The sequence below is a fragment of the Delphinus delphis genome, chromosome 7 (assembly GCF_949987515.2).
Source record: "Delphinus delphis chromosome 7, mDelDel1.2, whole genome shotgun sequence".
NCBI lineage: Eukaryota > Metazoa > Chordata > Mammalia > Artiodactyla > Delphinidae > Delphinus > Delphinus delphis.
The window spans coordinates 80242540-80386718 of record NC_082689.1 but is presented as its reverse complement, the minus strand read 5'-3'; positions in this window follow the sequence as shown (position 1 = coordinate 80386718).

The window sequence follows — 144179 nt, the reverse complement described above, 5'->3', positions numbered from 1 at the left end:
TAGTCTTGCCCACACAGGAATCCAGCAGCAAGCATGCTCATTGATGCCCCTGGAGGTAAGCCTGCAGTCCTGAGTTCCAACTCTGGATCCTGAAGCAGTCCTGCATCTTGATTTTAGCCTCGCTTAGCTATAGTCCAGGGCCAATTCTGGGAGACCTTTCAGGGACTCAATGGGAGCCACACCGGTCTGTGCACCTGGTAAGAAGCCTGCCATCTGTGGATCCAGCTGCAGACCCTGAAGTGGACCCTTGTCCTGGTACTAGCTCTAATGACCATGGTCTTGTAAACAGTCTTGTCCACTCAGGGACCAAACAGGACCTGTGTCCACGTGAGTCCCTGGTAACAGGTCCGACAACCATGGATCCCACTGTAGACCTAGCAGCAGTAATGTGATCTGGCTCGAACCCCACTGAACTGCAATTCTAGAGGCAATACAATCAGCCCAGGGACCCAACAGAAGAAGGTCTTTACTTGCTAAAACAAGTTTGTAAAGACTGGAAGAGGGTTTGCACCTTCCAATGCATAGACACTAACACTAGGCTACATGGATCATGAAGAATCAGGCAAACATGATACCACCAAAGGAAACTAGTAAAACTCCAGTAACCGATCCCAAAGAAATGGAAATCTATAAATTGTCTGACAAAGAATTAAAAATAATCATTTTAAAGAAGCTTAATGATATGTAAGAGAACACAGATAGACAAATAAAATCAGGAAAACAATGAAACAGCAGATTTGAGCAACATTATAGACCAAATGGAGCTAACAGACATTTGTAGAACATTTCATCCAACAGCAGCAGAATATACATTCTCCTTAAGCATACATGGAACATTCTCCAGGATATTTCATGTTAGCTTACAAAACGAGTCTTAACAAATTTAATAAGATTGAAATCATAATAAGTACTTTTTCTGACCACAGTGGAATAAAACTAGAAATCAACAGCAGATAGAAAACTGGAAAATTCACAAATACATGGAAATTAAACAACATACTCCTGAACCACCGCCAAAGGGTCAAAGAAAAAAAAATTAAAAGGGAAATTAGAAAATATCTTGAGACAAATGAAAATACAGCACACCAAAGCCTATGGGATGCAGCAAAATCAATACTAAGGGAAATTATTAGCGATGAATGCCTACATTAAAGAAAGAAAGATCTCAAATAAACAACTTAACTTTACATCTCAAGGAACTAGAAAAAAAAGAACAAACTAATCCCAAAGTTAGCAGAAAGAAGGAAATAATAAAGACTCAAGCAGAAATAAATAGAAGAGAGAATAGAAAAACAATAGAAAAATTAATGAAAATAAGAGTTTTTTTTTTAAAGAGAAACAAAATTGACAAAGTTTAGAGTAAGAAAAAAGAGAGAAGACTCAAGTAAAATCAGAAATGAAAGAGCAGACATTACAACTGATGCCACAGAAATAAAAAAATCTTAGGAGACTATTGTGAACACCAAAAAATTGGACAACCTAAAAGAAATGGATAAATTCCTGGAAACATACATCTTACCAAGACTGAATCATGAAGAAATAGAAAGTCTGAACAGATCAATAATGAGTATGGAGATGGAAACAATAGTCAAAAACCTCCCAAAAGAGAAAAGCTTAGGACCTGGTGGCTTCACTGGTGAATTCTACCAAACATTTAAAGAAGAATTTATGCCAGTCCTTCTCAAACTCTTTCAGAAATTGAAGAGAAGGGAACACTAAACTTATTTTATGAGACCAGCATTACTTTGCTACCAAAGTCTGATAAAGGCATCATTAGAAAACTAGAGGCCTATACTCCTAATGAATATATTCAGTAAATGTAAAAATCCTCAACAAAATACTATAACAATGAATTCAAAAGCAAATTAAAAGTTTGAACCTCATGATCAAGTGGAATTTATCCCTGGGATGGAAGGATATTTCAACGTACTAAAATCAATTACTGTGATACACAGTGCTAACAGAATAAAGGGTAAAAGTCACATGATCATCTCAATAGATGCAGAAAATGTGTTTGACCAAGTTTAACACCTCTTCATGATAAAAACTCTCAATGAACAAGGAATAGAAGGAAATTACCTCAACATAATAGAGGCCATATATGAAAAGCCCACAGCTAACATCATATTCAATAGCGAAAAGCTGAAAGTTTTTCCTCTAAGACTAGGAACAAAGCAAGGGTGCCCACTCTCACCACTTCTAGTCAACAAAGTATGGAAGTCATAGCAAGAGCAATCAGGTAAGAAAAATAAACGGCATCTAAATTAGGAAGGAACAAATTAAATTGTCCCTGTTTGCAAGTGACATGATCTTACATACCTAGAAAACTCTATAAAGACTCCATTAGAAAAAGTGTTAGAACTGATAAACACATTCAGTAAAGAGTCAGGAAACAAAATCAACATATAAAGATAGTTGCATTTCTATACACTAACAACAAACTATCTGAAAAGGAAATTAGGAAAACAATCCCTTTGCAATAGCAACAAAAAAGAATAAAATACTTAGGGATAAACCTAACTAGGGAGGTGAAAGACTTGTACACTGACTGCTATAAAACATGGATGAAAGAAATTTAAAAAGACACAAACAAATGGAAAGCTCATGATTATGATTTGGAGGACTTAGTATTGCTAAAATTTCATGCTACCCAAAGCAATCTACAGATTTAATGTGAATCCTTATCAAGATCCTAATGGCATTTTTGTATATATATATATAAAACAATTTTAAAATCCATATGGAATCACTTAGAACCCTGAATAGCCAAATCAATCTTGAGGAAGAAGAACAAAGCTGGAGGCATCACACTTCCTGATTTCAAAATATAATACCAAGTTCCACTAATTAAAAACAGTATGGTACTCCCATAAAGATCAGTGGAACAGAGTAGAGAGCCCAGAAATTAATCCATATATGTTCAACTAATTTTTGACGATGGTACCAAGTATACACACTGAGGAAAGGACAGTCTCTTCAACAAACGATACTGGCAAAGCTGGATATTCATATGCAAAAGAATGAAATTGGACCCTTGTCTTACACCGTACATAAAAATAAACTCAAAATGGATTAAAGACTTAAAAGTAGGACCTGAAACTGTAAAACTAGAAGAAAATATAAGGGAAAAGCTTCACGACATTGGCTTTGGCAATGATTTTTTTTGGACATGACACCAAAAACACAGACAACAAAAGCAAAAATAGACAAGTGGAACTACAAAAATCTAAAAAGTTTTTGCACAGCAAAGGGTACAATCAATAGAGTGAATAGATAATCTATGGGATGGGAGAAAGTATTTGCAGACCATACATCAGGTAAGGGGTTAATTTCCAAAATATGTAAGGAACTCCTACAACTCAATAGCAAAAACAAAACAAAACAAAAACCAATGCTGGAAGAGTGGTTCCCTGAGATTGAGAGCAGGGCAGGGCAGGGCAGAGCACAAACTGGGAGGAAATGGGCACATATATAAGGTTTTGAACACTGAGATTGTGTGAAATAATTTATTCTCTCCATCCCTCTGACATGTTCTGTAACACACATGCTCAGTATCTAGCATTTTCAGCCTGTGTGTGTACATGTGTTTGGGGATGAGTATCTTATATCTTTGTTAGGTTTGTGTCCCAGTCATGAGAACAGTGCAAGGTGGATCATTTTAAGATTGTATGTAAAATGACAGCTAACACTCCTGTTCTCAGTGGGCACTTAACATTTACGTGATGCCAAAACATCTGGTCTTGTCCATCATTCCAGGCAAGAAGTTAGTCCAGTTGATTGCTTGGCGTCAGGTACGGAAAGCAGCTGGCTGGTTAACTGGAGTTTTAATGATGGCTGAATTGGCTGGATGTTGGTGTCATGTAGACTGATGTTATGACTGGATACAGGGGTGGAACAGAGCCAAGTTACAGGGAAAAGCAATAACAAATAAATGTTTGTGTGGAATTTAATTGGAAAAGATAATTGTTTCTAAGACTGACTCTCAGAAACAGTGAGACCTGATACTGTTTATCTCTGGTGTCCCTCCATTCCCATTTTAGCTCCTTGCACTCAGGTGTCTCCCACTGTGTACCCAATATCCTCAGGCTGCCCATGGTCATTCACCCCTAAGGCACCCCACTCCTGAGATGTATCTCTCTTGGCAGGACCTCCAGCTTCTCAAATTTTTTAGCCTTTTTGTCCCTCTCTCCTTTTACCCTTCTCATCAAATCTCATTTGTCCTGTGTTTCAGAGATCTGCTCTCTGTTGAAGAGTCAACTGGTCTCAGAATCTGGAGGACATTATGCATAGTGAAAATAAGCCAGACACAGAATGATAAATCCTGTATAATCTCACTTATATATGGAATAAAAAAAAATCCAACTCATAGAAGCAGGAAATAGAATGATGGTTGACAGAAGCTGGGGAGTGGGGAAAATGGGAAGATGTTGGTCAGATGGCCATTTTATAACAAACTTTCTGTTATAAGATGAATAAGTTCTGGGGATCTAATGTACAGCATGATGACTATAGTTAATGATACTGTACTGCATAATTGAAATTTGCCAAGAGTAGGTCTTAAGTGTTCTCACTACACACACACACACACACACACACACACACACACACACACACAAATAGTAAGTATGTGAGGTTGTGGATGTGTTAATTAGCTTGATTGTGGTAATTTCATAATGTTTATGTGTATCAAATCATCATATTGTGTACCTTAAAATGTATACAATTTTTATTTGTCAATTACATCTCAGTAAAGCTGGGAAAAAAGGAATCTAATTTTTCATGAAGATATTTGTAGATGTTATTGTGTTTATATATATATATATTTTTTTTTTTAGAAGATGTTGGGGGTAGGAGTTTATTAATTTATTTATTTTTGTTGTGTTGGGTCTTCGTTTCTGTGCGAGGGCTTTCTCTAGTTGTGGCAAGTGGGGGCCACTCTTCATTGCGGTGTGCAGGCCTCTCACTATCGCGGCCTCTCTTGCTGCAGAGCACAGGCTCCAGACATGCAGGTTCAGTAGTTGTGGCTCATGGCCCAGTTGCTCTGCGGCATGTGGAATCCTCCCAGACCAGGGCTCGAACCCGTGTCCCCTGCATTAGCAGGCAGATTCTCAACCACTGTGCCACCAGGGAAGCCCTATTGTGTTAATATTTATTACTTCATTCTTACATATGTGGATGTGGTCTCAAGTGAGACTGAAATTCAGGCATATCTGGCAAGTTTTATCTTGTGTTTGCCAGAACCACATTACATGAACACTGAGGAATATCTTGGGAGAAGAAGGAGACAGGCTGGATGAGCTCTCAGTAAAGAGCCTTGGCTGTCAGGGGTGGGCTGGTCAGCATGCATTATGGGTTTAGTCACCTAGAACTGTCCCCCAGGCCTACTGGAAGCATATGTGAGCTCTGTGGAAAGCACAGAGACTCTAAGGTTTTCAGGAAGTTAGAGAGGGAGGAAACAGAGAGACAGAGAGAAAGAGAAAAAAATTATATAAGTCCCCTGGGATCAAAACGGACATGAGTTGTTCTTTGCTGTGACAGTCCCTGGCATAGATTTGGTTTCTGGATGGCTCTGTTAGGGAGTGAGATACTTGCAGGAATGGGGGCTGAACCCAACCAAGGTCACTGCAGGAGCCAGGGGCAATAGGACTGTTTAAAGAACAGGTCTGGGATGACCTATGCATACCAGAAACATTGGAAAGGAGTTTTCGGGTGGTGGGTTGGAGCAGTGGGGGTGGGGTTGCTGAAGGCCTAAGGGCCTGTCTGTAGCAAGTGGATATACAAACCTGGAACATTTAAATTATTCTTTTAAATAGAACTTCATGGGACTTCCCTGGTGGCGCAGTGGTTAAGAATCTGCCTGCCAGTGCAGGGGACACGGGTTAGATCCCACATGCTGCAGAGCAGCTAAGCCTGTGCACCACAACTACTGAGCCTGCGTGCCACAACTACCGAAGCCCGCGTGCCTAGAGCCTGTGCTCCGCAACAAGAGAAGCCACCACAATGAGAAGCCTGTGCACTGCAACGAAGTGGTTCTATTAAAAAATAGAACTTCATTTTTAAGCCATGTTAAGGTGTGAGAAAATTCAGGTTATGTCTGTAACATACTTGCCTTCTACCAGAGCCTTTGAATGCTTTGAGTCCCATAAGTAGATTGATAGTGGCAATTTTAGATCATACCGATGGTAAAATGGTGAAGGAAAAATACTTTTAGGCAATCCTTTAAGTATTCTTCAAATAATATTTAATAAATTTTCTTCTTATCCTGCTTGTTTTATTTGTTAGCTTAAGACATGAGGACTTGAAATATCACTGTGCAATTATTGACTGAGGCTTGGCTGCTGCTGGGAAGAAAAGGGTGTTGAAATCCTTATACTTATGAAGCCTAAGTGCTCTTTCTTTATTAGCTCACAACTAGCAATATTACAACAGGAATTATTTTAGTTTATCCAAATGATTAAGGTAAAACTTCAATTAAATAATGGGTTTGCTGGTAACTATTCACTTAAGGAAAATGTACCCAGTGCCTACTATGTATCATACACTCTGCTGGGCTCAGGGTAAACTGGTGAATTCAGTAGATCTAAAATCTAGTGAAGGTAAATCATGCTTAACTTCCCTTGTTGTCTAGCTGAAATACCAACTGAAAAATATAAGACATTTTGACCAAACTATGCCATATTTATAAACGCCCCCAAAAATTATCCTTAAGAAGGATTATACGTTGTATTATCAGCAAGTATGTTCCTGCTCCCAAGATCTGGATATGGGGGGTATATATCAATGTTTAGTGTGTGTGCGTGTGTGTGTAGTATTATTTATATCTGTATCTACCAGAACCTTATGTGGCTAAAGAAAGATTTCAGAAATGCAAACATCAAATATATAGGTTTCATCTGTAGAAAAAAATTCCAGCTTTCATTTAAATTACCAAAATTGCAGTCAGCTGCTGGGGGAAAAATAAAGGCAAAGATCCTGTTTACAAGGCATCTAGAGTTCAGCCATCAGATGGTTTTGGTTAAGATATATTTTCTCTTTATGCTGATGTTTCTGTAAGACATTTTCTATAAGTTGGTGATTCCCCAAATGTCATGTGTCTTCCTCATTCTTGTGCTTTTATGGTAACTTCATAGTGATACTGCTGATTTTTAACAGTCTTTACTGAAAAGTTGTTTCTCTGCAGCTCTTCTGTCCATGTGTAGAATTGCATTCTATAATGGGCAAAATTCTGATTTTTTTTTGGTGTGTGGTTTTCCCATTGCTTCTCAGGGGCTCTTTCTGCCCTTCTCTTACTTCTGCCAGCAAGGAGCTGGTATTGCATATTTACCCTACTAAGTTATTAAGTACTTAAGCTTATAATGGACTTGCCCTCTCTACCTTGTCTATGCTTTCCTGGAAGGAGAGTGCATTAGAATGTTTACTCATTGAAGCTACCCTGCCATGCCTACAGTAACTGGGTGATAAATCCCCCCATGCCAAGGTTAATATTCTGCTCAATGGGAAGTGTGCTATTTGGATGAGGTTGGTCCCACCACATCAAAGGTGGGGAGTCAAGTTGTCTCTTTGCAAAAGGGTCGCGGCATTCCCACGTATATGTGCCAGCACTTGGAGACAGAAGCTGGCCTCGATGAGCTGCAGTGCACTCCCCATGCCTCTTGAGCTTGAACATCCAGTGGCAGTCTTTTTGGCCAACTCCTCCCACAGAGGTACGTTTGTGTGTTTGCTTTGACAATGAATTAAACCCACTGCCCTCATTGTCTAAAAATAAGAATCTCTAGGCCCTTGTTGCCATAAGGAACCCAGCTGACCCATCTGTGAGTTATTTTTTGCATATACCCTCTATTAAAAAAATATTTTCTACCTAGAGGTAAAGCTACTCCAAATATTCAGACTCATTTATGTTTTGGATGTGGAAACAAATTTCTCTGTGTGAGTACCATTGTTTGTCCACTGTATATTTAGTTGCTTTTAATCATCCTCTCTGAAGCTGAAAGTGATCATTCCGGATCAGAGCTGAAGATGTACCTGCCCCCTTTTCAGTTGGAAAAAATACAATTGAATTATGGGAGAGTGCAAAAGAAACCTCCTGCTCACAATTATTCTTGGCTCCTTTCCTTGGGTGGAGAGGTTGGGGAGAGAGGGAAAAAAAGACACCAAAAACAAACATCATGGGCTATCCCTCTAACTTCTTTCCCTGGAGTCACTGAAATAAATTTATTTGTTCATGAAAGGAAACCATATTCATCTATAAAAATCCTGTTTGTCCTATTTCTCTTATTTTTCTTTAATTACAAAACGTATTAGATGGAAAATATGTATATTCTTTTTCTTACATAGTTTGTGATTAATTCAAAGAAAACTGTGCAAAGCATTATGTTCTAGCTTGTAACCTTGTGCAGAATTCAGTATCATATGGTCTTCAGGATGCAGTGTGTAAATGTTTTACAATCACCACTTCTCTGTTTTGGCTTTCATCTCCGACAGCAGGTATTTTTTCTTAGACTTGAATTTGGTTAACAAGTAGAATGCTAACTCTTAACAAGTATTTTTTGCTACAAGTGTTTTCTAGTATTTGTAATTAAATGCTTTATTTACGTAGTGCTTTATAAAACTTTAAGTCTTAGCTCTGTATACAGTAAGTGTTAAAACAGGTGCCACTGTCTCCATTTTGCAGATGGCGAATTGAAGGCCAGAAAGTATTCATGACTTGTTTTAGATTACACATTAGGTTACTGGCAGAGTCAAAATGAGAAGTCTTGCTTTGCACAAAGTTTGGCTGACTCGACCAAGTATGTCAGAGGGTAGGCCCTGGACTTTGGTTCAAAGTTGCCCAAAGTACAACTGCCCCCTCTCTTCTGCCTCTTCATGAAGACAGGAGTCTGGTCCAACTTGTTCACAATTTCAGCCCTAACAACTTGCATAGTATCTGGAACGAAATAGTTATTCAGTACATATTTGTGAATGAATGAATAATTGAATGGATGAAGTACAGAAAGATGCTGAAGGTCTACTTTGAATAAGAATACAATGTACCTCCTGTCCCCTCCCCCATGTTGCTCTCATTATGCCTAGCAACAGTTTGTAATTTGAAACAATGGCGTTTGACAATGACCTACTATTGAAGCACTTCATATGGTTGTGAGGCAAAAGTAATTTCATTTAAAACCCTATTTCTTGACTTTGTTACCCTGGAAAATGAATCTTCCTGGGTCTTGATATCCATCTAGAACTTGGCTGTAATCTGAGACTGATTTGTGATCTGATTCTCTGCATTTGGGGTCTGCTTTAGAGGGCTGGGAGTATATCTTTATTACATTGTTTCCAGTTTCACACACTGTGAGTCTTCTCAGAGTTAGATTCTTCCCCTGAAAAAGCTACCCCTGGGAAGATGCTGGGCACTTTTGGATATTACTTTTTAGGCCCCCCAGGGAACCAGTTAGTGGACATGTACTATCACACTCAAATCCCTGCTCAGCTGTGGTATGTGCCTTTGGCAAGACAGCCCATTCACAAAAGCTGCACTCTGTCACAAGGTTTTTGTCTGGAGTTTTCCCTATTCCAATCCCATGTCTTTGGATGGGATGTCCGAAGATCCCATGTCTCAGGCAGGAGATCTGTTTTGGAGGTTTTACTGATGATTAGTATGTGCTTGAAGGAGGGGAAGCAGCCAAGGTCATGGTCTGCTAGCCCGTGAGGTACCATGGAAACAAGTAGATACTGGATTATTATTTCCATCATTTCATTCTCCCACTCTGAATGTGGTAGATACTGTGATAAATAAGACCTCTGTGATAAATACTGATACTGTGATATACTGTGATACTGATACCGTTATCCTCTTTTCCCCTACCTCACCTTTCTACCCTGTAAAAGTTTTGCAGACTCAAGCCAAACTTGTTGGCTGAGAGCTCGCTGGGATTCCTCATCATGTGGCAGGGTGTGGTAGCATTTTTATGATAGAAAGTGTTTCTTTTGGTAAGAAACCCAGATGCATAAAATATAAGTCAGGGGTTGGGAATTAACGCCTACTTGCCATTCTGGCAGCATTGGGTCCTTTTTTTGCTATTGGTTTTGGCTGCTATTCCCAGGAAAATGATGGGTAGGTTCTTAATTCTTAGAGTATATTTTTGTTAACTCTGTCAACTTATGGTGTCGTGGGGCCCTAAGAGACTGTCAGCCTGGTGGGCTCCACTGGAGCCATTTCTGTGTGGGGTATGTGACTGTAAACACCATGACAAATTAATACAGATAGAATAATGAGTTTCTCTTATCCCCATGCCGGACCTTCAGAGCAAACATCTACAGCCTCTTACGCCAGCACTTAAATTCCCTTTAACTCTGAGAGATACTTATCGAACTCTCCAAGTATCCACTTGAATTTGCTCTCACTTGACTTAAAGCAAAGAAGTTGTCTTTCTCCCTTGGGAGAAAGACATATAACCCTCCAAAGGATTCTTCTTCAATTCTTCCAATTCAAAAATTTTTATTGGTTGGAGATGCTGGCAGAAGTAGTTTTGTAGTTCTTAGCAATTCTGCACTAGGCTCTTCTTACCTCATTATTATATAATAACTTTGGAGTCTTGGCCAAAGCTTGTATGGAAAGAATCCCATTTATCATTCTGTTGAATGTCTAATTTTACTTTAATACATAATTTTCTTGTACTTTGCTATATAGGTATTAATAATAGTGCTCTAATCAGCCACAGTTCAAGTTCTTTATGCTCACAAGTAATATTATAAGATAAATGGAAAGAAAGAAATTGGTAAAAAACATACTCTTTTCTCTGAGGTAAATCTGGCAGACATATATGACAGGGAAATGCAAATGGCAAGAAAATGCTAAAAACATAGACTAGTATGATCTTGAGGGTAGAAAGATGATGGTGGGGAGGGGAAGTTTCTAGTAAGAGGCACTGTCAAAGGAGGACAGCTTGGTGCTTGTTTAGGGTGGCCCCTGAAGGGGAAGGAAGGAGCAGACATGATGGGCAACTAAATACGGCACTTCCCATCCATCTACTGCCAACCTGGAAAATATCTATATTCCTAGAGAAAATTATTCCTCAATCACCTGATTCTTGTCTCCTTGTGCCAATACATCTCATGACCCATTCTTTTCCATTAACCTATCATATACTCAGGCTACCTCCAATGTTATCCAGGAAAATCAGTTATTCTAAAACTATTTACAAAGCACCTGTTAAAGGCAAGGCACTGTGCTTGGTGGGTTGAAGTTATATGTTATGATGTATCTTATTCTCAAGGATGTTTCAGTTGAGGTAAGTGATAAAAGACATGATCATATGAAAGATTACATAGAATCATAGATCTGTTAGTGTTATAACGTTATTTAGTGTGTGCTTGTTATAGGTAAGAAAACTGAGACCCAGAGTGGTTAAGTGGCTTTAGAGTCATCTAGTTAAATAATGGCAGAGGTAGAGCCAGACCCCAGTTCTCGCTACTTCTACTCAGTGCTGCTTCTACTACAGTTTCTCACATCTCTTAAAAAATACAACACCTTGATATACCATTACAAAGTATCTGGACAGTTAGTCTGATTAAAAAAAAAATTATGTGCTGCAGCCAGTTCTCATCACTTCTCAAGAGCTGATTGTGGGCACCTTTCCAACTCCAAATTTTGAAATTGGTCATGGTAGGAGAACTTACCCCATAGAAATTGGCAAGCAATACAAATGAAGCATCCTGCTCTTTTCCAGGGAGAGCCAGTTATTAAACATTTACCAGTGCACTCCTGCTTATAAATAATAAATGTGATAACTTCTTCATGAAGGGGTTGTCATACGAATGGATTTTATGGCGACATGGGATTTCAATAGAGAGAAAATGAGGGAGGCTCTTTGAGAGTGGAATTACGGAGTGAATAGTTTCCTGGGACAGCGAACAGAATAGTTTGGTTGGGCGGGGGAAATGTTGGATGGGAGTTCCAATGCACATGCCTGCAGAGACCAGGCTGAATACATGAAGGTTTAAATCAGGATGGGGTTATGAATAATAGGGGATGTTGGAATCTATGGTAAAGTGGAAAGTAAAGTGGCCTAAATGTATGAAAAAAAAAATCTTGCTGTATTCTACCTACTTGGAATTTCCTATAAGGAACCAACAGAGTAAACCTAGAAAGCAGTGTGAGTCAGTATGGCCCTGAGAAGGGACTATCATTTGCGTTCTTTAAATAGCACTAGTTTTCTCGACATAATGAAGGCAAAGTTGACCATCTTAACTTATTTCCCTCTTCCTTCTTACCTTGTTTCCATGTCCTCACTTGGAAATATCTGGAAATTATTATTTTTTGTTTGCGTGCTTAAAAAATTATTCAATCAGTATTTTCCTTCATTAGTGTAGATAGTGTAGGATTGAGTTTTTGTTAGTAAAAACCATTCTCAGCTTTATCATCGTATTTCAAGGATAATGATACCCCAAAGAGATAAAGATTCAGGTATATTTCCAAAACATGTTCATTCATATTATCTAGTTTTCTGATGAAAAGAATCCTACTATACCAAACAGAAAGTTTATATATTTTAGGGAAGAATCTAGAAACATATTATTTAATTGATTTTCTTTTCAGAATGTCTCCAGGTTAACTTCACATAGGCTTTTAAACATGTTTCTTTTTTACACTAATCTGTAAGGATAACTCCACATTGATCAGCAAGTCATTTTTTCTAAAGTGAGAATTGCCCCCTTCAGAGATATCTTTATTCCCATACGTCAAATCCATGGGGGTTTATTAAAAATGGAAGATCAGCAGAATAATTATCATGACTCCTAAGGAAAAGTTTTTCTGTATAAAAAAAATCATAATTCTTACATGAAAAAGTCTAAAAAATTCTTAAAATTCCCTAAGTGTAATCATATCTCCAAGAAGCCCAACAAAAAACTATTGAATGGCTCTTTGCAAGTGTTTCACAAGCCCCTCTGATGATAATAACATTCCTTGTGTCTGAGAAGGACCCCACTGATGTTTGCTGCCAGTAGTACACATCATCTCTTGTGTCAGAGATGGATTTGACTGAGCTTCCCCCCTTACCCCCCAACTCCCATGATAAGCTGGTCAGGAATGGAGCAGGGGTGGGGTAGAGATAGATTGTGGCATTCAGACACTGGAAAATAAGTGACAATCTAACTGTGAGAATCTCATCTATGACTTGAACCTCCTTAGCATAGATGGGCTAATTGACAGAACTTACAAGAGGGGTTTCAGCTCCTGGCTTGCTTGTCACTGTAACTCTGCCAGGGATGTGAGAGGAAAGAAGGTGCTTAATACATGTTTGCTGAGGAAGTCAGGAAAGGAGAGAGAAGGTGTTGCAGGCTTTCCCACAATTTTAGGTCTGCTTCCACCTAGACTCTGGGCCTCAGCCCCCATGGCCCCAGGCTTCTCTCAGTATCTTCAATGCAGAGCAGGACAGCACTTAACAGGTTCTCTGCAGCAGGCCAGGAAAATGCAGGAAATGCTATGCCAGTGAGCCAAGTTACACCAAAGGACTTCTGGAGACTACAGATATCTGAATTTCCCTCAGAGAGGAAAGATCAGGTCTCAGGGCAAGTTCCAAAATGGATTCCCCTTTCAGAGGCTCTGAAAAGTATGACTGGAAGTGTCTTGGGAAGTACCATATGGTCTACACAGTAGCCAGGCAGATAAAAAAAACATGTACCCAGAGGCCCAAGTGTGCCCATAGAGCCAGGAAAAGGACTTATAGCACCATGAGTTTCTTACTAGGAATGCACCAAAATAAAATTGTCTGGACTGAGATGTGTACCACGCCCACAAAGCCAAAATTCCAGCTTTATTTTGGGTGGCCAGCATTTCCATCCCACAAAAATGTCAGCCTTTTGCTTCTTCTTCTCAGATTCCTTTCGTGTAATATTTTTACTCCTGTTATTTACCCTGTTGTAAGACGTGACTTGGTGTTAGCTCTCGTTCCTCTGGTTTGACTTGGTGCTTGGTGCCCTGAAGCACGCACCGTCAGTGCCCCTTTCCTCCAGTCCTCCTGATCATTCATTGGGCTCCTTCTGGCTTCTGTCTCCCAGTATTTGCATCTCAGTGTCTGATTTCTTTTTCCCCAGCACTACAGAAAACTGCCACGCCTATGATCCATGATCAGTAAGCCAAAAATGCCAGGGAATGAACAATCCCTGGAGCAGTCCTCAGCTAATGGTCTTAGGAATTGGGGTGTAAATACCTTAGCTCCTTTGCCCCTTGATTGCCATAATTTGAAGGTGTATGTTTTGCACTGGCTCCCAGAATTTCCTGAGTGAGATTAAGCTCACTTAATTGGATTGATAAGGCATCCTTCTTTGTCTCTTTTCCTTACTTTCATACCATTATTCCCAGTATTTCCCAAAAAAGCTATTTGCACTCAAATCCTTGTTTCAGGGTATTTTCCTGGGAAAACACAAACTTAGGCATCCCTCTCATGTTAGGGGGCTCTATCTCTACCTCTTTACCATTTCTGTCTTTTTAAAATCTCTCTCCAAACCACGTAAGTTCTATTTCTACGGAAGGATGGGCAGTGGTTCAGAGATTTAAAAACTTAAGTTATATAAATATGAAAATAATTTATACTCATGCTAGATATTCTATGATTTTGAATCATTCCAGCAAATCAAAAGAAAGAATTTAAGAAAATCAAACTCTAAGGGATACCAAAGGGTACCAATAATTATTTTAGGAGTGATAATAGCAAAGCATTTATTGAACATTTAATGTGCTGGTGATGATGCTAAACCATATATACATATGGTGTACATACCCACACACAAACACACACACATAGCTTAGATTTATCTCCATAATAAACCAATGAGGTAGGTTTAGTTATTCTCTTTTTACTGATGATGAGTATAAGTGGGGTTAAGTAATTTGCCCCACATCAATCAGTTCATAAGGGGAAAAATCCAAATTCAAAAGTAAGGTCTTACTCTTACTGAAGTTTATTCTCGTAACTGCTGTACTATCATCCTTAGAAGTTTTCTTTGAAGTTGATGGGAGATATATCATCAGTCCTGTGACTGATCCAGAAGTGGAATTGATAAAAATCAACATTTTATAATAATACAATTATAGTCTTTCTTAAAAAGGATTGGGTTGGATGTGAATTATGGGAAAAGTTAAGATTTTTTAATTCCTGTAAGAGACTACTTACATTAATCATTTTATAGCATTATTGGTAATATGCATTAGGTAAAGCTAGAAAAATGGGTCAAAGTTTTAGACATATTTCTTCTGGGGCATTTTGCTATTAGTCTAAAAAGATTATAGCAGATCAGTATCTCTAAATCACATTTCAACTTGAGGCTCAAATTTGATGATCCTGGGAAAGCTGAAATTCAGTGCTCCTTTTTGAGATTAAGCTATGGCTGCAAGTAATTTGCAGAAAACTGACATTCCTGATAGACGTGGAAAAAAAAAGAAAAAACAAATTGGATCATTCTATCAGGCTTTTCCAGGGTTTAGAAATCTTAATTTAATGTGAACTTGGAGGTGAGGTAAGATAGGAATAGAAAGAGAAGGTAGAAAAGAGAAGGAATTGACCGAGAACAATGAATCAGTTGCTTACAGTGGTCTTCCATCAGAATTCAAAGGTCCCTAACTTCCATTTACTAAGTTCTCTTACTTTTGGCTGTACTCTAACTAATAGTTTTAAATTATTTTAATATTATACTACATTCTAGATTGTTGACGATTGAGTGAGAGTATATCCAATCTGTCTGGCTGAACCAGTTAATTAAAATATTTTCTCTCTGTTAATATACAGGGTGTTATCAAGTGGAATAAGTATTTGACCTTTCAGTGTGATCATATGGTATGTGTGCTAAATAGGGTTATCTTCAGGTGCAGGCATCAGAAACCCTGAGTTAAAATCCATTAGGATTGAAGGTAGGTGGCTGCTAGTGTTCAGTGGTACAGGAATGTGAGTGTCTGTGATTCCTGATTGCAAGTAGCAATTGTGGCTTACCAAGTTTATGCTCAGGGCAGAAAGAAGAGGGAATGGATGAAAAAAGCATTTCCAGAACTCCCATGTAAACTTTTCTTATGTCTCATTAGCTATAACTGAGTTCTGGTGGCAACCTTTAGTTGCAATGGAGACCATAAAAAGTGAGTATTTAGTTTTTTCACCTGTATGGTAGAAGGTGAAAGGAAGAGGGGGTTGGGAATGGTTATAGAATTAGCCAACCAAGAGGTCCCATGTAATGCCATTGTGTAAGTGGGATCATTAAACATTAAGTATAAGAAAACAAATTTCATTAGGACATACCAAGAAGGACTTACTAACCTGCCCAGAGGTTAGATGGGCTGGGCTAGTAGGTAATGCATTCTCTATCATTGCATGTATTTAAACATTGAGTGAATGAACATTTGACCAATCTACCGTGGAGATTTAAGCATTAGATGGATAAGTGGTTGAACTAGCTATCTTTTAACGTTGCCTTCACATCCTCAAGACTTGATACTCTGTAAGCACTACAGTTTCTTGCAATCTGAAAATTTTCTCTTTGTAGCTCACTCTCCTGTTATGTCCACTGGTACAAATCTGCTTTTACTTTTATCTTAACATTAATATCCAACAATGAGATTTTTAGATAGTCTCTATAAAGAAAATATCTTTATCCCCAACTGTGTTTATATCTTAAAAAAACTCATCTTCTTCCCCCCGGGAGATGTTGACAGAATTAATATCAGAAGAGTTTTTTTTTTAATGGATGTGGTTTTTAATTTGATGCATTTTAAAACTTCAAAGGCTTTACTAAAGCTCTCACATGTTGTCCTTAAGATGCACGGTAGGAATGTCAATTTCCATGGCAATCTTGAAGCACTTCTCTTGTTTTTTGTTTGTTTCCCTTTGAAGTATAAATTTACGAAACTAATCTCTCTTTGGGTTTGAGTCTATGTTCATGAAAGACAGCAACTGTTTGAAGAGAAAATCACATAAATAGTGAGCTGAAATTTTAAATTGGATAATATTGAAAGTTTTGCATTTTTGCTGAATACAGACCAAATTAAAATGTTTCTTATTCCTAGGGAACATTATATAGAATAAGACTGATTTCTGCTTTGATGAAAGGCTAAACCAAAGATGTTAGAAAAATGCAGGAATTCATAGTATATTCAGCACTGAATTATATTTGTTACTTCCTAGAATCAGATGAATGTTTTCAAATATACCCTGTAAGTCTCAAGACAGAGAACTTTGCTATTATTATTCTCTTTTTTAACAGATGGCATCGGGAAAGACCAATTAAACAAGAGGGTGGAGAATACAAGATAAACCTAAAAAGAGAAAAAAAACCTCTCAACTTTGATTTGTTAAAAAAATCCAAATGGAATCAAAATTGAGATGTGTTCTTCCTCTCCTGTCAGGTGTGATTAAAACAATTATTAATACTCAGTGTTGGTGAGGGTATGGGGAAACAGGCCCTCTCATTTATTTCTGGTGGGAATGTTAATTGGCCCAAGTGGTTTAGAAAGTAATTTTTGTGATATCTGCAAAAAAGCCCCCAAAATGTAATAATGTTCAGCTCAGAAATCCCACCTCTAGGAATTTTTTCATCTGAAATCCTTATATAAGTTGCAGAGTATAAGCCAAGGAATAGTACTGTAGTGTTGTTTGTAATAATGAAAAATTATATATAACCTAAATAAATAGCCACTGATACGGTGGTGGTTGAGGAAACTATGGCACATTCATAGGGTAGCAAACTATGTAGATTAAAAAATAAAGTACTGAGAAGGATATGTCTATGATATATCCCTTTTGATTTTTTAAAAACTATATAGTTGTATACATTTTATAGAATGTTTTAAAGGATGTATCATTATTATTTAATAGTCACAGTTTGGGGGAAGAGTTTAGCATGATTTTGTGGAACAATGTTTTAAAAGTTGAACTTGTTTCAAGGACCATCTATATAGTGAACTCTCAATTGTTTCCTTCATGTTAGGTCTCTTAAAAAGCCATTCGTATTGTCCTAAGAACAGCGGTTTTACAGTCAGGATGTGGGGAGAAAGAACTGCCTGAGAAATTAGTTTAAAAACATCAATTGGAAATTAATTTACTTTCACAGGCTATTTTTAATTTTGGCAAGTAGACTAAATTCAGTGCTTTGGTTTGTCTATCTGGAAAATGGGAAGCTTAAAAATGAACTAAGAATAATACTAAATGTTTCTGTACCTAAATGATGAGCAGTCCTTAGTTATCTCTTCATTTCCTTCTTTGTGAGATTTTTTTAACATGGGTATCTTTAAAGATTGCATAATTCTAAGTTCACTGTGTTTGCATTATTAAATCCATTGAATGATTTCTTGTTATTAAATTTCTTGTTATTAGAAGCTGTTGTGTTGGAGAGAAATAATTTTCTCCCATTTTGAACATCCTGTCACAGCTATAGAATGCACTTCCTTAGTGAAGGGTAGGCAAATTATACAGAACAATTTTCTTAATACAGCTTATTTTTTTGTGTCTTTATCAGCTCTCTCTGTCTCTTGCATGCTCTCTGTTATTCGGCAGCCTCCTATTTCCTCCACACAAATGGCTCATCTTAGGCCTGTACTTCCTTTGGACTCAGTGATATTTAATAAAGCCCTTGCTATACATTCTAGATCAGAAGGACATTGCTATTTTCTTATGTTGAGCTGTTTTCTTATGATTCTTGCTTTTCTATTCAATGGTGAAACTAGTGGCACCAAGTGGTGATTGGTGAACTTTTTTTTTTATGCTATACCTTTTCATCTCTTATTATATCTCTTAGTTCCCTTAAGAAAAAGAAATTTTTATAGGCCACAGATACAGTGGTAACCCATTTTAAAAATACCTCTGATGTCTGAGTAGGTGGTCAGACATCATGCACACGTTACATTACATACATATTGAAAGCTGAGTGAGAATAAATCACAATAAAGTACTAGGAAGAAATCTACTTTTCTTATATTTCAGGATGTTTAGGAAAAAAAGCACTGTGACATTTGCACAACACATATATCAGTGCATGGGCTATTATGTGTCATTCTTGTTTATTATGCTCGGTAGAGCTCCAGGTTGAGGAAGTCACCTCTAGGCAAGAACAGCATTAGAATATTTCTGGTTCAGCACTTGGTATCACTTGGCATGACACAAAGCTATTAATGCAGGTGTTTAAAGGACTTCCCAAGCTCTTGGAAGGTCAAGGTCAGTGCCATTTAAACATGATTAATGGTCATTAATTATTTTTATATATCTTTTATATTCTTGTCAACTCTAGAGTAAGGTAATAAACAATTTTAAACAAGCCTGTAAGAAACAGCGAATTCAAATTAATTAACTTAACAAGACAGTTCAGGATCAATGAGAATGAAAATCTCTAGAAAGACTCTTTGAGCATCTAGATCAAAGCTGTCCAGTAGAAGTAAACCACATATATAATTTAAAGTTTTCCAGTCACCACACTAAAACATAAAAGGAAACAGTTGGCACTAATTTTAAGAATATATTTTATTTTACTCAATATAATAAAAATATTACCATTTCAGCACATAATCAATTTAAAAAATTATTGAGATTCAAAATTCTCCTTTTGTACTAAATCTCTGAAACCTGGTGTGTATTTTACACTTACAGCACATCTCAAGTTCAGACTAGTCATATTTCAGGTGCTCAATAGCCATATGTGTCTAGAGGCTACCATATTGGATAGTGCAGGTCTAGATTTTTAGAGCTGAAGCTAAAGCACTAGTTTATTTTTATTTTATCTTAGCTAGTATGTTATTATAATTAGAGTAATTAATAAATATTTAGAATGACAACCAAGTCTAAGGACATACAGTGAACCATCCCTTAATCTTTATAAAGAAACTGTAATGGATACATTGCTGATTCATTGCCAAGGGATAAAGAAAAATACAAGCTGCTAGTGTGTTCTATTATGCAACAAATAAAACTCTAACCCACAAATCTAAAGGGAAAAGTAAAACTAATGAGCTTTGGTTGGAATGAGACCAGTGGCAGAATCAGTTTGACCACACAAGCATTTCCGGTAGTCTCTTGGGGAGATGGATTTAAGGGCCACACTGTGGGCCTGAGGGCAAGATGCCAAAGGGGAAAGACCAAGATCTTCCAATGTCAGTTTTTTACGTTGCCCATCTGTTAGTTTCTTAATGAAGCTTGGTGAATTGACAAGCAGACTGCCTGGTGGGATGTACAGTAAGGCTATTATGGTATCATATTCCAGTTAATAGTAGGAATATCTTGCATTTATGCAATATTTGATTTTTTCAAAGGCCATTTTTTTTATTCTTCCTCAAATTTTTAAATCAGGTTTTACTAACTATGGCATACCAAGCAAACTAAGGCCAAAAGTTTCATTTCAGCAAATGATTATTGAGTGATTAATAAGCAAAGAATTATGTTGGCCTTCAAGAGGTCACAGTGTTACTTGAGAACTTAGATGTGCAAGGCCTCACATATCTAAATCTTGAAAATAACCATTGGAATCATTTGATTTCAAGGTAGTATGTTCAGATCTGCTCCAGGCAAATGCCCAAATCTTGCTGTTTTAGCCAAGTCTATCTGCTTCTTTATCCTGGTAAACTGGATTGGACCATGCAGGATCCTCAAGGAATTCTTCCCTCAGACTAAAGTAGAGCCAACTAAGCCACTGTCTTTATTCTTCTTATGGGTTTCTGTTAGCTTTCCCACTCAGCTTTCCAAGGAGGACATAAAAGATAAAGAGTTACTTTTACTCTCTTCATTCCCCACCCAGAGATTTTTACTTGCTCCTCAGTACTCTTGGACACATGCTTGAGCTCTACTTGCTGGATGTGAAATTGTCTATACATGAGTGAGGTTGATGGTGACGATGGTGGTGGAAAAGGGGGTGAGATCTTGAAATCCCCCTGAGTGCCAGCATGAGATGGGGAAGAGTATGTAACTAAAACATTCCCAGTCTTGTATCTTTCTTCTTTTAAGTTCATTCAAGTCTAGTGAAGCAGAGATATTTCTACCTCTTTCAAGAGAGATGAGTGGACATTTCTGTGAGATCCTTACTCCAGTCCTTGGAGTTACTCCTATTTACTTTGAACCAATATGATTGGCATTTTTACACATTTGGCTGTTTGTAAGAGTGTCATTTTTATTTTCCCCAGAAACTACTGAAATGTGTCATGTAATTACTTTCATTACCAGTAAATTCATTCTAAAGTCATATTATACAAATGACCAATAATTCAATTCTTATCTTATTTACCCTTTCAATTGTGCCTAGCTACTGTTGAACCAAATTTACAAGCATGGACTACATATATATATATATATATATATATATATATTTTTTTTTTTGGCCATGCCTTGTGTCATGTGGGATCTTAGTTCTCCGACCAGGGATTGAACCTGCACCCCCTGCAGTGGAAGTCTTAACCACAGGACCACCATGGAAGTCTTTTTTATTGAAGTATAGTTGACCTACAGTGTTGTTAGGACTACATAGTTTGCATCAGAGTTATAACAAAAGTTTTACTAAATAATACAGTATTAGTAGTGTGAAAATGCCTGAAATTTGCTTTGCTTCGGCTTTTAAAAACACCTCACCTCAGAAATTAATCAGAATCTATGAGAAGTGGGACCTAGGCATGGTCTTTTTCAAAAGCTCTAGAAGTTCTAACGTGTAGCCAGGATTGAGAATCTACTAGGGTCGTATTGTACTAGGATGGTGTTTTCCCACTTGCGACCAATTAAATGTTAGTTTTCAATGTGAAGACAGGATCAGTATTTTCTTTTTTAACATCTTTATTGGAGTATAATTGCTTTACAATGGTATGTTAGTTTCTGCTTTATAACAAAGTGAATCAGCTATACATATATCTCCATATCTCCTCCCTCTTGCATCTCCCTCCCACCCTCCCTATCCCACCCCTCTAGGTGGTCACAAATCACCGAGCTGAGGATCAGTATTTTTGAAAATCTCTCAAGGTTGATCCAGTGGGTAGCCAATTTGGAGAATCATTGCATCAGGGCCCCAATGTTAGAGACTGAAAAAGCATAAATGGCAAGAGATGAAAGAATTGGCCTCCAAAACTCAGAATATTCCGTTTCATTTTTTGGGCTTTTCTCTTACTTGATCTATGCTTCTTTTGGTGTTGATTTTTAATCTCTTCCCTGGTTTCCATGTCTGGACTCAGACACAAGTGTATTCTGTACTATAACACACCTATAGATCTGGGCCAGCCCCACACAGTCCCTTGAAACCCCAGGTTAGACCAGCCTTTGTTTCCACTGGTCTCCCACAGACCTGGCGGGGGGAGATTATACCATTATTATCTGTGATTATTATCCATGATCTTGTGACTTCCACAACAGTTTATTCTTGGTGAGCTCATGTTGGACAGCAGAGTCCCAATTTGCTTTGATTAGGACTTGATTCACAATTACAACTGACTCTCAGTTTGAAAGGAAATCAGACACTATTAGATGAGCCACTGGCAGTTCAAGATCAACATGCCCTCAACTGTATAAGTGGCACTCCTCATCCTATGTTCCTTATCTTAGAGGGTGGCACCACTATCCAACCTTATGCCTAAGTCTAAACCTATCAGTTTCATCCTTACATTACAAAATTTGTTTGTAACAGGACATTGAGTATACATGCTAAAACTGAAAATGAATTCACTTCTCTTGATGGTTAGAAAACCATCAGATTCAGCCAGTGTCCAAATTCAATTAATTATATCTCTTAAATTTGTTTCATCCTCTTTTCTCCATTCTGACTATCACTGACTCAGTTCAAGCCACCATATCGGCTAATGCGTTAAATTCTGTACCTGTCTGCCAATCTCTAGTCTCATTCTGTGTGCCCATTCCTCTTCTCTCCCCCAGTCCATCAGACTCACTTCTGCCAAATTGGCCAGTCCCAAATTAAAGTGTGATCATATTAATTTCCCTACTCAAATTCTTTTAATGACTTAAAAGTAAAATTCATATGTGGCATGAAAAGCAATCATGATATTGTCGCTGTTTTCTTCTGTTTTATTCCTGCTACTGTCCTTCTTTACACTCCAGAAATACTGAGCTAGTTGGTGGCTCCCTGAACAGGCTGCATTCTCTCCTCTTTCACGTGGTAACCTATTCCCATTAGTCCGCCTGTCACACTGCTCATCCTTCAGGTCGTAGCTCAGCCTCTTCTCTCTGAAGTCTTTCAGCAGCCTGGGGCGACTCCTTTGTTGCTTCCACCATCATTCTTTAGAACATCCTGCCTTAAGACATTTTCTTCATTCTAACTGCTAATTACGTACGTCTCTAACCTCACTAGACTCTATGCTTCTTGAGGGTATGGAAGAATGAGGCTTTGAACTATGTTTGGACTTCAATCTTTAGATGAACTCATTAACTCATTACATAATTTGAGTCTGTCAATAGAAAACTAGTGTTGTAACTAATAACAGAATCTCCACAGTACATTTGGTACTGAATTAAATTAACACAAGGTTAGTGAGGTCATTATGAGTGATAAATCTAAGTTCCTATGACAAATACATTTCATGACTTAAGTTTCACCATTGTATTACCATTCTTAATTCTTTAACAGTGAAAAGATCTTGTAACTAAATGAGTATGCACATTTTAATCTGAAAAGTGCTCCCCTGTTTCAGCATATGACCTAACCCATGGTCACATAGTCATCCATTTCAAAGTGTACTTGATAGTATCTGAAAGCCTCTTGACCCATGTGTTAATTCATTTATTTAACACATTTTTATTGAATATGGAAAATGTGTAGAACAATTATGCTAAGGGCAAAGGATATAGAGATGAAAAAAACACAGCTTTTCCCTTGTGGGATTAGAAAGTATAGGTTTTATATATGTTTATTTTAACCCTCATAACAGTCCTGAGGAGCAAATATTACCATCTCCATCTTATAAATGAGGACATTCCACAATGATATTTATCTTCTTGAAAGTAGCTTAAAATACTGGTGTTTTTCTAAATATAAAACATATAAGCCTCATTGTTTTGGTGATCTACTTGTGGTTTACAACTGTGTTTCTTAAACTTTAATGTACATACAAATCACCCCAGAATCTTGTTAAAATATAGATTTTGGTTTAGTAGGTCTGGGGTGGGATCCCAGATTCTGCATATCTAGCAAACTCTGAAATGCCATGCAGTTAATTAGTCTAGAACCATACTTTGAACAGCAAAGTTTAGAACATCATGTGTAGAATTCCACTGTGTCAAACATTATTCCTTTATTTATTGAGTCCTTTGTTTTGAAGATGCAGTCACCATTGCCTCTTAAAGTTTGTTTAAAAACGAGAATGGAGTATTAAGTTCTCACATCGTCGATCTTCCTTAGCCTTCTGGGCCTAGTCAGCATATGCATCCATCGTGAATCCTCTCCAACTATTCTACCTCACAACCATATGTTCCCATTTCAAGTTCTACTTTTATCACTTTTTATGGTGGGAATCTCTGTATTAGGAATAAACAGGAGAATTTCAGGAAAGGATTCTGATCTAACTACAGGCTCCCTTCCAGCCTTTTTCAGTGAAGGCAAACAGTAAGAGTTTTGCATACCCAGTGGAAGTATATCTATACAAAAATACTCAAACTTTGTTACGTCTTTTCTGATAAATCTTATAATCCCCAAGCCAGAATGTTTCTTAAAATAACTGTTGTCCTGGAAGAATCCTATAGAATGAAACTGCTCCCAATGGTGGCAGTCAAGGATAGTGAGTCTGAGCCTGGGCTCTGGAGAAGAATGACTGGGTCCATGGTTTACTATCTGAATGGACTTGGAGAGTTCACTTAAATATCCCAAGCCTTTTTTCCATCATCAGCAATGGTTATGATAATAGTTCTTATGAGGATGAAATTAGATAACTCGGATAAAGCACTTAGCATTTAGCAAAAACTCAGTAAATTTTAACTTTTATTACTTCATTTTTCTCTTGACTCACTTCCAGAAATAAAATTCTAGAAGAGTATAGGTGCTGCAATGCAGATTGATTTGCTTAATTGTTAGAGTTCGTTAAAAGAGGTTATTTGGAAAAAATGCTTAATATTTTGGAGCTAGGATCTGATTTGTGGCTATATATGTATTTTCTTTTTCAATTTTGGTATCTGTTTTTAATATGAGTCATTGCGGTTTGGCTATAGTTTTCCCTCATGAACAGTTATTTAATTATGGTCACAGAACCAACTTTATTGCATTCTGACTTTCGGAATATTTTAGGATTTGATTTTCTCACTGGGGAGAAGATTGTGAACTATTTAACTGCTTTCTTTTTGAGCTTCCCATCCACAGATAGGTGCAGTTAAAATAAACTAGGAATACACTAGCATGAAGGGGCTAGAATAATGACATTATGTTTAAGAAACTAGCAGTAATACTTGGTAGTATTTTATACTTTTCTTCTGAATAGATTTGGAGTGTCTTATGCTATACTTGGAAGCTTAATAAATAACCACCTCAAGAAATTTATGTCTTTTCAGCATATATATTTTTTCTTGGACCCAAGATTACATATATAGCACTTCAGTTAAACCCTATTCTCTTTATGTGCATACTTAGACATTGAAGCATAGACCATTTATTCTTATGGGTCAAGACCCTGTAAAAATTAATGAGATGTGTCAGAATAGTGCCGTTGGGGATGACAAAACTGGTGATGCTATTCCAGGTGGAAGACAAGGCAGGCTTTACCAGTGGTGGGGCATTACCTTCCTGGTTCAGTAGGAAAAGCTTCTCAGTTCTGGAGAGCTCTTGTTATGTATGAGCTATTCGTAAGAACAAACTCAGTACATTTTAAACTATAAGCTGGAATAAATAATGATAAAAGATTATGTTAAAAATATTTTTACACCCTTTCTACATTGTTTTAAGCCCCTTTCCTAGGTGGATTCTACTTTTAGGAGTATCAAACTACAAAATTTAAATATAGAGAATGAGTGATTTGATTTACCAAAGGAGTTTTGTTCACTGAAATATTTTATGTAGGAATCTTTTCAATCAAGGCTCACAGAATGAAGTGCTTACAGGGATCAGGTGGAATCTATAAAAGAGTAAAGTGGGCTGGATGGAGATCTAGAGAGTTCAATCCACTGGCTAGAACTAGTTTCTTAAATTCATTCACCCAGGTCTTTAGCTGGTGTGGTAAAAATAACAATGGGCTTAGAGCCTGCAAACATGAGTTTTCTTCTGGGGTTCTCCGCTTATTGGTTCTACAACTTTGGACATCAGTATCTTTACCAACAAAACAGGGGCTTGAAATGAATAATCTCTAAGGTGAGTTCCAGCTTCGAGTGGTGCAAGTTTGTGGATACCAGTCACTCTAGCCCTTCATCCCATAAAGTTCTAAGTCATTCAGAGGAGTCACAAGGAGCCAAATGGACAGAAGTCTCCTGTAAAGGCTAGATTGGACAGCACTGAAGGGCTTTCTACCTCTCTCTCCTAATAAAGGTCTTAAGAACCCCAACCCCTTCCTCCCTTTACCTCCCCAAAAAACAGGCTAAGGGTGATGAGGGAGGAGGCCCTACATGGAGACTGTAAGTACAAATTCTGTAAAAGTTGAATAGAGGCAGGTAGAAGAAAAAGCCAGAAAAAATGAAACAACGCTATGCTTGGAGAAAGATCTTTTATTTGTAACCTTATCCAGAAGTGGAATATCAGTCACCCAATACATGTTGGGCTCCCATTAGGCTCTTAAATTAGACATGATGGGGGGGCGATATTTTCCAATATTAAATGGAAACATTTCAACCCTCTCCCCCCATTCACACACACATACTAGTCAGGATTCTTAGCTGCATAAAATAGAATCTAGTCTACCTAGTGTAAGGACAAATCATTTAAGTGTGAAGATAGCTTAAAGAATTGTTGGGAAGGATGAATCAGCTTCCAAGAATAATTTCAAAAGCCCCAGGCTGCTGAGCGAACTGCGTCCCTTCTTGGTTAGGAAGTTCTCACCAGCCTGGCTGCCTGCTTCAGAACTTTACCACTTCTGGTAATTTAGCATCAACAAATGGCCAAATCAGAGAGCTACTTCAACAACTGCCAGCTCCAGAACATGCTTTCTTTGCCACGGTTCCTGCCAGCCTTGCCCTCGACCTCTTTCCCCATAGAGCTCAGCGTGAAACAAAGTGTGTGCCAGTGCATTCGATGGGCAGAACCTAGATCTCACCCAGAACCCTAGCTACAAGGGAGTCTGGGAAATGTAGATTTTAGTTTTTGAACACCTAATGTTGTTAGAAGGCAGTTGGAATGGGTTGCGTGAGTCGTCCATCATCCAGTAAATCATGTTGTCTTACAGCCTTCTGCCTCAGAAGCATACAGGAAACAACAACACAGATAGGTCGGGAAGGAGCTGGTACTTGATGTGTTTAGCAAAGCAGTAGGCTGAAAGCCAGCCTTAGAGGTTCTCTAAAATTTGAGCATATAAAGAACCAAGACAAGAAGACATATGATACAGTTTCTCTGAAAGTCTGGAGAAGATTAAAGTCTATTAAATCGTGGCCAAAATCCTTGCTGCCCAATAAGGAAGGCGGTTACATTGGAAAGATGAGGAGAGAGAAGGAGTGAGACAGAGAGAGGTAGAGGAAGGCAGATGTCCAAATTCTTATTTTTTTCCTCTACCATTAGAACCATCCAGGTAAATAAGAGGAAGCCTAAGGATATAAGGGGTCTTTTGCCCCCCTTCTTGATTAGGAATCTGGCTTTCAGTTCCCTGGAAGGCTCCTCTATCACCCACTACACTCAGTGGGGCAGCATGGACGAACAGAGTGACTGCTGGAGTTAAGCATTTCTAAGACGCTGAGTTTCTGAGACCCTGAGTGGAAAGGATATGGAATGCAGGTGAGTTGAATATCAGCAGACATGCCACATTGACCAGGGTTATAGGGATGAGTGACCCTTCAGCAGAGCTGAAGGCTGACAACCCAGTTTATGGTGGAAAATGTGGAGACATTCAGAAGGGTCCAGATCAGATAGGCCCTCCTCTACTAGTTCTTCCCCAACCACCTCCTCCTCCCGCATCATCACCTGGCACTTCAAGGAGAACTAATTTCTCTCTCTGTCAGGTTTCCATAGCCCATTGCGCATACTTCTGTAACGCTACCTCATGATATTGTGAGTATTTGTTTGCATATCTATCTTTTTCACTAGATAGTGAACTCTCCAAGAGATGAGGCTTTTAATATCTGTATCTCTAGTTCTCTGCATATTTCCTTTCAGTAGGGGCTCAATTAACATGTTTTAAGGCATTAAGACATATTCTTTATCCTATCTGTAGTTATACTTAGCCTAAATGTGACACAATTCAGATTGGGTAAGATTTTCAGGGCAGGATATGAAATGTGATTATGAACCTTGTAATATGGGTATGGAATCTTGTAATACAGGTACAGAACCAGGAAATAAGAGTGTAGAAGGGGAAAGAATAGGAATTTGGAGGGGCAAGAAAAAATAAAAAGAGAAGAACTAAATATCTGGAGGAGGTGTGACCTTTTTCTTCTTTTCTAGCTACCTCAAACATTTTAAAAAGTGAGAAATGAAATTATCTTTCTTGTTTTTATTTTAAATTATGTAAATTATATAATTAATATATAAATGCATTCTAATTGTACAATTTAAACCCTATGCAAAAAAGCTAAGTCCTTTTTGGTCTCTGTGGTAGGCTGAGTAACAGCCTCCCCAGAGATGTCCATGTTCTGATCCTGGGGCCCATGGATAGTCACCTTTCATGGTAAAAGGAACTTGGTTGAAGATTTTGGGATGGGGAGATAATCCTGGGTTATCCAGATGGGCCCAAGGTAATGACAAGAGTCCTTATGGGAGGGAGGCAGGAGGATCAAAGTCAGTAATAGATGTGATGATAGAAGCAAGAGGTTGGATTGATTCAAGGACGGGGCCACAAGCCCAGGAATGCAGGTGGCCTCTAGAAGCTGAAAAAGGCAAGGAAATAGTTTCTCCCCTCAGAGCCCCCGGAAGGAACCAGCCCTTCCAACACCTTGACTTTAGTCCAGTGAGACTGATTTTGGACTTCTGACCTCTAGAATTGTAAGATATAAGTTCACATTTTTCTTTTTCTTTTTTCTTAAAGCCATTATGTTTGTGGTACTTTGTTACAGTGGCAATAGGAAATGAATCTAGCCTCTTAATCTCACTCTCTATACCAGAGGTAGCCAATGTTATCAATATGATGTGTATCCTTCCAGACCTTCTTTTACATATGTATCAATATATATGTAACTGTGCATGTGTAAATAGCATGGGTTTGAGTGCTATTAAAATTTTACTGAGTATATTATTCTGCAGTTTGCTTTTTTTACTTATCAATGTGTCTTGGAACTCTTTTTTATCAGTATGGATTAATGTATACCGATTCCCTTTTTTCAACTACTCTCTGATTTTTCCATTCTATGTCTTTCATAGTTTATATTACCATTCCACTAAATTATTTTATACACTAAAATGTTGAAATTTACCTTTCTGGCATATAAAGGGGAAACATAGCTGGTTGAAAAGCATAGTCAAGTTCTTGCTTCAGGATATTAAAAAACACTCAAATTTTACTATATGTGATCATCATTGGAAATACTTTATTTCTCCCAAGTAAATTATTATAGCTGAATGTGCCTTGGAGAAAGTGATGTTAACAAATCCTGTCTGGTCCAATATTCTTATTTGTGATTTTTTTCTTTCTAAGTCTCAGAGTTTTGTGAACAACTGTGTGTTTAGTTCTTAGATAGATTATAGCTTTAACAGATTAAAAAATGATAGCGAAAAATAATCCCACCTTGCAAAGCAGTCTTTTTTGATGCAGACTTGTCAGAGCAGTTTACAACACATAATGAGGTCTCACAGCCTGGTGAGACATGCAAAGCAGGTTAAAAAACTGCCAATACTGTATAGTGACTTTAATACTGAGGATGGTAAATATGTGGAAGAAGAAATCCATTTGCTGCCATTCTGTTTAAATGTCTGGAAATATGTAGTTATCAGAGCACCAATAAATGTCTCCTGTAAGTCAAGTTCTTCTTTAAAAAAAAAAAGCACTACGGTTTTATTGAATCTCTTTGGAAACTAAACGCAGTTTGCTACCCAAGACCTGTTCAAAGCACTTGCTGTCAATCAGTAGAAAAGATTTGGCTACCACCTCGGTGTTAAATATAAATGTAGTCTAAAGGTTTAATGGATTAAAACTGTGCTATTTAATTTGAAATGGAATTTCTCACCCTCCTAGCTTAGGTAGTTAGGATTCTGTGGGTTTGCTTTTCATTCCAGCCTGGTTTATAGGTCTAATAAAGAAAAGGCAGCTGTGGGTTCAGAACGCAAGTGTATCGAATTGAGGAGACAGCTCTCCTTTTGGTGGAAGGAGAGGGGACAAAGCACCCTATTAACTCCAACTTGTTAAAATTTACTAAGTCTCTAGTTCATTAGCCTTTCCCCCCCCCCCTTTACACCAAAAGAGTAGATAAAAGGTAAGCAGCAACAATAAGAGACATTATATGCAGAGGTGAACACAATATGACAAGGTCTTTTTTTAATAACAAACAGTGTAAGCTCTCTAGGAGGTAGACAGTATGAAGTGCAACAAAAACTGTAATTATGCTCTCAGCAGGAAACCTGTATTTAGAGTGACAGTAGAGTGTCTCTAAAAACCTGTTAGGTTAAGGCTGCTGGTCTTAATTATATGTATTAAGAGTTTGTATCTTCACTCTTTTCTTTTTAAGATTCAAAGAAGAAACCTAATTATAACTTAGACTCTAGTAAATGGGCCATATTTAAACAATGAGCATTTGGCAATCTCATCATGCACCATGATGTGTCCTACTGGTGCAGCTGCTATGCAAGCCGAAGTGGCCCCCCCAAATAATTTGTTTTTGCTGCCTCCATGACAGAGGAAAAACAAACAAAAGCCAAACAAGGGAAATAATGAAATTATGCTTTTTTTTCAGTCAATGACACCCAAGCCTTCTGGAGGGGGCGATCATTCCTTGGGTAGATTCTTACTTATAGAATTACAGGCTGTTTGTGAGTTGTTAACATGTAAATATTTTAGCTAGATCATGGTTGGATAAATCTTCTTGGTTTGATTTTTGCCTCTGTCTTGGTCCCAGAGGCCCTAGAAGGTTACAACTGCTTCTAGTTGACTTCTGTTAAATTGTATGAGGCTCAAAAGTTTAGGTTCTGCCTGGCGTGCAGCAGAAGGTGTGACAGCTGAACAACACACTTCTGAGTTACAGGGACTGGTCCTGCTGTATTCATCATAAGATGGCCCCCAAACAGGTATCTGACTACATTTGACTTTTCCGTATATGATTTACAGTTCACTTAGTATATTCCACACCAGTTTCCCAGGTGCTTGTTCTTCCACATAATATTTGCTGAACTTCAAGAAAGAAAGAGCTTAATTATTTGGTTAGGATTAGATTATAATCATATGAATAGATATATGAATATGGGGATTGTGAGCTACTATTGTTGGGATCACTTGTCATTAAGATACACTTTATAATTTTGTTCACATTACAAAGTTATGGGGTGAACTGAACAAAATTAATTTTTTGAGTTTAATGGCAAAAGTCATGCTGATATGACTGAGCTAATAAATCAAGCTGTATGAAAGTGAACTTACTGTATTTGATCCTCTTCTTCTCTGTGGCTCTAATTCCTTGAATTTCTCATGGGTTCTATGGTCCAAACAATTTTAAGGTGGTCTGCACAAAATAATGATGACTGAATGATTTGATCATGCATCATTTGTTTCTCTTTATGGTCTCAGGCAGAAAAGGAACTCAGAGCTAATATATTTTCTTCTCTTTGGAATGTATAATCTAACTAAATTGAATTTCTATCATCTGCCCTCAAATAACTACCAAAGAAAAATTAGAGTGGTTCTAAATGGATTTAAATAAATGCTGAAAAATTTGGAAACCATTTGCGTATTTATTGGCAGCCCTGTTGAAGTTTGTATCTTGGGCAGCCCAACTTTCAATTTTATTGAAATACTGATTTACTTTTCATTATTGTTAGATTGAAGAAAGCAGTCACTGGGTCTAAAGTTAATAATAGTTTTATGTAAAGTCTCACGGATTTTTATAGTGATAGGGATCTGTAGTATGAATAATGGCATTTCTCTAATTAACCAGCAATTGAATTAAAACAATAAAAATCAAGGGTGAACTATTTATTAATTTTGAGGTTTTTAGCACAATTTGGATTATACTTCATAGAGTTTTTGTTATTTCTGTGTTGAATAATTTATTAAAGTAATGAGTAACATGAATCACTGGGACAGTTTTCTATATTTTATCGAAATAAATTATTGGTTGAAAAATGGAGCAAGGTTTAGAGAGGAGGTATGAATATTAGTGAATGTCACTAAGAACAAGCATTAGGTAGTGAGCAATAATCTTTCCTATGCTCCATCCCTCAAGTGTGATCAGTTCAAGCAAAACCCAGTTCGAGTATCATTAGATGACCAGTGGACATGATAGTAGAGATGGTAGCAAAAATACAAGACAACAGGGTCCCACTGCATTAAACACGACTTTTTGAAATGTCACTAAAAGGAGTTAGAATCTTTGAGCAAATAGTAGCCACACAAAGTAGTAAATTATCTTAATTATTCCAAAATTGGGCCATGAAATTGTGAAAGTAAATCTTCAAGTCTGGATAGCAGATTTCCCCCTTTTTATATAAATGAAATGGTAGAAAACATAGTATTTGGAAAAGGTAAATAAACAATTTGCATGGTAGTATCAAGGATATTTTAGAAGTGAAATTCAATGCATTTGTTTTCTACTTCCTATGTATATCCATTGTGTTTTTTTCTTTTTTTAATTAATTTTTATTGGAGTAGAGTTGCTTTACAATGTTGTGTTAGTTTCTACTGTACAGCAAAGTGAATCAGCTATATGTATACATATGACCCCTCTTTTTCGGATTTCCTTCCCATTTAGGTCACCACAGAGCACTGAGTAGAGTTCCCTGTGCTATACAGTAGGTTCTTGTTAGTTATCTATTTTGTACATACTATCAATAGTGTATATAGGTCAATCCCAGTCTCCTAATTCATCCCACACCCCTTTCCCCCTTGGTCCATACATTTGTTCTCTACATTTGTGTCTTTATTTCTGCTTTGCAAATAAGATCATCTATACCATTTTTCTAGATTCCGCATGTATGCGTTAATATACAATATTTGTTTTTCTCTTTCTGACTTCACTCCGTATGACAGTCTCTAGGTCCATCCACATCTCTACCACCCTATATACATATTTAACATCTTTATCGGAGTATAATTGCTTTACAATGTTTTGTTAGTTTCTGCTGTATAAAAAAGTGACTCAGCTATACGTATACATATATCCCCATATCCCGTCCCTCTTGAGTCTCCCTCCCACCCTCCCTATCCCACCCCTCTAGGTGGTCACAAAGCACCGAGCTGATCTCTCTGTGCTATGCAGCTGCTTCCCACTAGCTATCTATTTTATATTTGATAATGTATATCTGTCCAGGCCACTCTCTCATTTCGCCCCAGCTTACCCTTCCCCCTCCCCGTGTCCTCAAGTCCATTCTCTATGTCTGCGTTTTTATTCCTGTCCTGCCCCTAGGTTCTTCAGAACCATTTTTTTCTTTTAAATTCCATATATATGTGTTAGCATACAGTATTTGTTTTTCTCTTTCCTACTTACTTCACTCTGTATGACAGACTCTAGGTCCATCCACCTCACTACAAATAACTCAGTTTCATTTCTTTTTATGGCTGAGTAATATTCCATTGTATATATGTGCCATATCTTCTTTATCCATTCATCTGTCGATGGACACTTAGTTTGCTTCCATGTCCTGGCTATTGTAAATAGTGCTGCAATGAACATTGTGGTACATTACTATTTTGAATTACGGTTTTCTCAGGGTATATGCCCAGTAGTGGGATTGCTGTGTCGTATGGTAGTTCTATTTTTCGTTTTTTAAGGAATCTCCATACTGTTCTCCATAGTAGCTGTATCAATTTACATTCCCAACAGTGCAAGAGAGTTCCCTTTTCTCCACACCCTTTCCAGCATTTATTGTTTGTAGAATTTTTGATGATGGACATTCTGACTGGTGTGAGGGGATACTTCATTGTAGTTTTGATTTGCATTTTTCTAATGATTAGTGATGTTGAGCATCCTTTCATGTGTTTTCTGACAGTCTGTATATCTTCTCCGGAGAAATGCCCATTTAGATCTTCTGCCCATTTCTGGATTGAGTCGTTTGTTTTTTTGATATTGAGCTGCATAAGCTGCTTTTATATTTTGGAGATTAATCCTTTGTCAGTTGCTTCATTTGCAAATAGTTCCTCCCATTCTGAGGGTTGTCTTTTCATCTTGTTTATGGTTTCCTTTGCTGTGCAGAAGCTTTTAAGCTTCATTAGTTCCCATTTGTTAATTTTTCTTTTTATTTCCATTTCTCTAGGTGGTGGGTCAAAAAGGATCTTGCTGTGATTTATGTCATAGAGTGTTCTGCCTATGTTTTCCTCTAAGAGTTTTATAGTGTCTGGCCTTACATTTAGGTCTTTAATCCATGTTGAGTTTATTTTTGTGTATGGTGTTAGGGAGTGTTCTAATTTCATTCTTTTACATGTAGCTCTTCAGTTTCCCCAGCAACACTTATTGAAGAGGCTGGCTTTTCTCCATTGTATATCCTTGCCTGCATTATCAAAGATAAGGTGGCCATATGTGCATGGGTTTAACTCTGGGCTCTCTATCCTGTTCCATTGACCTCTATATTTCTGTTTTTGTGCCAGTACCATACTGTCTTGATTATGGTAGCTTTGTAGTATAGTCTGAAATCAGGGAGCCTGATTCTTCCAGCTCCATTTTTCTTTCTCAAGATCGCTTTGGCTGTTTGGGGTCTTCTGTGTTTCCATGCAAATTGTGAAATTTTTTGTTCTAGTTCTGTGAAAAATGCCATTGGTAGTTTGATAGGGATTGCATTGAATCTGTAGATGGCTTTGGGTAGTGTAGTCATTTTCACAATGTTATTTCTTCCATTCCAAGAACATGGTGTATCTCTCCATCTGTTTATATCATCTTTACTTTCTTTCATCAGTGTCTTATAGTTTTCTGCATACAGGTCTTTTGTCTCCTTAGACAGGTTTATTCCTAGGTATTTTATTCATTTTGTTGCAGTGGTAAGTGGGAATGTTTCCTTAATTATTGTTTCATATTTTTCACCATTAGTGTATAGGAATGCAAGAGATTTCCGTGCATTAATGTTGTATCCTGGTACTTTACCAAATTCATTGATTAGTTCTAGTAGTTTTCTGGTAGCATCTTTAGGATTCTCTATGTATAGTATCATGTCATCTGCAAACAATGATAGTTTTACTTCCTCTTTTCCGATTTGGATTCCTTTCATTTCTTTTTCTTCTCTGACTACTGTGATTAGGACTTCCAAAACTATGTTGAATAATAGCTGTGAGAGTGGGTAACCTTGTCTTGTTCCTGATCTTAGTGGAAACGGTTTCAGTTTTTCACCATTGAGAACGATGTTGGCTGTGGATTTTTCATATATGGCCTTTACTATGTTGAGGTAAGTTCCCTCTATGCCTACTTTCTGGAGGGTTTTTATCATAAATGGGTGTTGAATTTTGTCGAAAGCTTTTTCTGCATCTACTGAGATGGTCATATGGTTTTTCTCCTTCAATTTATTAATATGGTTTATCACATCAATTGATTTGCATATACTGAAGAATCCTTGCATGCCTGAGCTAAACCCCACTAGATCATAGTGTATGATCCTTTTAATACGCTCTTGGATTCTGTTTGCTAGTATTTTGTTGAGGATTTTTGCATCTATGTTCATCAGTAATATTTGCCTATAGTTTTTTTTCTTTGTGACATCTTGGTCTAGTTTTGGTATCAGGGTGATGGTGGCCTCGTAGAGTGAGTTTGGGAGTGTTCCTCCCTCTGCTATATTTTGGAAGAGTTTGAGAAGGATAGGTGTTAGCTCTTCTCTAAATGTTTGATAGAATTCGCCTCTGAAGCCATCTGGTCCTGGGCGTGCGTTTGTTGGAAGATTTTTTTTTTTTTTTTTTGCGGTACGCGGGCCTCTCACTGTTGTGGCCTCTCCCATTGTGTCACAGGCTCCAGACGCACAGGCTGAGTGGCCATGGCTCACGGGCCTAGCTGCTCCATGGCATGTGGGATCTTCCCGGACCGGGGCACGAACCCGTGTCCTCTGCATCGGCAGGTGGACTCTCAACCACTGCGCCACCAGGGAAGCCCTGTTGGAAGATTTTTAATCACAGTTTCCATTTCAGTGCTTGTGATTGGTCTGTTTATATTTTCTATTTCTTCCTGGTTCACTCTTGGAAGGTTGTGCTTTTCCAAGAGCTTGTCCATTTCTTCCAGGTTGTCCATTTTATTGGCATGTAGTTGCTTGTAGTAATCTCTCATGATCCTTTGTATTTTTGCAGTGTCAGTTGTTACTTGTCCTTTTTCATTTCTAATTCTATTGATTTGAGTCTTCTCCCTTTTTTTCTTGATGAGTCTGGCTAATGGTTTATCAATTTTGTTTACCTTCTCAAAGAGCCAGCTTTTAGTTTTATTGATCTTTGATATTATTTTCCTTCATTTATTTTTCATTTATTTCTGATCTGACTTTCATGATTTGTTCCTTCTGCTAACTTTTGGGTTTTTTGTTTTTCTTTCTCTAATTTCTTTAGGTGTAAGTTTAGGTTGTTTATTTGAGTTGTTTCTTGTTTCTTGAGGTAAGATTGTATTGGTATAAACTTCCCTCTTAGAACTGCTTTTGCTGCATCCCATAGGTTTTGGGTCATTGTGTTTTCATTGTCATTTGTTTCTAGGTATGTTTTGATTTCCTCTTTTATTTATTCAGTGATCTCTTGATTATTTAGTAGCATATTGTTTAGCCTCCATGTGTTTGTATTTTTTATAGTTTTTTTCCTGTAATTGATATCTAGTCTCATAGTGTTGTTGTCAGAAAAGATACTTGATACAATTTCAATTCTCTTAAGTTTACTAAGCCTTGATTTGTGACCCAAGATATAATGTATCCTGGAGAATGTTCCATGAGCACTTAAGAAGAAAGTGTATTCTGTTGTTTTGGGATGGAATATCCTATAAATATCAATTAAGTCCATCTTGTTTAATGTGTCATCTAAAGCTTGTGTTTCCTTATTTATTTTCATTTTGGATGCTCTATGCATTGGTGAAAGTGGTGTGTTAAAGTCCCCTACTATTATTGTGTTACTGTCAATTTCCCCTTTTATGGCTGTTTGCATTTGCCTTATGTATTGAGGTGCTCCTATGTTGGGTGCATAAATACTTACAATTATTATATGTTCTTCTTGGATTGGTCCCTTGATCATTATGTAGTGTCCTTTGTCTCTTGTAACAGCCTTTATTTTAAAGTCTATTTTGTCTGATATGAGTATTGCTACTCCAGCTTTCTGTTGATTTCCATTGGCATGGAATATCTTTTTCCATCCCCTCACTTTCAGTCTGTATGTGTCCCTAGGTGTGAGGTGGGTCTCTTGTAGACAGCATATATATATGGGTGTTGTTTTTGTATCCATTCAGCCAGTCTATGTCTTTTGGTTGGAGCATTTAATCCATTTACATATAAAGGTAATTATCGATATGTATGTTCCTATTACCATTTTCCTAAGAGTTTTGGGTTTAGTTTTGTAGCTCTTTTCCCTCTCTTGTGTTTCCTGCCTAGAGAAGTTCCTTTAGCATCTGTTGTAAAGCTGGTTTGGTGGTGCTGAATTTTCCTAGCTTTTGCTTGTCTGTAAAGGTTTTAATTTCTCTGTCAAATCTGAATGAGATCCTTGCTCTGTAGAGTAATCTTGGTTGTAGGTTTTTCCCTTTCATCACTTTAAATATGTCCTGCCAGTCCCTTCTGGCTTGCAAAGTTTCTGCTGAAAGATCAGTTGTTAACCTCATGGGGATTCCCTTGTATGTTATTTGTTGCTTTTCCCTTGCTGCTTTTAATATTTTTTCTTTGTATTTAATTTTTTTTTTTTTTTTCTTTGCGGTACGTGGGCCTCTCACTGTTGTGGTCTCTCCCATTGTGGAGCACAGGCTCCGGATGTGCAGGCTCAGTGGCCATGGCTCATGGGCCTAGCTGCTCCGCGGCCTGTGGGATCTTCCCGGACCGGGGCGCGAACTCGTGTCCCCTGCATTGGCAGGCAGACTCTCAACCACTGTGCCATGAAGGAAGCCCTGTATTTAATTTTTGATAGTTTGATAAATATGTGTCTTGGCATGTTTCTCCTTGGATTTATCCTGTATGGGATTCTCTGTGCTTCCTGGACTTGATTGACTATTTCCTTTCCCATATTAAGGAAGTTTTCAACTATAATCTCTTCAAATATTTTCCTAGTCCCTTTCTTTTTCTCTTCTTCTGGGACCCCTATAATTCGAACGTTGGTATGTTTAATGTTGTCCCAGAGGTCTCTGAGACTGTCCTAAATTCTTTTCATTCTTTTTTTTTTATTCTGCTTTGCAGTAGTTATTTCTGCTGTTTTGTCTTCCAGGTCACTTATCCGTTCTTCTGCCTCAGTTATTCTGCTCCTTCTAGAGAATTTTTAACTTCATTTCTTGTGTTGTTCATCATTGTTTCTTTGCTCTTTAGTTCTTCTAGGTCCTTGTTAAATGTTTCTTGTGTTTTTTTTTCCATTCTATTTCCAAGGTTTTGGATCATCTTTACTATTATTATTATGATTTCTTTTTCAGGTAGACTGCCTATTTCCTCGTTATTTGTTTGGTCTGGTAGGTTTTTACCTTGCTCCTTCATCTGCTGCGTATTTCTCTGTCTTCTCATTATGCTTAATTACTGTGTTTAGGGTCTCCTTTTTGCAGGCTGCAGGTTCGTAGTTCCCATTGTTTCTGGTGTCTGCCCCCAGTGGGTAAAGTTGGTTCAGTGGGTTGTGTAGGCTTCCTGGTGGGGGGAATGGTGCCTGTGTTCTGGTGGATGAGGCTGGGTCTTGTCTTTCTGGTGGGCAGGACCATGTCTGGTGGTGTGTTTTGGGGTGTCTGGGAACTTATTATGATTTTAGGCAGCCTCTCTGCTAATGGGTGGGGGTGTGTTCCTGTCTTGCTAGTTGTTTGGTATGGAGTGTCCAGTACTTGAGCTTGCTGGTTGTTGAGCTGGGTCTTAACGTTGAGGCGGAGATCTCTGGGAGAGCTCTTGCTGACTGATATTACGTGGGACCGGGAGGTCTCTGGTGGTCCAACGTCCTGAACTTGGCCCTCCCACCTCAGAGACTCAGGCCTGACACCCGGTTGGAGCACCAAGACCGTTTTAGCCACACGGCTCAGAAGAAAAGGGAGAAAAAAAGAAAGAAGGAAAAAATATAATAAAATAAAAAAGGTATTAAAATAAAAAATATTAAAAGAAAAAAATTAAAATGTAAAAAAAAGAAAGAGAGCAACCAAACCAATGAACAAATCCACCAATGATAACAAGCACTAAAAACTATACTAAGATAAACATAAAAATCAGAAACTTGTCAGTTGCATATTGCAAACCCCAAGTGTACAGTTACTCCCAAAGTCCACCACCTCAATTTTGGGATGATTCGTTGTCTATTCAGATATTCCACAGATGCAGCGTACATCAACTTGATTGTGGAGATTTAATCCTGTGCTCCCGAGGCTGCATGGAGTAGTTTCCCTTTCTCTTCTTCATACAGCTCCTAGAGTTCAGCTTTGGATTTGGCCCCGCCTCTGCATGTAGGCCACCCTCTGGTGTCTGTTGTTCACCCAGAGAGGAGGGGGTTAAAGGAGCGGCTGATTAGGGGGCTCTGGCTCACTCAGGCTGGGGAGAGGGAGGAGTACGGAATGCGGGACAAGCCTGTGGTGGCAGAGGGCAGTGTGAGGTGGCAACAGTCTGAGGCATGCCGTGTGTTCTCCCAGGGAAGTTGTCCCTGGATCACGGGACCCTGGCAGTGGCAGGCTGCACAGTCTCCCAGGAGGGGAGGTGTATATAGTGACCTGTGTTTGCACACAGGATTCTTGGTGGCTGCAGCAGCAGCCTTAGAGTTTCATGCCCGTCTCTGGCTTCTGCGCTGATAGCCGCAGCTCGCGCCTGTCTCTGGAGCTCATTTAGGCGGTGCTCTGAATCTCCTCTCCTGGTGCACCCCAAAACAATGGTCTCTTGACTCTTAGGCAGGTCCAGGCTTTTTCCCGGACTCCCTCCCGGCTAGCCGTGGTGCACTAGCCCCCTTCAGGCTGTGTTCACGCAGCCAACCCCAGTCCTCTCCCTGGGATCCGACCTCCTACGCCTGAGCCTCAGCTCCCAGCCCCCACCTGCCCCAGTGGGTGAGCAGACAAGTGTCTCAGGTTGGTGAGTGCTGGTCAGCACTGATCCTCTGTGCAGGAATCTCTCCACTTTGCTCTCTGCACCCCTGTTGCTGTGCTCTCCTCCGTTGGCTCTGAAGCTTCCCCCACCACACCCCCTGTTTCCACCAGTGCAAGGGCTTCCTAGTGTGTGGAAACTTTTCCTCCTTCACAGCTCCCTCCCAGAGGTCCAGGTCCTGTCCCTATTCTTTTGTCTCTGTTTTGTTTTTTTCTTTTGCCCTGCCCAGTTACATGTGAATTTTCTTGCCTTTTGGGAAGTCTGTCATCTTCTGCCAGCTTTCAGTAGGTGTTCTGTAGTTGTTCCACATGTAGATGCATTTTTGATGTATTTGTGGGGAGGATGGTGATCTCCACTTCTTATTCCTCTGCCATCTTAAAGATATATCAGTGTATATCAATGTATATCAGTGTATATCCACTCTTGAAGGAGCTGAATGACGAGCCATTCTGTGCTGTCTTAAAGAATATGTTACTATATATTTTCAGAGTTAAAAGGAAACCTGAATGACTGTCTTATCAATTTCCCATCCTTCAAGTGGAGTCACATATAAGTTAGTTCATACCAGTGAGATATTACCCAATTTTGAACTTTCTCTAGCAAAAGCCTTCCTTCTCAATACCCAATTTCTAGTGAATTTAGCAAACCTCACAGTGAGGAAAACCTTCATAAATAACTTCCCTTTCAATCAGGTCCATTTTTTGCTTCTGTCCTGTACAGAGGACAGCTGGTCCAAATGTGTTTGAGATTCTTGACTTTCTTTTGACCATTTTAACATTTACATTGATTTTGGAGGTTTTGTTTTATTCTCCTGTTTTCTTGCTTTTTGTCAAAAGCATTTTGTCATCTGGCTTTTTTCTTTTTCTTTAAGTTAAATACATTAATCTTGGTTGGAGAATATTAGGACAGCATTTGAGATAAGTTGAGACCCCCTAGGATGTTTTATATTTGACCTTGGGATTCATTGCTTTATGTGTAGTAATATTTTGAGTTCTTGAAAGTTGCCAGTGATACCTATATCTTACTCTTTTCTTAGTCACATTACTTGATCTTCCCTAATATTTCTCGTAACTACATAACATGTATATAGTTATGATAGTTTTATACATGCTAACCATGTAAGCAGAATATGTATTATCAATATGTATTATCTAAAAATAGATATTTTTCCCTAAAGAACTGTCTGAACTAAATATATTTACAGATTTATAATTCAAGTGATTAAAGGTAGGGATATTGGTCTTTAATATGTAAATAGGTTATATTTTACAACAGCAAATAATCAGCAAATTTTAATTTTGTCTATTTTTTATTCAGTTTTAGAATGTAAATGATGCCAAGGAATTTAATCTTAAAATATTGTAATTCATATAGTTGAGGAAAAATATTTTTATGTTGTATAAGGGAATCAAATTTTTATTTTTATTATTTTTATAAATTCATTTTTTATTTTATTTATTTTTTGCTGCATTGGGTCTTTGTTGCTGCGTGCGAGCTTTCTCTAGTTGCAGCGAGTGGGGGCTACTCTTCATTGTAGTGCACAGGCTTCTCATTGCGGTGGCTTCTCTTGTTGTGGAGCACGGGCTCTAGGCATGTGGGCTTCAGTAGTTGTGGTGCGTGGGCTCAGTAGTTGTGGCTCGCAGGCTCTAGAGCGCAGGCTCAGTAGTTGTGGTGCACGGGCTTAGTTGCTCCGTGGCATGTGGGATCTTCCCAAACCAGGGCTCGAACCCGTGTCCCCTGCATTAGCAGGCAGATTCTTAACCACTGCACCACCAGGGAAGCCTGGAATCAAACTTTTTAAAAAAATTATTATACTGTGTCCCACATCTAATAGGATTTTGTTTATTTTATTATTATTTTTTAGAAGGGCATAACATTTTGCCATAAAATGGAATTGTTTGGACTGGTTCTTTGGTTTAGAATGATAGGTAATACTGTTTCTCTCTCTCTCTCTTTTTTTTCTCTCTTTACTGTAAGAAGCTGTATCTGATGTTTTATCTGTTTTATCTTGCTATAAAAAGATTCAGTCCATCCAATTAGTTAATTTTTTGAAGCTGACATTATGGCAGCCCATTCATTTGAGTCTCACCCTATAGCTTAAGCAATCAATTCAGTTTGCATGGAAAGGGCATAAGGACAGAGAAGGTTGTGAAAATTCTCACTGAAGGAAGAATAGTGAAGCTGGAATCATCATTTGTCCTGATTTATCTCAGTTTCCTTTAATATGGGAATATTAATGCCCTCTTTCTCTGTTCACTCCAAAATTATGTTTTAAGCTTAAATCCAAATCTAGATTTAGGATTATTTTTTAGTTTTGAAGAGCAGGTCGGCATTTTCCATCTCAGACATCATGTTTATTAGAAATCTAGGCTGTGCCACTTGAGTAGAGGAATTTCTTAACTCCAAAATTTATGAGACTTCTGTCTTTTAGGAGAAAAATATGGGATTTTCTTTCCTTAAAGCATGTTTTTATTGGGACAGCCTGTTTGCCGTTGCAGCTTAAAACTGATCCCCAAAGAGTAAAACCTCAATGAATCATTGGGTTGCTTGCCTTGGAGCAAGGCCAGGAGCAGTACATTTTCAAGATAAACAGTGTTCAGGCTGAAAGAATGGCACAGATTTCTCAGGTGGAGTGTTCTCACTCCCCTTCCGACATGTACTATATTACAGTGTCTTACAGATAAGCCTTGAGGGAAAGCCAGCCTGAAATAACTTTATTTCATGATAGTTATTTCCTGGATATTTTAACCAAGTTTTCTTGAATAGTCCAGAGAACATGGCTTTGAATTCATTGACACTCACTGGTTGATGCCTGTTTTTATGTTCATCTCCACATTTTAATGAAGCAGGGGCCCTGATACCTGTTTTGTTCATTGCTGTATCCTGACTCCTAGCACAGAGCCTTGCCCAGACCAGGTGCTCGGCACACATTGACTGAATGCATGTTGAATGAATGAATTCAGGTTCACATCAATTGAAATTTGATTATAAACATAAGTCTAGGATGCTGTAAATGCAGCCAAATTATACCAGACTGGAACTTCTGGTCTTTATAATTGGCCATGTTTATGCCTTCTAAATAACCATACTATGGTAGTTATGAGTCGACTCATTCTTGTTTATTCGTCCCTTCATTCATCCAGAAGATATTTATTACCTTGTCCGTGGTTGGCATTTTGCTAGCAATTAAGATATAGCAATGAGATATATCAGGCCTCTTGGATATATCAAGATGCATGAGGCATTTGCCCACTGTCCTTGGTCTTGCCATTCTGTATTTGGTTTGTTTAAGGTAAGCACAAAAATATTTACAAAATAAGGTCAATAAGGGAGAGACTGAAATGGTCAGAGTAGGGAGAAATCATGCATTGCTAAGGGATAGAAGAGGTTTACTGAAGAAGCTAGGACTCAAGGATACATAGGATTTCAGAAGGTAAAATTGGTGACAGAGAGCTTCCCAGTGCTGTATGAGTAGTGTGCATGAGTGTGTGAGTGTGTGTGTGTACATTTGAACATTTCACTGGAGAGAAGAGGAATGGGGCAGAAAAAGAGAAATATGTTCCAAGACAAATTAATTGTTTTACCTACGTTAGCACTCTTACTCTATTCCTATATCTGAGGAGATTGGAGACCCCTGGGGTTAGTGCTTTCGTCTTTGTATTCTCCATGATCCTTTGTCAGTATATGCTCATGGTCAGGTTTCTGGAACTTACAGTGGCTTGTTTGGATTGAGAGTGCCGCTGACTGGTATAATAATGCATTGTTTGGGAGACCAAGATTAGAGACATTTAGTTGCTTCTGCTTGCTCATCTCACCAAAATCAACTATTAATCACAACCTAGTTCAGTTTTTCTAAGTAAGAGTGTTACACCTGGGGATTATTTGTAGACATTTTCTTAGAGTACAAAAGTATCCTTTAAAGCATTGAGCAGATTTTAACAGAAGATAATGCTTGTGATTTTAAAGTTAATACAGTAACAAGCAAACATCATACATTCCCTGAACTTTCATATGAATAAAGTTTAATTTATTTGCTCATTTTATTCTTTCAAATCAATTTTACTAATGTGTATTCATGGAATCTTGTTGACATTTTCTTTATTATCCAAAACTATACCTTGTTTTCATGCTAAAGTGTTCTCCCCATATTCAGGGACCGATGTGTACAGTGAGTTGTTCTAGATCAGGCATTTATAAAAAGATGATGTGTGTACTTGGTGCAGTCCATATATCCTGTGGAATTATATGAAATCCTACATGCACACAGTCAATCCTCATTATTCATGGATTCTGTATATGAAAATTTGCCTACTTAATAAAATTTTTTGTAACCTCCAAATCAATACTCATAGTGCTTCTGTAGTCGTCAGCAGACATGCACAGAGCAGCAGAAATTTGAAGTTGCCCAACATACACTCCCAGCTGAGGTCCATCAAGGCAACCCTTACCTTCCTGTTTCAGTGCTCAGACTGTAAACGTGCCTTTTTCGTAGTCTGTTTGGTGCCATGTTTTTCATAATTTTGTGCTTTCTATGGGTGATTTTCCTGTTTGAAATGACCCCCAAGCATACTGCTAAAGTGTTGTCTCGTGTTTCCAAGAGCAAGAAGGCTGTGCTGTGCCTTATGGAGAAAATATATGTGCCAGATAAGCTTCATTCTGGCATGAGTTATGGTGCTCTGACTGTGGGTTCAATGTTAATGAATCAACAGTATATATTAAATAAGGTGTCTTTAAACAGAAACACACATAAAACAAAGTTATGTATTGATTGGTTGAGGAAAATGTTGTGTCCAGACGCTCACAGGAACCTAACCCTGCGTTCCCCCTAGTGATGGTTTAGTATTCGCTAATTCAGTGTTCCTGGTGACTGTATAGAACGTACCTCCAGTGAATAACAAGAATTGAGGTGCACGTGTCTTTCTGAGGCGAGAGACCGTAATACTCATCAGATTCTCCACGGGGACCGTGGCTCCCTCGAAGCCTAAGAACCCTTGTTTCTCTTTGGGAGTTCTTCCCATTCTGGTATTCTCGGACTACTAGGCCTGCTATGTAGAAACTGGAGCTAGTGTGCTGGTACTGAAGTGTTAAAGAAAGAGAGCAACACAGAGATCCGGAAACTAGAGATCCACATCTCCACGTCTCCACTGACTGAGTAATCTCACCATTACTGACTTTTGCAGTCAGATGGAGCTGGTTTGAATCCTAATTTTTCAGCTTACTAGCTTTGTGATCCTTGGCAAAAATGTTTAACCTCTTTGAGTTTTCTTCTATGTCAGGTAGACACAATAATACCTACCTTGGAAGGTTATTTTAAAGATTAAATTAGAGGATGAGTTTAAAGAACCATGTAAAGTCCCTGGGAATAGTCAAAACCATTATTATAAATGTCATTATGGTACAGTATACACTTAATAGATCATTGTTAGTTTCTCTCTTTTTCTGCTTCCCACTTGGGAATAGCATGAGATCCATTTTCTAATAACTGGATGAATTAAATTAACTCTGGAATTGCCTCTTTCTCGCAGGCAATAACTAGTGGAGAAAGCAGGACGTGCTCTCAGGGCTCTGGTTTTCTTCCTGCTGATTTCTCTGGTCCGGAGGGCCACTGCAGTGATGATGGATGACTGGAGCTCTGGGTGGCACTGATGGGGAGCACTGTTTTGGTTACAAGGGGGATAACCATCCCCAACTCCTGACCAAGAATGGAGGGCTCATGCTTCAGTGCTCTCCCAGGTGCCTGTCTCCCAAAGGGAAGATGGGGTGACTGTAGCAGTTCAGAGGCCTGTGAATGACACTCAGATGCCCTCTTCACATCCACCTGAAGGGGACTCTTAGGATTTCACTTTCCTAATTTGAGAACCTGAAACCCCATTTCTCCTTAAGAATGTCTTAGGCTAATTATTTCCCATAGCATTTCAGAATTCCCCTGACATCTTAAATATGTAAGACAACGTAAGTATGATGACACATCATTGAAGAATGAGGTTTTCTACATTAATGGGTTTTCCAGGTGAAACTGGTCCCTTGCTGTGTTTTGCTTTAATAATTTCATAGAACTGGTCATAAGTTGTATTATACACTTTTTTGACATCTTATATGTGTTTAAATAAAGTGGATAATTTAAACTTTTCTTGATTACTTATGAGTGAACTGCTGTACTATGTTATAGAACATAGCAACTCCCTCAGAGCCTGCTAAAGCAAGTAGATGAATTGTCCACATATATTAATAACCTTAGTTTGCTTACTTTGAGTTTTTTTAAAATGTTGTTGGATTTTTGTTACTAGGTGACATAAGTTGGTGAGGAATGCCAACGTAGTTCACATTCTTGAATGAGTTATGGTAAAAATGATAAAGTAAGTTCTGATTATTTGCATATCAACACAATCCCAACCATTTGCATCCATATTCGTTTACTAAATATATGGACATTATCATATTTATTAATATAAAGTACTGTAGCATTATAGTAATACATTTGATATTTATATTTAATGTATTAATATAACATATTTGAATGGATTAAAATATACACAGGACTTTAATATATATTTTTCCCTCATTCCTGTGAATTCTTGCTCCGCATAAGCCAATGAAATAGGCCTAGGATATTTTGTGGCCCGGGATGAAGCTGGTTACTGAGGAGTTTGAAACCTCAAGATAGCCCCACAATATTACTATGAATTGGATGCGTTAGTCATAAATATGTTTCCTCAGAGTGCAGTGTTTATATACCATTTCCTGTCTAGTTCTAGGCCTCTGAAGTTGACCCTTAGGCGCCACCATTTTCTGTCTAGAGGTAACATTATACCCAAGGGCTCACAGAATGACCTCACTCCTTTTAGGTCTGGCAAAATTAACCTTTTGTCTGCAATATAATCTCACTCAATTAAAAACAAACAACAATGGCCAGAATATAAATAAAAACAACAGCAGGCTTTACTCTCCAGTGTGTCTCTTTTGCCCTGGATGGAAATGACCCAACTCAAAGCCCCTGTGCTGATTTACTTTGGTGCTAGCTGAGTGATGCTGGACCTGGCAGGCAAACTTTCAGTTTCTCTCTGTCCGTAACAGCCAAAATGGCCGTCTCTGCATAATTTGAAAACTACAGTCAGTGAAATACAGACAAAGAAATGTGGTTGCTGTGAAATAAAATGACTATCACAAAGGGAGAGATCAAATGTGAGAGAAGGTGCATTTAATGTAAAAAACACAACTGGGTGTCATTCTATTTCAAAGCAACCTAAGTGGAGAGTACAAATATAATGCATGATAATGAGGGTGCCCAATTTTGAAAGTGGTTTTTAAAATGCTGCCGCAGAATGCTATCTAGAGTCTCTTAGGAAAAAGCAAAATCTCATCAGGGACCTTTTCAAGAATCATTTTCTCCTGTTTTAAATGATCTCACGTGAACTGGCTATTAGTCGACTTGGCATAACACTCTATTATTCATTATTTTGACTGCTTGCAAAAGGAACAAAAGGCCTGTTATTAGTAATTTGCCAATTGTTGGGAGACTTAATCTAGGTACTTACAGAGCTCTTTGCCTCATGCTTATTTTGTTGTATGAGGTTGTATGATCTGAGGGTATTCATGGCCCCCTCGTGCTCAACTCATGTAATCCCTTCTCAAGTGATTAGTGTGGAAGAAATGATTGACTCTGAATACCAGGCCTCTGAGCATATTGAAGAAGCCTTTTCTTCTCACGCAGGAGATTCTGGCTTTGGGGGTAAAGAAGGCTTTTCCCTTTATTTGTGTACAGATTTCTTTCTTCTTCTAAGGGTACAATGAAGATGATTGCATTATTAACAAGGTCATTTGTGACCCACTGAGCACCTCACTGCTTGCTGGATGTGCTGTGTCGTATATGGTCCATGCTATGGTATTACTTTTCAGAAGTCCCCAGATTTCCCTCTAAGGGATTGTAGTCCTATAGGGCAAGTACAGTGCAAGTGACCTAAGAGATAAGTTGCTACATGGGTGCAGAGGAGGAAGAAATCTCTTTCACAAGGCAACAGGACAGGTTCCATGAAAGAAATGCCATGTGCAAAGATGATGAGTATAATTTCAATATGCGGAAATTGTAAGGGACTTTAGGATGGGGTTTATAGATAACATAAAGAATGTGAGTAAAGTAGCAGAAGAATAGAACATATTTCTCCAGAAGCCTGGCTATCAGAAGCAACCTAATACAGAGTGTTCTAAAAGGATTTTAATTGCTCCTTTTTATGATCATGCATATTGCCATGGTTCATGTGATGGCGGGGCTTGTGGTCTGGGAACTGTTTGATAGCATCATGTTGACTGATGAATTCTTATAGGTCTTATGCAATGGCTTTGATCTTAATGTACTACCACAGTAATGTCACAGCCGTATTTCATGGTACATGCTAGCTGTGATTGTGCTTGGCCATTTGTCTGATACATAACAACCCTTCTGAAGCTCTGAATCATGATTATGCATATACTTATTTACATACAGTTTATAATGAAAATAAAAAAATGATAGACTACATACAGAATATTTGGGTCTGAATCAAATCTTTTATTTTAATTCATGTTATTTTGGAGTTAAGATTTCTATATTCTAGAAGTAGCTTTATTTTTGAACAGATTGGAGATAAAAAAAAGTATTCCAGTGTGAAAAAGCACAGGCTGAGTTGAAAAAGAAAACGACACAAAAAAACCCAGAAAGTTATCCTTTGGGACTGTATTAGAGAATATTTGTAGGGAAATGCAGTAGGTATTTGGGTATCAGGATCAGATTAAATTTGCAATCAAAAATAAAACATAAAAAATTAACTTCAGAAAGGGAAGTTTATACAGAATATATAAGAAACAGCATGTATTGTCTTTCAGCTATCTTTCCTCTGGACTTGAATGTTTTCAAGACTAGCTTGTAGAATGAAATGAGTTTTATGAAGAATTTGAACAACTCAGCCTTTTTAAGGATGCAAATTTGAGTTTAAGTGATCTGCTTTTCTCTTTTTTGGAGAGAGGGCGTGCAGGAGTAGGGGAGGGAGAGGAGGATGAATGGAGGGACTGAGGACCTGGTTTGTTACTATCTAATATGGAGCTTCCATTTTGGGCAGTTTCATGCCAATCCCCATCTCTCTTTCCAGCTCTCTGGCTTTGGGCAAGTTTCTTAAATTCCCTACAACTCTATTTCCTCATCTGCAAAATGGAGATAAAATGCCCGTGTGTTAGGGTTGTTGTGACATATTATTACAAATGTAATAATGTACATAAAGTACGTAACTCTGTGTCCAGTATATATTACCCACTCACTCTAGGTATTTATCACATACCCTTTTTGAGCAAGACACTTTGATTTATACCTCTTACTTAATCCTCATAATAGTCCTGTGAATATTATTGACTCTCAATTTACAGATTAAAATTTTGAAACTTAAGGGACTAAAGTGGTTTTTACAAGTTTAAACAAACCTAAGGGTAATAGCCAGGAGTTCAACTTAGATCTGACAGTTTCAAGCCTGCAAAAGCACCATTGCATTAAATTCAATCATTCCCTCCCCCTCTCTCTCTCCTCTCCTCTCCATTCCCTTTCCTTCTCTCTGTAGTTCTGATTTCTCCAAGTAGAGTCTTTAAAAAAACAATGTTCCTCATGATAACACGCAAATTATATGGAGTGAAACAATATTTTCATTCCAGTAAGTTGAAATAAATATGATGACATCATTGTATCTCCAAACACCATTAATTCCCTTCAAAAATATATCCCATTCTTTATTTTTTTATACTCAAGTAATACATACTAATTGTAGAGACATTAGGAAATATAAATAAAAAATAAATACTCAATATCCAAAGACAATCATAGATAACATTTTAGTGCGTGTCTTCAATTCATACCTATCCATATACTATTTTTCCCTCTTATAACAGTATCATATTAGAGTTTGATTTATAATGGACTGTTTTTACTTAATGATCATTCAGAACTATCTTTCCAAATTGGTAAATGTACGTCTATGTAATCATGTCTATCAGCTACATAGCATTCCATCGTATAAAGGTACCTGTTTAAATAATCCTTGTTATTGGATACTTTTTTTTTTCCGGTTTTCTACTTTTATAAGCTGTAGACTCTTGCATATACATTTTTGTGCTATTGGCCAATTATATCCTTAGGATAATTCCCTAGAAGTGGGACTTATGGGTTGGTGTTTATACCCTTCTCTGGCTCTTAATGTATATTGCCAAATTCCTTCCCTTAAAGAAAGGATCAAATTATACTCCTCCTAGCAATGTATGAGAATGACCATTTTACACGCCCACACTAATGGTTATCAGGCCTTTTAATCTTTGAGAATTCCATTAGGCAAAAAAATAATGTGACTTTATTGCTTTTCTTTGCATTCCAGTGTCTATCCATTCTATAATAATCACATTTCTAAGACTACTATCTAAACAAAATGTAAATTCATTAGGTCAAAGACAAAATCTCTATATACTTAAATATTTATATCTGACATCTTTCTAAAGTAGAATAAATCCCTAAAGAGGCATTTGAGACACTACTTGGCAGAAAACCATGGATTAACAGTATACAACCTTATTAAGAACATCCTTGAATTTTATTTTAAACCTCAAGCTCATTGTTCTTAGAGCTCATTTGCTAAAGTAATCTCCTCCTGAAAATGACAAACCCTCCACTAGGAAGAATCTCAAATGAGAGGAAAGAAGGTTATGGAAGGTAAGCCTTGACATCACCTGACTTTTGTGACCAGGTGGGACTTCAGTCTCCTTCAGTCTTTGTCCCTCTGTGGTCAGTGCCAGAGTGGCCAGGGGTATAATGCCGATGTCTCCTCAGGCCTCAGTGGGAAAAAGGGAAAACTATGCAAAATATGCTTGATAGTTTTGTTTTGGGGAATACTGAACAGAATTGATAGACTGACCCTTCATGAATGTGTGTCCCCATTCAAAAAAAAGAAAGAGAAAACTTACTAAACAATACATAGCTACTGCTTTGTTTTAAACAAAATTCTTATATTGCCCCACAAAGAAGACACTGGAGTAGTATTGTCTTTCCATATACTCTACATCAGTTTGCCAAATGATTATTTATGCTGTGCAGTTGGGTTACACCATTTACACACACACACGTACACACACACTCACATCTTACTAGGTGCTGAAAAATAATGGCCAGCTACCACTAAGAAGATAATGTCTTTAGGGTCCTTAAACAATTAACCTCAATTTGAAACTGAGCAAGTCTAAGCTATGTTTTGCTAAACATGATTTTTCCACTTAATTTTACCCTTCCTCCATATTATTTAAACCATCATGTAATTTCAAATTTCATACCAAAAATTAATTTATAGTTGAATCAGCAGCACTTTATTTATTAAGAAGCACATATCATTTAAAGAGGCTTCCTTAGAATAGGAAGTTTCATTTAGCTAAATCTAAGGAAACAAAGAGAGTCAACTCTTTGTTTGATTATAGCCTGGGATCTCATATTATCCAAGCGCATTCCTTGACCAGACACATTTAATGATTGGTCAAACCAGGTTCAAGAGAAAAGTACTGCTCTGTTATTAAAAGGAAACTTAATGATTGCATCTCCATTGGGAACATTATAAAATCCATAATAACGTTTACTTTGTGCACTGACCACAGAGTACTTGATCTTGGCATTCCATGGTGCTTCTCATACTTCAAAGGTTGAAAGCACAGTGAAATTTCAGTCAGCAACCTTTGGTTCCATTTCCTGGGAATGAGATAGCTTAAGTCTGTGAATTACTCAAAAAGAATCAAAATGTGAGTGCAATGATAGATGTTGGTGTTTTTTGGGGTTTTTTTTCCAATGTATATAAAAAGGCACCTTTTCCAAATGCCCCATGTTTGTGTTCAAAATGAGCTAGAGGAACTCTACAGTATATTCACTGTGAAGGAATCAAGAATTATAAAACACTTAGAATTTATGAAGGAACAAAATATCACAAAACTGTGGAGTGATACCCCAGATTCACTGAATAATCTGAGAAAGGAATGGAAGGAATAATATGAGCCAACACTTATATTGTGCTTGTTATGTGCTAGATACTGTTTTTAGTGCTTAGTAGGTATTAATTCTTTCAACCCTCCAGATAGCCCTGTGAGATATTTTATTTGTCCAAGAGATCAGTAAGACACAGAGAGGTTAAATGTCTTGCCAGATATCACAGAGCTGGTAAATGGCAGGACTGTAATATGAATTTTCTTCTGATTTAAGGTGGTATGTCTAGATGGCCAGGTGAAAACCGAGCACTGCTGAGAAGCCCCGAGGAAAAGTGCAGCCTCCACACGAAGTTTTATTATTGGCTTCGGGGAAGTGGTAAGTTTGCAAATATCATCACACATTTAAATGCTTTAAGAACTAATGTGACAGCTTGACATTTGGGGAAGAAACTGTGCTGGTTTCTAAGGTCTGAGTCTACCACTAAATATCTGGGGAATCTGGGTTAAAACATGTCATTTTCTGGGGCTCAGTTTCTTCTGTGTAAAGCAAAAGGGATGGATGATGTGCAAAAAGAGATTCTACAGTTCTTTTATGAGATAGGCGCTTAAGCACATTGTGGTCTGGTGGGGAAATCTTTCTGTCCACAGAGACCTCACAGAGGACACAACAGTAGTGTTCTCTGCCATGAAGTGAATTCAGTGAAAGGACTTGATCGTATTCTGAGATACTTCACGGTCTTTGCCCTCTCTAAATTCTTCACCTATGAAACAGGTTAAAGCAGTAAGGATAGTGGCAATTGTAGGTTCAGAACATAGTGGAGCAAACCCTTATTGTTTCTCTTGGGGATAAGCTTCAGTGATGGGGTATTGATACTGGCAACAGACACATATTCTTATCTGAAATGCAGATCAAAAGATTCCACCCTTGAGAGCATTCCCTGACAATGGCCTTTCCAGCAGCATGAATCTGCCAATAGAGGCCAGTAGTTAATTTCAATCAGCCGGCTTTGCTGGTATTGCTGCTCCCATTTTAGATTTACAAAGCCATTCTTGATGAAGACAATAAAAGCCCCCTTTTCCTCTTGTGCTGCGTTATGCTCTGACACCTTATCAAAGCACACAGACAGAGGGTTGTTCTTAACCATATATAAAATGGAGCAAGCTCACAAATCATGCTTTGATATTGCACTGTGGAAACACCAAGGTTAAAAGGTAAATCTGTGGTGAAACAGTATTGATTAATTGATGTAAGAAAGGTCAGGCTGATCTCTATCTTGCTTGAAAGACTAGTTCTACATGGCAGGTCTGTTGAAATGGTTCCTATGTAAAAAGATTAAAAAAAAAAAGGAAACCTAATGCAAAGACAATGGGGAAATCTCATCAAACAATCACTCAGGAAGTTAAAGCACTAAAACAGGAACTGGAAGGTGGATGTTATTTAGATTTCTGTGTATTTTGAATAGGCTTTCTTGGAAGTACCTTCACCAGTGAAGCAGTTGTAGGAGAAGTAAAGGCAGTGATGTAAATAAAGTCTTAGCCCTGCCCCAAGAAGACCAGAAAAGGGGGCTTCATACTTCTCTTTCCAACAAGGCTGAAATCTGCTGAAGCAGAAGACCTAACTTGTCTGACCTTCAGGTCCTGCCCAGGTTAAAGACTGTTGCATAGTGTTTCTCACAAGAAGGCTTCCGTATCGTATCTCCAGGGTCTGGTGGGAAGAGGAAGAGGAAGAGGGAATTATCCCCTCCATACCTTGAGATGCACAGACAGCTAAGAACAGCTTGTCCAACACACTTCTGGCCCAAGAGAGAGAATGAGGTTTCAGAGGTAAAATTTAGGATTCGGAGAAAACAAAGAAACAAAGGAGGAAGGACTAGTGGCTGGGGGGAGAAAGAAAAATATAGGGACCACGAGGACAGGATGCCAATCCTGAATTACAGCACCGTTGAATGAAAAGAAGGGCCAGGGGATGGTAGTGGGAGGGGTTGGAAATGGGAATGAATGCTGGAAGTTTTGTCTCATTATGCTCGAATCTGAAAAGACCTTCAGTAAGTGTCTGAACGTGAATAGGCTGGCCTATGATGTAGTCTTAAGCAAACCCAGAAGCCGCAGAGGCTCACTATAAATTTATTTTTGGCCCTGGGTGATACTCCTGCCTCTTACAGCTATGGCATTTGGAACATGTAGCCTTACCACAGCAATGAGGAGATGCCTGAGATTTTTTTTCCAGTGTTATTGAAAAATAATTGACCTACATCACTATATAAGTTTAAGGCATACAGCATGATGATTTGATTTACATATATTGTGAAATGATGACCACAATAGGTTCAGCTAACATCCATCTTCACATGAAATATTTTGAAGGACAAATCTGGAAGTAGATTACATCATCTTTCTTATATCCTACTGTCCTGGATACAGTCACAAAACCTTCAGCTAACTGCAAGGGAGACTGGGAAATATGCCATAAAATGTTACTTGTCTAGGTTTACCTTAGGACACCAAGGATTTAGGTTTTCATAAAGAAAAGTTTCCAAAGACTGCATTGTTAAATATTGGAAGGAGCTACCATGGGATGTTTAGAGAACTTTATTGCTGTTCTCTAAGATACTCAAGGTAGGAGATCGGACTCATTTTTCTATAAGTTCTATTCTTTATACAATTTTATGCTTCTATAACTATATAGGGTTTTTGTTTACAAGGGAAAACATGAAAAGTAAGCTAGATATTTGGAATTATTTTCTTATCAAACTGATTTAATTATCCATGGCTACTTCCTACAAGTAAGTAGGGAAATTTTATGGTAAGAAAGCAGAGACACACACACAAAAAAATGGAATCAGAAATTAAATGTGTTTTATTCACAGATTTACCCATTTTGTGGCTTAAGGCCAGCATTTTTAATAATAAACAGTTAAAGACATAAATCATAATTTGATACAAATCCATATGTAAAATATAAGATCTAACCTTAGCATCATAGTCACTGGAATTCTGATAGTCTGTATGTGACACATTTTGCATTTTTGTGTTATTTGCTTCAATATATGTTAATAGATGGTAATTATATGCTTTTCATTTGGACAGCCCTTATCCAAAAACGATTTAATATTCGCACATCTAATGGGTCGTGCACAGCTATTGATCATTTGGATCAGAGTTCAGTTTGAACTGCTGCTGGTTAGATTAGAAATTGTAATCATGGTAAAAGATAAATTACAAGGTCTCTGAAGATCAGTTCTGTTTTCAGATTAGATGTACTTTTAGATATGAAACATCAAATGGGGAGAGTAGAGAAGGTCTGTGATGGTGTCATTTTGTGGGTTTTCTAAGGAATATATCCAGAGATCCGTGGTACCCTTTCCCCCACTGTATCAGGAATGTGAAATTTATAGGGAATGACATTTTATTACAATAAAGATGGTGAAAAAATTCATAAATTATTTGTGAATTAGAAAAGGATGCTTATTTATGTTTTGTAAATATAAATTTTGGTATAATAAATCAAATGCTCTACAATCAAAGTTATGCAATTTTTAATATAGAGAGATTTGGTTTGGATTAGAGGAATCTAAATGAATATTAATTTAGATGAAGCAAACCTCTGGTGACTTCAATATTAAAAGGATTTTATCTGTGCTTTAAAATATTATTTTTGTCTAATTATAAAAGAAATACATTCTCATTGTAGAAAATTTGGAAAATTCAGAAAACTCTATTCAAGAAAACAAAGAACATTCACATTCATAAACCCGAATGTGTTGCTATTAACATCTTGAAACATCTCGTTCCAATCCTTTTCTTTGAAATTTTTTATGAAATATTTCAAACGTACACAAATATAGAAAATGATATAACAAAGCCACACACACATCTACCACCTAGATTTAAATATGTTACCTTTTTGCTATATTTACTTCAGATATCTCTTACTGATAAATACATATATTATAGATATGGATAGAGATACTCCACTTCGTTCTCCTCCCTCCTTTTTCCAGACTTAACTATTATTGTGACATTTCCATTTTGTAATTTTGCTATTATCATCCATAAACAATATATAAAATTGTTTTTACATTTAAAAGGTATATGTCTTAGCAGCAGCAGAAGCATCATGGTGAACACTTATGAAGTACTTACTGTCTTTCAGGCACTGTCCTGAGGCATAGTACACGAACTAACTGTAGAAGGTGGGTGCTATTATTATCATCCTCATTTTATAAACAAGGACACTGAGTTACAGAGAGGTTAATTAACTTGCTCAAGGTCATTCCCCTACTCTTTTCTAACTTGCTTTTTTATGCAACACTGTGTTTTTAGATTTATCCGTGTTGATACATATGACCCTAGTTCATTTATTGTAACTGCTGTATAGTATTCTATTATATGAATGTCACAGTTGATTCCCCTACTGATAGAACTTTGAAAATCCTTTATGTATCCCTTATGCATATCTGTGAGAGTTTCTTTAGGGGAGTTACATAGAAGTTGAATTACTAGGTTATAAATAATGTACTTTTTAGATTCTATATAATTATAGAAAAATTTATATATTGATCTTATAGCCATCTCATTGCTTTGCTAAACTTTGTTATTAATTCTAGTTATCTGTGTTTTTTCTATGCTGACAGTTATATTTTCTGTGAAGAGTGACAGTTTTTTCCTTCTGTTTCAATTTTACATATTTTCTTCTCTTTCCTTCTTCCTCCCTCCCCTCCCCTCCCCTCCCCTCCCATTCCTTCCTTCCTTCCTTCCTTCCTTCCTTCCTTCCTCTCTGTCTCTGTCTCTCTTTTCTTTCTTCTCTTACTAGACCTAGGCACCTAGTTCAATGTGGAGGAGGGGTGGTGACAGAGATAATAGTTGTCTGTTTCCTAATTTTAAAGAGAATGCCTTATTAAGTGTGTGTTTGTTGCTGGCTTGCAGTAAGTACTCCTTAGATTGAGGAAGCTTCCTCTGTTTTTAGCTTGTTAAGAGATTGGTTAGATTTTATTGAATGCTTCTCTGTGCCGTTTGAGAGGATTATATGGTTTTTCTCTTTTAATCTCTTAATGTGGAAATTATATTAGTACAATTTCTAAATTTTAATAATCTATGTATTCCTAGAACAATATTTAGTCATGATATATTACTTGTCATGACATTGTTGATATTGTTTTCTAACATTCCATTTAGGGTTTTTACATCTGTATTAAAAATAAGATCTGTCTATGATTTTCCTTCTATGAATTATCTTATACATTGTTGATATCAAGGTTTTTAGCTTTATAAAATGAGTTGGAACTTTGTTATTTTTAAAAAATTTCTTCGGAACAGTGTGCGTAATGTTAAAATTATATGTCCCTTTAAGTTGTGGTAGAACTTGCCTATAAAACTGTTAGGATAAGGTTTTGGGGGAGTTAATAGTGGAAATTTTTAATTACTGATTCAATTTTTAAATGGTTATAAAGTTATTAAGTTTTTCTATTTATTATTGAGTTTACCATGGTAAGTTATATAGTTTTCTAGTTAATTTGCTATTTTGTCTCAGTTTTCCAATTTATTGGCAGGAAATTTTTCATAGCATCCCCTTTTCGATTTGAAAAAGCTTTACCATCCTTTTCTTCCCTTTTTATTCCTAACGTTGATATGTCTTTTTTCTTTTATTCTTAATTAATTTTGCCAAAGGATTGTCTGTATTTTTTATTCTTAGATATGGCAATCCTCTAAGAACCTCTTTGTAGGATTAAAAAACCTCTTTAGATATGGTGAACAGAGGCTTGACTTAAGCCTCCAAAAGAGTCATAGCTGCTGTCCATTCACATTACTGAGGAAGTTCACAAACCCAGAGCCCTTAGAGTGAAGGAGGGGCTTCATACTACAAACATCTCAGGGTGGCAGATCTCCCAATCCACATACCCTCTGCAGTGTGACCTCCCCCATCTAGGGGACGCTCCCCCATCAAGAAATGGAGTTTATTTCTTGGTTCCCTTGAACCTGGGTGGGCTCTGTGAATGCTTTAACCAATAGAATATGCTAGAAGTGTCCTTGTGCCAGTTCTAGGTATACCTTTTAACTAGCCTAGCAGCTTCTTTCTGGCTTCTTGGAAGCTAGTGAAGGGGTGAGAAATGTGACTATCCTAAGACCACCATACTATGAAAACTAAAAAACAGAAAGAGAGAGGAAGACCAAGGAGTACCAAGGTGCCAGGCCTGTGAATGAAAAGCCATCGTGGATGTCCAACCCAGTCAAGCTTTTAGGTGACTCCAGCCCTAGCTCTATCTGACTACAAAGCATGGTAGACTCTAAGCAAGAACTACCCATTGGAGCCCATTCAATTATAGAAATGTGAGCAATAATAATTATGTGTTCTTTTAAACTTCTTAGTTTAGGGGTTGTTTGTTACACAGCCATAGATACCTGGAATAAGTATCAATTGTGAGAATCTTCTCTCTCAGCCTTCCATCAAAAAATCTCCCATCTTTATCAGGATAAATATGCATATGATAAATAGATATACACAAATCATTAAGAGATTATTGTATATCAGCTCCGAGGTAATACTGTTCTCCAAAGGACCCAGAATGACACTGTGGTACCGTTCTCAAAGTTGGACCATATGGACATTGGGTGATAAATGGAGTGTCCACCTCACAGTGGGCCCAGTGAGTCTGAAATTATCCCATACATATTTTCTGAGTTTCTTTTATATCAGAGTCAATATGTATTGTTTAAAGCTGATAAATCAACTAATAGATGTAAATATATTACCTAGTGCTATAAAAGTGTCTTATTTAAAGGTGTAAAGAATGTAATAACTAAGATCAAAGGGAAAAGAGGGCGGCTGCAAGGAAATAGAATGATAGGATTTTCTTCATCATTTACAACAGGAAGTAAGTAATAATTAAAGAAATAGAAGATTAAGCTAGTTATATGTTGTTAGATTAAGAATAAGAGCTAATATTCACATAGTGCTTACCAGGCTCTGTTATAACTGCCTTGTGAAAATTAACTCATTTAATCTTTACAGTAGTCCTTTGATGTAGGTATTATTACTTGTCCTCGTTTTATAGATGAGGAAACAGTCAGAGAAAGGTTAAATATAATTAGCCCAAAGTCACATAGAAAGGATACAAATAGTTGTAATGGTAGCCACTACAAGAAGCCAAAACAGACTACAAATCTCAAATCAGGTTGTTGGTTTCTGGGTGCAATAATTCTGGCAGTCAGACAGTTTCGTCTGGAGACTCTTGAGTCTGCATAGTCTCCAGCCTTACTCTTCCTTTCCTGATAATTTGAAGCCAACATCCGAGACGTAACACACAGATTACTGTTCATTTCTTATGGGAGAGGACATGTGTCTCTGCATTTTCAGACTGCTCCATGTTGTAGGATGGAGAATTCGTTAGGGCTGAAGAGCGGGAGTCCTGATGTCCATTTTGGGAGAGGAGACTGGAGAAATAACTCCTTTGGTGTGGGGGGCAGCAAAATAAAGCAATGGTGATATCAAACTATGTTGAATTTGTAGCCACACATCCATCACCGCCCTGTGGGGAATTTTTCTCTTTCCTCCTAGAGTTTTAAAAAAAACTTCATAGTTAGAGTGAAGTAAATTCTTTGATCCCTGTCCCTGACATTAAAACAGTAAAAAATAATATGCTCAGGTGCTAATCCATGAGTTGATCTTTTAGATGTCTCTCTAATTGAAGTAAGAAGGATATTAACCCTGGGAAAAGTGTCTTGGGCAGCAAAACATTCTTGGCTTTGCAGCTCACAGGATGAGTTGCACCAATCATAGCTTTTTTTTTTTTCCCTCAATATTGTTTAATGTAATGGAAGCCAAAGGAACCTACCAACTCAGTGTGCTTTTTCAACACATTAACTCAGCCAGTAGAATTAATTTCAAGTTCATTTCTGCATGGATCATTTACAGTGTTAATTTGTGAGTTTGCACGGTGACTGATTTTTTTTTTTCCTTTTTTTGCATAACAGGTGTTGGTCACAAAGTGAGTTAATTAATTTTGCCAATTAATTGTTGCTATACTTCTCTTTCTCTTTTTTTTTTTTTCTAAAGCAATGGCTGTTTTTTGTCATCACTTGTTGGACTAGATCAGGTGCTCCTCTGTGGTTTTTTAAACACCTCTGTGCACACAGCTACTTTGGCAAGTCAGGAATCAAACTGACAGCCTGTTGGAAAGGCATATCCTGTCAAAAGTCTAAAGAGACACAGAGTGACAGTTCCCAGGCTCAACTGCAAGGCCTGCCTCTCAGTCTTCTTTGGCTGGCTAGGAGCTTGGCTGATGCAGGGCTCCAGTGCCAGATAGCAGAGGGCCTGAAGTAACAAAAAACAAGGCCCAGCGAGGTAATTGGGACTGACAGCACATTTACTTATCCCACAGGCATCTCTGCAAGCTGCAGCCACATTTAATACAGCCTATGAGAGTCTGAGCACATGCACACTTTTTGCTCTCTCCCTGCTACTTTCATTATTCTTATTTTGTATTTTTGGTATAGGTTTCTTAATCCACTCTTTCTCTAGATTATCTAATGTAATCTGAAGAGTGGTATAGAAATTTTTTTTCCCTCTTGTGTTATAACTCATCATGAACCATCAGGGCAGGAAACACACCTGGAAATCCAAATTCAGTTAGATCTGAAGAAGTGAAAGTCCTACTGTGTATCTTTGGGGATCATTCACAATCCATGTTTTCAGCTGCTGTTATTGGTGTACCTGCTGCTAAATGAGAAGGGCAGACTTGAAACTTTGGTTCAGGTTCTTCAAACTTTGGAGTTAACTGGGGACTTATAATCTACTCAAAGGTGAAGATATCAGATCTCAAAAATAAAGGGCAAGAATGATCTTTCAGAGGGAGTGGTCTGGATAAAGAACTGTGCTATTTATACCAGTAGTAGCAAGTAGGTCACACAGGATTGACTCTCCATATACTCCCCCCAAACCCTTCTCTGTGGAGGTAGTTTAGAATTCAGTAAATTTCCAGAAAGACAGATGTATTAGTCCATTCTGGCTGCTGTAACAAAATACCACAGGCTGGGTAACTTATAAGCAACAGAAATTTATTTCTCACTTTGCTGGTGGCTGGGAAGTCCAAGATCAAGGCTTTGGCAGATTCGGTGTCTGGTGAGAGCCTGCTTCTTTAGACAGCTGCCTTTTTTTTTTTAAATTAATTTATTTATTTTTGGCTGTGTTGGGTCTTCGTTTCTGCGCGAGGGCCTTCCCTAGTTGTGGTGAGCAGGGGCCACTCTTCATCGCGGTGCGCGGGCTTCTCACTGTCGCGGCCTCTCTTGTTGTGGAGCACAGGCTCCAGATGCGCAGGCTCAGTAGTTGTGGCTCACGGTCCCAGTTGCCCCGTGGCATGTGAGATCTTCCCGGACCAGGGCTCAACCCGTGTCCCCTGCATTGGCAGGAGGATTCCCAACCACTGTGCCACCAGGGAAGCCCCAGACAGCTGTCTTTTTAATGTAACCTCACATGGGAGAGAGGGGAAGGATCTCTCTGGGGTTTCTTTTATAAGGATACTAATTTCATCCATTAAGGCTCTGCCTAATACCTAATACCATCACTTTGTGGGTTAGGATTTCAGCATATAAATTATGGGGTGATGTAAACGTTCAGCCCATTGCAACAGGTTTCCTGGATCACCCAGATTTGTTTTGGTAAGTTAAGGCTTATTTTTACCCATCAAAATATATGATGAGTCAGAATCCAGGACTGGGTCTTAAACAGAAATATGGAGCCCCAGGAATGTTGGAATCTGATTTTTTTAAAAGGAGAGTAGCCTAGAGTAGTGGGAGTCGCAGATTCCTAGTTCTGTTGAGGACAAAATTAATGCCAGAAAAAATAAGCTATCTGCCACAAACATGGCTGCTGACCTTTAGAATGGTGAAGGAAAGTTTGGGGAATCTACTTGACATTTAGATGCCTATGCCAAAAGAGGGCCATCTAGACTTTTTCTTGCCTGAATCTGGAACTCTTGTAGCAATTTATTCAACAGCCATTTCCTTTACTTCTTCCTTGCCACAGTTTATTTGGTTTAGTAACCAGGTGGCTGTGGCCAGTAGGAGAGTCTGAGCCCTTTCCAGTTCTCAGGGAGTGAATCTTGATAAGTCTAAATTTTGTCATGGTAAGTCCAGCCACCTTGACGGTGATTAGCTTCAGAATGAGACGTGCAATGTAATTCTGGCCACTGAGGATACTTCAGTTGATAGAGCTTGAGAGAAAGATTTTTTTGATCCTTAGAATAGATGCAAAAGAAAGTTCAGTTGCTTATTGTCTCTGGTTGAAGCTGGGTGAGGAGGTGACACTGGATCTTCTGAATCTATCCTATAATTTTGAGAGGAGCTAGCCAAAGGACCAGGCAGCATGTTGAAGATGGCATAGGGCACAAACAGAAAGAAGCCGTTACCTTGTGGATTTCACTGAAGAGCCAAATAACCAGCTCCTTAACCGCTCTGCCTCCCAGCCTATTGTGACAGCAGATAAAAAATTTTTTGACTTTTACTGGGATTTTCTTTATCTTTTGATACAGTATCATTGTAGATAAGTTTTATGTTCCATTGTTAGAATCAAATCAGAAACCTACACATGTAATCACTGATCTGTTGTCTTGCTAATTAATCCTCTGGATACTGGTCTAGAGATATTCACTCATTTATGGATTCATTTAGTAAACGGTTATTGAGCCTTTGCCCTGGACCAAGCACTGGGGATGAAGCCACGGACCAAATCAATATTGTTCCAACTTTCATGGAATTTATAATAGAGCAGGAAGTAGAGATGCTGAATGCGTATAGTTAGAACAAAATTGTAGATTCAATGATGCCTTTACCTGAAGATCAGCATCTACCTTTGCAGGATGTATGTATGCTTAGTCACATCTGGAGGCCATGACAACCTGGTCTCCCTGTGATCAGACTGCAGTGGTTACGGGGCTTCACAGATAGAGCTGCAGGATTATAAGGGGAGACTGGCCAGCAGGCACTCTGTGCTGTACACTTTTTCCTAGACATTTTAGTAAGTCACATCATGTTCCATCTTTGCCCTTTAGATTGGTTCATTGGTAGTAAAAAATGAAAATTAGAATATATTAATATAAGCATATAAATGTAGTTCCCAGTAAATAGTATGTAAGTACAGGAATATTTACCTCTCATTATTCCTATTTAGTATTTGGGAGAGATGGTGAGCCAGATTTTAAGGAGGTGGTATCCTTCACTAGTCAGACTTTTCTTTCTGAGATTTTCCCACTCATGGTCTCTTTTCTTTCATTCTGCAAATATTTATTCTTTACTTTGCCCTGGGGATGCAGTGAATAAATCAATGAATAAACATTGATTTCATTTCATCCTTGAAGAGCTTTGTTGTAAGTTTAGAGTACAGGCTTGGGAGACAAGCAGCAGGTCTTGAACACTGGCTGTGCCACTTATTAATTGTGAGACCTTCAGTAAGTTGCGAGATCTGTTTGACTTCAGACCCTTTGTATACAAAATTGTCAATAATTATAGTACCCATCACGTAGGCATTTATGGGGATTAAATGAGATAATGCAGGTAAATCATCTGGTTGAGTGTCTGACACAGGGTATTGTTCAGTAAATCATAACCACACTCAGAGATTAGGCATATGTATAAGCAACTCTAACACAAGCTAGAAAGCAGTAAGGCCATAAGAGCTAGAGGGAAAATGCTGCATGAACTCAGAGGAAGGAGTCTCTGGGAAGAGGAAAGGGAGCCACTTCAAGGAGGGGGTGCCATTTGACCTGCGTTAACTCGGTGCTGCCTTAAAATTTGGCCTGAAATTTCCCTCTGTTTTAATTAACCTTCAGTTAGAGTGCACTCTAGCTTTTCCAGGGGCAGACTCCATCTCAGTGAGGGCCGGATAACTTTCCTTTATTCTCTGATAGTATGACTGACTCCAAGCAGTTACTCCCTGAAAGCAGGAGCAGAGACAGGAATAAGACAGGGCAGTCCATTCCCACTCCTAGAAAAATATCACTTATTTGTCTCAGAGATTCCTCTACCGATAGTGCCAGAACGAAATCCTGTGATTTCAAAGAGCTGTATGACATTAAACAGATATTTTTGTTTTCCTGACCTTAATTCACTGCTATTTAAAAAGAGACAGTTGGACTTCACAATCTACAGAGGAGATCCAGTGGTGAGGGCTGAATTGGATACGGTTCATAACGTACTCAGCACAGTGCTTTGAATAGAGGGGACACTCAAAAGGCATCATTTAAATATTTATAATCATAGATCCTGTAAGTCTTACTTATTAGTTTGCTGTTGCTGCTATAACAAATTACCATAAACTTAGTGGCCTTAAACAACTCGAATTTAACATCCTGCATTTCTGAAGATCAGAAGTCCAACATGGGTCTCACCAGGCTGAAATCACTGTGTTGACAGGCTGCTGTGTTCCTTTCTGGAGATTCTAGAGGTGGATCTGTTTTCTGCTCATTCAAGTTATTGGCAGGATTCAGTCCCTTGTGGTTGTGGGAGTGAAATCCCTTTGTCCTGTTGGCTGTCAGTTGAGGGCTGTTCACAGCTTCCAGATGCCACCCGTATTGCTTGACTCTTGGCTCCCTTCCTGTGTCTTCAAAGCCAGCAGTGGTGGGTTGAGTCCTTCCCCTGCTGGGAATCTCTCTTCCTTCTGTCTCATCTTCAACTCAGCCTAGAAAAGTTCTGTTTATGAGTACTGATGAGATTAGATTGGAACCACCCAGGTAATCCAGGATTTTCTCTCTATCTCAAGGTGTGTACTCTTAATGATACTTACAAGGTCCCTTGGTCACAAAGGTAACATTCACAGGTTTTGAGTGATTAGGGAGTGGATATCTTTGTGGGGGGGCATTATTCTGGCTCCCACACTTATCTTTCACATTCAGGAAAATACGTGATAATCAGGCCTTTTAATTTTTTATCTTAGAGTTCTTATTCTCTGATTCATTTTCTATCCCCAACTTATCCAACATTTCAACAGATCTCTGTTTCCATGAAGCAATCTTGAGAGCCACTCCTTTTTTCATGCATGAATACTTTCTTTATTGTAATTTTATCTCTCCTCTCCCTTCAAACCAATGATTTTCATACTTACCCAATCTGTTATTACAACCATCATTTTCATATCTGTTATGTTTAGCTTTTGTCCCTACTTTTCTATCAATTGACTTTGTTACCATCCAAATTTTCTCTCTTTTCGTCAGTGTATGGCTTCTGCATCCTGGGTTCTTAGAGACAATGATTACTTTAAGGCTTTAGAGACGTGGGTTGAAAGGAAGAAGAGAAATGCAATAATTTGGGAAAATTTCTGTTTTCCAGCAATATATTTTATTACTGAAGTTTTCATTTTCATTTTTATTAGATTTTTAATTATAAAATTAATACCTGGGACTTCCCTGGTGGCGCAGTGGTTAAGAATCCGCCTGCCAATGCAGGGGACACGGGTTTGAGCCCTGGTCCAGGAAGATCCCACGTGCCACAGAGCAACTAAGCCCGTGTGCCACAACTACTGAAGCCCACACACTGCCAGAGCCTGTGCTCCTCAACAAGAGAAGCCACCGCAATGAGAAGCCTGCGCACCACAACGAAGAGTAGCCCCCGCTCTCTGAAACTAGAGGAAGCCCGCGTGCAGTAACGTAGACCCAACACAGCCAAAAGTAATGAAAAAATTAAAAAAAAACACCTGTTCATTCTAACAGTTGGTACAATATTAAATGTATAATAAAATAGGTAATAACTAGGCCTTAACCCTAGTAATCCGATGCCTGGTTAATGAAAGTTAACAGCTTGTGTATCCCATGTATCTTTCCATCCCTTTCTCCATGCTTATATTACATATACAAATAAATAGAAACTTTTCATTTTCATTTTCTATAATGGGTTGAATTGTATCCCTTCAAAATCCGTATGTTGAAGTCCTAACCCATAGTACCTCAGAATGTGATCTTATTTGGAAATAGAGTCATTGCAGATGTAATTAGTTAAGATGAGGTCATTAGAGAGGGCCCTAATCCAGTATGACTGGTGTCCTTATAAAAAGGGGAAATTTGAACACAGAAACATGCATACAGGGAGAATGCCACGTGAAGGTCAAGGCAGAGAGTAGGGTGATGCTTCTTCAAGCCAAGGAGCACCAAAGATTGCCAGGAAAGAACCAGAAGCTAGGGAAGAGGCCTAGAACAGATTTTCTCTCACACAGTTCACAGAAGGAACCAACCCTGCCACTACCTTGGTCTTGGACTTCCAGTCTCCAGAGCAATGAGACAATACATTTCTGTTGTTTAAGCTACTCTGTTTGTGATACTTGGTTACAGCAGCCCTAGCAAACTAATACATCTGCTTTATGAATGTGGGCTCATATTTTACAAGTAATTTCGTGATGTGCTTTGTTCACTTAACAACACATCATGAACATCTCTTTAGGTGGCATATTTTAAAACAAGGGTATTTTCATGCTCTGGACAGGAATGTCGAATGGGCCCGGAGCTGCTCAAGGCTCCTTTTCTCAATCAGGATTGGATCTGGTAAGCAGTATAAGTCATGAAATAGTTTCCTTTGTGGGAAGTGGACCAACCTGGGTGCTGGCATAGCAGGTGGGGACTCAGAGTAGCCCCTTACAATCTAACTCCTGCAGTCCCCTCATGCACCAGCACAGAACTGGACTCAAAAAGGAAAAAAAAAATTCCGTCATACTCGTTATGCATATGTGATACCACAACATAAGCACTGGCTGAACAGATAGGTCCCTGTTAAATTTTTAGGGAAAACAATATCAAACAAATAACAAAACACATGTGAAGACTTAAGTAGCTTTGATACTCTAGGAATTCCTCTGACTTTTTGCTACTTCAAGTAAAACCAACCCACCATGCTGAGAATGCAGGACTCCACTGGTGAAGATGCAGTAGTCTCTTTAGCTGAGGGATTCTTAACCTGGTGGAATTAAAACCTCATGTAAGTAAGTGGCTGAGGAATTTATCCTTATGTATGTTTTTAAGATGAGTGCGGGTGTGCAGGGAGTGGAGCGAGGATTGTTTGTATTCCCAGGGGAAACGGTAATGTCTATAGCCAGTTTCTACTAACCATAATTTCCGTGGTGTCTAAATAATGATCAAATTTTGAGTGAATTCTAGGCCACAGCAAATAGAACACTGCTCCCAGGGCATTTTATATGCCTTCTAGGGCCAGCCTTCCAGAAATTTTAAAAGTGTGTATGGCAAGTAGCATGCCAGGAATTCTCTACATATTCATGCCATTCTTGGAGTGATTTATCCATGAAATGAAGCAGCAATGGAAAGCTAGGCAGATATTGCTTCCTTTTAAGGTCACTGGTTCATAGCAAAGCACACTGTGTATGGAGATTGAAATAGGAGGGTTTATTTAGGGAGAAGACATTATGCTTATTTTGCTAATCTATCAGGTAATATTTTGTTTTGCCCAAAAATGGTAGGAATTTTGTCCTACTGAGTTGTCAGCAAAATATGAGAATATCTAAGAATATTCTCACCTTGAGTTATATTTCTTAAGGTGATGTTTAATTATTTTGACATTTCTGTTTCCATTTCAGCTTTAAATTTATTTTATGTTTCAGACTTTTCTAAATCCCAAGTATAGCTTTAGGCCATAATAATCACTTCATTAACAGAATGGGCTCATTACTGGTCAATGTTTTGTTTAAGATATTAAAGGATATCTTTTAAATAGTAGCATAGCAGCTCCTGTGATAATACATACTTGGCCACATGAGCAGAATAAAATGAAATTAGATGATTATATTTAATTAAATCAAGCTATAGGCCCACACCAAACAAACAAAACGTGATAACTTTATTTCTCTATTTTAATTTCCTTGGCGTCTTGTATGTGGGAGATAATTTATTATATGGGGCCTTCAGACTGATGCTTGTGGCTTCTGAACCATAGTTCTGGTTTCCTGTAGGGAAAGGGAGAAGGGTGATTACCTTTTAAGGAGAATAGTGCCAAGGGGCTAAGAGAGCACAGGTGCATCTACGCCTGAGCCAAACTAAATCTTTTTCAGCCTGAAGATTTTCAAAATCTGGGTTTATGTTGATTTTCTTTTGTATATCATCAACCTATAATCATGGGAAAACAAAAGATGCATAATAATTTGTGCAGTGGTAGTCCTTATTTGTCTCCAAAATTATATAACTGTATAATTTTTACTTCTTAGCTCACTTAGCCTATGGAGATGTTATTTCACGAACAGTGCTAAGGAAATTTAAGGGAAATTTTGGCATAAGGACAATAACAAGGAACCAGTTCAACTATTTTGCATGGTGCTTAGAATTTGAGAGTGGCACATGAGCCACAAATGCAACTTTGGGTTGATTAAAAATTTGCCAAACCCTGAAAGAAAAGAAAATTCTTTCCATAGATAACTATAGATACGAAGGCACGTATATGAGTGCAATAGTGTGAAAGAAACTTTTAAGGAAAGGAATTCTATTTTGCCTTAGAAGATAATGAGAGAACCCAGTGGTATAAATCTGTAGTCAGAAAATTTGAGACTGTCACATTATTCATCTTTCCATTTCCCAGAATATTTTATTCCCTTTACTTATTCCTTAAAAGTAGAATGAGGATGAAATAGGGACAAGTGCCAAGGAAGAGAGATACTTGGATTTCATCTTTTCCAAGATTACTTATAATATTCTCTGCTTTCTGCTTTATACTAAAATAATTAATTATAAAAAATAATATTTGGGAGAATGTAACATCCCAGTAAATAATAGCTTTCTCTTCCTAATCCATGAATATGAGTTAATATAAGCTAATGGCTATACAATATATATAAAATATATAATGGAAGTTTATTTTTCTTTTGTTTCATAGTCTGGTATGGTTCAACATGGGGCTCTGCTCCATGTGGTCACTCAGGAAACCAGACTCATTCCCTTGTGTGGCTCCACTATATTCTAGGACCTTGTTGTCCTCTGCATTCAGCTACACATGTGGGGAAAGGAAGAGAATGTGGAGAAAGCATATCCACTCTCAACTGCATTGCCCCAGTGGTGATGCATGTCACTTCTACCTACATTTCATTGTCTGGAATCAGTCCAGTGATGCTGTCTAACTACAGGGGGGCTGGGAAATATAGTCTGGTGGTGGAGCCAGAAGAAGAAGAAGAGAACTCTCTGCCATAATATGCAATAATTTTCAAATAAATATAAGGAAATAAGATAGGTTCGATGCTAAAAGCAGTATAAAACATATTAATATTTACATTCGTATAGTGCTTATTGTCATGCATACCAAGTTTCTTTGTACCATAGATTCATTCATTTATTTATACAACAAATGTTTATTGAGTGCCTACTATGTGCCACTTTGCTAGACACTTCATAGTATGGTGGTGAGCCAGATAGCCGTAGTCCCTGAATTTATCAAGTTATCAGTTTAGTGGTAGAGACATATATGCTAATTAATGTTTCATTTCAAAATATCCAGAGGCAATTTTGCAGTACTTCTGGGTAGTACAATGCCACATAAAGAATGTTTATTGTTTCCTTTCAAGTCTGTCTTCGTCATGTCTCATAATAATTTCTTAGTTATTTAATTAATATGCGTTTATCTGTCAGGTATAATAATTTTCAGAGTATCTAGTGAATCCTAGTATCTATTCCCTGGAGATGGTTAGTGGAAATGGAGGGCTGTCTTTATTCAGATTTGGGTTTGAACCAATTCTATCATTTTATAACCCTTGATAAGTGTTTTTAAATGAAAATCCTTTTATTCCATTCCTTTTGTACTTTTACCGTGAAGATATTTTTTAAAAATTCCTATTTTGCAACTTGGGCCTCTCCTCCAGCAGAACTACCTCGAGAGGTGAGCAGCTTGAATTGCTGGAACAGCCTAGTAGGAGTTCTGGCGGAGAGGTGGTGAGAACAGAGTCTGTCTGGGAATGGGCTGACTAGCCTCTCACCCCAGGACAGGCTCTCAGAAACCTCAGGTTGCTGACTCTGCCCCGGACACAACCAGCCACAACCCCCTTAGGTAAGATCTTCTCAAGGAATGCCCCAGCATGAGAAGGGATTCAGTGCATTTTTCCACAGCCTTTGATTATACTACATTTCACTGATTACACTATCAGAACAGGGAAGGCTATATTAGGCCAGTTAGAAACACAAGTTTGGGAATGTCCTAGTGGTTCAAGTATCTGGTGCCTTTTATTTTTGGAGGCACACAGATACGAAAAGGCATCCTTATGTAACTATGCCATGTGAGAAAGATTGCAGTTTCTCACAGACTCTTCCTGAATGTGTCCTGGCTCCCCAGGGCTGAGAGGGTTGGGGATGGCAGTGGGGGCAGCTGTAATCTTGAGTTCAAGATTAATTGAAGAGCCACTGGTCTCATCTGAGGCTACTTGATCTCCCTGGAGGCCCCAGCAGCCTGGGGGCGAAATTGAAATCTATGGAGATTGCTAGAGAATGTTCTCTCCAGGACCAAAAAAGAATCTAAATTTACAGTAATTCTTTCAGAAGAAAAATAATCCCAAGGGCCTTTGATCTTTCCCTGTGTACAATTGTAACCCCTATGAAATTTAAAAAAATCTTGACTATTAAGAATTCAGTGACCCCAGACTTTGCTGATGTTCACAGCTGACACTGAGTTCAAGCAAAATAACCAAACCTTAGAAAAAAGAAGGCACAAATGACCTCAGCATGGAGCTGACCCCCCTTTTTCCAGAAAAGAAGCCAGAAATGATTGAAACTCTAGTCTAACTATTAACATTTCATTATGAGCTTTCCTCTCTGACATATGGGAAATATCATTTATGAGTAGATGCCAGTCCATAAGGAATGAAACAGACTGTCTGTGGAATATTAAAGGGATAAGACTATGTCTGGTATTAATTGACATATTTTTGAGATACATCTCAGCTCCAGAGAAATAATTTCTTTCTGTAGCTTCTAGAATTGCAGTCACTTTTATTATGCTATGGGTATATGGGTACACACACACACACACACACACACACTATTTATTTAAGTTATGGAAATGGAAAATTCAGTATTTGGGTGTTTGAAAGGTGCTTCCGGTGAAAAAGTTAAATTTCTTAGATATTTCTTAGGTAATTTGGGGAAAATCAATCACATGACAAATTGTTTCATACAGCTTGCCAACTTGCAACTACTTCTGTCAGAAATTAAATGATAAAACTTTTCAATTGGAATTTTTGTCTTGCTGAAAAGGATTCCCCATTTTCTATTTGTGAGCAGCAGCCCTTTTTCAAATCTAAAGTAAAATTCAAAATAAAGCCCTTCTGAGGGTGAAGAGACTAAATATTATTTGGCATAAATATAGTTGCTGTTCTTGTTCAAACATAGAATATTAAAACAAATATTTGTCCAATATTTCTGGGCCCCTAAAGTTGTGAGTTTTTCTCAGGCTATAGATTATCACCATCATCAGCAGCAATTGGGGCATAAAGGAGAAAAAAATAGAGGGGGGCAAACAGATGGTTTGTTATTTTTTGTGTTAACTTTTTCTTTAGCAGAGTTGACTACTCTTTGACTTCTTGAGTGATTTCTCTTTTTTGGAGGCACACATTACATGACTCTAATCTTAGTTAGAAATTTTATTACTTAAGATAGTTTTTAGGAATTTGTTTGCTGTAACCATTCTTCTTAGTAGATGAGTACTGTACATGGTTTTTTAGAAGATACTTCATAGAAAAATAATTCTGATACGTTCTATGGTGTATGATGTATGTATGTGAAGTGTGTGTGTGTATGTGTGTATTGCATGTGTGTGCAGTTTCCATGGGCTAAACCCAGAAGTGGAACATATAATTTTTATTTACTCATGTTTAATGTCTGCCAGGGGGATAACCAAATCTTCTAAATTATGAACTCTTGTCTGTAAGTTAAAAACATTTATCAAAGATTGTAGAGCTTTTTATCAAATGCTCCAATATGTAGGCTTTTTGCTTAGCTGATTAGTCACCTGAAAATCTAGTCAGGAAGGTCATCTATCATAATCTCTGCGGGTGGGCCTGAATATGAGACTTGTCCCTCCATCTGGCACTCTCTTGCCCCCAGATTCAGGTAGGGTTATCCATTTTCAACAAGCTTCTTGAAGGAGGCAGTGGAGTAAGGTCTGGATTTAGAGCTGAAAACTTGGTTTTGAGAATTGCATCAACATTTTTATTATTTATATATTTTAAAAAGCATATTTACTTTTTGTCATTTAATAGCTTCTAATCTTTTTTTTTTAACCTTTTTTTTTTTTTTCTTTTGTGGTACGCGGGCCTCTCATCGTTGTGGCCTCTCCCGTTGCGGAGCACAGGCTCCGGACGCGCAGGCTCAGCGGCCATGGCTCACAGGCCCAGCCGCTCCACGGCATGTGGGGTCCTCCTGGACCGGGGCACGAACCCGTGTCCCCTGCATCGGCAGACGGACTCTCAACCACTGTGCCCTTCTAATCTTTTTATAAATCATGGATAATGATAATCTACTGTACACAGTTTTATTAGGAGTAAATAAAAAAAGGGGCAAACTACTTTCTTATAAAGTTCTCAAGAGATGCTAGGTGTTACTTTTTGTTTCAGAATTTAAAATCACATGTTCCACTTGCCCTGTTCTTCAGTTCCTTTTTATCCAGTGAACAGAGATATTGAATCTCTACTAAGTGTCAGATCCTGGGCAAGTACTAGGGTGGGGTGATCACACCTGGAGGTCCTACCTGGAGCTAATAGCTCAATGGGAAATCTGACTTTAAAGAAATACATTAACAACTGTGTAATCATGCCTGGTGATAAAAGCTGAGGTGGAAGAGTACTCATTTCTAGAAGAAAGTATAATGGAGATTGAATTTGGATTATAGGTCAGGCAGGGCCTGCTTGAAGAATTGACAGCCACTTGATGTTGGATTTTAAGGAAAAGCTGTGTAGGTGAAGAGGGGGTCAATATGTCTTCTCAGCAGGGAGTAGCTGTAGGGCTGGAGTAGGGCTGTTACTCTGGGGTGGGAAACAAGGCAAGTGTGCTGAAGGAGTTGAATGATGGCCAGTGTGACTGGAGGGTAGAGAACTGGGGATGGGGGTGGGATGAATGATGGAGGATAAGGCTGGAAAGGCAGGCATGGGCTACACCTTATAAAGATTTGTGTTTTATTGCGAATTTGGTTGGATGCCATTAAAGTGTTTGGAGCAGGTGAGTGGCATGAGTTGATTTATGTTTTAAAGAGTGTAGACCCAAAGTAATAAGCCATATCATGAGCCATGCCTTTAATAACTCTTGATGACTTATAAAAATATACTCATCATAAACATTCAAACAATTTACAAAAGTACATAAAGGAAGGCAAAATTCATTGTAGTCACATTAATTGGCTCAATCAGTTCCCTATTATGACTTTTAGCTGTTTCTGATTTTTTGCTAACATACTGAAGTGGTGGGCGCCCCTGTACGTAGATATATTTCATATATGTGATTATCTCATTAAAACAAATGTTGAAAAGGGAAAATGCTGGATTAAAGAATTTGTACATTTTATATTTTCATGCATATTGCCAGTCATTTAGAATTCACTTTAGAGAATCATGTGAAGAAGGATCAGAATTTTTTTTTTTTCTAAATGAATAGCCAGTTGTCTTATTCACTGCAAAAATAGGCTGGGATTTTAAAGCAACACAAACACTAAATTTACTCTTTGCAAACTTAAGGCTGGTTTCTCTCATTCCTTTGTTTTATCTGTGTACATGTCAGTTTCTCTTACTGGACCGTAAACTCCTTTTAGTGATAGAAATGGTTGTATTGGGCCACAGAAGCTTCTGTTCCAGCTGGCCTGTTTACTAGCTGCAGGACCAAAGACAATGGGCTATTACAGTAGCTGTAATTTGGCTTTAAAATACTCTAGTGTGGACGATAATATGTGTGAGTGAGTGAATGTAAATTAGTTTTAATTCATGCCTAGTTAATATTTGAAGTAACTTAATCCAGAGTACACATCAGAAGGCTGCTTAGTTAGCATTTGAAAGACTCTAATCAGGACTTCACTTTCTGAAGGCCATGGGTATAAACCTTCAACTACTGCTATCTCAATCTACACTAGAGGGTTTTCAATGAATGTAAGAACTGCTGGAAATTTTATTTCATTGGTGAAACATGTAGTGTGCCAGATATGTGGGTTAGTTGGGAAACTTGTGTAGACCCTTGGCATCTCCACCCTTGCTGCACAATTAGAGGCCCTGTGGCTCCAAATATCTTCTGTGTCTTCTGTTCAAACCTGGTGCACCTGATCCAAACAGAAACTCAGCTGAATTCTGCTTCTTGTGATTGTGTCACCACTTGCCCCATGTGGCTGTTTCTTTGGTGGGTGTAAGTTGCATGGAGCTGGGACAGGACCAAGCTTCCAAGGATAGGTTTACATTGCTGAATTTGGCCTGAGATTTGCTTTCTTTGTACCATACAGTACCCTGGAACAAGACTACGCGGGAGAAGCCCTGCTGTCTTCCAGATACCCACCAAAGGGAATTTGCTAGATGTGCGGGCCAGTTCACATCACTAGGAAGCCTCGGAAGTCACTTTTTCCCCCTCTTTTTACAAAAATGTTCAGCCAAGGGACTTTCAGTGATTCCTCCTAACTGCTGGGTCCCCTTGAGCAGCCTCTGGGCTGAACTGAGGTTGGTGACAAACTTTCCCCGTGCCCATACCTTTCTCAAGATAAAAAGCTCATACCCCAAATAGTGGCAGATAGTGCAAATATTACTACAGGTTTTCATGGGGAGATGAGGAGACTGTCAAATTACAGGCAAAGCTTAAGAAAACCTCCCTTTAGATTCTTTGTTCTCTCTCCCCAGTCTCATCTCTCCTCCCCCACCTTCTGGTTTTCCATGTACTGTTTCTTTTCTTTCCATTTCCCCACTTTTATAAAGCCTCTAGAATCTCATTTGCTTATAGTCCACACCCTTGCAGCAAAACAAAATTTTTGCTCATCTATGCTGCTGGCACTACTGAGGTCTCTGAGTTATACACAGGGAGGGCTGGATCCATTCCCTTTATAAACCCTCCAGCAAGAAGTCTCCAGCAAGAAGGATGGTGCATTCCTCACTCAGGGCATGTTTTCCCCAGAATCCTGCTTCATGGCTGCTTGGCCCTCCATGATGCACTCGTGTTGCCTCTATCCATCTTAGGGTAGCTAATGTCTTTTAAACAATGTTGAAACAGAATAAGGCAAATACTGTAGGGGAGTGTCCCAGGGAAAGGAAGTGTTCCCCAGAGCACATTGAGTCTGCATTCCATTTCCTTCAGAGTGGTGTCAGCAAACAATACCGAGTGTGAAAAGACATTTTGGACCATGTTTACAGGGCCCTTGGATGCACTTCTCGTTTTAGAGGTATGAGCTTAAGTGTTGTTAAAATCTTACGATTAGCACATGGAGGCCATGGTGCTTCTGGCCTGTCCTAGTGTAGGTCTGTAAGGAAATGACCCAGCTTTGAATCTTCTCTTCTTGAAAACTGTGTGATGTGCTTTCAACACTTTAACCCCCCAAGCCTCAAACACTCACTATTCACAGAAAGATCTTATGCTTCTCATTAAGTGCTTTAAGGTTTGCACTTTGATTATAAATGCTACCTTTCTTGATCACTTCGGTTATTTTTGATCCTCTTAACCCTGTAAGGTGGATAGTATGTAATATGGAAAGGGAATATGGTCTAATGGTTAAGGGAAAAGGGTAATAGTCCTTACTCTGTTACTAGCCAGCTCTGTACCTTTTGGTAATTATAAACTTCTCTAGATCTTAGTTGCTCATCTGGTAAATGGGTATAATAACAACACTTACCTTATAGCATGTTAGTGAAATACAAATGAGATAACGTACATAAACTGTCTGGTGTGTAGTTTAATAAATATTAGTTATCATCCTCCCCATCTTCCAAGATTATAGAGTTTGAAAGTGGGGCAGCTGGGATTCAAACCCAGACTTAACCTTCCAAGCTTCTGAATGATCATGTTTTATAACAAAGATAACAGGTAACCAGAGTTAACATTCTATATTGAGCTCTAAAAGTACTTGCTAGAGGGACTTCCCTGTTGGTCCAGTGGTTAAAGACTTTGCCTTCTAATGCGGGGGGTGCAGGTTCGATCGCTGGTTGGGGAGATAAGATCCCACATGCCGCATGGCCAAAAAACAAAACATAAAACAGAAGCAATATTGTAACAAGTTCAATAAAGACTTTAAAAATGGTCCACATCAAAAAAAAATCTTAAAGAAAAAATACTTGCTAGGAACTATTCTAAGCACTATACATATTAACCTCTCTTATAGTCATGCCAACCCTATGGGATTGGTACAGTTATTACCATTATCCACATTTGAAGATGGAGAAACTGAGAGGTTAAGTGACTTGCTCAAGATTCCTGGTGACAGTAGTGAGCCTGCCATCTGACCCAAGAGTGCAGGCTCGTAACCACTATGCAGTGCTCTCAATCACTGTGTGCATATGACCTGACACTATTTTTCAGCAGTCCTTCCTAAGTATTTATGGCCTCAGTCAGTGTATTGAGGGTTCCAGTGCCTGAGCCAAGTAAGCACACCTGCAAAGCTGGCTGGGAGGGTGCGCCCGAGTTCTATTAGCAAACAGAACGAATTTATCCTCCTATTGCAAGAAGGAATGCTGGGAAATTCATGGAACATAAGTTCAGTCCAGAGGTGGTGACTGTCAGGGAAAGACAATTTTGAGTAAAGTTACTGAGTCAAGTAACCAGATTGCTCCCTGACTCAGCTGCTTCATGGCTGATGCCTGACTGGAGGCCATAAAAAACAATGATATTAATAGTTTTTATTTATCACAGCTCCATATGAATTATCTATCATGACAATCATTTGAAGTAGGTATTATGTTAATATCCATTTTTCAGATGAGAAATCTGAGGTACAAAAAACTTAAAAAATGTGCCTATGACCATCACAATGCTGGTAATGATGAAGTGATGGTATAAATCTCAACACACAGACTCCAGGGCCTACCCCACTTCTGTGGATATGACTTTGTCACAGTGAAGCCACACGGACTGGCAGGAGGCATTGGAGCAGCCATGCCATGAGGGATGCTGCTTTTCCTAGCAGGGGCCCCAGGGAATTTTCTCTCAGAAAATTCCCTGGAGGTTGGGAAGATTTGTATACTCTGAGGTCTTATCAGTAAGAGAAGTAACTAAATAGGGCTGAATAAAGTGATCCTGTTGGTCCTCTTCTGTCCCAAGAAGGTGTGGCTTGAGGAAACTCTCGGAGAACAATTGAGTCAGAGGCTCTGCAAGAAAGGTCACTGTTGTCTTCCTTGAGAAGGCCATGCCATTAGTAAATGAAGCACTTTAAAGAAGTGTTTTGTAATTGGTTTTGTAATTTGCTCTAGTTTGAGTGAAAACAGTTTTCTGAGAATAGAAGAGTCATAATGGAGGTTCTGATATCTTTTGTAAGTGGGAAATGGTAATAATTGAGTGATGTGGCTGGATAGTTATGTTTCTTTTCTCTGGGTCTTCATTCTGACTTAAGCGAGGGTTGTTTTTAATTATTAAGATAATGCCAGACCAAGTGGGCTAGCCCTAGCATGGTCCTTAATAATTTTATCAGAAAAACTTGGAATCATTTGCTCCTTGTGATTTCACGTCAAATAAACCTTTACCCACAGGTGTTTAAATAATATAGTTTAGCTCCAAGACCTACATATAGTGTTTTCTTTATGCTAAATTAGTTTGCTTAAGAAAGGCCTCCAAGATAGGTAAAGTGAAAAGCATTGCTCCCAAGAATCAAACCAACACAGCCGTTTAAAACCTAATAAAAGTGTATTTGGCTAAGAGAATGAATAGGATCTCATTATTCCAGTGAAAGTATAGTTTGTGTTTTATTTCACTTAGCTCTGCCTTTCTATGAGTCATAAATAAGAAATGCCAAGTAATAAATACAGTATACAAAATGCGTTTTAATAATCCTAAAGTGTTTCATTACTGTGGCTATAATCTGGAAATGTAAATTATGGCTGATACTCTAGCCCTCATTTATCGACTTTAGAGGTTCTGGTTTTGCTGCTAAAATACTATAGGATCATGCTAACTGTTTACAGAATAAATTAACTTAGTATGGCTAAATGGAATTTCCCTTTTGAATATCTAAAAGATAATATCGAAATCTTCAAGGGATATATCATGATATCTAATGTTGTATGGTTTTGAATTTTTTTTTTTTGAAAATGAAAACAATCTGTACTTCAAGGTATTAAATTGTAAATTTACCCAAGAGAAACCGAACAGCTGTTTTCAATAATGCAGGTAAATTCCAGTCATGGGAAAATCTCTGTGACTGCCTGAGCTGTTGGAAAAGTCTTGTGCATTCAACAGGCCATGGGACTAACAGAAAAACCCCTTATACAACCTGTACCCAACCCATTGTTCTTGTTTTGTTTTGTTTTCTGTTCTGCATATTTACCTTCAATTCCAATGAGTCTGGAATTTAGGATATTTAGTGCTCCGGGAATAAACAATATAGCCCTGTGTGTTTGTACTACTGCCTTGCTGTTGATCTGCAATGCCCTTTCTAAAACTCCATGCAGCCATCCCCTCCTTCAAGTCCTAGACCAAAGGCCACCTTTTCCATGAAGTACTTTAGCTCAGTGGTTGACCCCTTCTCTGAAAGTCCTTTCTAAGTGGTTTACTTATATTTACATGTAACAGACATTGCATCAATCTTTATTTTTGATTTATGAAATTTTATTTTTGATTTATGATTTATTTTTGATTTATCACACAATTCTGATCTTTCAAACTAGACTGTAATTTCTGTGAGGGCAAGGATCTTAAACTTATATACGTGTCCCAAATTGCTTAGCAAGTGCTTTATGTGCACTTGGGATTCAATGAATATTTGAATAAATTAACATTGAATATATAAATGAGTGGGTTTCTAACAAACTGGTCTAGTCCAGTAGATCATTTGTTCACACCTGAGCAGCTTCTTGTTTTGCTGCTATAAATGACCTAGGTTTCTGCCAGCTGTTAATGGAGTTAAATTAACATGAGAAATGGATTGTTGTACTTTTGAAAGGACATCATATAATTTTCTTGGAATTTGCTTAATAATGTTTGTCTCTTATGTTTTCAGTATATGTTTCACTCCTATCATTAAAAAGGTTATGAATGTATGTGTATGTGTATTTTTTTTCCAGAGCAGATTAGTAACTTTTATTATTCCTCATCCTCGTCCCACAGTACTCTGCTTTAACCCAAGAGGACTAGAGCCTCATTTTCCCTCTTACTGGGGAAAAAGTGGGGATGACTTTAAATCCATAGCTACATCCTCGGATCATGGTGGCCAATGCTTTTTCTAATAATACTGTCCTTCTCTCCTAGAATGCTCTTCATGATCCACATTGATCCAAGTCTACCATTTTATGAACCAGCTCAAAAGTTACCTCTGCCTAAATGCCTTACCTGACCAGTTCAACTCCAGCCTGTTTACCTGTTTACACAAAGTTCCTTCACTATTTATGTGTGATGTGTACTATATTATTTCAACATTCAGAAGTTTACTTATTCATTCAGCAAATATTTACTACATTCAAGCCCAGTGTTATGCAATGCGAAGTTGCAAAGATGCCTCAGACACATCATGTCTTCAAGAAATGTGTAGTATTTAGAAGGAAAGCATACACATATCTGGTAGTATTAGTGAGTACCACAGGTAGTAGTAATAAGTACCACAAAAAAGGGACAGACAGAATAATACAGGAGCTCAGAGGAAAGAGATCCATTTTAAGCTGAGGCTTCTTGGATTAGGTTGCCGTTTGAATGGGGCCTTAATGGGCAGATAGAATTTGAACACCTGTTAACTTATTGCTTTGTGATATTTCCATTGTAGACTACATAGCATATCTACATGAATAACATCGGCTTTTTCCTCACTGAAGACTTCAGTGAGGAATCAGCAAGGCTTTGCAGTGCTCTCAAAGAAAATATACTCCACAGAGCATGTCTGAGAAATGAAGATTATACCTGCAGTCACATAGGGAAGAAGAAGGTGGGTTTTACATCACACATTCAAAGAAAATCATTTTTTTTTTTTCCTTTGCGGTACGCGGGCCTCTCACTGCTGTGGCCTCTCCCATTGCGGAGCACAGGCCCCAGACATGCAGGCCCAGCGGCCACGGCCCACGGGCCCAGCCGCCCTGTGGCACGCGGGATCCTCCCGGTCTGGGGCACGAACCCGCGCCCCCTGCATCAGCAGGTGGACCCCCAACCACCTGGGGAAGCCCAGGGAAGCCCCCAAAGAGCATCTTTTAACCCCTCCACTCCCCTACTCCATTTATCTGTTTCCCCTGTCTCTCTCCTCAGCCTGGAGATGGGAGGTCCCTTCTCCGAAAGTGCTCCCCTCTGATGTGAGAGCTTTGCCAGCTCTAGCCTCCCACCCTTGCATATGCTGGGTGGTTTTCCCTGCTGCTTTCCCCTGTCTCCCCTTCTCATGAAGCACTGTTGATCTCCTTTGAATGCTCCCACCCACTACTTAATGCTAAACAAAGGCCATTATTATAAGGACAGGATTTTACTGCTCTCAGTGTTTAGCAACATACACCCTCCTCCAAGTTCAATGAGACATTATAAATGACAAAATTTTTGGTCATACTATAATTACTTTATGTGCCTGTTCCATCTCTCAGTTGCATTCTAACTCCCTCAGGGGTGGGCCACATCTTCTAATTCTTTGCCCTCTCTTCCTTCGTTCCTGCACCTGGTATGGTGCTGTCTGCACTGTAGGCTGAGCAGGAGAAGCAAAGCTTCTTCCCTCACCGGGCAGGGCCCTGGGCTCAGGCACCACCCTGCCAAGTGAAGCAGAAGCTGCAACTAAGTGGTGTTTCTGCCACTGACATAATAGCTGAGGCCTCAGTCCCCAGGAGTAGGGTTTGCTTCTGTTGACACAAGAGACTGCTGGAAGCAGAAGCTTTTTCTGGCATCTCGGAGAGTGGAACAAGGCTTGAGTGTGATGTGACCCTCTGCATCCCCTGGGAATTATCATGAAGGGACTAAAGACTAAGGAAGGTGAGATAAGGACACATTCTTCTCTGTCCCTACGGTGTCATCCAGTGTTAGCCACAGCTAACATTTATTATGGCAATTTGATCCTGCCAGATCCAAAAAGAAAGCATTGTGACAAATCTTATTCATTAATTCCAGTGGTCCACGCTGACACGTGGCATGCAAATAGTTCCACCATCACTGTCAAAATTTATTTCTATATGTTATATTTTATGGACATAATAAATGTACATATGGTTTGTTTCCCTCTTTATGGTCTAATTGCTATAAGTAGCCTGGAGCTCTTTTAACTGTATTGAACCATCATGTATTACAAGATTGTTTATTCCTGTCTTCTGAAGAAACACATGGAATTAAAAAAATTCTGGAAGTGAGAGTCCAGCGTTTGATGAAATGAATACTGTAAATATATACTAGGCACAACATTAGCAACATATAAAAGACATATATCTTGGACTCTAGCCACATAGGGAAAAGAAAATGTTTACCAGTTGATGATTACTCCTGGATTAAAACGTATTTGAATGTTAAGGATGAAATTAAAACCACTGAAACTAGTTTTACCACACAGCATTAGAGGAAACTATAGGAAATACTCTTTAAAAACTGTTTATTTTTACACTTTTTTAAGAATACAGATATGGGAGGGCCAAGGGCAGCTCTAGACCTTTAGCTCCCAGCAACAAACAAACAAACAAACAAAAGAAAAGTGAGCAAGGGGACAGTGGTTTGAGGGTAGAAGTATTTAGGAGTCTAGTTTTTCACAAAACAAGCAAAAACAAAACGAAAAACCCTACTCCTGGGGACTGAGGCCTCAGCTATTATGTCAGTTAGTTAAAAATCTGATTGAGCTGTGTGTCAGGCACATCTTAGATGCACAACAATGCAATACAGAGCCAAAGGGTTCTCAGTGGTCATAGAGCATAAGGGCCACCAAACACTAGACATATGATTCACATAACTAATTCTTGGCAAAGTGACAGCTAATATTTATGCCTTCCAGCTATTAACCTGGTGCTCTTTTGGTCCTTGTTCTCTAATATCCATTTGAGCATTTCTGGTATCCAGAAGCCATTTTTAGAATGATCATTTTTGGAATAAAAGTTGTGACTTTTGGAAAGTTTTGCTTCATTGTTGGTAAATTTTACCTGCCTATGAGAACTCAAGTATTGTCTTTCTGCCTGTAAAAGAACTATACTATGTTTTCTCCCTCTTTTATACAATTAGCATTCAGATATTTGTGTTGAAAGCAATGACAGGATTGAGGTATCATTAGGTAGACTTTGGCTTGGGGATTCAGAAATACCCAGATTCAGTCGGCGCTCCTCCTGTGTGTGGAGTCTCTGAGGAGATAAACATACAGGGAGAGAGAACAGAGAACTGCTTTATTATTAGCTTGGCTTTTTGCCAAAACGCTATTGAAAGCCCCAATAATTTGGTCCAAAGGCCTAATGGGAACTTCATTGTCTCTCAAGCCCTAAATCCAAATCCTACAACTGGTGAACCAGAGGTGGAGGAGATGAGGGCACCAGAGTGTAAATAGGGAGGAGAATTGGCGTGGGGCAGTGCTAGGGAGCAATGGCGCTTTTTTTTTTTTTTTTTTTTTTACCACTCAGACTGCTCTGGAAATACTGTGTTGCTAAGTTGTGTTATGTCGCTGTCTTTACTCCTTCTCTTTCCTCTTCCTGGAACGCACTCCTCACCTCTCTTTACCTGCCCAATGTGGGCATGTTCTTTAAGACCATGCTCAGGCATCATCTCTACTGAGAATTCTCCCCTGAACACTTGGACTGAAGTAACCGTTCTGTCTCCATCCTCAGTATTAGCCTTTTTGTACTAAAAGTTCAGAAATTTGTACATTATGTGAAATTTATCTACTTTTATGTTTGTAGATATACTTTCAGTTTCTTGAAAGCAGGGACCATATTTTATGCATCTGTATCTAGCATGGTATTTGGCACCCAGGAAGACTTTAATAAGTATTTAAAGGACCTAGTTGGTAAGTGAGATAAGCAATGAAAATACTCAAATTTGCAGTTTCTAATACCTTTTTCACATACTATTGTCAAGTTGGCTCCCATAAATTTATGGACTCTAAATGTAGATTTTTATATTTACTCTCCTCTTATTTTATCATTCAAGATTTTAAAAAAGAATTCTGTCATTATTCCTCCAGTTATGATCTAAGCAAGTTGAGAAGACATGCCTTCTTGACTTGATATAAGCTGTTGCTATAGAAATATTGATTAGTACAGGGTCAGGAAAAGATAGAGGCTAGTTATTTCTATGGGGATCTTTCCTTATGTTAGTGTGACTCTATTTATGAACACTCTCTGCATCCACCTTTCTGTACTATCTCCTCATTCACATTTACAATTTCATTTATAAGGATTCCATTCATTCTTTTATTAATTCATTCAATAACCGTTTATTAAATACCTACTAAGCGCCAGGCGCTATTCTAGGACCTATGGCTACAGCAAGGAGCAAAAACAAGTCACTGCTTTCATGGAGTTATATTCTAGGAGCAGGGAGATGATAATGTGTTTATTAAATAAGAAAAATTAAGCAAGATAATTAGAATAAGAAAGGAGGGAGAGGTGGAAACCTGCTCTTTTATGTGGCAGTCAGGGAAAACTTCTTTTAAGTAAAGATGTGAAGGAGATGAGGAACCAGCCATCTGAATCTCTCCAGGAAGCATTTTCTGCATAAGGGCCGTGGGAAGGTAGTGTGTTGGTGTATTCAGGGACTCACAAAGAGGCTTGAAAGTTTGTAAAAATCCAGACAAACCGTATCTAGGATCTTCTTCATTTTTCACTTAGCAACTTTATCAAAGAAGAAATAAAATGAGTGGTTGGTGTGTGCTTATGGAGCCGATGCTGGCTCTCTCGGTTTTCTCTGGGGCTCTCCTTGTAGCTGGTGACTCTGCCATCTATCACCTAGTCCCCAGGCTGAAAGATTCAGCCTCAGTCCATCCCTTCTGGTGATCTCTTCCATCCGATAGTTGCAAAACTGGCCATGAAGCCTTCCATCTGTCCCCGGTTATGACTCTTGTAGCAGTAGCTTTTTTCATTTCTCACGTGGGGCACCACAGTGATTTCCTAACCAGTCCTCTACTTCGTGATAGAGTGGCTCATCTAAAATGAAGTCTGACTGTTTCACTTTTCTGCTGGAAACCCCTCAGTTGTTCCCCACTGTGGACAGGACACAGTGCAAGTTCCTTTTGCATTTCCTTCCAGGATGTCATCCAGCCTCGTGGCTGATCCCACCTGTATTGGGCTTGTCACATTCAGAACACTGAACAACTTGTCACTCCCAGTACCTGCTACCTTTTTTTGTCCCCCACCTTCATGTCTTTCCTTAATGTTGTCCTTTGACTGGTATGTCATCTCAGCTGCCGTGAGAATTAAATGAGATAATTCATATAGAGCACGTGGGAGAGAGCTGGCACATCATCCATGCTCAGCGGTTGTTGGCTCTGAGGGAGTATTGCTCAGTGGTTAAAGGGGAAGATCCTGAAGCCCAAACTACCTGCATTTAGAATGTTATAGAAGCCACAACATCCTTGTCTTAGTTTCCTCTTCTGTCAAAAGGAGATAATCGTAGTGCCTACCTCATAGATTGTTATGAAGATTAAATGCAAAATGCTTAGAGTCATGCTCCAGAACAGTAAGTTCTCAATAGTATGTATTAGTTACTATTATGGTTAATCTTTGAGATTTGCATCAGGTATTGACTCCTCTACCTGTCTCTTTTTAAGCTGAATTATTGTTGGCTCTTCTTCATTGCTTACATAGCACCAACTTCTTTCATGCATTTATTCCTTCACTCACCCTGTAAACCTTTTCAGAGCTCCTATCAGAAGTCATGGCTCCTCAGAGAAGAGGAAACACAAATAAGACTAACTTCAAGGAAATCCCGGTCTAGCGGAGAAGACTAACCCACTGATGTGATACAAGCAATGTGACAAGTGCAGTGATGGAATGCATGCCCAGAAATGTAAACAATAACAAGACCTGATCATTACAAATGGGCACCAAAATTCCCACCCCTGCTTTATTGTGCTTGTCTTCTAGTCTGACAGTGGGAATTAAGGAAAGGTCCTTCATTTTCTGTTTGGGTGTACTTTTCCAAGCAACCCTTTTAGATTTTGACTCTCCTTTTAGTTTTACCAGTGGTCTTCACCTTTCTTTTCCTCATCAGGTTCATGCTATGTACTGAGGGGTCACAAACTCTACTATGTATGGGGGCCAGTAATGTACTGTAAATGAGGGAAGCAGGTGTGGTGGGGACAGAGGGGCATGTTTATGCAAGGTGTACAAGGACAAACAGTTGAACTCCTTTCAGCTAGCTGTTATCATGAGGAAAGACAGACAAATTATCCAATATTTTAAAATAACCCAGAAGTCCAGATTTTAGGTGAAAGCTCCTAGTTCTTAAAATGAATTTCATTCATTAAAACAAAACCAAAAGCACTATATGGGTCAAACAAAACAAGTTTATGAGCTGGGAATTGTCTTTAGGGTTTCAAGTTGGTAAGTTCAGATGAATATTTTCTTTTTCCTCCCAATTTTTATTATGAAAAATTTCAAACCTACAAAAACAGTTGAAAGACTTGTACAATGAACATGCATTATACAAGTACCTATTGATATATCTATATTCAACAACTGTCCACATTTAAATCTTTTTCTCTCTTCCTCCAAGACCTTTCTTGGGTATCAGTTTTTAATGAACCATTTGAAATGCGTTGCAGACATTCTGACACTTCACACCTAAGTAGTTCAGAATACATCTCTCAACAATAAGAAGTTCTTTTACTTAATGACAGTATATTAACATTAACATTAATTTGATTATACACTTTGTGTGTAATTCTTATAGCGAATGCTTACTTAACATGCACAATGGTCTTTCTCCTTCTCAACTGATGTGTTTCCTTGAACCAGGTGTACCCTTCTATTGCCACTAAGGTAAAAACCTCATTCCTCCTAATTTATGGGGAAGTAATATCTATTTGAGTCTTGACGTCATGATCTACCTCTATTTTTTTTTTTCCTCTTCCCAATTGTTTCCTCCAGAGAATCACTAGCTTCCTTGTCCATGATTAGTTTTTCTTTTAGTGACCTTTCCTTTCTTCCATAGTACTTGTTTTTACTATTTTATCTGAACTTGTTTTCTCCGTGTTCTTTTCAGATTTCACTGTAAAGCTTCTTGAACAGGTCCATTAAAATATTTTGCTTGTTTATGTGCTTGGTTTTTCTTTGTTTAAATGTCAACATCTTAAGGAAAGAAATACAACTTAGATGAATGTTTCAAAGGATGCATGTAAAGAGAAAACTCTTGGCTAATTTCATTGTGTCAGTACTGATTAGAGTGAGAATATTTGAGAAGGTCTAAATGGCCATAAAAACGTTACTATCAGTGAACAAATGGAAATGTATCCATTTCAGAAGAGGAGGCTTGACTCATTACTTGCACATCCCCATCCCCACATGTATTAGATGAAGTGCCTAAATAATGTCTTTCCCCGAACTGTTATAATTGTATGTCTATTGGTGCTTGAATAACAGGCTCTTCAGTTAGATTATAGAAGAATGCCGATGTTACCAGAAAGGACCTTGCTCATTGGGTTGTTATGCTGTGGACCACATATAGAGAGAGCTGAACGAAAAAGAATTAGAAGTTGACTGGTATCAGATAATGCTTATGAAAGCACTGGTACTATATCTAACACATGGCAAGCATTCCATAACTGTTAGTTTCTTCAGCTCCGAAAGGAAGTTTTTTTTTATTGCTTTGACAATGCAATAATAATTAATATTCATAATGAAGACTGAGGAGCTGCCTGATTCTTCTGAATCATTAAAAAAGCTTTAGTTATATTTTGTTATGTGTATTATATTGTAATTTTTGAAGACTAGAAATACTTGTTTAGGGAATTTTCGAATGTGTATTACTTTCACTATGTGATTTGTAAAAATGTGCTTTTCCCCATCCTGTATGGTCAGTATCCTCATTATTATCATCATCATCATTATCATAGCTTTTATGATGTGGTGTTTTACAGTTCTCAAAGACCTGGCCTGTATAAATATCTCATTTAATATTCATACTATCCTTTCAAGGTAAACAGGAGGAGTGAATTCTCTGAGACTTCATTTTCTTTCTAGTAAAATGGAAATATGCATACTTATGTGCACATTAAGGTAAACTGCAAGTGGCACCTGCCAGCCCTTTGATGGTCAGTTCTTATAGTACTGGTTGCATTAGTTTCCTGTAACTACTGTAACAAATTACCATAGACCAGGTGACTCAAAATAACAGAAATGTATTCTCTCATAGTTCTGGAAGCCAGAAGTCTGAAATCATGGTGTTGGTAGGTGTGCTTCTTCCAGAAGCTCTAAGGGAGATTCTGTTCCTTGCCTCTTCCAGTGTCTGGCGGTTTTCGGCATTCCTTGATTTATGGCTGCATCACTCCAATCTCTGCCTCTGTGGTCGCACTGCTTCCTCCTCTTCTATCTGCATTCTCTGTGTGTCTCTTATAAGAACAATTGCCATTGGATTTGGCCCATCCAAATAATCCAGGATGGTCTCCTCATCTGGAGATCCTTAACTTAGTTATATCTGCAAAGACCTTTTTTCCAAATAAGATTACATTCACAGCTTCCAGGGATTAGGACGTGGACATATATATTGGGGGTCCATTTTTCAGCCCGTCATACAGACGTTAGAGAATTAGCATTGAGATTATGTGCTTAACAGATCTCTGACTCATAATCGCACTCAGCAAATTTTGGGTTCTTCTCTTTAGCAATCCCTCTCCACTTCACAACTGTGCCCTTAATTTTTCTGACTTTATGTTTGTTCAGCTTTCTTGGTATGTATAAATGATTTTCCAGGGTCGCAAGTCAATGGAATGAGATCCTTGTTTTAATTTTTAGTCCAGTGTTCTTTCTAATAACCATACTATTTTTTTAAATCTTTTAAAAAAATTTATTTATTTTATTTTTGGCTGTGTTGGGTCTTCATTGCTGCGTGTGGGCTTTCTCTAGTTGCGGTGGGCAGGGGCTATTCTTCGTTGTGGTGTGTGGGCTTCTCATTGTGGTGGCTTCTCTTGTTGCGAAGCACGGGCTGTAGGTGCGTGGACTTCAGTAGTTGTGGCACGTGGGCTCAGTAGTCGTGGCTCGTGGGCTCTAGAGCGCAGGCTCAGTAGTTGTGGTGCGTGGGCTTAGTTGCTCCAAGGCATGTGGAATCTTTCCGGACCAGGGCTCAAACCTGTGTCCCCTGCATTGGCAGGCAGATTCTTAACCACTGAGCCATCAGGGAAGGCCCTCTAATAACCATACTGTTAACACAATTTACTCTAAAAAACAAAATGGGACTCAACAATAAGAAAACAATAAACCCATTCAAAAAACGGGCCAGAGACCTTAACAAACACCTCACCAAAGAAAATATACAGATAGCAAATGAGCATATGAAGAGATCTTCCACATCATATGTCATCAGAGAAATGCCAATTTAAACAAGAGTGAGCTGTCACTGCATACCAATCAGAATGGCCAAAATCTGGAATACTGACAGCATCAAATGCTGATGAGGATGTGGAGCAATAGAAACTCTCACACATTGCTGGTGGGAATGCAAAATGATACAACCACTTTGGAAGACAGTTTGGTGGTTTCTTACAAAATTAAACATATTTTTGCCATACGATCCAGCAATTATGTTCCTTGGTATTTACCAAAAGGAGTTGAAAACTTGTGTCCACCCAGAAACCTGCACACATATTTAGAGTAGCTTTACTCATAATTGACCAAACCCTGAAGCAACCCAGATGTCCTTCAGTAGGTGAATGTATAAATAGACTGTGGTACATCCAGATAATGGAATATTATTCAGCATTAAAAAGAATTGAACTATCAAGTCATGAAAAGATGTGAAAGAACCTTAAATGCATATTATTACATAAAAGAGGCCAATCTGAAAAGGCTACATACTGTATGATTCAAACTATATGATATTCTGGAAAAGCAAAACAGTGGAGACAATAAAAAAGATCAGTGGTTGACAGGGGTTGGGGGAGGAGGGAGATGAAGAGGTAGATCATAGAGGATTTTTAGGACAGTGAAAATACTCTACATAATATTATAATGGTGGATACATGTCATTATACATTTGCCCAAACCTACAGAATGTACAACACCAAGAGTAAACCATAATGTAAACTAGGGACTGGGGTGATTATGTTATGTCAATGTAGGTTCAGCCTTGGTAAAAACTGTACCACTCTGGTGACTGAGGTTGGTAAGTGGGGGAGGCTGTGCATGTGTGGATGCAGGGGGTGTATGTGAAATCTCTGCACCTTCCTCCCAATTTTGTTGTAAATCTAAAACTTCTCTAAAAAAATAAAGTCTTTTTTAAAAAGGGACATTGTATATATACAGAAAGTAATATTTCTTATCGGGATTGTGTATGTGGCTCTCCATGTTTGCCTATGGAAACAGTGAACAACTGGATGGGTGCAAGGTTATTGGCTAAGAGTAGCCAGAATGCTTGAGTTCAAGTCTCAGTTTTCTCACTTACTAGAATGGGACCTTGGACCATTTATTTTACCTCTCCATCTCTCGGTTTTCTCATCCATAAAATGGGAATAATAATAATAATAGCAACAGACTTCTGATTCTTAAATGAGGTATACACAAAAGTGGTTAGAATAGTGTCTGGTTTGGGGAAACATAAGTGCTAACTTCTATTATTATTTTATCATGATTACTATTATTATTGTTCTTGTTATATAACTATGTAATAGGAAATAAGCTGGTCTTTGAAAGTAAGGTTTTCTATGACTTGGTGCGGACCTTGCAAGGTAACCTTTTAAGGGAGGATGATTCACTTTAGGAAAAATTAAGAAACTGAAGAAACAAAGCCAGTGAGGGCTAAAAAAGGAATTCTGGGAATAAAAAATGGTACTTCATGTTTCTTTAAAGAGCTTAGTAACTGAGCTTGTTTTTACTGCTAAATAATAAACTGTCAAATTTAGCAACTGGCTGCTTGCCTTGATCAAGGATTTGGAAAAATGGGGGAAAGACAGCTGGTTGTTAAATAAAACTATTAACAAATGGTTTATTTTTCTCTTACATACACACATATGTGCTTATTACCTGACAGAAGCTCTGAGGTGATCCCCCTTCTTTTGATTCAGTGTAGAAATCAAACCAAAATGCTAGTATAATGGAGAGGGAAAGGATATCTGTTCCCCAATGGTGCTAAAATGGAAGGAGTAATAAGGCCACAGAATTCAAAGAATCTGAAGCATTTAGCAGACCTAGGAGGACCTGGTGAGAGGCTAATTCAGGATTTCCTTGCAGGGGGACCTTGTGTAACAGGAGTTATTTCATTGGCAAGATTCATGTTCATCTGAAGCCTGTTCAGAGGGCAGCTTGGAAACATGGGCAGCCAGGCTGTAAGGAAGCTTCCAGGGCATGGAAGGGATTCGCATTGCTCTGCGTGCTCTTGGAAAGTTTTGTGACTCCAGACTCTTGGCTGGGTTAGATAACTTGCCCACAGACCCACAGACAGCCAGGCCCATACTCTGCTCTCTTCTGAAAGCCAAAAAAGCTCTGAAAACAGGAAGTTTTTTCATAATTCATTTGGGAGTAGAACCTGACCTTAACTGACATGGGGTCATTGACCGTCTTTACTTAGTGAGTGCATTAGTTTGCAAGGGCTGCCGTAACAAGGTACCATAGGATTTATTTATTTATTTATTTATTTATTTATTTATTTATTTAATTAATTTATTTTTTTGCGGTACGCGGGCCTCTCACTGTTGTGGCCTCTCCCGTTGCGGAGCACAGGCTCTGGACGCGCAGGCTCAGCGGCCATAGCTCACGGGCCCAGCCGCTCCACGGCATGTGGGATCTTCCCGGACCGGGGCACGAACCCGTGTCCCCTGCATTGGCAGGCGGACTCTCAACCACTGCACCACCAGGGAAGCCCACCATAGGCTTTAACAACAGAAAAATTTTTCCTCACAATTCTAGAGGTTGGAAATCCAAGGTCAAGGTGTTGGAAGGGTTGGTTTCTTCTGAGGCCTCTCTTCTTGGCTAATGGATGGCTGTCTTTTCTCTGTCTTCACATGGTCTTCCCTCTGTGCCTTTTTGTGTCCTAATTTCCTCTTCTTATAAGGACACTAGTCATATGGGATTAGGACCCACCCTAATGACCACATTTTAGCTTAATTATCTCTCTAAAGACTCATCTCCAAATAGTCATATTCTGAAGTACTGGGGGTTAGAACTTAAAGATATGAATTTTGATGGGACAGAAACATTCAGCCCGTAATAGTATGAATATTAATGTGTCTCTTGAAGAGATATTACTATGTTTGATTATGGGGTGCTGACCCCACTGGGGGTGTGATGTTTTATGTTATATGTGCTCTATCACCTTCTAACATGCCCTGAATTCGGAACTTCAAAACACAGTTCGCCACAAAGGTTTCAGAAGAGGGGTTGTGGACCTATAATAGTTGTAGCTGATGTTCCAACCAAGGCCGGGTTTCTGCTCTTTGCCACAGGGCTAGGCCATAAAATGAGGGGATGAAGTCACCGGTCTCCAAGGTCCTCCCAACCTCTATAATTTCATTGAATTTATGACAATAAGAAGAGGTGGTTTTTAAATAAATCTTCTCTCTGAAAAATTCCTAGCATGTTTCAAGACCACTTCTTCTAATTGTGCCTGTCCCATTGGGTGATTCTTAAGGCAGGGCTGTATCATGTGGCCATAGAAACAGGCTTGGCTGTTTAGGTGGGGACTCTTCTGGAGTCCTGAGTGTCTGGAACATCTTCTAGAAGTACGGAGTTGCGAAGAGGTGGCCTTTCTTGCTTTGTGAGGAGGGGTGTGACTGGATAAGGGCCAGAATGTGGTCTCCTTGAACGTAGAACAAATGTAGACAGCTGGACAGGGCTTCATTTTAGGGGTTGAATGAGGAAGACAAAAGCTAAGAAATCTCACTGGACAAGAAATAGGTTGATTTGTAAAGCTTATGGGGTATGGAGTCCTGGTTTCCCCCTTTTCGTTTTTGCTGAAGGAGAGCTCCTTGCTCTTGAACAGCAGTCCTCAGGAGATATGAGGGGCAAAAATTCCCTGCTGTTTCCAAGTCAACAGAGAATTCAAAATAATACATAAAAAGCTCTTAGCATTCATTTTAGCAAACTTTAAAAAGCCGGTTAATGCCATGTGAGGTCTGAAGTTTTTAGATTTTTGAGTGAAAAAGCTTTGCCTTTTAAAATAGTAATTGCTGATAACAGGGTATTAGACTTTTAAAGTATGTTTTGATACCAAATATTTTATTAAAAATAAAATCCAAGAAGGAATACCTAAGAGAATGGTGCTGACTTGTGTTTGATGTCTTATAGCAAACTGAGATAAAAGACATGTTTCCCCCAGTTTTTAAAGGATTTCTGTTTTGCAAGAGTTCTGCTGGCTTTGTTATGTTAGGAATTTTTAGGTACTCCCCAAACACATGGTCAGATAGCTTACAGGAGGGTCACATGTGAAGGACTTTGAGTCTTGGAATAAAATCTGGTGCTATCCAGACTGATGTCTTGCCTTCTCTGGGTTTGAGTTCCCTAGTCGTTGGGCATCACCTAGCAATTGAAAACAAGATGACCAGATCTCCAGAATCAAGGCTAAAGTCCATGGAGGGTCAGAGGAAATAAACTTATCTGGTTTCAAGAGTAGGCATGTCCACTTGAGCTGGATGAAAACCATGAATAGAGCATCAAAGTTTGTTTTGGATGATTTGTTGTGGGTGATGACCAGAGCTTGATTGAGGTTAGTTTACTTGGAACCAGCCCACAAGCAATGTAAAGGGTGTGTGTGTGATTGAGGACATAAGTGAGTGGATAGTCCCCTTAGTTGCTCCTGAAGATGCTCTTAAGAAGTGGTCAGTTCAGAGGAATCTGCCATGTGAGCAAAGCCCAGAACCAAGAGTTAGCTGCAGCATATACTACATTAGCTCTCAAGAATCTACCCTGTTTCTAGTAAGGAAACTCTTGCTGGGCCACACTTCTGTACTCTATTTCACAGAGTCATCAATCCAGCAATGGACCTAGTCACCACACCTTTGTGGTCAGGCCAGTTCTCCATGCTGCTTCTCTGATATGGCAGCACCATGACAGTGAGGCCAAGATGAAGCAAACCTTTGGCAAGTGTGAATCATGTTCAAAGATGACCTCAGGTATCCTCAGGCCTCCATGTCTGACCTCATGGATGCCTCCAGCAAATACCTGCCCTTCCAAGTTCTGCTGTGTTTAGAGCTGAGTTTGATTCATTCCTCTAGGGTAACCAAATTCAAACGTTTACAGAAGGGCAGTGGCTCATGGAGCTTCTTTCCTGCTTTCCTGCTGTCCCTTTTCACACCACACTGTGTCTGATGTTGGATTGATTCACCCATGTACCAAGGAAGGCACTTATTGGACTGTGGGCCTTTATACCAGTCTGCCTCTTAACCCAGGGGAGTTTAAATTCTCTACTCAGTGACTCCAGAGGTAGCATTCTGCATCCCTGTGGGTGGAGCCAAAGTCTGTGATACTGAACAGCCACAATGCAATTAAGCAAACAAGATATACATATGAAAACTAACATTAGAGTGCCTTGTGGAATAAATAGAAGACACATGAGTGGCAGACAATAAATGACAGGAGGTTTCAGAGGGGAAGAGAGAGTGGAGAGCTGGAGTTGCCAAGGGGACACTTTGGAAGTGCCAAGTTCTGAAGTGAGTATTGAAAATGAGTGGGAAGGAAGCCCAAGTCAGGGAAGGAGCTCCTTTTGATGGACAGAACAGCATGGACCAAGGTGGGAAGTTGAACTGAATAGTGCTTCCTGGAGACCTGTCATTGATCAGTCAGACTGTGAAAGTCTATTCTGTGGTCAGTCCCCCTTCAGACACAGTGAGATGCTATTGGTTTACCTTCTGAAGTATTTTCAAGCAGTTTTCCTTCTCCAAAATTCTTATAATCAGAAACATACCATCAGCAGATCTGGGCCATAACTACCTCCTCTGGTCTCTGGATCAGTCAAAATTCTTGCCTGCAAAGCAGAATGGACCCAACTGACTCTTGTGTTGTTTGCACAACTTCTGCTATAGCCTCTGATCCACGCTGTGCCCTGAGAGGTGCCTTTGGAAAGCAGCCATCCTGGGGGGGAGGGGTGCCTGACCCCCACCTCAGAGAGCCCTGAGGGAGGGAGTGGGGGAGAGGGAAATTTACTCTAATTTCATTCTTTCATACAGCATTCTTTATATGCAATAACTTTTTCTATGACATAGCTTATTTGCCCTAAAGAGCACATTTTTTTAGTTATGTAAGTGGGTAATGGATTTATTTGAAGGAATTGGTAGTTCAGAGTGATAAATACAGTAACACTTTTTCTGATTCCCCAGAGTCTAATTGTGTGGGGGCAGCGATGTCTGTTTGTGAAGAATAACTTTGTAGTTTCCCTTGGGAAGAAATGCATCCCCAAAGGGGCCGATTCAACTAAGCTATATTATCATTTTAAAGTTAGAGTAAACATCTTTGGCTTCTGTGTCCTAAAAAGCTTCTTTCAAGTGTACCATATATCTAAATAGCCTCTTGAATTTACTGTTTATTCAGCTGAAAATCAAAATGTTATTGGCAGCTGAATAAACGCAAAATTAATGAAACATGATATTTCCTTATTGATGGAAGCTTTATCTAATTGGAGTATGTACCACGGCCCTCATACTTAAAGGGATATTATAGAAAATGCTCCAGATCACATGTACAGAGAACATGGAAAGTTTCCTGTACGGTCAAAAATCCTGGTCACAGTGTATATCTAGACACTTTAAAAGAGTTACTCACTATGTTTTCAGTTGTTTCCCAGTGTCCTCTGGAGCTTTGCCTCTGAAGTAACTACGCAGTTAGTGTTCGTGCCTGAGCTGTCTTGGTGAAGCAAAGGTCAGTGTTTAGTGTGGAAGCTTCTGCTGGGACAATTCAGCAGCCAACTGGGTATATCCTTCTGAGCTGTATTAGAGGAGGGGCGGGGCAATGTTCCCTTGGATTAGTTTGGATACCAAGAGCTGGTATACCTCAAGGACCAGCTCTTGGTATCCAAAGGAATGAGGAATTTTCCCATGCCCATTACCCATATTTCTAAGGAGGTTGAAGTACAGACTTGACCCTGTGTGCACTTACCTCCCCCAGTATTATGTGTTCAGAAACAGTGTCTGGTCACCAGCTTTTGTGCTTTGGGCCTCAGTGGCCTCCCTATCCAGAGTGGACCTCAATGCTAAGAATTCCAGCAACACTCTTGCTGTCAGCCTTGATCTCCGTGACCCACAGACCCTCTGCCATTCCCACCACCTACAAAGAACAGTGGGAAACAGCAGCACACACATCTAATAGTCCTGCCTTCTCACTTTGGGTTTTTGCCCTTCTTGTTCACAGGCTGCTGGTAAGCCACAGAGTAAGTCACAAAACTGACCTCAGAGCTTTAAATGAAATATATGTAGCTCTTCTGCCATGGAGCCTTCCACACTGCTTGACAGTGCCTTTGCCCTCTCTCTTTAGTTCCCTCTCATATGCTGCTGAGTCCTGATTCTAAGCTGTCTCAACTCTCTGCATGTTCTCTGAGCCTGGCCTTCATCCTCTGACTCTAGAGGTATCTCAAGCCTACTTTACTGTTGTGAGTGAGGCAAGCATCTCTTCAGTATTTCTCTGCATCTTCACCCACTTTCCACTGTTGTCTTCTAATCTCAGGGAAAGAGGCATCCTTCTGCTTTGTCACTGGTCTCCTTGATCTCATGGCCTCCTGCTTCCCCTGGGATCTTGTCTTGCTGGTTATTCCCTTTATATTACTTCAGTATGTTCTTCAGAGATATCTCCAGACATCTCCCTCCATTTGACAAAAATGCTTAAGTTGCCATCAAGGAAAAACAAACACACAAACTGAAAAAACAAGTAGTCAAAATAACAACCCCCCACCCCCACCCAGGACCCCTTGACCGTGATACCACCTCTTCACTTTTCTTTGCTGACAAACATCTTAATTTGCATCTGCCACCTTCACCTCCTTGGAACTCACACACTTCTTGGAATCTGGCTTCCAACCTCAATACTAGGCTCAAACTGTTCTCTTCTTGGTCACCAACATCTCATAGTCTGTAACTCAAAAGACTTCATTTTAGTTCTTAACATCTTGACTCTCTCTGCAGTATGAGGCTTCTTGGCCATTCACATGGAGACGGGCTGAATGTTTGTGTCCTTCCAAAACCCAAATGTTGAAGCCCTAATCCCCGGTTTTATAGTATTTGGACACAGAGCCTTTGGGAGATAATTAGGTCATGAAGGTGGAGCCCTCATGAATGGGATTAGTGCCCTCAAGAAAAGACATGAGAAAGATGATCTCTCCTTCCACCATGTGAGAATACAGCAAGAAGGCAGCCATCCGCAAACTAGGAAGAGAGCCCTCCCCAAGAACCCAACCATACCAGCACCCTGATCTTAGACTTCCAGCCTCTAGAAATGGGAGAAAGACTGTTTGTTGTTTAAGCCACCTAGTCTATAGCATTTTGTTATAGCAACCCAAACAGACTAGGACACACACCTCAAAACTTCAGTTGAACTTTGTGATGCTGAGTGCTTCTATGCTCCTCTGATTCTTTATTACTGCTTTTAAGACTTGCCCTTTGGTCCTCTTCCTTCTTTCTAAATGAAGATGCTCCTTTTTCTTATTTCCCATTTCTCTCCCTAACTATAGTCTTTCTCTAAGTGATTGCATCTGCTCACATGAATTAAAATAGCACTTCTTAGAAAATACCTCCAGACCCTAAATCACAGCAGTGACCTGTCTTAGACTTGCATTTTCAGTTGTTTGCTGCATATTTTCACCTGAAAGGTGACCCTTGATTCAAACTCAAACTCAAGGTGATCAAAACTGAACTGACTATTTTTCCTCTTTATTACTACTTTATTATTTTTTATTTTTAAATAAATTTATATATTTATTTTATTTATGTATTTTTGGCTGCATTGAATCTGTTGCTGCACATGGGCTTTCTCTAGTTTCAGTGAGCGGAGGTGACTCTTGGTTGCGGTGAGCGGGCTTCTCATTGTGGTGGCTTCTCTTGCTGCAGAGCATGGGCTCTAGGTGTGCGGGCTTCAGTAGTTGTGGTGCGTGGGCTCAGTAGTTGTGGCTCTCGGGCTCTAGAGCACAGGCTCAGTAGTTGTGGCACACAGGCTTAGTTGCTCCGTGGCATGTGGGATCTTCCCGGACTAGGGATCGAACCCATGTCTCCTGCGTTGGCAGGTGGATTCTTAACCACTGTGCCACCAGGAAGCCCCTTACTACTACTTCAGTTCATTCTTGCTTCACCAATTATGAAGAATACAATACCTTCCTAACTGGTTGCTCTAATTTTCAGTTCTCCGTTTCATAATTTATACATGTGTGGATAAATTTAGTAATGACAGATTATTTTTCAAACTTTGGCCCCGTTTAAAAACTTGCAGTAGCAGCTATTGCCTACTGAATTAAACCTAGCCAGAACCTTGCCTTTAAGTCACTCTACAGTGTGGATACACCACACCTTTTCAGACTTATTCTTCTAAAACACTCTACAAATTTCCCATGCTGCAGATAAAACTAACTCATGGTTTCATGAATATGCTTTATGCATTCTTGTCTCCATTTCAATAAACTGACATGCAAAAATGGTAAATAATAGATTACTTTAAAAATGAATACTAGTGAATTCACCCTAATGAGTTGAATTCATGAACCCAGAGACGACATCTATCCCTAAACTGTCTCTGAATATAGCTAAGAAAAAAGTTGAGTGGGGAGGTATATATCTGTTATTATAAGTTCTTTGTCTTTGATCACTACCATTTAAAAAAAATATATGTCTTCTCTCCCAAAGAAGACTGTAAGTTCCTTGTGGACATCACATGACTTATTCTTCTTTACATCGTCTCAAATATGAAGAACACATAATAAATATTCCACATGTATTTGTTGAAGGGATATATGGATGGTTAAAAGATCGATACCATCCTTTAGGATAAAATAACTATTATTTATCATGCAGGCCTGGTTTCCCATTCCCAAATGAAAGCTTTATGGTAAACATCTGAAATCCTAGACAAATGGAAATTAAGCTGCTCCCAAATTTATCTGGAGATTACAAGGCACTTTGTGATGCTTTTCCCATTTTATCTCCCAGCTTAATTTTCATCTGGAAAGCAATGCTCCATGAATGGCTCTAGCAAGTTGCAGATGCCAGCTGGGGGAATTTTGCCATTTATAGCATAAGCCATTAAGCTTTTCCACAAACTTTCCAGGGTTTTTTTGAGGCTGGTGATAACTGCAAGGGTAATACACATTCTCTATGCCAAAAGGTGTGAATTAATGAGGTAGAGGAAATGTTTATCTCTTGCAAATGACCAGGGAAGTTTTGCCAAATCTCTTCAGGTTGTCTCTTTTCTCTTGGCATTTTCTTGGAAAGAGTACATCCTAGTAGTGAGAATCGCATGTGATTAAAGAGACCTTTATGAACTGATGCAGACGTTACATGGCCATAATTAGGGGTTTGGGGGATACTGGAAGTTGACATAGTCTTTGAGACACATCCAGAATATATAGGAAAATGTGATTAATGAACAATGTACAACCTCTAAACTAGGTCTGCACATCCAATGCAAAGTCATATGGTATGTGTGTGCATGTGTGGTTATCTATATGTGAAATGGTAATTAAAATGCTGAAAATAAGGAAACATTCTAGAGAAAAGTCTATCCTAGTAAAAACTGACAAAGATTGATATCTTTAAAGTAAAATTCCTGGGTAACTGAGGATGTGAACATCACTCTGGGTGCTTTTTACCTAGTTATTCACATAACTAGATAATAGACTCTGCTTGGGGTCCATATAAAAATTTCCTTATGCTTACTCTGTTTTCAACTCAGCACATTTATGGCAAAGTGGAAATACTTTTTGCCCTTATTTCCTAGGCTGAATAATCCCTTATTCAGTTCAGCAAATTGACCTCTGGCCTAAAAGGCAAGTGGAACTCTTTAGGTAGTTTTGTTTTGTGGTCTGTATGGTCCCACTACTCCCAGGTAGCTAGAACACACTCTTTTATCCACTTTGGGACTTGATTTTGCTTTTATCTGCTTTTTTTTGCCCAGTGTCAGATCTTCCCTTATCCCACTCTTTACTGTTCCTGTTCTTTCTTCTGCTTCCTTTGTTTTCAACTGTACAATTCTAGATGCCTGGAAGTTAATGTGGCTTGTTAAATATTCTCTGCACAGAGCCTGGAGAAAAGTGCTATATATGTCAGGCAAATAAAGATAAGGAATCAAATTCCGCTCTGTGCTTTTGCCTCTTTCTGGTAATAAGTTATGTTATAATGCACTAAATGATCAACTGGCAGCCTGGTGGGGTGAATGCACTTCTCTGAGTGCCTCATGAACACCCTGGGAGTGACTTAGGTATGGGGAAGAATAAAAACCAATAATATATGTCAGCTCTTATCCACTTGAGAATTCATGTCCTGAGAAATTTCAGTGGAAAAATCTAATTTCTCATCCACAATAGTGTTTGATTTGCATTCAGAGAGGGATACTTTTTGGTCTGGCTGCTTAGGGAAGGAGTTCAGAGCTCAGAGCTTAAGTTTTCTTCATTTCTCATTTATAGTGAATGCTCACCAACTTCATGACACTGCCTGGAAGGAGAGCTGAATCAAAAGTAAAACCAGTCTGGCTGGCACCTCTGAGAGCTTCTGTAGCCCCAAATCACCAAAAGTGTCCCTTAACTGGAACCCAGCTAAGGAGTCCCCTCAAATAGCTAATATCCTGATCTTCCAACCTATGTATATAAAAAAGCCCATTGCCTGTCGTTAGAGAATGACAGCTATAAATGATAGTATTGATAATCCCAAAGAGATGTAAAGTACAATTTCTTCCCATAAATTGTTTACAAATTTTGTTGAAAAATATTGTGCTCATTTAAAAACAGTGTCACAGTCTATAACAAATTTCAGGGATTAAGCACAGAGAAAGACTAGGGAAAGTAAGATCTGCATGGGCTGCAGCTATCAGAGGGAAACCCCATGGGGGTGGTAGACTTGAGCTTGGCCTTGAAATAAAGAATTGCTGTAGCTATACTGGGCCGGTGGGGTGTAGTGGAAAGAGGAGAGATTTGGGGAAGAATTTGGCCTGGTTTGAATTCTGCTTGGCTACTTACTGGCTGTGTGACCTCAGACTAGTTGCTAAACCTGTCTGCATCTCAGTTTTCTCCTGAGAAAATTGCCGCAGAGTTGCCTAACAGGTGCTGTGTAAGTCACAGATGTAACTGGGTGGAAGACCATGGAAGAGAGCCTGTTAGGCAACTGAAAGAGTGGAGCAAAGGTGTGGGGCACAGGGAAGTGAGGCTACTGATTGGCTAGTGTAAAAGGTAACCTGGAGAGGAGTACAAAATAAGGTTAGATTATGGGAGAAAATGGAGAATGTAGGTTATACGTTCTTGAGTTTTTCTAGTTGACCAGAATTCAGTTAACCGGAGCACGCAGTTCTCTTGGTATGAGGGAATTTTTTTTTTTTTTTTTGCGGTACGCGGGCCTCTCACTGTTGTGGCTTCTCCCGTTGCAGAGCATAGGCTCCGGACGCGCAAGCTCCGGACGCACAGGCTCAGCGGCCATGGCTCACGGGCCCAGCCACTCCGCGGCATGTGGGATCTTCCCGGACTGGGGCATGAACCCATGTCCCGTGCATCGGCAGGCAGACTCCCAACCGCTGTGCCACCAGGGAAGCCCGGTGTGAGGGAATTTATCGTATGAATTGGCATGTTCCTGATTGTGCTTCAGCTTTGATGGTCTTCTGAGTCCTGTGTGTGCTCCTATTATGCTGCATTTCAACTGCTTTTCCCACGACTGTCTCCCACTCTAGATCCGTGTGTTTCTTGAAGAGGACTCAGACTGTGCCTGTTTTATACACTGTTGTATTTGAGCACTTAGCATAGGACCTGGTTATTTATTAAGCACAGAGTAGGTGCTTAATGAATATGGATGGATGAGAAGAAGGAAGGAAAGAAGAAAGAAAAAGTGAAGGGAGAGAAATAGGGAGACAAAGAAGAGATAACTAATCAAGAAGCTGGAAGTGAGGAGATTCTGGTAGATGAGGACAATTACTTTGAAAGCTGGTTGGTAAACAGGGAGTGAGAACTGACCTTTTGCAGATTCCCGACTTTGGGTTTTATTTTGAATGGTCCAGGAATTTAACTTTCAGATGCCTAATTGATTCAGTCACTCTGCAACTACAGACAGAAATGCATTTTCCTTAAAAGCCCTGCTCCTCTCTTTTCTGCAGCCATTTTCAATTGCTTAAGTGCAACTGCAAAAAGAAGGGAAGTCAACAATTCAAATAGTCATTTCTTGAAAAAAGCAAGCAACCAGGGAGGACCTCTTTCAGAAATAAATGTTTTACTACACCCCCACCCATCAATTATACTATTTATTAATGATTCTAAAATGTACTTTTTTTCATATTTTAACATCTCTGAAATCAGGATGCATTTTATAACCCATGGTATATTATAGTTATAAATGGCTGTGGTTTTCTTTTCTTGGTCATAAATAGAATAGTCGTGCATCTTTTAATCAGTATCTAAGATAAAATGAAGAAACTGAGACCTCAGCTAATTTAGGAGTTTTCTGAATGTTGCCCTGTAATTTGATAACAGAGTTAGGATGAGAACCCCGATCTTCCTTCTCCCCATGTGTGATGGCTCTGTGCTCCTGATTATGCTCCCGTATATCTCTTAATAATCTCACATGTCAAAATTACATATATCAGTACATCATGGTAAAATCGCTTTTCTCTCTCAGCTACAATAAGCCAACTCCATTCCAGGATTGGGAAACGATCACTTAGGAAACCCTAAGAGTAAGAGTTTCTAATGATCAGTGTGGGATGCAGGAGCATTCACTGTTGATCTTAGTTCTGTGAAAGGTAAGCAGAAGATGTTTGCCACCAAATTGATTCAAAGAGACTCAGTTCCACCCCTGTGAATGGAGGGGATGCAGCAGGGACACCATGGCAACGAGCATTTCCATCATTGTTCTCCTGCCTCTTCTCAGCCCTGAGGGCCTGTATAATGAGACCTTGACTTGCCTGGACTGGATCCAATTGTAATGTATTTTATTGTTCAGTGACTGTTTGGATTTTAATGCCATCTGTCCTGGATGGCCTTGCCTGACAATCTGGAAGCCTGAGGGAAGTCAGTCTCTTTGTATTATGCATGATTTGAGGGTCCCACAGTCAGTCATCCCTGCTCCAAATGATGAATGGGCAGATACAAGTCTCTGTAGGGAAGATTCGGAACCCTGAGGTTTTGGTCATGCTGTTCACTGAGAGTATCTTGCTGCAGAACACTCACTCAGTTACATTTAGCTGTTTCCTGCATGTATATGTTGTCTTGGTCTCACAAAGAATAGTTTATTTCTCATTCTAGAATTTTCCACACTCAAAGAACACTGGCTCTCGTGTACTTGTCATTTTCTCTCTGTGCCACTTTGTGGAATTTACTATCTTAAATATGTTGGATGAGGTTAAAAAAAAATCCTAGAATTTGCCTGGAATTGGTCATTAGGTGGTTGCGATATTTCCATGGAGCTCTATACAACTCTTGGCCCATGGGGCCATGAAAATATCACAATAGTTGTTTCTATATGTTACAGTATGAGAGAAATCTATGAATCTTTCTCTCTGACTGTATTTTCACCACTGGAATTCTTTAATTCTCTGGAGAATTTAGTAATTCTCCCAGGATTAGACTTATGGTTCTATAAGAATTAAAGAGGCCTCAGAGTGAAACCTACCTTATCAGCACCTGGATCTTGGACTTCCCAACCTCCAGAACTGTGAGAAATAAATTTCTGTTTTTTAGCCAAAAAAAAAGAATTAAATTATCCATTAAGCAATCAACTAGTTTCAAAAGGAAAAAAAAAAAGGCAAGTTGAATTAGGAGTAGGATTTAGAGACATTTAAATAAATAACATAAAATGTTGAGACAAAATAAATGAATAAAATATTGAGACCTAAGCCAATGATAAAAAACTTCTGATCATTCGTTATGGCTGTCATCACCTGCACATGTTTACTGAGTATTCACTTCTCCTAAATAATTATAATAGCTAACATTTGAACATATGCTAGAGGTAAGTTTTGTGAATTAATTCTCTGAGTCAGAATTTAGAGAACCTGAGTAACTGAGTATATGGACATAGAAATTATAGTAAATTCCCATTGAATTATTTTTTTCTTTCTAGGTTTGATTCCCACCTCCCTTCTCCTCCCACCATCCCCCCCAGAAATCTCTCATCAAATTCTCTCCTCATTAGAATGGAAGGAATGAAGTTTTGACAGGATTCTGTTTCTCTGATCATGGTCCAGAGATTGATAGAAGACTCAAGTTGGGTCTATCAGAGTCCCTTCCTTAGGAAATTTGGAATTGGGATTTAAAAATCCAGTCTTTTTTGGGTGGCTGCACCTGCAACATGTAAACTAGGTGCCTGCTGGCCACCTTGTTTTCCCTTGTGGTTATCTGAAGGAGAGAGAGAGAGAGAGAGAGAGCTGGAGATGAATAAAAGGTGTATGTTAACGGGGGCAGAGATGAGGGGTGGAAGGCCTTTCTGATGAGGCCCTGTCCCGAAGCACAGCTTACTTCCTGTTCTTGTAGCCTCACAGTGACTTCCATCTTGTTTTCTCTTATTCAATTTTGAGTGGGTTTCTGTTATCAGTAACCAGAAAGTCCAAAGTATCATAAGGATAGATGTTTAATGTGAATTGATATCATAAGACTGTTTGATACAATAACCTGAGTCCGAACTCAGTTTTGAATTTTGCTCTAAGCATTATAGTTTAGAAAAGCTTTGAGGAGTAGGTGGGCTGCTTCATTAAATGAAGAAGAAGGACTTCTAAACGTACTTTCTGTATTTATCCTACTTTTAATATTTTGGATTCTCCACTTTAAAACTTTTACTGAGCACCCACTGCTTGAAAACCATTGGAGGGAGCAATAAAAAAAAGATCCTTTGTGCTCATACACTCCTTGTCCTTGAGGATCACTTAATCTAGTTGAGAGAGAAAAATGCATAGAGGAAAAATTCTTAAGTATACTACCAAAGCATCAACTGTATCAATACAAATTAAACAGAGCAAACTAATTGCATAAATGCCGAGGGGTGACAGAGTAAGGAGCAGGTTCAAGGGAATGATCTCTAAGGTCTGTTTCAGCTACAAAATGCCATGAGGTTGCATATGACTGATAATTACATAAGGCAGCACTTAGCAGTAACCCTCAGCCTTGGGGAGCTTGAAGAAATCAGGCCAAAGACAAGCCAAGATCTGAATAAAACTTGAATATTGGGAGTGCACGCTGTTCTGGGTTCCAGCAGACAAGGGGACTCCTGATAGGGATTTGGAACTTCCTGTCTCTGCCTGAGAGAGAGGAAGGCAAGAGAGGAAAGACAGCATGTCCTTTTCACGAAGCTTTGACTGGGAGAGAAAGGGGAGGCCTTTCACATCACACTCTCTTTATGATTTTATGACTGTTTCCTAGGTTTGCCAAGACAGGGTTCATCTACTGGCCTTCTAGATATTTCAATTTGAGTTTTAAGTCAGCATATGTACATATTTTAATTATCTTATTTCCTGTCCTTCATTCAGAGTAGTCCTTCTGAAGATCCTTGTTTTAAACAAATACTATATAGAGAGATTCCTTGACACTGTGTATTAAGAGATTTTGATGTGAGCTATAGCAGTATAAACAACTACATTTTGGGCATTATCAGACTCAATGATTATGAGATGCTTATTTACCATTTTTGCTCCCTTGTGAGCTCCTTGGCCACAAGGAACATAGCCATTAATAGTAAAATCTTGTTCTTCCCTGTTTTTAGCACAGTGGCTGACACCACATGAGCACTTTATAGAAGCAGAATAGCTGAGTAGTTAGGAGTGTGGACTCTGAAGTCAGAGATTTGGTTTTTAAGTATTGACTCTATGAACTTGGATATGGACCTTTGAGCAGGTGAATGTCACTGTCCGTTAAATGGGGTAATAACAGTATGTACCTTATGTGGTTATTAGGTGTAAAAATGATAAAATAAAGCACTTAGCACAGCGCCTGGCATGTAGTAAGCGCTTGATAAATGGTTGCTGTTTATTTTATATAGTAATGTCTGCTTATTTAATAAACAGATGAATACATGAATGGTTTGATAGCATTCCATGAGAGAGAGGTCTTACAGTAAGTACTTTGACCCAGAAGAAGGTATTGAAATAATCAGAAAATTATAAAAACCTCACTGTAATGAAAGAATACAAGATTGGTTTCATCCTCTATCCCACAGAAGATCACATTTTCACCAGTGTTATTAGAAAGGATGGGAAGAGGGCTCCACATCATGAATTCACTTAGGTTTTTATGTAGCTGGGAACACGGGCATGCCTACGGGCATATGGGTTACAATGTGGAGCTGGATCTTATGGCTGCTGGAAGCATCCCTGAAGCCTAGAGATATCCCCAGTTCTCCTCTGGATGTAGTGACAAGCAGATCTGTGGATACAAGATGGTACTGGCAGAGGCTGAGCTGTCAAGCAAATAATGATAAGTCTTTTGTCATTTAAACCCTCATTCATTTGGAGGGTGGGGGAGGGAGAATTGCCTTTTGTGCTAAAGCTGCAATGCCAAGGCAGTATATGAGCCAGAATCTGTGGATCTTATCACTAAACTTCCTTAGCTCTTGCAACATAAAGTGAGGACCTTCTTTGATAGTGGAACTCTCTTTTTTTACAGCTTCATTTGCAGCAGCAATGGAACTAAGATTAAATTCCATCTCTGAGGCCAAGAAAAGATAATTGAATAAAAGAGACTATCAGAACAGCTATTTAGCTGCAGATAGTCAAACTCACCATAATAGTAGGGGGTAAAGGAAACCAGAAAGAAGTTTAGTTAATCTATTAGTTTGCTAGGGCTGCCTTAACAAAGTAACACAAAGCAGGTGGCTTAAAGCAACAGAGACTTATCATTTCACAGTTCTGAAAGCTCGGAGCCTGAAATCAAGGTGTCTGAGAACAAGGAGAAACGAGGTGGCTTATGCTCAAAAGACATGAATTCCCTGACGGTTTCAAGGAAGCTTTGTCACAGGTGTTAACATTATCAATCCTCAGGCTCCAGTAGGTCTGGGGGCTACTTGCTCATGGTCATCAAGTAGTTAACTTCTTCCATTTGGTGGGAGTTTCAGCTTCTGTAAAACAACTCAGGAATTGTGCATCAGATTCTGTTATCTAGGTACTTGTTGGGGGGGGGGGGCGGTGGCGACGAAGTACTAACGCAGAACTAAGATTCTGTGACTGCCATATGACTGATTTGTTGTTTAAATTCTTACCAGTTCTCTGGGCTCAACTGCTAGATTTGTCACTATATGTTCACATCTTTTCAGTCATTAATTCTTGAGCCAGGCTTTTGTGACTCTGGGGAGGCCTGGGAGACTACAGCTTTTCTACAAAGAAGAGGTAAGCAGAGGACATGGGGCGGGGGAGGGGTCTGTCCCAGGAAGGCCCCATAGGGTCCTGCTCAGTTATGCTCTCTGTGTCCAAATTTCCCCTTTTTATATGAATACTAATCATATTGGATCAGGACCCACCCTCATGCCCTCGTATTAAATTGGTTACCTCTGTAAAGACCCTCTTTCTAAATAAAGTCACATTCCGTGGTACTTTCTATGGTTAGTACATTCTGTGGTTAGGACTTCAACATATCTTTTGGGGGGACATAATTCAACCCATAACAGTTCATAAAACAAAGCTTACGTCTTCACATGTTTTGAAGGGGTCATGCTAACTGCATTAAGTACATTTTATTTAAGCTCAGGAATTTTTCTAAGTGTTGCAGAATGACCAACTATAAAAGAGGTCAGCTTGAACTCTGGAGTACTAGGATGTGAGGGAAAGAAATGTCCTCAGCAAAGAAACACAAGTGTTTGCCTTAACAGCAGGGAGGACAGGAAGGATATTGCTAACAAGTGAGTTAGCCTTTCTTCGGGGCCTTGATGCCAGCACCAAGGGACCATTTGCAAGCTCCACAGCTGCTCTGACCACACAGACCGCCTTCCAGAATCAGGCTGTGGGGAGCGGCTGGGCTTCTCTGTGAGGGCAGCTGGGCCCTGCTGGACTCTGCCCCAGGATCGCCCACCACTTCACATTTCATTCTTTTCCAGGATGGTGGATGCTGAGGGTCTTCTGTCCCTGTCCGAGGATCATTTTATATGCAAATATACCACTCTCATAGGATGGTTGGGAGAGTAGCATGAGCTACTGCATGTAAAGCCATTAGTACAGGCTCTCCCAAATAGAAATGCTCAGCAACAATTTGAGGTGAATTTTTAAATATAATCAACTACGAGAATAATCAAATTAGATTGAATTTCAAAAGTCAAAGAATTGTTTTTAGTCAACACTTAGGAAAAATGATCAAAACAATGGTGTTTAAGAATGGCTGTTTAGGGTAGGCTAAGGGATCTTATATCCCAAGTAGATTCATATCTTTTGAAAACTAGAAATCATTGCATAACTATGACTCATTGCCTGTGTTGCAAATATGAAAACTTGCAAAATGAATGTAAGGAGGGGGTTTAAGGAAACAGGTGTTGATTGATATTCATTGAATTTTAAAACTGAAAGTCACCATTATTGATTTCATTAAGTACAGTAAACTTAATGAGGAGGAAAACAGTACTTTCCATTTTATAAAGAAATGTGGAAAGTGGAAGTTTCTCAGAAACAAAAGTTAAAATCAGAATGATTTATTCTTAGCTACTATGTTAAAATTGGTTTTCATACCATGCTTTCTGTATTTCGTTTTTTTAAGGCTTTATGGATTAAGGGTTTTTTTGTTTGTTTTCAGGTAGAAAGTGTTGAATCTTTAGCAGTATTTAGAGACAACTATAATTTTGTAATATTTGAACTAATATATATGGATTTAATTTATTTAAAATGCTGACTTACCTCCATATAGATTGTTAAAAAAATGTCAGTAAGATAACAGGAAATGAGAAATGAAGACAGAAAAATGAGAACAAGAAAGATAAATATATAGGGAATGGGCTCAGGGAAATTCTCTCATTTTAAGCTTCCTGGATAAATGCTCTACAGTTTCCTGGCCCCAGGGAATGTGCTTTTATCTCTGCAGTTCTATGTTTTCTGTCATTTGACTTATCATTTGTTCAGTAGATTATAAAGCATTGTTTCCTTGGTCTACAGCACTGAGGCTCTTGCCTTCCCCCCACCCTAGGAATTCTGCCTATAAATCACTGCATACAGTCCCTCTGAGCTGGAGGCTAACTTCATGTCTATAGTTGCCTGATCTTTTATCAGAGGATGGAAACCTCAGTAACATGTCCTCCTGCTCTTCAAAGAACCAAGTTGAGGTAAAAATTTTAACTCCTCAGACCATAACTAAAGAAAGAGTTCTTTGCTCTCTCTAGCTACTGTCAGTGTCAGTGCTGCTTATCAACAAATGTGTACTTGGCAGTGGAAGGACGGAGGTTTGGATTATGCACCGAGGGCTATTGCAAGGCAGTGTAAATGTGGGGCCTCTTGGTAGTTGAAGTCTTTAAAGCCAATTGTAACATCCTTTGTCTTTGCCCCTTCTGCTGGAATCCCTGTCCTAAACTCACTTTCAGTTCTTCCTCCTGTTACACTCTAAGTTCCAGTCAACGTAGCAGACCACGATTCCTCTGTCATGCCTTGGCTTACAGTGTTGACCATTACAGTGGGCTTCTCAAGCCTAAGGCTTTGTCATGTCAGCTTTGCACTTAAGGTGTGCGCCTGCAGCTTGGGGGACAGCCTAGTACCGGTGTCTCAGTGAGAGGAATAACTGAGGTTGCTGAACTAGTTACACAAATTTTATTTTTGCCTCTTGTTGGCTCTTCATTTATTTTGAGGCAGCCCTGCCCCTGGGTGAAAACTTAGGCAGTCCCTTGATTTTTCTGGTCACTCTTGGTGACCAGGCATAAAACACATACTCAGATAAGTAAGTATAATATCCAATCTCATATAATTATCAAAACTTCCAACTAGATTTTAAATTGAGGTGACTCTTTTTTCTCCAGTTTTGGGATTGTGCAGGTTGTAGGTGGAAAGTCTATGATTGAGGAAGCGTGGAGTGTTCAGCTGGTTTTCTAAACTCTCCTCTTCTTCCCCGTCTGTATTCCTGTGTAGTTTGGGAGGTGCAGGAGGTGAGAAGGAAGAGGGAGCACTGTTTACCAGTGTGCACTTCTGTGCAGGGTGTCCGTGTTCCATGGGCTTGGCAGGTGTTGAAAGTGGACCCTGATTCTTAGGGGTTCCCTGAAGGCTCTTCACAACCCTTCCCCCACCAGCCACTAAGCATCTCTTGCCTGCGGCTCTGAGGGAGGCTTGATGGATCTCTTCTCAGGCTGGACTCTAGCTCCTTCATCAGGCACTTAGTGGTAGCGACAGAATTCTTATGTTACATTCTTCCCTTACGTTCTTTCATACCTTTCTTCCTTTTATTTACATATTATATAAATGGAATTAGAAAAAAAATATTCAGCATAAACTATAGGAAAATAAGTCAGATCTTGGGCACTGTCCAGAAAGTTTCTTAGTACGTTTATTTCTCTTGAGTTCTCATAGAAACAGATGGTGTCATTGCCCTAAAGACTCTAGACTCAAGTATGTGGAAAGTACATATTGCATCACCAGTGACTCTTGCAGCGCTTTTTTTTTTTTTTTTTTTTTTTTTTTTTTTTTTTGCGGTATGCGGGCCTCTCACTGTTGTGGCCTCTCCCATTGCGGAGCACAGGCTCCGGACGCGCAGGCTCAGCGGCCATGGCTCACGGACCCAGCCGCTCCGCGGCATGTGTGATCTTCCCGGACCGGGGCACGAACCCGTGTAGCCTGCATCGGCAGGCGGACTCTCAACCACTGCGCCACCAGGGAAGCCCTGCAGCGCTTTTGATTCTATTAAGTTAATGTGGATTAAAGCACAGGCATCTCAATGAATTGTGCCATTTAAGGCAGTTGAAATCTTTAACTACAAAAAACAAGCAAACAAACATGAACCAGTGTCCATATGAACATAGTCTTTAGTAGCTCTTAGTGATGATCAGCCCGTGAGTGAGGTGTCATCAATTCCATCTGATAGACAATGAAATCAGATCCAGAAAAGCTAATGACTTGGGTGAGGTCACCGAGCAATATTTTGGGACAGAACCAGAATGCACAATCAGATCTTTCAGATTTGAAATTCCATAGCATTTATACTATACCCTGCAGTGTCCTGAAATATACTAAAATAATAGAAGCCTTTAAGATTGTCAAATCTGGTCAATAATTCCAAACATTCAGGTAAATATACAGAGGGAGGGGGCTAAAAACACCTTTGAGTGGGAGGCGGATGTGATTGTGGCCGTATGAAGTCACCAATTCATTGCACTTGGCTGAGTAGCTATAGGAGGACCATTCTTTGGTCAAAGAGCTGGGATACCTGCTTAAACCTCTAATGAAGCTCTCGTTAACTTTCTGCAGGCAAAAGTAGAGAACAGGGTATGTGAACTGGCATTGTCATTGGGAAGCTTTAAGAAAATAATGTCAGAAATGTGTTGGGTGTAGAAGGAGATAGATGTAGCAAGTAAGAACGTCCTTTTGGGGAATTTTCAAAATAAAATAAAACAGGAAAAAATGTTCAAAGAGAGGTTGGTCTCTCTATATATATTTTGTATTTTAGATTTTTACAAGACTTAACTATGTTTATAGGCAGGGGAAGAAGGCACCTAAGATTTTTTTTTTTTTTTTGCTGTGCCACATGGCTTCTGGGATCCTAGCTCCCCAACAAGAGATTGAATCTAGGCCCAAGGCAGTGAAAGCACCAAGTCCTAACCACTGGACAACCAGGGAATTCCCACCTATGATGTATTTAGCTAGGAAGGAAGATCATGACATGAACTTGTCATAGCCTAGAGGCTATTGGATACAGATGACAGGGCTGGCCATGAATATAAAAGACAAATATTTTTTTGAATCATGGGTAGAAAGGCAAGCAAGTGAGAGAAATAGGGTGAGATGAAGAAGTTGAAAATTTAAAGTTTTCTGTATAATTAAGGTGACCACAAAATTTATCATCTAAACCATCACTTTGAGAGTGACAGGGGTGCCCTCTGGAAGAGATGTCATGGTAACAAGCACACGCCAAGGCTAAAGGAGATGTATGGCCATCCTCTGAGGGCTTCAATCTTGTTATTAAAATTAATGCATCTCCCTTTCTTTTTGTTCCCCAAACATCCCTTACTCTATGACGTTTACCTCCTACCTGTTTGGTGTTTATTCTTCTATTTATTCGTTAAAAATATTTTTTGGGCTTCCCTGGTGGCACAGTGGTTGAGAGGCCGCCTGCCGATGCAGGGGACACGGGTTCGTGCCCCGGTGCGGGAAGATCCCACATGCCGCGGAGCGGCTGGGCCCGTGAGCCATGGCTGCTGAGCCTGCGCGTCCGGAGCCTGTGCTCTGCCATGGGAGAGGCCACGACAGTGAGAGGCCCGCGTACTGCAAAAAATATATATATTTTTTTCAAAAACTTTTTATATACCACACAATATTCATAGCACCCAGCAAAAAAATTTTTTGATCACATACCCTATTAGACTTTTTAAACATGGATCTTCAATAAAAATAAATTTATTTGTTCATAAATTACATATACATGCCACTGAATTAATATTATCATGTCCATTTACTCCAAAAGAGAAGAGTTTACGGTTGAGGTAATGATGTAACACACAATATTTAAAAACTGTATATTCATTAATGACAAAATCATTTTGTTCCACATGAAGTACTAAACTTATTAGTACTAAACCTTATTAATACAAATATTTTATACTAAATATTACAAGTATTACAACCTATTACAAACATTCTGTTATTTTTGAAATTATTTATTTAAAATTTGAAACAGTGATTCACAAATTGGCTTCTAAGTAGACATACCTGGTTTTAATAATATGCATAACTAGAAAAAACATCCTCAAAAGCACAGTATATGCAAAAATGTAACATACTCTAAGGCAGTATTTATAATGTTAGATATCAATCCATACCTCAAATAGGCTTGATAATTTTTTTTTTGGCCTGACTTTGAGTCAGAACCTATTGTGTCATCACAATGTAAGTGACTTATCCAGACCCTATAAAGGATAGCACATTATAATACAGTAAAAGCTAATGAATGAGTGAGGAGGCCACGGTCATCCCACTGTCATCTTCCACAGCCCCTCTTCCCTCGGATACTTGGTGAACCGTGTATGGTATGTCGCTACTTGATCTGGACTAAAATGGTCCTACTGACAAGCATAAGTGCAAAAGAAATAGGAATAGGAATTTTAATGTCTTTCCTAGCAGGGTGACTTGCTCATACTTGGGGGTGCAGGCATGGACTTTGATGTCATATTGACCTTGATTCAAATTTTTGCACTAACACTTAGAAGTTATGTGATCTTGGACAAGTTACTTTTATCCCTCTGCAACTATTTGCTGTAAAATGGTGATAGTAATACTTGACTCAGGTTTGTTTGTTTGTCTGAGAATCAACTAAAACAGTGGCCATGAAAGAAATCCAGCCAAGAACCTAATACAAGGCAAGGTGCTCATTGACCCCTAGGCTGCCTCTCTCCCTCTCTGCTTTTCTTCTCCCATCCTGCTTTCTGGCCCCAAATGATCACTCCACCTCCCATGCTTTGCTCTTATGTTTGAAAAATGAAAGAAAACAAGAAATTTAGTATATATATGTGTGTGTGTGTGTGTATATATATATATATTTTAACGTCTTTATTAAGTATAAGTGCTTTACAATGCTGTGTTAGTTTCTGCTTCAGAACAAAGTGAATCAGCTATACATATATTCCCACATCTCCTCCCTCTTGAGTCTCCCTCTCACCCTCCCTATCCCACTCCTCTAGGTGGTCACAAAGCACTGAGCTGATCTCCCTGTGCTTTGTGGCTGCTTCCCACTAGCTATCTATATTACATTTGGTAATGTTTTTATGTCCATGCCACTCTCTCACTTCGTCCCAGCTTACCCTTCCCCCTCCCCGTGTCCTCAAGTCCACTCTCTACGTCTGTGTATTTATTCCTGTCCTGCCCCTACATTCTTCAGAACCATTTTTTTTTTAGATTCCATATATATGTGTTAGTATACAGTATTTGTTTTCTCTTTCTGACTTACTTCACTCTGTATGACAGACACCTCACTACAAATAACTCAATTTCTTTTCTTTTTATGGCTGAGTAATATTCCATTGCATATGTGTGCCACATCTTCTTTATCTCTTCATCTGTTGATGGACACTTAGGTTGCATCCATGTCCTGGCTATTGTAAATAGAGCTGCAATGAAAATTGTGTTACATGACTCTTTTTGAGTTATGGTTTTCTCAGGGTATATGCCCAGTAGTGGGATTGCTGGGTCATATGGTAGTTCTATTTTTAGTTTCTTAAGGAAGCTCCATACTGTTCTGCGTAGTGGCTGTATCAATTTACATTCCCACCAACAGTGCAAGAGGGTTCCCTTTTCTCCACACCCTCCCCAGCATTTATTGTTTGTAGATTTTTGGATGATGGGCATTCTGACCAGTGTAGGGTGATACCTCATTATGTTTTTCATTTGCATTTCTCTAACGATTAGTGATGTTGAGCATTCTTTCATGTGTTTGCTGGCAATCTGTATATTTTCTTTGGAGGAATGTCTATTTAGGTCTTCTGCCCATTTTTGTTTTTTTGCAGTACTCAGGCCTCTCACTGTTGTGGCCTCTCCCGTTGTGGAGCACAGACTCCGGACGCGCAGGCTCAGTGGCCATGGCTCACGGGCCCAGCTGCCCTGCGGCATGCGGGATCCTCCCGGACCAGGGCACGAACCCGCGTCCCCTGCATCGGCAGGAGGACTCTCAACCATTGCGCCACCAGGGAAGCCCTTCTGCCCATTTTTGGATTGGGTTGCTTGTTTTTTTGATATTGAGCTGCATGAGCTGCTTGTAAATTTTGGAGATTAACCCTTTGTTAGTTGCTTCATTTGCAAATATTTTCTCCCATTCTGACGGTTTTCTTTTCATCTTGTTTATGGTTTCCTTTGGTGTGCAAAAGCTTTTAAGTTTCATTAGGTCCCATTTGTTTATTTTTCTTTTTATTTCCATTTCTCTAGGAAGTGGGTCAAAAAGGGTCCTGCTGTGATTTATGTCATAGAGTGTTCTGCCTATATTTTCCTCTAAGAGTTTTATAGAGTCTGGCCTTACATTTAGGTCTTGAATCCATTTTGAGTTTATTTTTGTGTATGGTGTTAGGAGGTATTCTAATTTCATTCTTTTACATGTAGCTCTTCAGTTTTCCCAGCACCACTTATTGAAGAGGCTGTCTTTTCTCCATTGTGTATTCTTACCTCCTTTATCAAAAATAAGGTGACCATATGTGCATGGGCTTATCTCTGGGCATTCTATCCTGTTCCATTGATCTATATTTCTGTTTCTGTGCCAGTACCAAACTGTCTTGATTACTGTAGCTTTGTAGTGTAGTCTGGAGTCCAGGAGCCTGATTTCTCCAGCACCATTTTTCTTTCTCAAGATTGCTTTGGCTGTTTGGGGTCTTTTGTGTTTCCATACAAATTGTGAAATTTTTGGTCTAGTTCTGTGAAAAATGCCATTGATAGTTTGATAGGGATTGCATTGAACCTGGGGACTACTTTGCGTAGTGTAGTCATTTTCACAATGTTGATTCTTCCAATCGAAGAACATGGTATATCTCTCCATCTGTTTGTATCATCTTTAATTTCTTTCATCAGTGTCTTATAGTTTTCTGCATACAGGTCTTTTGTCTCCTTAGGTAGGTTTATTCCTAGGTATTTTATTCTTTTTGTTGCAGAATGGTACATGAGCATGTTTCCTTAATTTCTCTTTCAGATTTTTCATCATTAGTATATAGGAATGCCAGAGATTTCTGTGCATTAATTTTGTATCCTGCTACTTTACCAGATTCATTGATTGGCTCTTGTAGTTTTCTGGTAGCATCTTTAGGATTCTCTATGTATAGTATTATGTCATCTGCATGTCAAAGCAAGTGACAGCTTTACTTCTTTTCTGATTTGGATTCCTTTTATTTCTTTTTCTTCTTGGATTGCTGTGGCTAGGACTTCCAAAACTATGTTGAATAATAGTGGTGAGAGTGGACAACCTTGTCTTGTTCCTGATCTTAGAAGAAATGGTGAGTACGATGTTGGCTGTGGGTTTGTCATATATGGCCTTTATTATCTTGAGATAGGTTCCCTCTGTGCCTATTTTCTGGAGGGTTTTTATCATAAATGGGTGTTGAATTTTGTCAAAAGCTTTCTCTGCATCTATTGAGATGATCATATGGTTTTTATTCCTTAATTTGTTAATGTGGTGTATCACATTATTGATTTGCATATATTGAAGAATTCTTGCATTCCTGGGATAAACCCCACTTGATCATGGTGTATGATCCTTTTAATGTGCTGTTGGATTCTGTTTGGTAGTATTTTGTTGAGGAGTTTTGCATCTATGTTAATCAGTGATATTGGCCCGTAGTTTTCTTTCTTTGTGACATCTTCATCTGGTTTTGGTATCAGAGTAATGGTCGCCTTGTAGAATGAGTTAGGGAGTGTTCCTCCCTCTGCTATATTTTGGAAGAGTTTGAGAAGGATAGGTGTTAGCTCTTTTCTAAATTATTGATAGAATTTGCCTGTGAAGCCATCTGGTCCTGGACTTTTGTTTGTTGGAAGATATTTAATCACAGTCTCAATTTCAGTGCTTGTGATTGGTGTGTTTATATTTTCTATTTCTTCCTGGTTCAGTCTCAGAAGGTTGTGCTTTTCTAAGAATTTGTCCATTTCTTCCAGGTTGTCCTTTTTCTTGTTTTTTTTTTTTTTGAGATACTGTTGTGGCCTCTCCTGTTGCGGAGCACAGGCTCCAGACACACAGGCTCCGGACGCACAGGCTCGGCGGCCATGGCTCACAGGCCCAGCCGCTCCGCTTCCCGGACCGGGGCACGAACCCGTGTCCCCTGCATCGGCAGGTGGACTCTCATCCACTGTGCCACCAGGGAAGCCCCACAACAGATATATTATACAATTTAGTAGAAATAATTATTTTAATTAGCAATTATAGATCCATCTCGCTTTCTTGGGCTTATATATTTATGTCCAGGAGGCTAGGGCAGGGACAAGTTGGAAATGTGTTTACTACAATGTACCCAGTATCCCTACTACATTCTGATACCTAAGCCTTTGTAATAGAATCAGCTCCCCTTCACCTTTTCCCTTAGCGTAAGCTTCCTACAAGTAGACTTTTCAGCCTCCATCCAGAAAACCTTTGGGCCGTCAGATTATCTTGCTATACCCAGATGTGCCTGAGCCCTAGAAGGGAGTGCGGCTTGAGTTCTGGTTCCAAGGGGTTTCTTGATGTCATGGTGAGAAATATCGGTGAATACTATCCCTCCATGTCACCAGAAAGCAACAGCATCAACTTCATTCTCATTCTGAGCTTCATCCTTGTCATAATTATAACCATCATCAACCTAACAGCTACTGTTTAAGTGCTTCTGACCAGCCGGATGCTGTACACAGCACTATTTAACTAGGTGGAGCATGATTTACTTTCTAGCATAAGACTTGCTTGGGCAGACCTGAAACGCAGCAGGTGAACAGAGCCCAAGTCCAGGATGAGTTTCTACCATGTCAGGTAGCCTCAGACTTTACTAAAACCTACCATACTAGTGAGAGGAGGTATGAAGTGAGGAACGAGAGGCATAGACCATAGGGGTGTAGACTGGAGAAGCTGTAACATAACTTGTATACATTTGAGCCACCAAAAGCATTTAAGAGAGGAGACTAAAAATGTAGTTTTGGGGCTTCCCTGGTGGCGCAGTGGTTGAGAGTCCGCCTGCCGATGCAGGGGACGCGGGTTCGTGCCCCAGTCCGGGAAGATCCCACATGCCGCGGAGCGGCTGCAATCGTGAGCCATGGCCGCTGAGCCTGCACGTCCGGAGCCTGTGCTTCGCAACGGGAGAGGCCACAACAGTGAGAGGCCCGCGTACCGCAAAAAAAAAAAAAAAAATGTAGTTTTGGCGCCGAATGATGAAGCCTTCAGTTTCACTATTATTTTCACAAATTTATTCTACATAATTCATTTAAAGGGCAAAAGTAACTTATTTTTGCTGCATTGTACATGTTAATGAAATGCCCTGGAAGCATCAGCATCTCCTTATCTTTCCCTCCCTTGGAAAAAGCTTATATAAAATGAACACTCTGACATTGAAATGAGTAATTAATATGCAGCTTATTTAGTCAAGTATGAATCAGCATTTCGCTGATGTCTTGTGAGGATAGGATTATAATTGGCAGGATTTCTGCCTTAAAGTTGATAATTTTGAATTCTAGAAAGAGCAAATGCATTACCTAGTACTGTGAACTTGTCTTATAAAGCATACAGCCTTCCAAGGGACAAATAAAACTTATAAAAGAGACAAATTAATAAAAACTAATTAAATATATACTAGCTTTGAAATATTTAGGTCATTATAAATTTGTGGCAACTCTTGAATTATTCAAAACAATAATTTTAAAAAGCCAACTTAGGAATTCTCTTCTGTGATATGCTATAAGATTAGTCGATTCTTCAGGATTCACCCACCATTTTCTCATTGACCTCACAATAATTATAATTCAAAGTGCTGGTTGACTTTTCTAGTTACCTGATTTGTTAGGACTTCTGCAGTTCTTAGAGAAAGCTCATTCAGCCACACCTAGTTTGGAATCCATGTCTCTTTCATGAACATAGCTTGTTCTCACCCTTGGAAACAAATTTAATTTTTGAGCCATTTATGGTCCCTCACTCTAACATGCCTTCCTCTCATTTACCCATCAAATCATTTACCTCTTTGTTTAGAAACTCTGCTCCAACTTCCGCAAAGTTCTTCCTCATTAATCCTCTGTGACCCTAATGTCTGCTAGGAAGGATTTAGCAAGTGTGTTTTTTGGAACACAATGCTTCTGTGATGCTCTGGGTAAAAGGTTTCATAAATAAAGAACTGAGGGAAATGTTGCTTCTGTTATCACTTTCTGGGAGACTTGCAGCACGTTTTAAAAGTTCTGCTGTAAGAAGCTTATCTTGATTAACTTATTTGATCACACATTTATATCCCTAGGAGCTGTTGTTCTGTAGAATGGGCTCTAGGATACATCTGGTAATAAATTGGTATTAGGATTAAGTTTGCTGATATCATTTTCAGAGTATTTAGACATTTCTCCCCAACTTGATATAAAGTGCTTCAGTTGTGTTGTCCCATCTCCCCAAGCACCCACATGTACACTGCTGCAAGTGGGCTTTTAATTCACATGGACTGAATGAAGAATAGAAAGTTCTTGTGACAGATCTGACAATTGCCATTCCTATCTGGATTTGAAAAGACTCCTCCTATCTTTATTAATATGATCTGGTGACTGCGCGTTATGCTGACCCTGTCTGTCCCTTCTTTAATTCTCTAGTCGCCACCTTAGTTACAAATGCTGCTAAGCATGCTCAACTTCAAAGGCTTGTCATGGGCCTTTTATTTTTGCCCTTCTTGCTACAGCCTGGCCTTTCCCGGGTGTGCAAGTCACAGCTGGTAGTGATAGGGACCAGACGATACCCCAGCAACACATGAAAGGTTTTCACCAGGATGTGGTTTGATGGTTTTGCTTGGGTATTTCGTTGTTGTTATTTTTTCCTTTGGAATGTGAGTTGTGGCTAAGAATTATTTCCCTGATTACATTTTTGCTATCTCTCTGCATTTGGAGAGTTGAAAAATATACAGAGACATAAATAACATGCTTGTGAACTACCTCAAGCTAACTAATAGGCTCTTGTAGGGTGACTTTTAGCTGTGACCTTTTGTCTATTCAATGCTTTTATTATGTCCAAAGTATCATGCTGACATCTTGGTCATACCACTTTTACCAAGGCATCATTATTCTAGATCTTTAAAAAACGTAAATGTTTATAGACATAATTCAGTGAACATTACAGGAAAAATGCCCACCCTCACACTGGTGTTCGTATCATAATGTGGTGGAGTGTGCATGAGTTTATGGTCACTAGCTGCAGTGCACTGTGCACCATTCATAGGCTGTTAATATTTAAAATATTTATTGTGTTTTTCTCATTGTAAAATTGTTGAATGGTCATTGTAGAGAATTTGAACAATATAGAAAAGCACAAGGAAGAAACTAAAAATCATCCATAATCTCACCATCATATACATCTCACTCTTCATTTCACAGCTGTGGAAAAGCAATGGTGTATCTAAAACTGACACTCAAGTCGTTAATTTCAGCATCATAACTAGACAGTCTGCCTGTTAGTAATATTTGCCAGACTCAGAACCTGGTAACGATTTCATACTCAGTGGTCCTAAACCTTGCAGCTGTCTAGTCCTGAGATGTCGATTTTTTCTTTCTTTCTGTATTTGTACTTTCTTTAGGTTATCTTCACCAGTCCCTGGACTTAGAACTATGTATCTCTCCAACCCTGGCCACTCCCTGGAATCTTAACTCATGGACCAAACTGCCATCTTAGCATCTCCATTTAGATGTCTAACAGGCTCTCAAACTTAACAAGGCCAAAGCTGAAACCCTGATGTTCCTCTCTCCAGATTTTTTTCCCAGGCAGTTTTCCACATCTTAATAAGGAGCATCACATCCACCCAGGGACTCAGGTCAGAGTCCGAGAAGTTGTTTCTGATTTCTCTCCTTCCCCCTCCCTTTCCCCTCATATAGAAAGAGAAAGATGTGGGGTAATGCCAGATTTCTCTGGGCCAGGCCATTATTGAAGAATGTAATTTATAGGGGTCAGTTCTCCCCCTGCTAGAAGGAAATGGAATCCTGTCAACTCCCATGCTGGGGGTAGGCATGACTTTGGCATAACAAATGTATTCCATATTGGAAGAAAGGCAGAACCCTTTTGGATGACCCAGCAATATGTAGCAGACTTCAACAACTGCTGTTTTTGGCAGCAAAAATCAACCCCATGGGCTGAAATTTTCAAGTGGGGGCCTTCGGAGTAGCTGCCAATAAAGAGTGTTCAGCAAGCTGAGCAAAAAGCAAAGTTCCCCGTGAGCCAAGAAACTAGAGAACCTGGGTCAAAAGAGGTCAGAACCCAGAACAGTGGGTTGTCTTCTCGGGGTGATAGGTTAATCCATTTCCCTTCTTCTTCCACAGGAAACTTGCTGGAATAAGCTGTTGGGTGGGGGCGGCAGGGGAGGCGGCTGAGAAAAAAGTGGGAAGACGGGAAGGTAGGGAGACACTGGCGCAGTGCTCTTCCAGGGGACAGTTGCTCTGGGAGGAACACTTTGTGTTGTGCAGACTGCCCTGCACACTGCGGGACATGAACATCTCTTATCTTGAATGCTGGAAGTAAATGAGAGTAAAGGCCAGAAGTGTCTATTAGTCATTGTGATAACTGAAAATGTCTCTACGTAGTTCTGTGGATCTGGAGCAGTCCCAGCTTCCTTGGAGTCTCTTGAGAGTCTCTTGGAGTCTCTTTTCTTAGGAAGGAAAGAAATCTTAAGAGAGATTTGAAGGAAAGATATGTGTGTGTGTTTGTGCATTTGTGTGTATGTGTATGAGAGAGATTGATTGATTGATTGATTGGTGAGAGAGCGATTTTTCCCATCTGGGGTGGTCAGACTTAGGATGTGGAGACTCTTGGGATCAAGAGCAACCTCTGCTTCAGGATCCTCAGGGATCCTAAGACAGGGCAGAGTGTCCATCAGCAGGGTCCTAGGGGAGAACTCCTCCATCCTCAGCTGTCAGGGAGTTCTGGGGTCCAGCCAAGATTAGATTTGTTTTGTCATATGCATCTAAAATCCTGTTGGAGTAGGATTCTGTTACAAACACTTAAATAGCCAGAGTGTGTGACACACAGGAACATCTGTGATGTCATTTTCTCTGTGATGCATTCCACCGGCCTGAGTAATGCTACCTAAATAACATATGTTCTAGCTCTCTGCAGCCAGTGCTTGGGACTAGGAATCACTTTGCTGATCACACTCATGTGGAAAGATGGGTACAAGGGATAATCTTAGACAGCTTAGACTCAAACCTGTCGTGAATATTTAATTTTATAAATACACCAACATGTAGCATCCCCTTAGGCTGGTTACTTCACTTCTCTGAACCTCAGTTTTCCTATCTGTAAAACAGGGCTATTGATACTTACTTTAAAATGCTGTAGGAAAGAATGGATAAAATAATTATGTAAATTATCTAGTACAGATTTTGTGACTCTATAAACCTTAATTCCCCAACTAGCCAGATAGTCCTGGAGTAAAGAAACTACTTTTGACCTTATATAGTTTTATAAAACTTTATCTTCTTCAGGTACTTTCCAGCCTTCCTCTTGACCTTCCCATGATTTTGCACAGCCACCACTAGACAACTCAGAAGAATTACTCTTACCCTTATCCAGGTAGATTACACATCACACTACAATTTAACCTGGAGCATCAAACAATATGGGGACGTGAGCGGGGAAGGGGTTCTGTAATTTTTATAGAACCGAAGAAAGGAGGCAGTATACATGTTAATCTGGGCATCAGGTGCCAATTTTGTTCTAACAAATTGGTGGAAACAAAGAGGAAGGGAAAAAAAATTGCACTCTGAACTGATTTGGGCAGCACCAGCCTCTATACTCCTCATTGCATGATTAAGCATTTGTGTGCTGTCCTGTAACCTAGGCTTGCTGCCAGATACCTTTAAATATCTGTGAAAAACTCAAATAATTGGAGAGATTCCTTAGGAGGCATGCAGAAGTTACAGAAGTCAAGGATGTCAGTAACAATATAAACATTAAGATGATAAAAATGAGGTTGGGATACATATAGTCAGATGTCAAAATGGAACCGGCTGTTAATTGTGCTTCCTTTTGCTGCTCTTCTCTCTTTCCCGTGTCCTTTCTTATTTAGACAGTCTCATCTCTTTCCCCCAACCCCTGTCTCTTTGGTTTCTTTATCTTCTTCCAGAAACACAGCCCCTATACTCCCCCTACCCCCAGATATATCTTGAACACTACTAATATCCCCATATCACAGAATGGGTATTGAAAAGTATCTTTATAATAAAGTTCATATAGAACATGAAGCTAAAAAAATAATTACAAGAACTACTGAAGCAAAAAATGTACTAAGGTCCCAATGTTCTCACTTACTAATTAACCCAGACAAAGGCACACTTTCCAAAACTGCCTTCATTTCATGTAAAAGTGCCAAAATTAATGAACTATTCAACTAATCTACCTCAGCTGGAGTCTCAAAAATATGGTACCTAGGTCTTAGCAGAAGTACTTTTTCTTTTTAATAAAGCAGAAAAACTGGGAAATGAGCCAATGGCTTCTGCCTCTCCTCCGATATCTTCTGTCTTGGCCCCGAGGTTAAATATACTCATTGCAGACACAGGCACAGACATAGATGACCTCATAGGGGCTGAAAAAGAAATCAGAAACAGCAAGGGAGGCAAAAAAATAAACAATGGATCATTGCTGAGATTTGTGTCATATTTGAGCAAAGTAATAATAGCTGAGCATTAATTGGATACTCATCATATATGTGTGAGCCCCTGTGCTGAGTGCTTTTCAGGCATTATTTATCTATTTCTCATGCAGCTCTAAAAGGTAGGTAATGATGACAATAGCAAACATCCAAGTGGCATGTATTATGTGTTACGTAGAGTTCTAAGCACTTTGTAAATGTCAACTCATGAGATCTTTGTAATAATCATGTGAGATAAGTACTGTTAGCATTCCTGTTTTACATATAAAGAAATTGAGGCACAGAGAATTTCAGCAACGTGTCCAAGATCATAGTTAATAAGTAGTGGACCTAGAATTTTAACCTAGGAAGAGTTGGTATCAAATAGTGCAGGGACCACTAAGTGATAGTATTATTAGCCTAATTTCTCTGAGGTTAAAAGGATGATTGGCATTTTATACCCAAAGTTTTTGTATACTTGGTACCCAAAATTTATGTCTTCTGAGTTGCCAAGATTAATATTGTTGAAGAGAGAGGAAAGACCAAGGTGACCCCAACTAGGGCAGGAATGGGGGGTAATATGTGGAGAAGATGGGTGAAGATGTGCCTTGTGAAGGCAAAGAAGGTGACAGAAAACCAGGAAACATGCATCCTATTTAAGGACGCACACTCTAGCTGATTTGAGGTGGAAAATGCACTTTGTATGGCTTGACAGTGTCTTCAGCCTTGGTCCCTGAGAGATTGCTTGGTAGCTGCACTGTGTCCAAATAGCCTCATCTTTTATCTAGACTGGATACCTAAGTGCTGCTCTTGTCCTTCTAGCATTCTTTCTCCACCTAACAGCCAAGAGGAAGCTTTTAAAAGTGTAAATCAAATTATGAGGCTTCCCTGTTGGAAATCATCCAAAACCTTCCATCCCACTTGGAATAAAATGCTGACTCCTCACCTTGGGGTTCAGGGCCCTATATGACCCACCCTTTGCCTAGCTAGGTGGGACATTTTAGTCTTGAAAAGGGTGTTACAAAATGGGTATACATTACTTGGCTAAAATGTTTTCCTTAATTTAATATTATGCACTATGCAACATGATGGGGAAATTTGCATTCATGTGCTTAGTAGTTTTCAAAGATTTAACTGAAAAAAAATCACACAGTTTTTTTTCTCAGATAGTTATTTAATTCCAATGTGTGCCCCGTGTACTGCCCCATAACTAGAAAGCTCATAGTTGTAAAATCATAACTTGGTTTCAATGTACTAAGCCAAAAATACATTTCAAGTCCTTCCTTGAAAAGCAGTGATGCACCCTGCATATTAAATATCTTTCAGAGTAGCCTCTGAAGAAATGTGAAGGGAATCAGAATATGCCACCCCCAAATTTGCCACTTTGGCATAGGAATTCTTTTGAGCCAAAGGCAATTGAGAATCAACAGATCAGAAAGAGTTCTCTGCTTTCCTTTTATTTACCTAAAATGAAGGCATAAATTTCCCTTTGAGGAAGGAACTCCCCTTCCCTCCCTCCCCCACCCAAGTACCAGGGAGAGAAGAGCAGACTCATCCCGGAAGATTGGGAATTAACACCAAGAGAAGTTTGCAGAAACAGACCTTACTAGTATAGAGCTTCTCTTCCATTAATTCCCCCATATATTTCCTAGTTACTTCCTCACAATGTATTGACCCCTGAAGCCCAAATAAGGGTCTAAGCTGTGAGTCTAACTGCGTCTTTGATTTTCTGTGAGCTCCATGCATGTAAATATTAATGAAAGTTGTGTACCTTTTCTCCTGTTAATTTGAGGGGCCCCAATCACTACCTAAGAAGGTAAAGGAAAAGTTTTTCTTTCCCAGCAAATGCATTTATAATTGTAACATCCAAACATTCATTTTTAAATGAAACCAAGAGACATGTGGTATCACACTACAAAGGAAGTGCTGGACTATAGTCAGAGCTAACAAAGGGGTGTCAGAAAAACTTAACCTTTCATTCACATCCACGGCATAACTGGAGGAGTTTTCAGAGAAGTAGTTAGAGCTGTTGATGAACTCGGATCCTTTCCCCTTCCTCTAAAAAGAGGTAAGGAGTGGGAGTACATGAGTACTTCCTTCTTTCTCTCCATTCAAGATAGATTTAAAGGTGTCAAATAAAAGCGAATTCAGACTTAAGTAGGGAGAGACCTTATTTGGAAATTTTTGCAATAGGGAGAATGTTCTGACCTCAGGATGTGTGAGGGTCTCAAAATTCAATAGAAAAAGGATCTTCTTTTATAGGGGTTAGTAAACAGGACTAGCAGGAACTCTGTGGGGAGCAGGGCAAGTGGTGAGGGTAAGCAAATAGCATGATCAGGGAAGTTTAACAGGAAATGTTTCTCTATGTGATTAGCTGATTCTCAGAATGATGCTGTTAGGGGAGTGTTTTGCTTTAGTGCTTGCTCAGACTCGAGGGCAAGCCAGAGTTTAGGGGCATATAGGGAAGAGAGAAACCTGACCAAAGTCTGGTCAAGCCATAGTTTAGTGGGTAAGTGATGGGCAATTGCAAGCCCTTTGTCAAAAGGAATCATTAGAAGAGCTTAATGCATTTTGGCAGAGAGACTGTGGACTGGGCTCTGCTTTCTGTGAGAAATAGGTAAAGTGAGAGGCTGGCTTCATTGTCCTACACTTTGGAAAATAACCGCACTTACAGACTTAGTTGGGAGAAATGTGTGAGTTTTCCCTCGGCTTATTGCAAAAGAAGTCTTAACTCCGAGGACCATCAGGAAGAGCAAATGGACTTCGGTCGAGAGAAGCTGATGGTATTGCTGGATTCTTAAAGTTTGAAACAGAAGGGTAGAAATGTGTTAGTCTTTAGCAAAGGAATAGCAGGTTGGAGATCCTCAGAGATTGGGGTTTACAAAGAGCTCATAAAGGAACTTCATAGAGAACAAATTAGTTTTCAACACTTACCAAGTTCTGAAAGCTCAGATGCCAGATCAATACAACAATACCAATTAGGTATGCACTTCGCTGTGCCCCTTTGCGTTCCTTCTACTCCTCTTTTTCTCTAGATATCATAAATCAGTGAGCATAATGTATAAGGAAGAGGAGAAACCTGGCTACTGAAAGGTTTTAAATTAAAATTGACTCCAAAGAACCAAACAGGGAAGGCAATGGCTTGGAGCAAGGAAGGCATGTATTCCAAACTTCGGGAATATTCAACCCGCAAGGTAGATTACCTAACTGTGTAAATGTTACTTATATAAAAGTGCTATCAAACTAAAGGATAAATTTCAACATGTGTGCAGCATTTTTATTTAATAAAAGTTTGTAATTTGTTTTTAAAAGTTTATTAGCAGTGAGGTGGATGGAGCTTGAGTCTGTCATACGGAGTGAAGCAAGTCAGAAAGAGAAAAACAAATACCGTATGCTAACACATGTATATGGAGTCTTAAAAAAAAAAAAAGGTACTGTTGAACCTAGTGGCAGGGCAGGAGTAAAGCTGTACACATAGAGAATGGACTTGAGGACATGGGGTCGGGGAGGGGCAAGCTGGGGTGAAGTGAGAGTGGCGTGGACATATATACACTACCGAATGTAAAATAGATAGCTAGTGGGAAGCAGCAGCATAGCCCAAGGAGATCAGCTCGGTGCTTTGTGTCCACCTAGAGGGGTGGGATAGGGAGGGTGGGAGGGAAGCTGAAGAAGGAGGGGATACGGGGATATATGTATACATATGGCTGATTCACTTTGTTGTACAACAGAAACTAACAAGCATTGTGAAGCAATTATACTCCAATGAAGATGTATTTAAAAAAAAAGTCATTGTCAAAAATAATGTGTCCTTTAATCACTTCTAAGGCCTTGCCACCTGTTTATCTCCCTATACTATAATGGAGACAATGATTTCCCTTTTGTTTGGAGAATATTTTTGTTAACAGTTGGTTAATAAATAGTTCAGACTGTTTAGAAAACTGTTGAGAAGCGTGGAAGCCAAAGCAATCAAATGGCTGTGTCATCTGTTAGGATCCTCAAACCTTTTTGAATGCCTTTGGCTGGAGTCCCAATTAACAGAGTATGATGACTAATCGCATCAATTCTCTTTCCGCCACACCAAGTACTCCTAGGATTGCATCTCATAGAAGCTTCCTGTAGCTCCTGTCTACAATATTTTGAAGTCTCAATATTGATTTCTTCCTGAGGGGTTCCCTTGAGATATCGTACTTACCTCATCCAATGCCAACACCCAGCTCACTTGAGGACAATCGATGATCTATTCTGGTCCTGATCAAATTGCTTGGTGTTTCTGTGATTATGCAGCCTCCCGCACTGGGAGCAATCAGGCAGAGAATTATCAGGACATTGACAGATTAGCCTCATCAGTTACCTGCTGTGACCGCCAGCATTCTGTATGTTAATAAGGAAAAAATAGCCTGCTATTGTCATTTAAATTACATGAGGATATATTTGTCTTTTGGAACTCCAAGGCATTTAAATGTGATGTAAGATCAAAATTCATTAAAGATAAAGAAGAGATGTTCCAGCAAACATTGCCCAAGAGGCTGACTATAACACTTGCACAGTGGAGAAGAAAAATACATTTTGTGCTTAATCGTTTTCAATATGGAACACAATTTAATCCAATCAGTATTTATTGAGCACTTACTATGGGCAAAACACTGTGTTAGGCCCTGCAGAAAAGAAAAAAAAAAGAGAAGTGTGGACCACAAATCTCAAGAGTCAATCATTGAAATCAACATGAAAATAAACATAGTCCAAGGCAGACTGTAACATAGGATGCAAAAAAAACCCACAGAACGTCCAACCTGAAAAGACCACATTATGCTGGAGTAATTAGGAAAGTTCTTGTGGAGAGGGAAAATATCTGAGTGAGTAAGCTTTTTAGAAGATAAAAATTGGAAGAAAGGAATTACAAGTAGAAATACGTGCAACACAAAGGCATGAGAATAGGTGTGGCAGATGCTTGAAGGTGCTCCTATCACATCCTACCGGAACATACTTTTCCAGCACACACTGTGGCTTCTCACTGCCAGTTCTGAAAGTCTCCTGAGAGCTTTCTTTGGCCATGGGGCATGGTTGGTGAGTGTGCAGGGCAGGCCAGAAGGACCTGGCTGGGGGTGGGAATGTCCTAAAAAAAAGGGAGATGCAACTTTGAGCTTGGTGTGTAAGATGGTTGCAGTTTAGGTGAAAGCTGCAGATGACATTTGTGAAGCAAAGAGCAACATGACCAAAGGTGGAAGAAAGAATAAGAAAGATTTGTGTAGGTGACAGTGCGCATATTGGGTCGGCAGGAGCAGGAATCATTGAAAGTAGATTTGGAAAAGGGAAATGGACTCAGATCTGGTAGGGCTTTCTGACAGGGGGAGGCAATGTCCTCCAAACATTGTTCCAAGCTACCTACCATCTTCTCACTTATCCGATGCAGCGGAATCCCAACCAGTCTCCTGGAATCCATTTGTACTACTTACAACAGGGGAAGTGATATTATAAAAAAATTACTGAACTAAGCATGTCACTTCCCTGCTAAAACCCCTTCCTAGCTTTGCTTTGCTATTAGGAGAAAGACAAAACCTTTAAGATGGCCTATGAGGCTCCTGAGATCAGGTTTCTGCTGACCTCCACAGCTCCATCTCACCCCTTCACACTCTATTCAGCTCTCCCCCTTTCACACTCTTCCCTCATGCTCTTTGTTCAGCCACACTGGCCTTGATTCAGTTCCTCGCATCAACCAGAAGCCTTGGCTTTTGTTATTTCTTCTGCCCAGAAGGCTCTTCCCCTTCACTTCTCTGACCTAATTAACCAATCTCTATCTTCCATACTGCAGCTCACATAAGACCTTCTAGGGGAAGCTTTCGCTTACTTCCTACACGAAATCTCCTGTTATATGCTCACAAAAAACCCTGTGCCTTTCTCTCATAAGTCAGAATCTCAGTCTGTGGTTACCTGTTTATTTATTTGACTATTTTAATTCCATCCTCTCCTACCGGACTGTGAGCACCCAGAGGGAAAAAACACGTCTCTGCTCACCATTATATCTTCTGAACTTAGCACAGTGCCTGCCAGAGTTAACAAAGATCTCTTGGATGAATGCATGGTTGAATGAATGGGTTAGTGAATGAATAATAAGAAATCTATTAAAATTTTTGACCATTTGATATCTACTTTCTCATTATTATAAAGCTTGAGAAATGTTAGTTGCTTGTTTTATTTAAGAGCTTCCTATGTCTTTCTTCAGCCAGTTAGCTTATTTTTAGAACTAATATTCATGAGTTGAAAAACCACTTGTACAGCTACCCTTATCTTTTATTCCTGAGTCTTGCTTGTTTTAAAAACGAAGAGAGAAAAGTAAACACTCCAATTTTGTGGTTCAGTTCACATTTCAGTTCTCTGTTTTATTCTGAACATTGTAAATGGTTTGAAAAACCAAGCTTTTGCATTTATATTGCTCTTTTCATCTACAGATTTGTAAGAGCTTTAAAAACATGTATTAATACTTACAATAGCATTCCAAACTACAAAAATTTAGCCACATTAAAGCTCCTTTAAGATATAGATGCTGTTAACAGGTTCACAGTACGGCAGCAACAATTTCAAGTACAAATTGGGGTTTTGATTAAACCCTCTAAATTGACTAATGGTGAATTCCTCCTAGAGGCACCCAGCATTCTAAATCCAACAATAATGATGTCTCTTCAAAGAATACATGGATTTAGAAAGCTCTAGTTTGAAAACTCAAGGATTTGAAACATTTGCAAATAAAAAAGGGCAGGATAATATTTACTCTTCTATTTCTAACTTCTTGAGAAGTGTTATTGCATTTTTAGCCCTACATTTTTTCCTAATATATACAAATAAAACTATAAATTTTCCTTCAAGCACAGGTTTTTGTTATACCCTGTGAATTTTGATATGCCATATTTCAGTTATTTTTCACTTCAAAACATTTTCTAATTTCCATTGGAACTTCTTTCTTTGACCCATGGATTCTTTACAAATATATTGCTTAGTTTCCAAACATTTGACCATTTTCTAGTTACCTTTTTATGTTATTATTGATTTCAGTTTTAATTCTACTGTGATAAGAGAACATTCTCTGTATGATTTCAGTCCTTTGCAGTTTAAGACTAGCTGCATGGTCTATATGTACATTTTTGTAAATGTTCTGTGGGCATTAAAATGAATGTTCTTAAAAGTGTGTATTATTATATATATGTCAGTTAGATAAAGTTTATTAGTTGTGTTATTCAGATATTTTATATCCTTCCTAATTTATTTTAGTCTATTTTAACAGTTACTGAGAAATGCTTACTAAAATCTCCAACCATACTTGTGAATTTGCCAAATTTTATTAATTCTGCCAGTTTTTACTTAACGTATTTTGTTACGCTATTGGTGCATACACGTTAAGAATTATATCTTCTGGGAAGGTTGGCACTTTCAACATCATATATTCTCTCTATCACCTTTCTTTAGCCTCTCTTTTCTTGTGATTTTAACATAGCTACATTAGGGTTTCTTTTTTGGTGGGAAAGTAATTTTATGTGTTTTTTTATTTCCATCCTTTTACTTTCAACTTGTCTCCTTATATTAAATGTATTTCTTCTAAGCAACATATAGTTTTTTGTTATCTGTTCTTATAGTCTTTGCCTTTTAATTAGAATATGTGCTTCATTTACATTTAATGTATTTGTTGATATATTTGAGTTTTCTCTTTGTCACACCTAATATTCATTCCTGGTTTCTCCTTTCTAGTTATCTTTTGGGTCAATGTAGTATTTTCCCATTTCTTTATCTCTGTTGCCTTGTTAACACATTCTTTCATCATTCATTTAGTGGTGACATTAGGGATTATAATATGCATCCTTAACTTTTGTTAGCATCATCTGTAATTTAGTCATTTTAAACTTCCTGACAGTGTAAAAAATATTAAAACACTTGAACTCCATTTAAGTCCTTCCTTCTTTTTATGCTATTCTAATTTACATTTCAATTGTACATATATAGTTTAGGTATAACATGTCATTTTTACTGTATTATAAAATTAATATTTACTTAGATTTTCCTCAAGTATTTACCCTTTTCAGTGTCTTTGTTTCCTTCTATTCCATGTCTCCAACTGAGATATCTTTTTTCTTACTTAAAGGACCTTCCTTAGTATTTCTTTTACTGTAGGTCTTCTGGTGGTAGAAAATATTTTTTGATAGAAAATATATTTATTTTGCCTTTACTTTTTTCTGTGCATTTTAAAAGATTTTTATTTTGAAATAATTATAAATTCATGAGAAGTTACCAAAATAGCATAGAGAGGTGCCATGTAATCTTTATCCAGTTTCCTCCAGTGGTTACATTTTGCATAATTGTGATAGACAGAATTTTAGTGATGTCTCCTCAAGATTCCCATCTCCTGATTATTCAAACACTACTCCAGGTACTGCTGTGAAGGAAATAGGCAGATGTCATAAAGTTTATGGATCTTAAAATAGGGACATTAATCCTAGATTGTCAAGGTGGGCATAATCTAATCACTTGAGCCCTTGAAAGCAGAGGAATTTCTCCAATTGGAATCAGAGAGATGTGGTGGAAGAGGAAAATAGAGGATAAATGAAGCAGAGGGAGAAGTCAGAGAGATTCAGAGAGTGAGAAGCACGTGACCTGCCACTGCTGGCTTTGAAGATGAAGAAAGGAATCCATGAGCCAAGAAATGAAGGCAACCTCTGGAAATTAAGAATGACCCCAGCCAGCAGGGAAGCAGAGGTTTTTGTCTTACATCCACAAGGAACCGAATTCTTCCAATAACCTGATTGAGCTTGGAAGTGGATTTAACCCAGAACCTCTCGAAGGAGTGCAACCCTGCCAGCACCTTGATTTTGGCTCCATGAAACCAGGAACAAAGAATCAGCTGAGCCACACTGTGCCCAGACTTGTGACCCAGAACTCTGAGATAATAAATTTTCATTGCTTAAGGCTACTACATTTAGGGAATTTGTTACTGAAACAATAAACAAGTACGATATCTATTGTACAGAATTAAATCTAGGAAATTGATATTTCTGTGCGTGTAGTTCTGTGACATTTTATCACATATGTAGATTCATGGAACCACCAGTGCAATAAAGATACAGAACTATTCCATCACTACAAAGATCTTCCTCATGTTACTCCTTTATAGTCACATCACAACCCCTTCCCCCATCCCTTCCTAATCCTTGGCAACTACTAATATGTTCCTCACCTCTATAGTTTTTTAAGTTTTGATAATTTGCCATTGTTGTTGTTTTCTCCAGTCTATTTCTCTTTGTTGTTCAGATTGGGGAACTTCTGTCGTCTTATTTTCAAGTTCACTGATTGTTTCTCTGTCATTTCCATTCTGCTATTGAGCTCATCTAGTACATTTTTCAGTTTGATTTTGATTCTTCTTAACATCTTCTATTTCTTTGCAGAGGCTTTCTGTTTCTTTGCCAAGGTGTTATATTTTTTCATTTGTTTCAAGGATGTTTGTAATTACTTACTGAAGCATTTTTATGGTGGCTGCTTTGGGAAGAGGGGGTGGGATGAATTAGGAAATTGGGATTGACATATATACATTACTATGTATAAAACATAACTAATGAGAACCTACTGTATAGCACAGAGAACTCTACTCAATGCTCTGTGATGACCTAAATGGGAAGGAAATCTGAAAAACGGGATATATGTAGATGTATAACTGATTCACTTTGCTATACAGCAGAAACTAACACAACATTGTAAAGCAACTATACTCCAATAAAAATTAATTTAAAAAAAATGCTGGTCAGATAATTCCAGCATCTGTGTCCTCTTGGCGTTGGTGTCTGTTGATTGCAGTTTCTCATTCAAATTGAGATTTTTCAGGTTCTTGTTATGCCAAATGATTTTTAAGTATACCTGTACCTTTTGGGTATTGTGTTGTGAGACTCTGGATCTTAGTTAAATCTTCTGTATTTTAGCTGGCCTCCTTTAACACTGGGCTGGTGGGGAGAGGAGAATGCCACCTTGTTTCTATCAGGTGGGAGTGGAAGTCCAGTTCCCCATTCAACCTCTTTTGACCCTCTGTCAGGGGAAGGGTTGCTTGTTATTAGAGGGCAGGGTTGGAAGTTCTGACTCTTCACTGGGCTTTCATGATACCAGGCGGGCTGGGAAGGGCAGAGATACTTTATTACTGCTTACCATTGGCTTCCACTGACACTGACACTGACACTGATACTGTGGAGGGGTGGGGGATACCAGAGGGAGAGTTGGCCTCATTACAAGTGGGCGGTAGTAGAATTCCTGATTCTCTACTAGGCTTCCTTTGACACCAGCCCATTGGGAAGGGTACCTCATTAGTGATTGGTGTGGGCAAAGTGCAGATCCTACACCCCACCCATGGTTTCTGTTGATACCACAGTTGGAAGGGAGCTTGTTACCAGTTGGTGGGAATGAAAAGCCCTGCTTACGACTTGGCCTTCTCAGAGATCAAAGTGATGGCAGTTGGAGTCACTCCTAGTTACAGCCATATGAGGTGAAAGTCTAGGCTCCCCAGTTAGCCTGTGTTGGTGGGATGGGTTTGGGATTCAGGTTTTCTTGTGGTCTTTGGTTTGAGTAGGGTGATTATTGTATAAAAGTTTTCTGGATCCACCAGAGGGCAGACAGCGAAGGAAGAACTACAGTTCTTCAGCCTGTGGAATGACAATTCCACATTCACAGAAAGATAGACAAAATGAAAAGGCAGAAGACAATGTACCAGATGAAGGAACAAGATAAAACCCCAGAAAAACAACTAAATAAAGTGGAGATAGGCAACCTTCCAGAAAAAGAATTCAAATAATGATAGTGAAGTTGATCCAGGACCTTGGAGAAAGAATGGAGGCAAATATCGAGAAGATGCAAGAAATGTTTAACAAAGACCTAGAAGAATTAAAGAACAAACACGTAGGGAGAGGACCTTCAAGATGGCAGAGGAGTAAGACATGGAGACCACTGTCCTCCCCACAAATACATCAAAAATACATCTACATGTGGAACAACTCCTACAGAACACCTACTGAATGCTGGCAGAAGACCTCAGACTTCCCAAAAGGTAAGAAACTTCCCACGTACCTGAGTAGGGTAAAATAAAGAAGAAAAAACAGACAAAAGCATAGAGATGGGACCTGCATCTCGGGGAGGGAGCTGTGAAGAAGGAAGTTTCCACACACTAGAAAGCCCCTTCACTGGCAGAGATGGGGAGAGGGCGGGGGGGGAAGCTTTGGAGCCACGGAGGAGAGCACAGCAACAGGGGTGCAGAGAGCAAAGTGGAGAGATTCCCATACAGAGGATTGGTGCCGACCAGCACTCACCACCCTGAGAGGCTTGTCTGCTCACGCACTGGGGCGGGTGGGGGCTAGGAGCTGAGTCTCGGGCTTTGGAGGTCAGATCCCAGGGAGATGACTGGGGTTGGCTGCATGAACACAGCCTGAAGGGGGCTAGTGCACCACAGCTAGCCGGAAGGGAGTCGGGGGAAAAAGTCTGGAACTGCCTAAGAGTCAAGAGACCATTGTTCCGGGGTGCACGAGGAGAGGAGATTCAGAGCCCCCCAGATGAGCTCCAGAGATGGGCAGGAGCTGCAGTTATCAGCGCAGAAGCCAGAGACAGGCATGAAACACGAAGGCTGCTGCTGCAGCCACCAAGAATCCTGTGTGCAAGCACAGGTCACTATCCACACCTCCCCTCCTGGGAGCCTGTGCAGCCTGCCATGGCCACGATCCCATGATCCAGAGACAACTTCCCTGGGAGAACACACAGCGTGCCTCAGGCTGTTGCAACATCACACTGGCCTCAGCTGCCACAGGCTTGTCCTGCATTCTGTACTCCTCCCTCTCCCCAGCCTGAGTGAGCCAGAGCCCCCGAAGCAGCTGCTCCTTTAACCCCCTCCTGTCTTGGTGACCTGCATGCAGAGGCAGGGCCAAATCCAAAGCTGAACCCCAGGAGCTATATGAACAAAGAAGAGAAAGGGAAATTCCTCCCAGCAACCTCAGGAACAGCAGATTAAATCTCCACAGTCAACATGATATACCCGGCATCTGTGGAATACCTGAACAGACAACAAATCATCCCAAAATTGAGGTGGTGGACTTTGGGAACAACTGTAGACTTGGGGTTTGCTGTCGGCGACTGACAAGTTTCTGATTTTTATGTTTATCTTAGTTTAGTTTTTAGCACTTGTTATCATTGGTGGATTTGTTTATTGGTTTGGTTGCTCTCTTCTTTTTCTTTATTTTTATTACTTTTTAAATATTTTTATTTTAATAATTAAAAATTTTTTAAAATTTTAATAGCTTTATTTTATTTTTCTTTCTTTCGTTTTTTTCCTTCCCTTTTCTTGTGAGCCGTGTGGCTGACAGTGTCTTGGTGCTCCGACCGGGTATCAGGCCTGAGCCTCTGAGGTGGGAGAGCCGAGTTCAGGACATTGAACCACCAGATACCTCCCGGCCCCATGTAATATCAATTGGCGAGAGCGCTCCCAGAGAGCTCTGTCTCAATGCTAAGACCCAGCTCCACTCAACGACCAGCAAGCTCCAGTGCTGGACACTCCATGCCAAACAACCAGCAAGACAGGAACACAACCCCACCCATTAGCAGAGAGGCTGTCTAAAATCATAATAAGTTCACAGACAGCCCAGAACACACCACTGGATGTGGTCCAGCCCAACAGAAAGGCAAGATCCAGCCTCATCCACTGCACCAGACCCCTCCACCAGGAAGCCTACACAACCCACTGAACTAACCTTAGCCATTGGGGGCAAACACCAAACACAATGGGAACTACAAACCTGCAGCCTGCAAAAAGGAGACCCCCCAAACACAGTAAGTTAAGCAAAAGGAGAAGACAGAGAAATACGCAGCAGATGAAGTATCAAGGTAAAAACCCACCAGACCAAACAAATGAAGAGGAAATAGTCTACCTGAAAAAGAGTTCAGAGTAATGATAGTAAAGGTGATGCAAAATCTTGGAAATAGAATGGAGAAAATACAAGAAACGTTTAACAAGGACCTAGAAGAACTAAAGAGCAAACAAACAATGATGAGCAACACAATAAATGAAATTAAAAATGCTCTAGACGTACTCAATAGCAGAATAACTGAGGTAGAAGAACGGGTAAGTGACTTGGAAGATAAAAGAGTGGAAATGACTACTGCAGAGCAGAATAAAGAAAAAAAAATGAAAAGAATTGAGGACACTCTCAGGAACCTCTGGGACAACATAAAATGCACCAACATTCGAATTATAAGGGTCCCAGAAGAAGAAGAGAAAAAGAAAGGGACTGAGAAAATATTTGAAGAGATTATAGTTGAAAACTTCCCTAATATGGGAAAGGAAATAGTCAAGTCCAGGAAGCGCAGAGAGTCCAATACAGGATAAATCCAAGGAGAAACATGCCAAGATACATAGTAATCGAACTATCAAAAATTAAATACAAAGAAAAAATATTGAAAGCAGCAAGGGAAAAACAACAAATAACATACAAGGGAATCCCCATAAGGTTAACAGCTGATCTTTCAGCAGAAACTCTGCAAGCCAGAAGGGAATGGCAGGACATATTTAAAGTTATGGAAGGGAAAAACCTACAACCAAGATTACTCTACAGAGCAAGGATCTCATTCAGATTCAACAGAGGAATTAAACCTTTACAGACAAGCAAAAGCTAGGAGAATTCAACACCATGAAACCAGCCATACAACAAATGCTAAAGGAACTTCCCTAGGCAGAAAACACAAGAGAAGGAAAAGACCTACAAAAACAATTAGGAAAATGGTAATAGTAACACACATTTCGATAACTACCTTAAATGTAAATGTATTAAATGCTTCAACCAAAAGATATAGACTGGCTGAATGGCTACAAAAATAAGACCATATATATGCTGTCTACAAGAGCCCCACTTCAGACCTCTAGGGACACATACAGACTGAAAGTGAGGGGATGGAAAAAGATATTCCATGCCAATGGAAATCAAAAGAAAGCTGGAGTAGCAATTCTCATATCAGACAAAATAGACTTTAAAATAAAGATGATTACAAGAGACAAAGAAGGACACTACTTAATGATCAAGGGATCAATCCAAGAAGAAGATATAACAATTGTAAATATTTATGTACCCAACATAGGAGCACCTCAATACATAAGGCAAATGCTAATAGCCAAAAAAGAGAAATCGACAATAACACAATAATAGTACGGGATATTAATATCCTACTTTCACCAATAGATAGATCAACCAAAATGAAAATAAATAAGGAAACACAAGCTTTAAATGGAACATTAAACAAGATGGATTTAATTGATATTTATAGGATATTCCATCCAAAAACAACAGAATACACTTTCTTCTCAAGTGCTCATGGAACATTCCCCAGGATAGATCATATCTTGGGTCACAAATCAAGCCTGGGTAAATTTAAGATAATTGAAATCATATAATTGGATAAAGAAGATGTGGTACATATATACAATGGAATATTACTCAGACATGAAAAGTAATGAAATTGGGTCATTTGCAGAGACGTGGATAGATCTACAGACTGTCATACAGAGTGAAGTAAGTCAGAAAGAGAAAAACAAATATTGTATATTAACGCATATATGTGGAATCTAGAAAAATGGTACAGATGAACTGGTTTGCAGGGCAGAAATAGAGACACAGATGTAGAGAACAAATGTATGGACACCAAGGGGGGAAAGCATGGGGGGGGTGGGATGAATTGGGAGATTGGGATTGACATATATACAATAATATGTATAAAATAGATAACTAAGAAGAACCTGCTGTATAAAAAATAAATAAAATTAAATTTAAAAAAATTCTGTATTGCTAGTCATTTCCTGGTCATTTTGCCAGAAAGAACAGGATTTTCTTGAGACTTTGTTCCCTGTGCCCATTGGTGTTCTAGGTTGCCTCTTTAGATTGTTCATTTGTATTTTTCCCCCTGAAATAGTTACTGATTCAGATCTTGAATGTTTGTAACACAGATTGCCAGAAATGGAAGATAAAAAGCTTTATACCATTTCATTATGGAAAGCTAGGACAAAGATTTTCAAAGTTAGAACTATCTTAGTTATCTCAAAGCCGAAGTTTTACTAGGATCAAATGCTTCTATTTTACATTCATAGTGGATAAAATCTTTCTCTTTGAAAGCCACAGGTCATTAAGATGTGTTCATGTTAAATATTTGTTCACTTAACACTTTCTATCATTTAAACACGTAATACTATATAAAGCAAAATAGCAGTTTTCTTGATATATATCAGAAATCATGAGGGGAATAAAGCAATCTGGCAACAAAAACCTTCTTAGTCAGTATTTAGAGGCAAATAAAATTCTATTCTTTTTTCATTTAATGTTTATAAAAGTATTCTAGTATCCTATAAGTGACAATGGAGAACATATGAGGGCAGAAAGATATGGCATATCTTTCTGCATAAAGATCCTTAGGGCTAAATATTCTCAAGTATGGATTGCATGTTTTTCAGGTATTTGTTTGTAGTTGCTTTTCAGGTAGGGAAAGTTCTGGAATAGGTACATAATCTCAGCATTTTCCAAATAACCAGGTAATCCAGGATTTGTTCAAACAAGAGACAGCTCATAATTACCTCAGAGATTGTTACTCTTTGAAGTAGGAAAAAGGGCAGTAGATGCCAGATTCAGCCATTAAGTGCCCTTCTCCTCTTAACATTCTCCTAGTGTTATCCCCATATAGGGTCACAGTTGTCTGTAAAAAATGTTGTTAAGTTTTTACAGATTCATGATTAGATGTGTGGGCTTTGGAATCGGACAGAACTTGTTTTAAAACTGAGCTCTGCCACTTAATAGATACTGGACTTGAACAACTTCTTTAGCCTTTCAAAACTTATTTCTTCATCTAAAATAGGCAATACATGTTGTAATAATTAGAGTATGAAAGTGTTACACTTAGCACACTATGTGATCTGCGCACTTTAACTTTTTATTTATGATTATAAGGAAAGAAAGAGAAACAACTATCTCATTTAGAGCATATCTTTCTTTGAAACCTCATAAATATCAAGTTAAAGAAAATGACCCTTCAGAATGGTGTCTGGGAATTTTTACCGACAGTGAGCCTTCTGCCCTGGGAGACTCATATGTTAGCACTATGCCTCTGAGCACCATGCACTTTGAGTTGGTGTAGCACATGATTCTGAAAAGATAAAAAAAAAGGACAGATGGCAAGAATGTAGATACCCTTGAATGGCAGATAGGAGCCTTATCCATCTGACAAATTTTAATGCAGTGCATAGTGTGGTGGTTAAAAATGTGGAAGCGGGAGACAGACTACCTGAGTTTGAATCCCCCCACCAATAGCCAGCTGTAAAACTTCAGATTTTTACTTCACCTCTTTGTATCCCACTTTCAAGTTATACAAAATAGTGACTGTAATAGACTCTCTTACAGTTGTAATATAAAAATATTAGTGGATATAAAGTATGTAGAACATTGAATGGTATTTAGTAAGCATTCAATTAATATTAGTTGCTCTTTGACCACAAGGAATAGCACAGTACAGCAAGGCTTACTCTGTTCTATTCCTGCCAGGTAATTTATTTAAGTTTTAACTAGGGGAGAGATGAAAGAATGAGATTTACTACAGTCTTTATATTTTGTGCTATGTAAAGATAGTTTTTTCATACTTGCTACTTGGTAGTATCTTTGATAGAGAACAGGAGGAACATGCCTTCCAATGTCCCAATGGTAAAGAAAAGTTTTATACTTGGATGTCATCCCTGTCAATTATTTTGGTTTTCTTAACCAAAGAAGCTATAACCTCATGGGGAGAGTGGGCTGAATGTACGTAGAGTTGACTGTGGATGCACCTGTTTCGTTCACCCCTTTAAGATGGGAGGTGGGGTTGGTGTTAAGTGCTGCCTAGTATTTTTAATAGTGTGAGGAAAGAGGCCTTCCTAGAAGAAGACTGAGAAACTAATGTGTGAACATCTGATTATTACTTAATATCTTTAGTGAAAAATGAATGACCATTTCTAACTGTAACTGCGTCTTTGCGTTCTGGGTCTTTTATTCCTTGCCTTTTGAAAGAACTGTTCATCCATGTGGAGTCTGGCAAGGAGAAGATATTTCTCCCTTACTTTTGGATAAAAAAATCCACATAAAACAACATTCTGGTAGCTTTACACAACAAATATTTTCGCTACATCTGTATTTTTACCTATTCTTATTGGTATGTGAATAGACTCTAAAGAGAGCACTCAAGTTTTAGACTTGTTTTTTCCCAAGTTGAATATAATTGCATTAAAAAACCAACTTTACTGAGGTGTACTTTTCATACAAATAAATATACCTTTTGATATGTGAAGTTCAATGGGTTTTAACAAATGTATACACTTTTATAACTACCACCACAATCTATCTATCTATCTAAATATCTAAAACGTCTCTATCAACCCCCCCAAATTTCCTATTTTGCAATTAATAGCCACCCTGTCCTCCCAACACCTAGTCCCAGGCAGCCATTGATCTCTTTCAATACAGATCTGGGTTTTTTCTTTGCTAAAATTTTATGTAAATGATAGCTCATTTGTACTCTTTTGTGTCTGGCTTATTTCACTCAGTATACCAATTTAATGGTACAAATCAGTAGTTTATGCTCCCCCTCCCTCTCTGTGTGTTTTTTTTTTTTTTTTGCTACATAGTATTCCATTATGTGAATGTACTATAATGTGTTTATCCGTTTACCTGTTGAAGTATGGGTTGTTTTCAGATTGGAGATATTTTGAATAAAGCCACTATGAACATTTGTTTATAAATCCTTTTGCTCTTGCATTTTTCCCACTGACATTTACATAAATTTTATTATGTGGATGAAACACTTCAAAGAAATGCAAGAGGAGATATACATGATATAGTTACAACTTCCTTGCTTTCATTATTTAAAACATTTTTCTCTGTTTCTGAAGATGGTGTAATGTTATCCTTTAGGTATCGGTAATGTGGCAGTATGCAGTTTGTTGGGTAGTTACTGTGTTATCAGTGACCCAGGACACATGGGAATGGCTAAGTATTTTGGGGTTGTTTCTGCTTCTTTTTTACACTTCTCTCTCCTCTGTGACATGGTTGGTAATGTCATGCCTGAGAGGAGATGGGTGTGTGGAGGGTATTCAGTACTTCCTTGAAGATTTTAATATTTTTCACCAGGAGATTTTCTCCTCCTCTTCTGTTCTGTATTCAGCTTTAGTTTTTTTTACAAGCTCTATTCCCTGACCCACCCCCCCACCTCCCTGCCAAGAAGAACCAGCTTTATCACAGTAGAGTCACACATTTCAAGCCTTCCTTGATTTTACCTGCACCTGTGAAATACGTGAGGTCAGCCTATAGTCCACATAAGAAATGACTTAATTCCAAGAATCAGGATGAATGATTTACTTGCTCTCCAGATTATGGTAAAAGTCCAATCTTTCTCACACCGTGGTTTCCATTCATTTAATTCCTTTGTGCTTTTACAATCACTTGAATTCTTTATTTTAGGTTCTGACTATCATGAATATCACCCTGAAATGCCTTCCTACTAAGTAATCCAGACCTCAGATACAGCAGTGTTCTTAGAAACTGCTCGAAGCTCCAATAATATAAAGCCTGAGAATCTAAGACCAGTAGATTCAGCAGCATCCAGACCTTCAACCCCGCTTGTTGTGAAAGACTCAGTGTTCAGAGGAGAAGTGTATCCCAGTGAGGTAGTAATTACTGAGCTCAACAGCCTATTGTTAAGATATTAAAATAAGGCCAAATAAGATATCTGTCTAAGCAAACTGCCTCTTAAAAATAGTGACTCATAGGCTAATTGATGTGAGAATCAAATAAATATTATGGAACTCCGTTTGGGGGAAGGAATTCTTTTGGATTTAAGTTTCATTTAATGGAATTCATTGAACCTCTTCAAAAATTTCCATAAATTGTCCAATAAAAAGCATGAAGTCTTGAAGGAGTTTAAATCACCTATTAAAAGGGGATGATGAAACTCTTTCTCTTTCTCTCCCACCACATGAGAGGAGGAATATAGTGCTGTAAATTCCCCTGTAATTTTAGTTATAGGGACCTGGGTTTGGAGGAGAATGTCTAGTTAAAGAGCACAAGCTGGCACAGAGCTGCCCAAAGCATACAAGGAGGTGGGCTTTTAAGAGATCTTACCAGGGAACAGTTGAATGGAGGGACTCTGATGCATTAAACAAATCAGTCCCAGAGTAAATGTTTATTCAGTCAGCCTGTGGTTTTGTTTTCCTCACAACATGGTATTGGTCTGGTGAGTTCTTTTTTTCTAATATGCTCTCCAGGTTTTATTTTTAAGCAACTTATAGGTTGCTGTCTGCTATATATTGGCATATTAGAAGGGTTTCTACCTAACAATTAGGCAATCCTGATGACTTTTGTCACTGCAACTAGATTCCTCCCAATGAGGTTGAGAGAGGATTAGAGGAAGCCTTACTTAACGTGAGGCAGAACATGCAGAGTATTTGGCATCACAGAACAGAATTTGAATTTCTTCTCTGCTGCATCCGGAGGTGTAGAGGTGTATTTTTGATTAAAGTGTTAGCATTTTGATTCTCTGCTTTCTCTTTACTTAGAGGAATGTTGTGTCATTAAAAGAAATAATGTATGCAAAGAGCCAGGTACATAGTAAGTGCTCAAAAAAGTTTACTTCTGCCACTCTATTTTTTAAGAGGCTATTTTCTAGCTTTCTCCTCCTTGAAAATTGCTGCTTTCTAGATTGAATGTGCCTCTAGGTAATTGCCAGAGGCAAATTCTTTTTGTAAAAAGCTAATATTATTATAGGTCTATTATTTTTACAATTTTTATATGCAGTGCACAACCCTTAATTAAAACAAGTCTTTTGAAGTGATAAGACAATAAGAAATAAATATAGAAAAAAAATTAGACAATAGGAAAAGACCCTCAAGGCCTCAAATATTGGAGCAATCAGACATAGCAATTAAAACAACTATGCTTGGGACTTCCCTGGTGGTCCAGTGATTAAGAGTCCACGTTCCAGTGCAGGGGAGGTGGGTTCTATCTCTGGTAAGGGAACTAAGATCCCACATGCCACGAGACAGCTAAGCCTGCGCTCTGCAACTACTGAGCCTGTGCTCCACAACTAGAGAGAAGCCCGCACACCACAACAAAAAGATCCCGTGTGCCGCAACTAAGGCCCGATGCAGCCAAAAATAAATAAACAAACAAATAAATAAATATTTTTTTTTAAAAAGCATCCTTAATGTATTCAAGGAGGTAGAAGACCAGGTTGAGGATTTTGGAAGAGTCTAGTAACTCTTAAAACTCCAAGAGGTTATAAAATTGAAAGATAAAATATTTGAAATTGAGAGCTCAACATGAGAGAGTAAAAGCAGATTAGATACAGCTAAAGAAAAAAAATAGTAACTGGAGGATAGACCAGAATAAAATATCTAGAATGAAACCCAGAGAAGCAAAAGAATGTGGGAAATAGAAGAGAGGGGAAAAGACATAGAGTAGACAGTAAGAAGGTCTCACATGCATGTAACTGGAATCCTAGAAAAAGAGAGGGAATAATGCAGAAGCAATATTTGAAGTAATGCCTGAGAATTTTCTAAAACAAATTAAAGACATCAAGCCTTAGTTTGAAGTTCTACATATTATATCCCTAGGCAGTATCTGGTTTCCTGAATGGCCATCAAGGTGTCAGATAACTAGTGCTGGAGAATTAGCTGCTCATGAGTAGAACTTAGAACAGTAAGAAGTGGAAAGTATCTAGGAAGGTAAATTCCCCCTCTGTTCTTTCTTCCCTTGAATACTCCTAGGTGTGGTTCGTTCTGGCAACCCCTATACAGAAGTTATAATGCCAGAAAGTTAACTCAGCTACTGAGCAGCCTATCATGTCTCTTGGTAGCTTAATGAAATATGGTAACATATTTCATTGCATTCCTTGTATATTTTCTTGCCTCATTTCCCCTTTTCCATATTCATACCACCCTGGGGCTGTACTTCTCAAAGTAAAGCATACGTTTTCTAAACACAGTGTTCACAGAAAAATACCAGTTATAAAGGAATATATATTGTATGGTTCCATTTATGTAACACTCAGATACAGGTAAAACTAAATTATAATGT